Genomic DNA, 122,099 nt, shown 5'->3' with positions numbered 1-122,099 from the left:
CGCCATTAAAAGCCCATACCTGAGGAGAGGGGAATGCCCCCGCCCCAGCGTTCGGACGCGGGGACAAAATGAGAGCGGCAGGCGAGGAGGAGCCGCGAGCTGGGTGGGAAGGGCCGCGGGGAGCGGAGGCCCCCACAAGCCATCCTGGCTCGCCGCCTCCGCGCTTCACTTCCTCCGCGCCTCACCGCCAGCTCCGACACGCCGGGACCCTCTGCCGCCTTGCTCGCTCCCGCCTTCACCGCCTGGGGCTGGAGGCGGGCCCGAGGCCGATATCGTCCAATTTCGGGAGAGAGCTGCTCAGGGACCCGCCCCCGGCACCCGACGAGCCAATGGGGGAGAGCGCGGCGGAACGCGCGGGGTGTGTCTTCCCTTCGACCGCCCGGCCCCGCCGGCGTCGCGACGCGCAGCCGGAGTGAGGGGTTCCCCGCGCAGTCCGCCAAGCCTCAGGGGCAGCGCTTTCCCGGTTTCACTCAGACAAGTTGCCACCCGTTCAGCCCGAGACCTCCGCATGCACGGAGCAGCGGGACCGGGCGGGGCCGTGCGGCAAAAGGAGTCCCCGCCCTTTGAGTCATCTGCTCTGCTGGCGTTGCCCGGCCTGGGCAGGCGGGCAGGGTTGGCCGCCCAGGCAACCAGTGCGTCCCCACTACCTTCCAGGATCCAGGCAGCCCTGAACCGATGGGCTTGGACTGTGTCCCCGACTGACTCTGCGACCTTGGAAAAGCCATTAGAACCTTCCCTGGGTCTCAGGTTCCCCTTCAGTATCAAAGGGTTTGGGCAAAAGTCTTGACAAAAACTGGGGTGTCAAAACTGCCTTGGGTTCGAATCCCAGCCCTCCTTGGTCAAGACTCTGCTTTTCGTTTGTGCCCTCTTTTGTAAAGTGGGGATTGAAAAACTGTACCTAAAGAGTTGCTATGAAGTTTGAGAAAATAAATGTGCCTAAAGTAGTCCACAGTGCATGTTTAATACATGTTAGCTATTATTAAACCTTCCAGCATCAGTAGTCTAGGGTTGATCCATTTCCGTACCAATTGTCAGGCCTGGTCCCGAGGAGTAGCTTTATTATTTTTTAAATTCAAGTTTGTTTGTTTTTTAAATTTTATTTATTTATATGACAGAGAGAGAGAGATCACAAGTAGGCGGAGAGGCAGGCAGAGAGCGAGGAGGACGCAGGCTCTCTGCAGAGCAAAGAGCCCAGTGCAGGGCTCGATTCCAGGACCTGAGCCCAAGGCAAAGGCTTTAACCCACTGAGCCACCCAGACACCGTGAGGAGTAGCTTTATTGCCAAAGCTGACCTGCATGCTCACTGGGCCACCAGAGGATACTGTCCTGACATCAAGTGGTCACTCCTCTACCTGGCAAGATGGGGGGAACTCAGTTCAGCCTCCTCAGGTTCCCCAGACTCCAAGTTTGGTCACACCCATGGGACTGGAAATTGAAGGGCTCTTATCAGACCTACTTCTACAGGGGAAGCTGGCAGGACCACTCTGCTGCCTTCTGAGTCCCCGGTTTTCTCTTCTCCTTTCCTGGAAGGGTGTTGGTTTTCAAGGCAAGCAGGCAGAGACTCTGCGTTAGGGCAAGTGACTCTCCCTCAGTTCTGGAAGTGACCCATTTTCTCTTACCAAACAGGTCTGGTGACTTTCTCTTAATGGGTAGGTCCTGGGAAGAGATCTTCTTTCTTTTCTCTCACTCTCTGACTTTTGTCTATCCTACACCACTCATGGTTGCCCTATATGGGGAAAGAAATGAGCTACCCTAAGGTAATGTGTTGGCGTTGACAGATTCCAGAAGCAGATGCTGTGGATTGGAATATCACCAAATCAGATGGCTAGGTGTGAGCCGGCTTAAGCACCAGCTTCTGACCATGAAAGTCGCAGACCTTTTTGTTTATGACATAATCTCTCTAAAGCTTTCTTACCAGGGCGGAATCTCAATGAGCATCTCTTGCCATCTCTTCCTGACCTAAATTTGACATTTAAATTTTTTCAGTCCTACTGTTAATGGGTACGGAATTTCTTTTGGGGTGATGCAATGTTCCAGATTCAAAATAGTGTTGATATTGGCACCTGGCTAGCTCAGTCTGAAGAGCGTACAACTCTTGATCTCAGAGTTGTGAGTTCAAGCCCCACATGGTGTGTAGAGATTACTTAAATAAATAATAAATAAAAACTTTTTAAAAACCCACCAAAGTGTTGGTATTTGCACAACTTTGTGAATATACTAAAAACCACTAAACTGTACTCTTGAGGAGGATTAATTTTTTTAATATGATTTAGTTAATATTTCCTGCATTATTAGTTTCAAGGGTAGAATTTAGTGATTCATCAGTTGCATATAACACCCAGTGCTCCTTACACCAAGTGCCCTCCTTCTTGCCCATCACCCCAATGCCCCAACCTCCCCAGCCACCTCCCCTCCAACAAACCTTAGTTGGCTTTTTATAGTTGAGTCTGCTATGGTTTGCCTCACTCTCTGAAAAAAAATGTTCATCTGTTTTGTTTCTTAAATTTTACATATGAGTGAAATCCTATGGTATTTGTCTTTTGAGAGGGATGATTTTTATGGCATGTGCATTTTATCTGAGTTTAAGTGTTTTCTCCTGCAGTTTTCCAAATTCCAAAGCCAAATTCCAAATTTCCAAAGCCCAGCTTCAGGTCAGAACATGACTAGCTGCCTCCCCTCTCCCGTTAACATGTATACAAAGCTTTTGGATATGCTATCCTACCAACTCCTTTCCTTTATAGAGGGACATTTATTCAGTTATGATTTCATATCTACTTGCTTCACCTCTGGGTTTGCAGCTATGTCCTGGGTCTATTTCTTAACTCCTCAGATAGCTTCCTAAAAATGGTAACTTTGTCTCATTATTTTTACTTTCTTCCTCCAGTGCCTTCAGCAAGGTTTTTGTACAGGATGATGCTCAGAACTTAGTTTTATTTATTTTTTATTTGTATTTATTTTTTAAAATGTTGTTGTTTAAATATTCTCTATACCCAGCGTGGGGCTAGAACTTAAAATCCTGAAATCAAGAGTCACATGCTCCACGGACTGAGCCAGCCAGGCGCCCCTCGGAACTTAGTTTTAAACCATCCTCCCAAATGCCTGGAAACCCAGTGGAGTGCCAGGTCCTCTATTGTGGAAATGGAAATACAGCTGGTTCTGGGATGAGGCGGGGCTGTCTAGACAGAGATTCGAGCTCACAAAGATTCAATAACCCCAGCCCTATCCTTCCTGTACTGCCAGAGTACCCGACCCACCAGGAAATGGGGCTAAGGGCTTGCAAAGATCTTCCTTTCCCAAGAGGTTGAGGGATATAGGAAAAATCTACAACCTATAATTTTCTAAAGAAGGTATCTACTCTTCTCACATATGTAGTTACTTCAGAGATCAAAATGCAAATTGGCTGTCTAGAACCCCAGGAGTAGAAGATAAAGGGCAAGGCTTTGAACTAACCAGGACCCTAGGGAGGTCAAGTCACTGGGGTCAGGCAGGCCACAGTGGCTCCTTCCAGAAAAGCAAGACACTCCTACACACACATGTCCAGTGTCCAAATGTCCAGTGCCTTTTTGAGAAAACCTAATTTTGGATGCTTGCACTGAGACTGCCCATCTAACCAACAGGTCCCACTTCTTCCTAGAGAGTACAGTAATAACAACGGCTGGAGTGACCACCATGGACCAGCCACTGTCAGACCTCGCCCGCACAGAAATACATAGCATCTTTGTTTTGCCTATGAAGATACTGAGGCTCAGAGCAGCTAAATAACCCGATAACCAAGGTTATAAAATTACTTACGTGTCTGGGGAGTGGAACGGGTCTAAATCCAAGGCCCATGATTCTTAAACTACAACAGCTGTTTCCAAATTGTGTTCAGAGGGTTCCCCATAAACTGCCACAGGGCAGGAGGCCAGCAGTCTGGGCTTCCCCTGTTCCCACACACATTGGCTAAAATCGTCACACATATGTCTGTTTTGTATACTGGAGTTTCATGAGTTAAAAATAAGTTTGAAAAGAACCACATGATGTTATGTTGCCCTGCTTGTGTCTTGGACTTTCTAAGAATCAAAACAGACTTTTTCATCTAACCACCACCCCAGGGCCCGGCAGAAAGGAATTGTCTCCAATGGGAAAAGACTGTGTAAGGGACCAATTTCCTGGCACATTTACCAAGTTAAACGTTCCTTCCCCTGGTTACATCCTTTGTTCCTTTCCAGTTCTTTGCCCTGTTCAGAGGGCTCCCCCAGCCCGCTGTCCCTGCTGTGGGAGGGGTGAAGGGAGGGAGGCAGGTTTCTGCAGGGTAGGTGCGCTCCTCTCAGAACACCCCCCGCAGCCCCACCTACCTAGTGTGTCAGAAGCCAGGAATGTGTGTGGGGGCAGCAGACAGGTATGTCACCCTGGGGGTGTCAGAGGCTGATTCGTCTCTCATCTCCACCCAATCTTCTCCTTACTGCTCTCTGGGAAATTTAACTCATTATCTGTCTAGAGATAAAAGAGGAAATTCCAGACTCGGAAAAGTATGGAGTCTTCAATCTGTGGCTAGGTATAATACCGAATACATCAGATTATGGCTTTCAAGAAGTATTTGTTAGAAGAAGGAAGACACATCCCCCGGCTTTCTTCCCTCAAGTAAAGTTAACCGGAAATATCCTTGTCTGACTGTAGAGGGGCCTGATCTTTAGCTCAGAATAGGCTACGTGACCACGGGTATGACTGAAGAGTTGGGAGAGGGGCGCCTGGGTGGCTCAGTCAATTAAGTGTCTGCCTTGGGCTCAGGTCATGATCTCAGGGTCCCCGCTCAGTGGGGGGTCTGCTTCTCCCTCTCCCTCTGTGTCCTCCCCAAGTAAATAAATAAAATCTTTTTAATATTTTTTTAAATTTTTTAAATCTTTTTTTTTTTTTTTTAAGATTTTATTTATTTGGGGCGCCTGGGTGGCTCAGTGGGTTAAGCCACTGCCTTCGGCTCAGGTCATGATCTCAGGGTCCTGGAATCGAGTCCCGCATCGGGCTCTCTGCTCAGCAGGGAGCCTGCTTCCCTCTCTCTCTGCCTGCCTCTGTCTACTTGTGATCTCCGTCTGTCAAATAAATAAATAAAATCTTTAAAAAAAAAATTAAAAAAAAAGATTTTATTTATTTGACAGAGAGATCACAAGTAGGCAGAGAGGCAGGCAGAGGGGTGGGGGGAAGCAGGCTCCCTGCTGAGCAGAGAGCCCGCTGCAGGGCTCGATCCCAGGACCCTGGGATCATGACCTGAGCCGAAGGCAGAGGCTTAACCCACTGAGCCACCCAGGCGCCCCAATAAATAAAATCTTAAAAGGAAAAAAAAAAAACATTGGGAGAGATCTTACCCATGTTCCAGTATTCCTTTTCCTCTGTTTCGATCATTCCACAAGGACTGTGAAGGCTTCAGGATTAATGTACGGGAAGAGGTAGTAATCCAGTGTGACGGGGAGCATGAGGGAACATTTCTTTTTTCCTTTTTTTTTTTTAATTAGCATATAATGTATTATTAGTCCCAGGGGTACAGGTCTGTGATTCGCCAGGTTTACACACTTCACAGCACTCACCATAGCACACACCCTCCCCAAACGAGGGAACATTTCTTGATGTTGTATTTGCACAGTAAGCAGATAGCACCCCCCTCACTCATACACACACACGCACACATCCTCCAATGTCCGAATGTCTGGTGTGTTTGGAGGAAAACTTGATTTCAGATTCTTGAAGCAAGATAGCTGCAGATTTATTTAGGATGGCTTTGTAGGGGCCTACTACTACTACTTCAAGGTCTTGGATGGAAAAAAAATTGAAGCTTCGCTATATATTCTGGTCCAGAGGATCTTCCCAGTACTTGTATTTTCTCACTTCATTTGGGTTCCAAATCCCCAGCCCGTCCCCTCACAGCTCCTTAGTCTTAGGCCACCTGGATATCTGGGGCCATCTTTAGTCGGATCCTTGGCTGGAAATGAAGGACACAATGGCCTGGAAATGAGGTGTATGCTTTCCCCTGCCCTCAGCAGGCTTGATGCCATCGAAGTATGAGCTAATCCAGACTCTTCCTTCTAAAGGCTGGGTGAGCACTCAACAGCCAGGGAGGAGAGAGGAAAAAAGTGAAGGAAAAGGAGTAGGGGGCTACTCAGCCTGCTAGAGAATTTCTCTTTAGGATTCTGGGGTAGCTGGGCCTCCCTATTGCTTTCAAAAATTTCAAAAACAGGGTGGATCTTAGTAGTGGTAGGATGGGTCTGCCATCACTTCCCTCCCCTTCTCCATAGCCCTGGGAAAGGCGAGAGAATCTCTGAGGTAGACCTTCCCACAGACTCTAATGGGATCAGGCTTCCTTTCTCAGCCAACTGTGGGTAAGCATTTTACTAATTCAGAGACAGCTGAGAGCAGACCGGCTGTGCTTCCACTCTGTGGGTTTTAGGGCGTTACTCTCACTCCTAAGCCTCTTTGTCTGCACTGGAAACCTGTCCAATTAGCTGTGACCTCTGATAAGTTCCAAATACTATCTTCCAATTTTTTTTGAGGGGGGTCCCCCACTTTTTTTTTTAAAGATTTTATTTATCTATTTGACAGAGATCACAAGTAGGCAGAGAGGCAGACAGAGAGAGAGGGGGAAGCAGGTTCCCCGCTGAGCAGAGAGCCCAATGTGGGGCTTGATCCCAGGACCCTGGGATCATGACCTGAGCCGAAGGCAGAGGCTTTAACCCACGGAGCCACCCAGGTGCCCCTAAATAACTTTTAATAAACAATTTCAAAGTAAACCTTTAACCACTCATATAAATGGAAATGCACATATCCTAATATCAGTGGTTAGCAGAGATGACCAAGAAGGTCCCTTCTAAGGCACTCAGAGATGGTTTCCTCCCTCCAGAAGTTGGTCATGATTGCCAAGTGAGGTCTGGAAGTAAGAAGAGCACTTTCAGACAATGCCTGGGAGATGCACAGTGCTGCTTTTCTGGAAGGCATATTGGCATTATGAATCTGGAACCTGGGAAAAATCAGCTGTTTCATTTCTAGGACTTAATCATAAGCTAAAAATCAGAGACTCAAAGATTTGAGTACAAAGATGTAATCACAGCACTATTAACAAGAGCAAAAAAATGGTAATAATTTAGGTTAACCATGGGAGTCTGGATGGTGAACGTCATTGCATCACCATGAAATATTATCATATAGACATTTAAAGGGTCTTTATGTTTTTTATTTTTTAAAATATTTTATTTATTTATTTGACAGAAATCACAAGTAGGCAGAGAGGCAGGCAGAGACAGAGGGAGAGGCAGGCTCCCTGCTGAGCAGAGAGCCTGATGCTGGGCTCGATCCCAGGACCCTGGGATCATGACCTGAGCCAAAGGCAGAGGCTTTAACCCACTGAGCCACCCAGGCGCCCCGTCTTTATGTTTTCAATTGCACGAAATAGGGTTAACTAAAAAAAGCAGGTTACAAAGCAAGTAGAACATATTCCCGTCATACAAATGCTATAGCTATCCCTTTGCATGTACAGAAAAGTAAGACCAAAAGAAAAACACAGAATATCTTAAACATTTGAATAAAAAATTTATTATAGATTACAATTATTTTTGATTATTCATGTTATGGGATTATGGGTGACTTCATTTTCCAAGTTTTTTACTTTTCTATCAGGGAAGAAAAAAAGGAATCTCAAGAATGGTTGCCCCCTGCCAGCCACATCGCAGGATTGTCTTTCTCGTGCCCGCTTCATGCTGAACAGACAGACCCAGGTGTTTCTTCTTTTCCACATTGTGCTGTCCCCTCCCCAGCATGGCAGAAAATCATTTTGCCATCAGTAGAAGGTGAACAGAGGTCCATTTACTGGAGGAGAAAAAAGCCTTGCTGTCACACCAAGGCCTGAAAATTAAGTTTTGGATGACTTCCATCTTCCCTGCTTCAAGACTATGGCAAATACACGCTAAGAGGGCTTGGCTACAAGGCCATAAAGTTCAAATGACACCTTCCTTCCAGCTGGCTTGCTTTGGTGAGAGCCAAGGTGACGGGGTGAGTGTCAGAAAACCTGACCACAGCTCTTGGTACTATGTTCAAAAACAGCACCCACCCTCTCAGCCTACCTGATGAGGGATTTGTCCAGCAACCTGGGCGTCGGGATTCCTGGGCTCCAGGCCCCACCGGTGACTCAGTCATCCCCAGGCTGTGCCTCCTGGCCTCAGTTTACCTGGCTTGCTCTGTTGATACTCCCCACCTACTGCAGGGTGTTAATAGGGGTGTGGTGCTTTGAACTTCTCAGATGAAAGAGGCTGGGGAAGCAGCACCTAGTTATTATCCCCTATCCAGCTGAGCGTGGGAGTGGAGGTCGCCTGCTTTCATATACATCCAGCTAGAGGAGCGTCCTCATGGCCCCTCACTCTTCTGCCTTCTGCTGTCTAATGCCACTTTGGAACAGATTTTCCTAAGTCGAATTCTCCAGTCGCCCAAACCACCAGTGACCTAGCATCCCTTTGATTGCTGATTCAGTAATACTCTACAGGTGTTTAAATTCTGTCTCCTGATGGGCTACAGGTCCTGTGGGAGAAGGGCTGTGGCTTCTCACTATCTAGAATTCACAATTAAGAAGTCAGCGAAGTGTGGGGCACCTGGGTGGCTCAGTGGGTTAAAGCCTCTGCCTTCCGCTCAGGGTCCTGGGATCGAGCCCCACATTGGACTCTCTGCTCAGTGGGGAGCCTGCTTCCTCCTCTCTCTCTCTCTCTCTCTGCCTGCCTCTCCACCTACTTGTGATCTCTCTCTCTCAGTCAAATAAATAAAATCTTAAAAAAAAAAAAAAAAAGCGAAGTGAACAATGAGATAGGCTGACCAAAGTTCAAACTCCTCATCTGTTTCCTCACTGTAAGATGAGGCTTCCTAATACTCTGTCTTGTCTCAATCCCCAGGAGTTGCTGTGAGAGCCCCATGAGAAGCATGTGTGTGGAAGCACTTTGTAAAATGCCAAGCCCTTCTCGCGTGTTAACAGGACCAACTGTCTGCAAATACGACTTCTGGCACAACCACCATCTGTCCCTTGCTGCCTCCAGGCTGTGGCTGCAAAAAAAAAAAAAAAAAAAAAAAAAAAAAAAAGGCCTGGGATGCCACCTATTGGTCAAAAGTATGAACTGCACTCAACCAGTTACAAGAAGAGCAAAAGCAAACCAGTTTCAACTCCAAAGCCATGTTCATTTTTGCCACACTCCTCACGATGTCATGTTATATACTTAATATTTTTCTTTAAATAACTCACTTTTTATATATGATTTCAAAGTAAACCTTTAATCACTCGTACAAATGGAAAACTAGTTAACACCTGCCAAAAAGGAATACAACCGTAAAATAAATACCATGAAGATGAAACGTTCAGATCTGCCAGAAGCGTTGGCTATGAAAGCTCAAGCTTGAGTATCACCAACTATTAACAAAATCGCACAACTGGAGTCCACATGTCAGGCCTCTAGCACAGTCTGCCCCGTATAAAGAAATGACTCTTCTGAGGAAAGGTGGCATTCCCTCGTCCTGCCTCAGCTCTCTGGGCCTAGATGGTTGGAGAAAGTTTAAAGTTTCAAAAAGTAGAAAATAAACTGTTGTATTTGTAGCATGTTCCATCACAGGCCAAGTGGGGCCAGCACCAAATTCCTGGCAACAGCACTGAGAGCTCATGACCACTGAGGGGTGGTGGGTGCTCGGCTCTGGCTGGGAAGATCGCTCTCGGCTCTGCAGTCTGCTGAGCTGTCCGCTGTCATGTTCTCTGGCGCAGGGTTACGCCTCTTGACCTCCAGCTTGCTGCTACAGCTGCATGGCTTCCTGCTCCACGGACTGGTCAGAGGGTGCCAGGTACTTCTCCTGGATGCCCAGGGTACTGAGGGAGGCTGAGTCAAGGCTGGTAGTGCGGGGAAGGACGCGAACCGGTTGGGGCAGGATCTGACCTCTATGGATGCTGGCTCTCCAACCCCGTCTGGCAAGGGGCTCCCACCCTCTCCTTTTCTCACCCTGATAGCTCCAGGGCTGGGTCTGAGAAGCCCGTCGAAACATCCAGACCCAAATGCTCCCGTATTTGCCTCTTCCCCACGTGTCGCTGAGGCTCAAAGGACCGGAGAGAGCACGAACCCTCCGGCTGTGTTAGAGCATGTGCTCTCCAGCCAGACCACTGAGGGTTTAAATCCTGATTTTGCCACTTCCTCTCTTCTTGTCCATAAAATGGAGTTGCTGTGAGGATCAAATGAGACAATGAATACAAAGTGCCTAGTACGGCGCCTGGCACACAGCACTGCTTAGTAAGGGTTTCTGACTTCTCTTCTGCTGTGGGAGGAAACTCAGAGGAGTGCAAAGATGTCACAAATTTCTGCTTGGACTATTGGGTACCTTCTACTTCTCTCTAGGACAGTGGGGAAGTGGAGCGGGAAGGCTACAAATCAGATTCACAAAGGGAAAGACTGTGACACTGCTGAGGACGCCCTGGGAGGCTGGCCGGCCTGAGGTCTGGGTGTGCGTCTGTGACACTGCTGAGGATGCCCTGAGAGGCTGGCCGGCCTGAGGTCTCGGTGTGCGTCTGAGCAGGAGATGGCTGGTGGCCGTGCTAGGCTGCCCCACCATGGCTTTTCTACTAGATGACTCCAGTGTCAGAAACTGAGGTTCTCCAACCAGGGAGACCGAGGTTTGAACTGTTCTTCCAACACATTCAGGGACAAGGCCTTGTACCTGTCACTCTCAGAGCCCCAACTGCCTCATCTGTAAGAAGGGACTGAATGAGGGGCGCGTGGGTGGCTCAGTCAGTTAAGCGTCTGCCTTGGGCTCAGGTCATGATCCCAGGATTCTGGGATCAAGCCCTGCATCGGGCTCCCTGCTCAGCAGTGAGTCTGTTTCTGCCTCTCCCTCTCCCCCTCTATCTGCTTGTTCTTTTTCAAATAAATAAAATCTTAAAAAGGGGGGGAGTCGGGGCGCCTGGGTGGCTCAGTGGGTTAAGCCGCTGCCTTCGGCTCAGGTCATGATCTCAGGGTCCTGGGATCGAGCCTCGCATCGGGCTCTCTGCTCAGCAGGGAGCCTGCTTCCTCCTCTCTCTCTGCCTGCCTCCCTGCCTGCTTGTGCTCTCTCTCTGTCAAATAAATAAATAAATAAATAAATCTTAAAAAAAAAAGGGGGGGGAGGCGCTTAATGAGATTTAAAAGGGATCCTACAAGCAGGGTACGTAGCACACTGACTGAATGATGTTCAGGTTATAGTCCTTCTCTCCCCTCTGTTATGGATCCAGCCACCAAAATCCATCTCACTGCTACTCAAACTGACCTGCAACCCTCGCCCCTTCCCCTTTGCTTTTCCTCAGGAGGTGATACCATGTTCCTGTGCGAGTCGTCCCTGAGATCACTCAGGATGAGTGGAATCTGTCCTGCTCGATGCGCAATAATCTGAAACGTGCCTTGTCTCCAACCTGTAGTCCACGTGCCTGAGCGGGTCTCACGAAAACCTGCATCTGTCTGACCAGCTGTCCGGCCCGATCTCTGCTCCTAGCCAAAGCCCCGTCCTGCCCACAAGTCACGCTGTTCTACTTGCAACCCCCCAGACATACCTCATCCCTTTGTAGATACAAAGGGATGCCTTTGTATCTACTGTTCTCTCTGCCTTGAATTCCCTTTCCCTCTTCATCAGCCTGGCTAACCCTCACTTGAAGACAACACAGCTCATGGGCCGCCCCCTCCATGAAGCCTTCTTTACCTACACCTACCCACTCCTTGGCAGAGCAGACTTTCCCCTCCTCTATACCAGTCCTTAATCATCTTATACATAGGGTGAAGTTGAACCTTAAGAAGATTAGGAGATGGGGGAGAATCTAAAATCAGCACAAATGTGTATGGTTAAAAAATAGCCTTGAGGGGTGCCTGGGGGGCTCAGTGGGTTAAGCCTCTGCCTTTGGCTCAGGTCATGATCCCAGGGTCTTGGGATCGAGTCCTGCATGGGGCTCTCTGCTTCAGCAGGGAGCCTGCTTCCCCCCGACTGTCTCTCTGCCTGCCTCTCTGCCTACCTGTGGTCTCTGTCAAATAAATAAATAAAATCTTAAAAAGAAAAAAACTAGCCTTGAAAATTCCTTAAATCATCTATAAAAAAGTATACAGTTCTATAAATAGAATCCTGCACGATTAACACGTACAAATGCAGAAAGTAATGCACCGTGTGCAAAAACTCATGCCACTACTGGAACGGCCCCTTCTCTTTCTTGCTGAGCACATGCAGCTGCACTTGCCGACCGTAACTCCAAGTGTGAGGCAGCGACACAGCCCCTTCCTGGAGCCCTACACGCTCTACTGCCACCATTTATATGTGTCTGTTTCCCTGGGAGCTTGGTATCCCACCTGTGAAGGGGCCTGCCACAGATCCATTAAGTACTGGCTGGCATTCTCTTCCTCCGTGCCCAGGACTCTGGAGCCCCCTTGTCACCAGCACGCCATGTAGGTGTCGAATATCTGAAATTATCCTAGCTGGCCTGCATGTCCCTGTCCTGCCTCCCACACGGCCTCCATGACCTGATAGGCACCTACACATGACATTAGCTCCACTCCAATGGTCACTAATACAACTCTAGTTCTGAAGGTCCAGCTGCCTCCCAGACAGCTCTGGCTGTCCTCATGGTCCCCTCCAACACAGCCCATGGGCCAGGGCCCATCCCTTCCACCCATGTGACAAACCTGCCCTTTCCTCGCCTTGGGGCCAACACAACCACCCATACCACTGTATTAGCTGGAAACCTGCGAGTCGAACTTCTGCTCTACCTCCATTCATCCCATAACCATCCCGTCGCCAACTCTGATAGCCCATCTCCTTTTATCCAATTCACACCCATCTTTCCATTCTCACCACTCATGTTTCATCTATTCTCAACTACAGACTGTGAACATTTTCCTGCCCCCACTCACATCCCTTAAATGCAATTTTTGCACTTGGAACGACTTTTTTTAAAAATGTACGCCCGATCATGTCACACTGTGCAGTCCTATGATGCTGGTTCCCACTGCCCTCCCACGAGCTGACGTCCACACTCCTTGGCAGGGCACGCAAGCCCCCCACTGCCAGCCCTCTATTGTCCCTGCACCCCTACATCCCCCTGTCCCTTTCCCAGTCAGGATGCCAAGCACAGAGGCCCTCGCATCCCTCCCGAATGACCACCGTCCTTTCATTTCTCGGCATCTGTACTTGCTGTCCCTTCTAATCAGTCTACCCTCCCTTATCCTCAGGTACAAGCAATACTGAAGCCTAAGGGACCAGCCTTTGCACCTGAGAGACAGTCACCAGGGAGCCCAACTGGTCATCATGAATCAGTCATCAACAAGGGTAGATGTAGCCATTCCTGAGCCCCATGTCTCCCCTTGGCTGTGGCTAAGAGGCTACAGAGCAAGGATACGAGGAGAAATGGAAGTCGGCTCCCATGGCAGCAGACATCATGGCCTCTAGGCTTCGCTGTTCTTGGACCCCAAAGCAGTAGCCATTGGCTTTATCCACCGCCTGCAGGACCCGCTGGATACTCTCCTTGTCCTGGCCAGGGAAGGGAGAGACAGCTCTGTGAATGAAACAGGTGTGTGGAACTAAGGCCGTACCAAACTACCTGCAGTCCCCAAACATCCCCCTTGACCTTGCTCACGAAGCCTCTGGACACGCGGCTCCTGCGCCTGGAGTAGCTTTCCGTGTCCCGGGAACGCTGGCTACATCCGAGCTTTCCTGTCCACCAACCCACCCAAATCGGAACAGGTAAGCTCCTCTCTGCATACCCGTGGTCCCCTGGGGCTACCCTCTTATAGCTTGGATCCTACCAGCTTACTACTGACAAGTTATTAACTCATCTGCCTCCCCTCTTCGACTTTGTACCCCATGAGGTCAGGGACTTATTTATTAAGGTAATCCTTGGTGCCTGGCACAGTCCTTAGCTAACCGTAGCTAACCATACATATATGATGGATTTGCTCAGGCTCAGAATAGTGATACGAACAGTTCATACATCACATGATGGGAAGGAGATGAAAATAATGCACGTATGAGTCGTCAGCACGATGACAGAAAGCGCTCAATAAGGGATAGTTGTTATGACTAATATTGTACGCCTCACTTTCTCATTTTAGAGGAGAAAATTGTGGCATTAAGTAGGGAAGAGACAAGCTCACTCAAGTTCACATACAGGGGCTGGGCACTACTTGGTAAAGTCAACAGGCAGTTGCCCATCCTGAAGGAGGCTGAGAGACCTGTCTTAGGCCTTGGTTACCTCCCTTGCTGACGATTTTCTGAAATCACCCATTTTCGCACTAATGAGGGAACATGTGTTCAGAGAACCCAGCAACACAGAATCGATAAGGCCAAACTCTGGCCCACCCTCTTTACTGGAATCTTGCCCATGAGAGCCACTGGTCGGAAAACCAAGGGGACTGAATGATAGTTAGACCCAGGATAAAGACCACTGTCAAAGCCTCCTGTTCCCCTGGGTTGGTGAGATCCCAGGCACTGTCAGAATCCAGGCAATGGCTAAGCCTCTTAGTCCCCAGTACCTGAATGTTGAGAGGAATGAAGGAGACCAGACTGTAGTCTTCAATGAGCTGCACGAGTTTCTCATTGAGCTGACGATAGTGGCGGAAGAAAGGGTCAGAAGCCAGGTGGTCGAGCAGGTAGGAGAGGTCCAGGACCTCTGTGTAATAGTCCAGGTTGAAAGCTAAGGAGAGAAATTGGGTGTTCAGGAGCAGCTGACATGAGGCTAAAAGATCCGAGGACAGGGACTATATTTCCTTTCTTCCTTTTGTCTTCATTCACTCGTTCATTCATTCTTTCAGTCATTCAACAAATATTTTTTGAGGCACTGAAATGAGCTTACTTGCAAGAAAATACTTGGTTTTACCCATCGGCTCTGCCATTTCCTAGCTAGATGGGACTGATGTGAGGATTAAATGCTCTAAGTCCCAGTGTCTGGTACACACAAGCACTTGGTCCACGGTAATAAATAACAGGACTGAATGTGTCCCAAGCACAGTGCTGGGTCCCTGCCGCATGGAGCTCACGGTCAGGCAGTCACACCCCCAGGACCTGGCACATGCACCATAAGGACTCGCAGGGCACTTCTGGTATAAATCACTTTCCCTTTCTGGGCCAGCTCCTTCTGAATGTAAAATGAGGATACCAGACTAGATGACTCCAAGTTCTAGGAATGTAAACTTCCTCTAAGAGAAGGAAAGCAGGCCTCCCTGCACTGTCCATTTCTGCTGGAAAACTCGAGCACTTGGGTTACTCAACTGGTTTGTCCCAGAACGAGGTGAGGCAATCAGGCCGTTGGACTGACTGACTCACTCCCTACACCTAACATGGGGCTCAAACTCACACCCCCAAGATCAGAGTCACATGCTCCTCCAGCTGAGCCAGCAAGGGGCCCCTCTGTCTCCCATCTTCTAACCAGAAACTGTCACCCCTCTGCCTGCAAGGACCAATGTCCTGGGCATTCCGACAAACTTCCTGGATTGCCTGACAGGTACATTCTTCCCCACGAATTAAGTAATTGGGAGCCAGGGGCAGCTGGGTTTGGATTTCATCTCAGCTAACATACTAGCTGTGTGACTGACCTTGGGTTATTCATATAATGTCTCTGGGCCTCAATGGCCTCACCTGATTTTCACATCAGTCTCTTACGAGGATGATGGGCAAGAGTCAGAGGCAGAAAGGTTAAGGACCACCACGTAGCTATCTGGGCTGGAGGCCAGGAAGGTGGGTGGGGAGAGGGGCTTGGGAAGACTGCAAATCTAGGCATAGATAAAATTGGGCTTCGGGGCTCACCAAGAGATGAACCAGGACTCTGGGCTGAGGCAGGCCCTCCAAGCTGCTGGCATCCCTCCATGCCCTGACTGACAACTAGTGGGTCTCCCGGGACAACGCTCTGACATGTCATGATCCTAACAACCTTTCTTCCTGTTCACTGCTTGTCATTTCAGCTTTTCTTCTCCAGGTTCCTTTGTGGCTGGAGATGCTATTTAGGGAACTGAGGTCCCCAGCTCAGCACACTGATTTTGCAGGAATAAAGTGGTGGCCATAAGGCCCCTAGGCAACTCCCCTGCCTCCCGCTTCTCCCTCAGTCTTTCCCACCCTGATAAAGGCACCTCTGTTTGTCCACTGGCTCAGACAGAAACCTGACAGTGATCCTTAATTCCTTGGTCTCCATGTCCAATCCACCAGGAAACCCTGTTTCTTTCTTTCTTTTTTTTTTTTTTTTTAAGATTTTATTTATTTATTTGACAGAGAGAAACAGTGAGAGAGAGAACACAGGCAGGGGGAGTGGGAGAGGGAGAAGCAGGTTTCCCACTGAGCAGGGAGGCCAATGTGGGGCTCGATCCCAGAACCCTGGGATAGGACCTGAGCTGAAGATAGATGCCCAACGACTGCGCCACCCAGGTCCCCCTAAATCCTATTTCCTTTTTTTTTTTTTTAATTTTTTTTTTTTAAAGATTTTATTTATTTGGCAGACAGAGATCACAAATAAGCAGAGAGGCAGGCAGAGAGAGAGGAAGGGAAGCAGGCTCCCCGCTGAGCAGAGAGCCCGATGTGGGACTTGATCCCAGGACCCTGAGATCATGACCTGAGCCGAAGGCGGAGGCTCAACCCACTGAGCCATCCAGGTGCCCCTAAATCCTATTTCTTGAGTGAGTTTTGGATCGATCTACTTCTCTCCATTCCCACTACCACTGTTTAGACTGCTGCAAAAACCTCCTCAAGGATCTTTGTTTGCATTCTTGCTCATTTCAATTCATTCTCCACAAAACAGCCAAAATGAGGTTCTTAGTTCATGCGATTTCCTTACTTGATATTCATCAATGGCTTTCCCTGGTGCTTCAACAGTATAGGTTCTGGCCCCTGTCCACCTCTCTGACCTCATTTCCTACCACCCGTCCCTGACTACTACCTCACTACCCTGAGTTTCCCCTCTCTGCTCTCCACTTTTTCCGTTAACACAAACAGCTCTTTCCCTAAGGACCTTTCCTCCTACTGGTCCCTCCACCTAGAACAGTCTTGCCTTGGCAGGCTCCTTCACACCATTCGGGTCTCAGCTCAGGTAGCACTGCTCACTCCCCTCACAGCCAACCACTCATTTTATTTTAATTCCTTTATAGTACATATCACCGACTATATAGCTCTCTTGTCCCCAAAGCCCGGAATAATCTCTGGCCCAGAGTGGCACAAAACGAACAGGCAGGAATCAGGATCTGCCTGTGGCTATGATGAATAAGCCATGCATGGTCCCTGGAAGCAGCTCTCGTCAGCTGAGATCTGTTTCATTCCTGACTCCCTGACTGCCCAGAAGAGGAGCCCTCACCCAGCTTCCCATAGTGCTCAATGAGGTCCATCTTGGAGAGGAGGTTGACATGGGGCAGCTCCACATGCAGCATGGTGGCCAGGGACGTACACAGTACCGAGATGAACTTGGCCGGGTCTGTGCAGTAATGAGAATCCACCAGGTGAACAGCAGTCAGCTGGAAAAGGAGGAAGAGACAGAGTGAAAGGTCTGGTGAAGCAGGAAACATCAGGGCCTGGGGCGCCTGGGTGGCTCAGTGGGTTAAGCCGCTGCCTTCGGCTCAGGTCATGATCTCAGGGTCCTGGGATCGAGTCCCACATTGGGCTCTCTGCTCAGCGGGGAGCCTGCTTCTCTCTCTCTCTCTCTCTCTCTGCCTGCCTCTCCGTCTACTTGTGATCTCTCTCTGTCAAATAAATAAATAAAATCTTAAAAAAATAAATAAATCTCTTTCTAAAAAAAAAAAAAAAAAAACAAAAAACAAAAAACATCAGGGCCTATGTCTTTCCCCAAAGACTGGGGACTCCTGAGGACAAGGGCAAGCCTTCACCATCAGTGTCCTCCTGCTTCAGCTTCATTCTATAGCGACACTCATTTCCTTCTGCCAGGAGATAAGGAGCATTTTTCCTTACAAGATGCCTTGCACTGTGCCCCCCAGTGGGCAACTGGCTCAATTCTGATCGCACCTGACTCTATTTCATTTACTTTTGCCCAGCAAGTCACAACAACAATCACCATACCGCTTTCTACATAATGCCTTCCACACTTCCAATAATCCCAATTGGGTACTAGCACATCCATTCTGCAGATGAGAAAACTGAGGTTCAGAGAAAGAAACTGACTTACCCAGGTCCACACAGCGAGTCAGTGGCAGAGCCTGAATTCGAACTCACACCAGTTTTATTCCCAAGCAACTCGGCCCCTACCTCGCTGTGTGACATGGGGGCGTGGCATCTGTCCTCCCTGTCTCAGTTCCTCCATCTGCAAAAGGAGCCTGCTCGACCCAAGACGCACCCTGAGGTCCCACTGCGCCATCTGAGAGAAGATGCTGCGCAGGGCTCCGTGGTGCGTGCAGAGCTCCACCTGGCCCGGGCAGTCGAAGAGGAAGTAGTGGCCGCGGAGGGGATCTAGCTTGGCACGCAGCCAGTCCAGGTTGGCCTCCAGGTACTCCATGCAGTAGAGCAGGCCGCCGTTGGGCCCCAGTCGCAGCGCTTCCATCACGTCGCCCAGCCCCACCAGCTCGCCCACGTCCACGGCGCACTCGTAAGGCAGCCCCTCGTTGGCTGGGTCCAGGTTCACCACCGCCACGCGCCGGCCCAGCGCGCGCAGGAACTCACTCATGCCCAGGCAGTACGTGGTCTTCCCAGAGCCGGGCGGGCCGATCACCGCCTGCCCAAAGGCCGTGGTCGGGGCGGCCCCAGCCATGGGCGGCACGCTGGCCCGTGCGGGGCAGATAAGCTCGGCAGAGACACGAGCTGAAGGAGACGGGATCCCCGGAGTGCACTTCGATGGGGATCGACGTAGATCCCCGGAGGAAGTGCGGGTACCCGCGCAGTGGAAGGGGACCAATGGCCCGGTACTAACCGGAGTAGCACCCGACTTCCGGACGACGTCGGAAACGGCGGGGCCCGGAGAGGAAGTCCCGCCCCCCGACGTTGGCGCAACTTGGCGTCGGGGGGCGTGACGACACGGAGCATTCTACCCGAGCTGGGGAGGGTGCCTGCGTGCGGCGCTGGGATCGCGTGGGCGACTCTAACCCAGGTTTTCCCGACCGTCTCCCGGTCCAAATTGGAAGAAAAAAGGGAAATCCAGTAGTGAACTTATTTATTCTCCCGTTAGGTCACAGACCGGGGCCACCTCCCGCGGCCTTGCCGCTGCCTGTGCCAGCCAGTTAGGGGAGGAGGCAAGGAGCGCCCGCCCCAAGATCGTCTCTTCCAAGCACTACGAGTCCTCTCCTCTTCCAGGTCCATTCCATCCTCTTTCTGACCTTTATAGTGACACCCCGCCCCCACGACGAAGACTGTGCTGAGAACTTCAGTCAATACAGCTGTTCAAGGTACTGGGGGAGGCAACGTGGGCAAGCTCAAACAGGGACTGGGGTTAGGAAACCAATGAGAGGTCATTAAGCCCTAATAGGAAAAGAGGACGTTAGAGCTTTGGGGAAAAATGCTCTTGAGGTAGAGAGCCAGAAGGCAAGTTCAGAATAAAGCACCTGAACATGCTGCACAGATTGCTGCTCCCCAAGTTCTTTAGGCTGTGGTCGGAGATAAGGCCAAGGCAGAGAGCTGCCCCTGTGCAGTTATGAGTGATATAAGAAAGGCCCGGAAACTGTCACTCAGGCTCTGAAGGCTTGTCCAAGGCACAGCTGGAACTCCTCACAAAGGTCCTATCTGGCCGAAACTTCATGCTGGTGGGTGGTTGGCGTCGCAGCAGTGACTCCCCCTGGTCTTGAGGTAGGGGCTCATCATAGATGGTGGAGATGAGCCCCAAGCCAGTTCCACGGGGCCTCTTCAGTTGCCCAAATGGCTGTAGCTTCTCTCCATGGTACCTGCATTAATAAGGGCTCACAGTGAGAGGGCTGCTCTCAAACTCTTTATTAGGTTGGGAAAGGGCAGAGAAGCAGCTCTTAAATGGCTGGTTTGTTCCAAGGACAGAGCCTTTAAATCTGGATCTTTGCTCTTCAGCCTCCTTATCTATTCAATGACAGTGCCGGCAACCTAGGGTTTCACATACTGCTTTCATTTTAAATAGTACACAGAGTTTAGAAAAACTGTCACCATTCTGTGACTTATAAGCACTCCCTAATAGCAATCATCAAGTCCAAACTCCTCAGACCATGGGGTATGACTGCCCTAAAAATCAATGATCCTGTCAAGCCTTAGGGCTTGGTCTTAAAAAGAAAAAAAAAAAGTGCCAGACCTACGTTTTCCTTTTAATTCTGCTTTGAAATTCATCCCCTCAGATGGAAGAAGTTAGGGGGAAACCAGGATATAGATGAAAGGCTAGCTGGGTCCCCTAGAGAAGTCCCTGGGTCATACTCACCCCAATCCACGCTTGCATCTAGGGTGCTGGCCATCACTATCCAGGGCCTCAGGCACCCCTGAACACTGGCTCCCCAGACCCTGGCCCTCAGCCCAGCCCTGCCGCTCCATCACCTTCCGTCCAATGCCCTGTGCAGGGAAGAGAGAAGACTCAAGAGTATGGGGCTCCTTGTTGGGGGTGGAGGGGAGGAGGAATGGGGACAGAGAAGGAATACAGAGGGGTCAATGGGCTAGGCACAGTGCTCACCTTGGTGTGGCGCTCAAAGGTGCCCACTTGGCATCTGATCACAGAGCCATCCTCCTGGCCGTCACGGAGTCTTCTTTCCAGACGCATTTGGACAGAGTCTCGGGCATCTTTGTCGCCACCATCTGAGGAAGTAGAACTCAGTTTGCAGAAGGGCCTCTCTCAGCAGAGAGAGGGAGGGAAATAATCAGGTTTCTAGGACCTCCTCACAAGATTGACATATTCGTCTTTAGGGTTTTTTATTACTTTTTTTTTAAAGATTTTATTTATTTATTTGACACAGAGAAAGAGATCACAAGTAGGCAGAGAGGCAGGCAGAGGGGGTGGAGGAAGCAGGCTCCCCGTTGAGCAGAGAGCTCGATGCGGGGCTCAATCCCAGAACCCTGAGATCATGACCTGAGCCAAAGGCGGAGGCTTAACCCACTGAGCCACCCAGGCGCCCCTTACTTTTTTTTTTTTTTAAGATTTTATTTATTGATTTGACAGAGAGAGATCACAAGTAGACAGGCAGGCAGAGAGAGAGAGAGGGAAGCAGGCTCCCTGCCGAGCAGAGAGCCCGATGCGGGACTCGATCCCAGGACCCTGAGATCATGACCTGAGCCGAAGGCAGTGGCTTAACCCACTGAGCCACCCAGGCGCCCCGCCCCTTACTTTTTAAAAAAAATTTATTTATTTAAGAAAGAACACAAGCAGGGGGGAGGGGTAGAGGGAGAGGGACAAGAAGACTCCCTGCTGAGCAGGGAGCCCAGCTCAAGACTCGGTCCCAGGACCCTGGGATCATGACCTGAGCCGAAGGCAGGCATTTAAATGAGCCACCCAGAAGCCCCTGGTGTTTTATTATTTTATTATTATTTCTCTCATTAACTGGGAGCTCACCAAGAGTAGTAACCCTGGCTTTCCCATCTTACAGATGAGGAAACTACTGCACAAAAGTTATAGAGCCAAAAGATGAGAAGTGGAATTAGAACCCTGATCTTCCCCTCCCACCGTCACCCCAGGTCATTTTTGGTGATTCCAGAATCTAAACTCTTAACCAGAGCCTGAGCTCCTGACCCTCCCACTCTACCAGGGTCTGCCCATCAGAACCAGAGCGCCCTGAGGGCTGACTCCACAGAAAAAAGAAAAAAAAAAAAAAAGCTCTGCCCACAAGCAGCACTTAATGCACACAGTTGGAGATGTCTGAAGAGAGGAACCCTCTCAGTGGGCAGCCCCAAGGGAACTGGTCCTTTCTCAGCCTCTGCTCAGCAGGCCTGGTAAGTGTCACTGCAAGGCCAGGGCACCAGTCCCACGTCCCTGTACTGCAATCCCCGGCCCAGTACCTGTGTCGTAGTACACACTCATGTCCACGTCCCAGTCATCGGCTGTCTGTTCATCAAAGTCTGCAGATAAAAAGCATTAAACAGAGTAAGCGAAGGACTCACAGTTCTATTGAGAGTTAAATCTAAACTTAGACCTGTGTTCTAGAACTTGGAGCTTTTCATTGATTTTTAAATCTCTCCTCTGGGGCGGGGGTCATTTTTTCTCCACTGATCCCCCACCCCTAAAAAGGAATGATGGGTAAGGCTGTTCACTAGCCCTTTATCAGGCCTCACTGCCAGAAAACCCACCATGTGGAATGGAGAACCCTGACTGAATGGATCAGGGATCAGCCAGCATTACCTCCTTCTTCCTCCTGCCAGAACTGAGCGTCTGTGTAGAACACCAGGCCAGAGCCGCCCTTCTCCCACTTCAGCTCAATCTCCTCCTCAAAGAGCCGCTCAGTGGTGCGCTCCTGCCCAGTCACGTCCTCGTGCAGTGCTTCGTGACGCTCCCACTCCTCACCCCGGTCATCATCCTGGGAGAAGGCAGGGAGAGGTGACCTGCCTGTCTAGCCTCCTGACCTCAAGCCCGCAAGGGAGGCAGCTCAGGGCCCAGGAAGTCTGTGAGACAGGCACTGAGCCCATTCTTCCAAATTTCTCTTAGAAGCAGCACATATTTGGCCCCTGAGACCTTGCCCAACACATTTCTCCATCCCTTGTGTCTCAGCATACCTGGCACTTTCCTCCAAGCCTGACTCCCTCTTAACCTCTTGTGCTTTCAGCCATGTTGTTCCACCTGCTGGAAACAGCTGCTCTCCTCTCCCACTACTTTCTCTTCTTCGCCTGGTAAATCCTCATCCTTCAAGTTCTACAGTCCTACACGAAGCCCCCACACCGAGGCCCACAGCATTCTTGCCAGCCTCCAAACTCTTCAGTTTGGAGGTAATTGGCACGAACTGTTTGGGCCTCTATACATTACATCATAACAACTAATACCTGTTGTCTACTGTGTGTTGGGCCCTTCTCATAACTTAGTTCCTTTGATTACCCCAACAACGCTGTGAGGTGAGTACCATCATTCCCGTTCTACAAATGAGGAGACCTGGATTCAGAGGAGTAAAGTGATTTGCCTACGATGGTTCACCATGAGAGTGGCAGAGCCAGCGTTCAAACCCAGGTCATCATACCATACAGCCTTTCCTGATGCTGCTGCTTGCCTCTTTCAAGGCAGGAAATGGATCTTGGAATGTCTCTGGAATCCTGCACTAGCCTGTGCACAGCTGCTCATCTAGACTTGCAGAATGATAGGATGACTCCTGGCTTGAAATCTTGGGGGCCCCTGTCTAGTTAAAACTCCCAAGAGGCCTCAGGGATCACTGCTGCAGAGCAGGTGCTGGGGACCAGTCCAGACAGTCTATACCAAGGATGTGGTACAGATGTTAGCAACTCTGGGCTGGCAACTTTGAAGACGTAGATGACTTTTTTTTTTTTAACCCAGAGTATGCACACCAAAAGGTTTCCCAAAAAAAGCACACCTTTCCTGGTTTTATGGATGAACAACTGAATTTGGAGAAAGAGGTAGAAGAAATGGCTATTTCATTGATAAAATTAGAGTGGAGGCTAGTGTCCAAGCCACAGACTCAGGGTCAGAAAATAGAGGTGACTTCTCAGCCACATACTGAAAGCACACAGATGTTAGACAAGCAGCAAAGGGGGCCAAGTTCACATCCCAGCTCTGCCTCTACTTCCTTACATGACTTTTATCTCTTGGATCACACATTTCCATCTATGAAAAGGATGCTCCTGGGGCGCCTGGGTGACTCAGTAGGTTAAAGACTCTGCCTTTGGCTCAGGTCATGATCCCAGGGTCCTGGGATCAAGCCCCGAGTCGGGCTCTCTGCTCAGCAGGGAGCCTGCTTCCTCCCTCTCTCTCTCTCTCTGCCTGCCTTTCTGCCTACTTGTTATCTCTGTCAAATAAATAAATAAAATCTTTAAAAAAAAAAAAAAAAGGACACTCCTCACATTCCTTCTATGTGGAATGCAAAGACGACCCCTTTGAGAATATTCTGATAAAAACTCTGGCCCCTCTCCTCGAAGAAGTGCATATTTGCAATGTAAATGCAGTTTTATGTTCAATATCAGGGAGTTCTAACTCTCTGGAACCCTCCTAAGAAGCCTGCATGTTTAGAACTATTGTAATATACAACTGAAGAGTGATAGTGTTAAAGCTTTAGCCTCTCTAAGCTGCCAGCAAAGACAGGGTAGCTCACTGTACTCACATCATCTGAGTGTGACTCTTCCTCCTCCTTTTCCCCTTCCTCCTCCGGCTCTCCATGGGAGCAGGCTGGTACGTCTGCTAGGCAAGTTCCCTGGGGTATTTCTTCGCCTTCAGCCGTATACACAAGCTCTTCCTGCTCCACGGTCTCTGAGTCCTCATACTTGAATGGTACATTGCCATAGCGCCGGGAAGAACCTGTCTTGGGGAACTGGAGCTGCAGCTGGGTGATGATCCGAGGTGGTAGCCGGCAGGCTCGGATTAACTCCAGAAAGACCCGCAGAGGAGTCCCCACGTTCCCACTGGGCATCAGCACTGGTGGGTTCAGCTCTGGCAGTTGCCTCAGATCGGCCAGAGTGAAGGCTTCACTCTTAGCTTTCCGACTCTGCAGCTCCTTCCGGGTTTTGAAAGGAAAGGAGCCCAAACCTTGGAAAGCAGAGGAAAGAAGAGCTCTTGAAACCTAGAAGCCTCCAGCAACACTTGAGCCAGAAATCTGTTCAACTGTTTTAGGCTAATGATCTTTCTCCCTTTCAGACTTCTCCAGAGTAACTTCCTCCATTCCCTGACCAGAACCACCTAATAATTTCATGCCATTTCTCATCACCTCAGCTGAGCACACAAGTTTCTTTCAGATCTGGTTCATGTTGACTTTTTGATTCTCAACTGCCACCAACCCCACTCCCTGCACATTCTCATATCATGTGCTTCAACCACACCAAACAATTTAACATGCCCTGAAAGTTCCATGGACTTTCACATCTTTCTGTGTCTGCAAATGCCATTTACTTTAAACACCGTTCCTTCCTACAAACTCCTGTTTCTCTTTCAGATCCAGATGAAAAGCCACATTTCCTAATCCCTCTAGATCAGTTTCTCCCTTCCCTGTCATCCCTCAACACTTGGTAATAAAGAGCATAGGCTCTGGAACAATATGCCTGGGTTTGTATTGTGACTCTGCCACTTCCTAGCTCTGTAACCTTGGGCAGGTAACAGAATTTCAGTACCCTTCAGTATCCTCACCTATAAAATGGGTAGTAACAAAAACTCCGACCTTATAGGATTGCCGCAAGGAGTCAGTAAGAAAATGAAAGGCTTAGAACGGTGCCTAGTAAGTACACAGTGCTCAGTAAATGTTAGCAATTAGAATGGCATCTCTGTGACAATTACCTTTTTACAAATCTGTCTTCCTCTCTGAATCCTGAGCACACACTGTGTCTAACTGTTCTCTGCACAGTTGCTATAGTCAAACTAAGTGTAGCATATAAGCTTGATTTGTTGAATGAATGAATTAGAAGACTCCGAAGTGTTTCCTGTTACCCTATCAAAGTGATTTCCCATGAAAATGGGAGTGTTCAGAGACAAGAGATGGTCTTTTCATTTGCGTCTTCTCAAGACAGGGCTGGATAGGAAGCAACGAAGAATACAATAAAGACAGAAAATAAGGGACGCCTGGGTGCCTAAATCGGTTAAGAGTCTGCCTTCGGTTAGGGTTGTGATCTTGGGGTTCTGGGGTCGAGTCCCGCATCGCCTCCTTGCTTGGCGGGGAGCCTGCTTCTCTCTCTGCCTGCCACTCCCCCTGCTTGAGCACGCGCGCGCTCTCTGACAAAATCTTTTGATAAATGACAGAGGATTAGAAACCTCATTTCCTTTTCTTCCTTCCGTGTCAGTGGAATATCAACCTCTCAGATAAAGGTTCTCAGAAGTAATCTAATATATTGGAAAATGAAGGATCATCCCATTAAACCTCTTACCGTTCTTTCCCCTGTAAGTTAGACTAACATGCAGTTGAGTCTGAGGCTCTGTTCAGAAATGACCTAAACTCTTAAAAAGTCTGATAATCAGAGACCTGACTTATCCCCGTCATCCCTCAAGAAAGGTGTCTCTGTTTCAGGGCGGGTAGGCTCAGTCTATTATCTTTCCCACGCGTACCTGATGCCTCAGTAGGTAGCCGCAGTCTGCGGATCAAACAACGACCCGGCAGCCAAGTTCCCTGAGAATCCAGCCACCGGCGGCCCGAGTACATGCGAAGAAGCTGCTGAGCTTGAGTTGCCCCCCGTACCGAGATGACGCAGCAGCAAGTGCGGGTCTGGGCGGGAGCACAGTCCGGAGTGGAGAGAGCGTGGGCATCGGTGACCGAACTCTGGGCGAGAACCTGACCGACAGGAGTTAGGGCAGACTCGGGAGGAGCCTGGGAAGGACCCCGCTCAGGCCGATGTCGGTAGTGGAAACACAGGAAGCCACAGCCGCGCTGTTCCCGGAACTGGCTAAAGTAGCTCCGGAGATGGGCCGAGCGCAAACACGCGGGAATACCGCTCACTATTAAGTAGATTGTTGCCTCCTCCTCCGCCTCGCTGGGCACCGCCATCTTGGCCTGTCACATGATCGGCTGGAACTAACTCTCGCGAGAATATGATAAGTGGCGCTGCGGTCTCTTGTACGACGTTGAGTAACCCGTGATTAGTTGGGCGGGTCGTGGTCGAGGAGCTGAGAAGTTTGGGGGTGAGTCGTTCGGGTCGCTCTCTGGCAGGGAGAAGCCAACGATGATGAGAACACTCACCTGAGAAATGGGTTTACAGATCTCTTTTATAAGGCGTTAGTGGTGATAAAATCAGAAAGCTGCGGGAGAGGCAGTTTTTTGTAAGGTTTTTGGTTATTGGGGATTTCCCACACCTAATCTCAGCTTTCTCCGCTCAGAGCCTGTTCAGTTGTTCATCCGCTTATTCTTCCAAAGCATATTCATGCCTTCCCACAAATCTCTAAGGAAAAGATAATTCTATTGAAAAGTGGACCGAAACACTTCACAGAAAAGAGCCTCAATCTCATTGATAATAAATGAAATGCGGGGCGCCTGGGTGGCTCAGTGGGTTAAGCCGCTGCGTTCGGCTCAGGTCATGATCCCAGCTCCTGGGATCGAGCCCCGCATGGGCGCTCTGCTCAGCGGGGAGCCTGCTTCCTCCTCTCTCTCTGCCTGCCTCTCTGCCTGCTTGTGATTTCTCTCTGTCAAATAAATAAATAAAATCTTAAAAAAAAAATAAATGAAATGCAGTGAGACCCACTTAACCTACATCAGACTGGCGAGAAATTTTAAATCCTCAAGTGTCTGTGACAGTGTAGAACAACTAGATCTCCCGTATACTGTTGTGGAGTGTAAGCTAGAACAAATACTCTGGAAAAGAATTCGATATTACCCGGTAGAAGTGAAGCTACCCACATCCACTGACCCAGCAATTCCACTACTATGTACATACTTAAAAGAAATTCTTGCATATATCTCTGTATTGGCAATATTAAATTTCTCGCTGCCCTGTGATACAGGGGAAGAGCGAAGGTTAAGAAACTCCATCCCACTCTTTTGTGTTCAGGAACACAGCTTACAGCAAAGAAACACGCTCCTTTATATGACTTAGATAAAACTCATGGGTGCCCCCTTGTTTACCTATGTCAAGGCTAGCAACAGACTCCAAATTCCAGTTCTTTGCCTTGTAAACGCTTAGATGAACTGCTTGTCCCCGCTGATCAATCAGAGCAAAATGCTTGCTAACCAAACTTTGGTTAAGCTTTTCTCCTTACCCTAGGTCCCTGAACTTTGCCTCCCCTACCCACCCCCCAAGTTTGAGCCAGCACACAACCCCTCCTGAGAATAGGCTGGCTTCAGGGTAAAACATTTTCTGATCTACTGTCCTGTCATGCCACTCCTGGTCATCCCACTTCCTCACATCCCGTTTTTTTCTAGCCTTGTTTACTCTTCTTATGAATGATGGACTCCTTTTGCTGAACCCTTGAAGGTGCAGGTAGTTCTCACAGTCCCATTGCAAGAGCTTCTTTCTCCCTTGCAATAGTTCCTTTCCTGTCTTGCAATAATCATTTAAAATGAAGTCTCTCTTTACTGAGTCCAGATTTGTTTTTTATTTGACAATACATATGAATATTTGTAGCTAAATTGTTCGCAAGAGCAAAAAATCAGCTTTTAGTACTGTTCAGCAGGAATATAATGTTGAGGGGAACTAAGTCAGAAAATGGAATTATTTATATGAAAAGTTCAAAAATACAAACAAAAGTGTTTCTTGGAGATACTTAAGTAAATATGCATTAAAATCATAAAGAGGGGCCCCTGGGTGACTCAGTTGTTAAGCATCTGCCTTCGGCTCAGTTCATGATCCTTGGGTCCTGGGATCGAGCCGCACATGGGGCTCCCTGCTCGGCCAGAAGCCTGCTTCTCCTTCTCCCACTACCCCTGCTTGTGTTCCTGCTCTCGCTACCTCTCTTTCTGTCAAATAAATAAAATCTTCTTTAAAAATAATAAAATAGGGGCGCCTGGGTGGCTCAGTGGGTTAAGCCACTGCCTTCGGCTCAGGTCATGATCTCAGGGTGCTGGGATCGAGTCCCGCATCGGGCTGTCTGCTCATCAGGGAGCCTGCTTCCCTCTCTCTCTCTCTGCTTGCCTCTCTGCCTACTTGTGATCTCTCTCTGTCAAATAAATAAAATCTTAAAAAAAATAAAAATTAATAAAAATAATAAAATCATAAAGAAAAGGAAATGATTAACCTCAAATTCAGGGTAATCATTACCTTTGGGAGGAGGTGATAGATTTAGAAAAGGACGTCAAAGTTGATGGGACATGATGAGGGTTCATTGTACTGTTATTCTTTACACTTAATATATTTTATAAATGTTATTTTCTCTTACTCAATTTTAATGAAACATCTTAAAAGGAAAAATAACTCATTTCCAAAAGCAATAAAGCAAGTGTTCATTTGATGTTGATCACATATATACACCTATTTGGGAAGGAAAAAAATAAAAACTGTTTTAATGAAAGTCTGGGTATTTGCAGATAGGATTGTTATACATATCTAGATTTTATTTATTTTTTTTAAAGATTTTATTTATTTATTTGACAGATCACAAGCAGGCAGAGAGAGAGGAGGAAGCAGGCTCCCTGCTGAGCAGAGAGCCCGATGCGGGGCTCGATCCCAGGATTCCGAGATCATGACCCGAGCCGAAGGCAGCGGCTTAACCCACTGAGCCACCCAGGCGCCCCCATATCTAGATTTTAAAATCTGCTGAGGCAAGTGTAAATTGACACAACTACTTCGGAAAATTTGGCAAGATCTACTTAAGTTGAGCATAACTTCTATGACCTGGTAATTCCAGTTCTTGTTATATAACAACATATCTGGAAACATCTGTGTGCCAAAAGATGTGCAGGAATAATCCTAACAATATTATTTGATTAACCAAATGGTCATTAGCACTATCCTGGGTAAATGAATTGTGATGTAATGGGATACTTTACAGCAATGAAAATGAATAGGTCAGAATGAATCTGACACAACATTAAGTGAAAGACAAAAGAGTTCATGCTGTATATGATTCCATTTATATAAAGTTTAAGATAAATAATCTTTCTTATGTTGGAAATCGGGGATAGTGATACCATTTCAGGAGGAAGGAGAGGGTAGTGATGGGGTGCGTTTCTGAGGTGTTGCTAAAGCTCTATTTCTTGAGCTGGGTGGTGGTTACAGCAAGGTGTTCATTTTGTGATAACTCATTAAGCTGTACATGTATGATTTGTGTACTTTTCTGTTCATCAGACAGAAAAGGTTGAATTAAAACTATATTTTGAAAAGTCTGAAAATAGAAAAATAAGTGTTTTACAGCACACAAGCTGTGTGCTCTGAAAAAGCTGTTAGCTGACCCAAGAAGTTATGCACTTAGGGTTCCACACAATTGCCATTGTGGGCCTAAATTTCCAGAACCTTGCACATTGATGCTCGATATGTAGGAGACTCAGAAAATTGCCACTGATTTTGAATGACTACTCCTGGCACCGATGTGGGGATGTGCCGTTGGGTGTGGCTGGGGATTGTTAGCTGGTTATTGTTTGGTATGACCCTGAATGACCCACCAGGAATGAGTGATTTCCCCTTGTTAACCCCGATTCCCCTGAGACTTAGCCTTGTTGCCTCCAGCAGCTTCACTGGGCTTGCCTTTCTCTGTGGCCTTGTTCTGGGACACGGTGCCTGTCTACCTTTCCAGGCCCATCTCTTGCTGCTCTGGGCCCAAGTTTCCCCAGGTCATTTGCAGTTAGCTGAACACCCTTGCTCTCTGTCACCTCGGTGTCTTTGCACCTCTCATTCCCTCTATGTGGAATGCCCATCCCTTGGTTGCCTGGCGAACCCCTATTCATTCTCTTTAGCTCAGAGCAGTGACCACGGGGCTGAAGCATTCTTCCCACCTCCAAGGCAGATTTAATCATTCCCTCTTCTGAGCTCCTGCTCTCTCCAAACATCCCTCTATCACGGTTCTGATCTCTCTGGGTTGCACTTACTTCTGTGTCTCTCTCTGCCACAGACAGGATGTTCAGTGAGGGCAGGAGCTAAATCTTGGTATTTTGAGTCTCTTAGCATCCAGCACAGAGTCTGGTACAAGTGGTCATCAAGAGAGATGTTGAATGATGGCATGAATGAATGGATGGATGGATGGACGGTAGGTGTTGTCTTTTTGCTGGCATCAGAGGTTCTAGGAAACCCAAAGGCAGGGTGTGTTGGCCAAGGCACCCTGACTGCTTATTAAGCAGTCGATGATTAGGCTAATGAAGGTAGGGATAATGGCGATAATAAAATGATACCCAAAGCTGAGCCCTTTCCTGATTCCTAGTGAGTCATCCCTGACTGGGCCTGAGGATAGGGATCCTGGCTGAGAGGGCAGATGGTCAGTAAACAGTGGCTGAGGTGGCTCCAGACAGCCTGATCCTGGCCGTGGCTCATGCCAGCCTGTGCTGGTGAGCCTGGCCTCCACAGTCACACAAGTCTGAGTTCAAATCTCGGCACAGGTAGTGATCGGTCCAGACACTGAGTAAGTTGCATACACTGTCAGAGCCTGTTTCCTCCTCTACCCTCTCTGGCTGATGAGGCACAGTTCCCAGTTCTAAGCTGCTGTTAATGGAGACACAGTCCCCCACTTTTGTCTCACAGAGAAAGCATTCGTTTTCCTATTGTATTATAACTCTCTCTTTAGTTTTGCTAGATTTCTCTTGATCTTCCTTGCAGAAAGTTTGGATAGGGCACAGGGAGTGACAGGAGATACAGATAAGAAGCAGAAGTGTAGCTCCCCAACCACGTGAAGGGGACAGGGAAGAAGTTTGCAAAGGAGCAAGGCAGTGCTAATCAGGGAAGCTCTTGAGATGATGGAAACATTAGATAATTGAGGGGAAAGGCTGGGGTGGGTAGTGGAGAGGAGCACTTTCTAGTGGCTGTTCAAGGAAGGGGGAGGGAGGGGGGAGGGGCAGGAAGATTCAGCCTCAGGTTCATAGAGGTGCAACGGTACACTAATGGGGGCGGTTACTGAAGAAACATAAAAGAATGACCTGAAACCCCCGAATCCCCTGGATTTGGTTCCTTTGGAGAGACAAGGCAGCTGCTCTTGGAAGAGTTCCCGCCTGCATCTGCGTGGTGAGATGGGCAGTGTGTGTCCAAGTGCTGACAAGGGCAGGCAGGGAGAGGGGCCTGGGGGCCTGAGCTCTGAGTCTGGGAGGGCTGGCGGAAGGTTAGGGGGCTGAAGATAGCAAGGTCTGCTCTGGGCTTTAAAGGATGCTTCTATTTGGGACTTTGATTACCTCCTGGCTTGGGGGAGCTGTTGAACAGGGAATGGCCTGTCTGAGAGGAGGGTAGACGTTGGGGTCACTATGGGGAAAGGGGGTGATTGGTTAGTTGAGGCCCCAAATGCCAAGCAGAACAGTCTGGTCTGGATCCTGAAGATGTGGAGACATCGGTCGGCTTACATTGGGGGCCCCTTTTCTTTCTCTTGTGACATACAGAAAATGGAGAACATGCCCCAGTATGAGGGTGTCCCCATATTGTGTGCCCTGCCCTTGGGAATAGGGATGGGTGTGTGAACATCTGGCTTCCGTGCGGGTGGCTATTGTCATGCGTGTGGGTTTGCTGTATGTCACTGGGTGCGTGTATCTTGGCTGTGCATTTCCATGCTGCGTGTGGGTGGGTGGTGGGTCTTTTTTATGGGTCTGTGTAAGTGTGTCTGACTTGTATGTTTTGACGTGTATGTGTGTGTATGTGTGTGTGTAGGATGGAGAGAGAGTTGTAGGTCTGAGTTGTGTGTGTCTTTGTTGTGTGGTGTGAGCTGTATGTTTCTGTCACTCTGGTGTCTGAGTGGTGAGTTGCTGATTGGGTAAGGGACAGGGGTGCCCTTGCTGCTGGCATGAGGGCATTGTCCTATCCTGGGGGCCTTCAGAAGAGTCCTGAATGACAACTCTTCGACTGTAGTCCCTGAGTGAATGACCTCGCATTGAGCAATAATTAACTTGGCCCCATGAAGAGGATCCAAACTGGTGGTGACGGGGGGTGGGACTGATATGGGCAGGGGCCTTACTGCTAAAGAAAGGGGGAGATGTGCAAGGGGGTCCTGTAGGCATGTGTGTTGTTATCATTCCCTCCTGCCTGCAGGTCAGTCACCCTAACCTGGGTGATATTCAAAATCTTTAACCAACAGGGAGGTGCAGACATTGACCTGTCAGAACAGACACAAGCCACACACTGAATGGAGCAATTCTGGAGGCCTCTGAGATGCCAGACACCACCTCTCTGGTTGCTGGCCAACGAGGTTGGATTCCAGGAGAAGGGCTGGGACAGAGGGGCCATGGAAGGGGGAACTCAGGAGGGGTCAGGGCCATAGCTGTGAACCAAGTGCCATGGAAGAGTCTCAGACTTTAACAGCTAAGGTGGCAGCTAAACTTTGGGAGGCCTTGACCTCCATGCAGCTGCACCAGGCCAGCCCTGAATGCCCTTGCTCCTGCCATTGGGACAGAGTGGACTGTCCTCTTCTGTCACTTGCAGAAATGGGGATGTGAAGGATCCCAAACTGCAGAAATTCCAGTGACCTTACCTGTTTCAATATGGGAATGGGCTGCTTCGTATTTCTTACTCGCTGTGATCTGACTCTGTTGAGGACAGAGGGAGCCTGCAGGGGTCAGAGTTCACTGGGGGACTTGGAGATAGGGCAAAGACACCCCCAAAGATAAAGGCAAGGAAGTAAGGAGGCCTGAACTGGTCCTCTCCCCTGGATTCAGGCCTGTGCAAAATAAATCTCATTCCCCCCAAATGGAATAATCCTCCCACCCTGAAAAACTAATATCCCAGTTCCCTGAAGCCTGGCTCCAGTGCTCCTTATGGCTCCTTCCTCTCAAACTCCTTCTGATAGGGGTGGGGTGGACCCTGGAGGTGGGACAGTCCCTTCCACATGTACAAATTACAGGGTCAGGCTCCAAGGGTGTCATGCCTTTTATTACAAAAACCAATAACTTAAATCACTTCTGTACAAAGTCAGTAGGACTCTTGTCCCAATGAGCAATCTAAGCTTCCATCCCCATCTCAGGAGAGGTCAGGAGTCTTGGCCCAGAGGCTCTGAGGACCACTAAGGGATGGCCGGACAGCTGGAGCACCATGTCAAACCAAGAGAGGCCAAGAGGGGCTGTGGTGAGGGAGGGGCCCCAGAGCCCATCTTGTTGGGCCACAGCCAGCTTATTCCAGGGGAGCTGAAGCCTGCCTATACAGACTGCCCCCCATCCCAGGAACACTGGGTCACCCCTGGGGACAGGCCCAAGTCAGGGCTGCCAGCCTCTGCCCCACCTACACTTGATCTCAGCCTGGGCTGGAATAGGTTGGCTCAGCAAAAGCATGTCCTCAAGGAGGCCAGCGATGTCAATGTCTCCAATGATTGGGCGGAAGAAGAGGTCCCCAAGCAGGCTGGGTGAGATGGACTTGAGGGTGGAGGCTGTGAGGAGGACACGGGCCAAGCGGCCTTGGCCAGCGGGGCAGCAGGGCTCCAGGACCTCCCACAGTGCATGGTGAGCCTCTTGCTGCAGGTGTCCGATGTGGGAGGAGGCATGGAGGCCTGGCACGTCTGTGGGCAGAGAGGGGGAAGAGGGCGGCTGAGTACCCCACTCCCAGGCAGCAGTACTGACCCAAGACCTAAGGTCACTGGTTTTGTCTTTGAGGCCCCATTACTACCTCTTCCATTTATTTATTTTATTTATTGGTCCTTTTATGGGGCAGCCCAGAGTAATGGTTAAGAGCCAGGCTGCCTTTTTGAATCTCATGCTGTCACTTATTAGCTGCGTGACCTCAGATAAATGAATATCTGTGCCTCAGTTTCCTCATCTGTAAAATGGGGATAATAACACCTATCTCCTAGGCATGTTATGAAGTTTAAATCAGCTAGTATCTGCAAAACCCTTTTAATTGGGCCTAGCATATGGTGAATGTAATATGAATATTCATTACTATCACTAGTATTTGTTACTATAGTTTATATATTCCATGAGGTCTTTTTGGTGAGGAATTTTCATCTTACATTTTCATTCTTCTCTATGGGGTCTTTCTGAACCCACAGAGTTTTACCTGTGGCTGAGGCACAGCTGTGTCTGCCCACCTTCCCGGAGGGTCAGGGGCAAGTTTCTTAAGCAGAGTGGCAAGGACCAGCCTCTGGAGGGAATAAACCTGAATTCCCATCTCTGCATTGGCTCTACGGGGCTGTGTGACCTTCAGCAATTCACTTAACCTCTCTGAGCCTCTTTTGTCAGGTGACTTTCAGTGATAATGAGGACCCAAAGAGATAACAGGTGTCAAGCCCTCAGAAGGAGCCTTCCCTGGCTGGGCCCCCATCCAGGAGTGTCTGGAAGCTCACCAGGATTGAAGAGGATGGTCTCTTTCAGGAAGGCATATTCCTTGGGGCCCAGCTCCAGGCTCCAGAAGGACTCCAGGCAGCCCCGAAGCCACTGCACTGCCGCCAGTGAGGGCTGGGGCCGATCCGGCAGCTGGCCACCGCCTGAGCTGCTACTGGGCTCCTCCAGCAAGATCTTCTTGAGTATGCTGGGTACCGGGGCCTCGGCCACCTCGAAAGTCACAGTGTCTTGGGCCAACCCCAGCAGGAAGAGGGGGCCCCAGCAGCCCCGCAGCAGCCGCTGCTGATCCTGAGGGGGCAGCTGGCAGAAGGCCGGCAGATTCCTGAGGAAGCCTACTGTCCTGGCCAGAACATCCAAGGCCTCCCGGCAGGTGCGATGCGGAGCGCACAGCCGGACGGGCCGATGCTGTCTGCACAGGCAGTGACTCCGAGCCGGGGGCACAGAGGGCCTAGCCCTGAGGCTAGGGCACAGAAGCGCATACAGAATGGCTGGGCGGCCTGCAGCACCCTGGCATGGGCAGGTCCCTGGCTGGCTGGAGCTCATGGTTGGGGAGCTGCTCTTCCTTCCTTCTGGCCCTCCCGCCCTCCGCTCTGCCCCGCTGGGTGCTATATATATCCCCAGTGGGAGGGACGGTGGGTGGGGGTGGAGGGGATGGCCTGACAACCTTGACTCCAGAAGTCATGTTCATTGAAAAAAAAAAAAGAAAGAAAGAAACATGCACCGGCCTGCAGGATTGGTGGGGAAGTGGCAGGGGAGGAGGCTTTGGGAGTTCCACGTGGCGCTGATACTGCCTCAGTCAATGAAGCAGCCTGTGCAGGACACAGGGCGGCCTGCCCACCCGCCGCGCTGCCCCTTATCGGATGACTCAAGTGGATAAACAGGGTCATTAACCCGGGCTGTACCAGGGCACCAAGGCCTCAGGAGCACAATCAGCAGGTGGCCATTGCAGGTGTCCCTATTGGTGTCTGCAGGACTCTCACTGAGCTTGGAAGCCAGCCCCGGAGCTGGACGAACCTTGAATGCAAGGCCCAACCTGGAAGTGCCTTATCACTGACTTGTTTGCTTAACCTTGGGGCTTTGCTCCTGTTGTTGGTAAGGAACAGGCTATGGGGAAGGGAGCCAGGACCCTGGGGGGCTGAGAGGACTTTGCCCACTGTGCAGGCTAGGAGGCCTCCCTCCCCTGACTCCAGATCTGGGGGCCCTGCAGAAATAAGGTCCTTAAGAACTCTCTCTCCTCAGCTTGGATTCCGAAAGTTTCTGAAAGGCTGTATCTGCTAAGAAGTCCTAGCAGAATGCTAATGAAGAACGGCTGCTATTTACTGAGAGCCTACTGTATGCCCTTCCCGTTCTAATCCTTAGAGCTTCCCCAGGAGGCAAGATTCTTACTATTTGAAACTCAAAGAGGTGAAGTGACTTGCCCAAGGTCACACCACTAAGAAGAACCAGAGCCCAGATCTGTCTGACTCTAAAGTCCTTGTTTGTTCCCCTAGACCCACTGGCCCAGTGGTGCGGCCCAAGCTGTGTGACCTAAGTTTCCCAGAGCTAGCGGCCACCTGGGTCCCCACCTTGAAGCTGCCTGGTCTACAGACGTTGCCTACTTATCATCTGGGCAGTCACGTCGCGCTGCCGCCAGCCACATGGCAAATCTGTCCTGGGCGTCTGTCTTTGAATGGTGGGGCATGGGGTGTGAGAGAGGGTGGGAAGGTCCTCGGCTGTGTCGTGTCCATGGACCTTGGCAAGCCCAGTTTGGCAAGCCTTCCGCTAGCACACTGTCGGGCAGCCATCACCACCCTTGGCACTGGCTCCTGGCTCTATCATTTTCCAGGTGTGTGACCTTGGGCTGATCTCTGTGGGCCTCAGGTGCTTCATCTGGGACAATAACAAAGTGAGGTCTTGGACTTGAAATGCCAAGCAGTCTCTGGCATAGGGTGAGAGGACTTTCCTCCTTCCTCTCCTCTGCCTGAAGGAACCAAGGCCCAGCAGACAAACACGTGTACGACTTTCATTTGATTGTGAGTGATCTTAATCCTTCCACTTTCAAAGTTCCTCTCACATCCTTTTATCTCCCTGAGTCTTCGGAGTTCCCTCTATGGAGACTATGGAGTCATACTGCCTGGGTTCAAATTCTGCTTTATCACTTAATGACCATTAGGCAAGTCACTTCATATTTTTGTGCCTCAGTTCCCTCATCTTCAAAAGGCACAAGAAAGGCCAATAGTGGATAGCAGTTTTATGGGGCCTGACACTTATACAATTTGGCGGTTCCCTCTTCAGGAATAGAAAATCAGGAATGAAAGTGAATATTTAAAATGAGAAAATGGAGGTGGGGGCCACCTGGCTGGCTCAGTTGGTAGAGCAGGTTGATTCTTGATCTTGGGGCAGAGAGTTCAAGATGCACGTTGGGTGTGGAGATTACTTAAAAATTAAAAAAAAAACTTTAAAAAAAAAGATTATTTATTTATTTATTTGACAGAGAGAGAGAGAGAGACCACAAGTAGGCAGAGAGGCAGGCACAGGGAGAGAGAGAGGAGGAAGCAGGCTCCCTGCCAAGCAGAGAGCCTGATGCAGGACTCGATCCCAAGACCCTGAGATCATGACCTGAGCCGAAGGCAGAGGCTTAACCCACTGAGCCACCCAGGTGCCCCTAAAAAAATATATCTTTAAAATAAAATAGGGTCCTGGGATCAAATCCCGAGTCCAGCTCCCTGCTCAGCGGGGAGCCTGCTTCTCCCTCTCTGTCTGCCGCTCTGCCTACTTGTGCTCTCCTCTCTGTCAAGTAAATAAATAAAACCTTTAAAAATAAAGAAAATAAAATGGGGGCACCTGGGTGGCTCAGTGGGTTAAAGCCTCTGCCTACGGCTCAGGTCACGATCCCAGGGTCCTGGAATGGAGCCCCGTGTTGGGCTCTCTGCTCAGCAGGGAGCCTGCTCCTCCTCTCTCTCTCTGCCTGCCTGTCTGCCTGCTTGTGATCTCTCTCTGTCAAATAAATAAATAAATAAATCTTTAAAAAAAAAAAAAAAGAAAAGAAAATGACCAAACAAATCATGACCAATCACAAACTAAAATAAGCTGACTGAAAATCAAAATACTTTGATTAATTATTGATGATATTTGCCTATTTGTTTTAGCTGCACGTTTTTGCTTGCCTCTTCACATGAGATTTATTTTGAAACCATCACAAACACAGAAAGGTTGCAAGTACAGTACAGGAAACTTTTTTCAACTTGAACCATTTGAGAGTAAATTGCCAACCCGATGCCCATTGCTTTCAAATACTTGAGTGTGTAATTCCTGCGTTTAAGAACATTCCTCTACAGAGTGCCTGGGTGGCTCAGTGGGTTAAGCCTCTGTCTTCAGCTCAGGTCATGATCTCAGGGTCTTGGGATGGTGCCCCACATGAGGCTCTCTACTCAGCGGGGAGCCTGCTTCCCCCTCTCTCTCTCTGCCTGCCTCTCTGCCTACTTGTGATCTCTGTCTCTCTCTCTCTCTCTCGGTCTGTCAAATAAATAAATAAATCTTTAAAAAAATTTTTAAAGATTTATTTATTTATTTATTTATTCGGAGGGTGGCGGAGAGAATCTTCAAGCAGACCCTCTGCCGCGAGTGGTGGGCCTCCCCCCTCCGTGGGGCTTGATCTCACTACCCATGGGATCATGACGTGAGTTGATACCAAGAGCCAGAGGCTTACCGACTCAGCCCCCGAGGGGCCCCATTTTTTTTTCTTTTTAAACATCTTATTTATTTGAGAGAGAGAGAAAGTGGGTGGGGGGAGAGCAGAGGTGAGGGACAAGCCGACTCTGCACTGTGTGGAGCCCAACATGGGGCTTGATCTCATGACCATGGGCTCATGACCTGAGCTGAAATCAAGAGTCAGATGTTCAAACGATGAGCCACCCAGGTGCCCCACTGTTGTGTTCTTTTTGATACATTTTATTAGGTAGCACCCATTTCCATCTGTCCCATGTTTCACTCTGGTCACTTGATGTCTTCTAGGTTTCTCCACTTACTTACTCTTTTCCCTTTATAAGGAATTGGTAGTTTGTGAGGAGGTATTTTGAAACTATGCAGATATACCTTTTTTAAAAATATTTTATTTATTTTGATATATAGAGAGAGACAGTGAGAGAGGGAACACATGGAGGAGGAGTGGGAGAGGGAGAAGCAGACTTCCCGCTAAGTAGTGAGCTTGATTCAGGGCTTGATCCCAGGACCCTGGGATCACGACCCGAGCCAAAGGCAGACACTTAAGGACTGAGCCACCCAGGCGTCCCTGGGTATACCGTCTCCGAGTTTGAACGTTTTATTTATTTATTTGTTTATTATTTTTCAAAGATTTTATTTGTTTGAGTGAGCTAGGGAGAGAACATGAGCAGGGAGAGGAGAAGAGGGAGAGGGAGAAGCAGACTCCCCACTGGGCAGGGAGCCCGATGTGGGGAGGGATCCTGGGACCCTGGGATCACAACCTGAGCCAAAGGCAGATGCTTAACCAACTGAGCCACCCAGGCGCCCCTATATGTGTGTATTTAGTTATGAACTCATGGTCTCCTATTTTGTTTAATAGCTTGTAATCTATTATTATCATTATTTTTTAATGCTCAGATTGTCACAGATTTTAGTCCAATAGGAGCTTATTTAAGCTGGAGTCTGTCCCTTTGACATGTCCCATCATTCTTTGACCATCTTTTGTTTTCTGATATAAGAAGATACCTCTTTTCAAGCCCCTGGAATCGACCAGTAATCCAAGAATCTCTGATTCAATTTTTAATGGTGTGGAGTGTTTAAAAACCGTGATCTGGGTGCCAGGATGATAATTAGAAACCAAGACCTACTCACTGTTATGGAAGTGTCATTCTTCCTAGGCCCTTCCAGAGTTAAGGAGTCTAAACACACACACACACACATACACACACGCAATTTACAGTTATATATATTTTTTGAAATATTTTATTTATTTATTTGGTGAGAGAGAGAGAGAGAATGCACACAAACAGGGGGGAGTGGGAGACAGAGAGAGAAGCAGGCTCCTTGCTCATGCGGGACTCGATCCCAGGACCTCCGGATCATGACCTGAGCTGAAGGCAGATGCTTAACCGATTGAGCCACCCAGGCATGCCCCCAGTTACATTTCTTTCTTTTTTTTTAATGAAGTTTTTTTTTTAAAGATTTATTTATTTATTTGACGGAGAGAGAGAGAGCACAAGCAGGCAGAGAGGCAGGCAGAGAGAGGGGGAGAAGCAGGCTCCCTGCTGAGCAGAGAGCCCGATGCGGGGCTCGATCCCAGGACCCTGAGATCATGACCTGAGCCGAAGGCAGAGGCTTAACCCACTGAGCCACCCAGGCGCCCCTACATTTATTTCTATATCTATTTATACATACTAAAAAAATTTTTAGTTCAGACTATCACCTGAAATTCTAATCCATATGCGGGGGTTCATTCTAGGTACCCACTTTCTATATTTATACCTCCCTTCCTCAACATTGAGAAATCTGGCTTCCGTTATTCTGAATTTGTTTGCTTTTTGGATCAACCCCTATTTCTAACCAATCTCCCATCTTTGCCACGACCCCATCCCCTATGAAATGCCCTCCTCATCCCACTTGGGCTCTAATACCTTGTGTCAGGATGCCCCCTCCCACTCAGTGACACCTTCTTCACTTTGCTGGACCCCATGCCATGTGGACACCCTCTTTACCCTGCTGGGGCTCTGACTTTTGCTCTGGGCCACAGTGGCTCCCTCCCCCTCGGTCACATGCTTCCCTCCTGTTCTGCTCTGCTTAATAGTTTTAGGACTGAAATTTTCAGGACAAGAAGGAAGGTGAAGAAGTAAAATTGTCCATGAATCTTAAAAGTAAAATTCTCCAGTGAAAATGGAGAGATGATTCTGTCTTTCCTCTTGCATGGTTGATCAAAAACAAGTTTTAGGGGCACCTGAGTGTCTCAGTCGTTAAGGGGCTGACTCTAGGTTTCTGCTCAGGTCATGATCTCAGGGTCCTAGGATTGAGCTCTGCATCGGGTTCCATGCTTAGCAGGGAGTCTGCTTGTGGATTCTCTCTCCCGCTCCCTCTACCCTTCTCCCCGCTTGCATGTGCGCTCTCTCTCTCTCACTCTGTCTCAAGTAAATAAATACATCTTTTTAAAAAAAACATGTTTTCTTCTCTCTCTTTTTTTTTTTAAGCAATATAAACATATTTTCTTCTTGATAGCCAGGATATGTAAACATGCCATTTCACACATAGATGTTTCTGATACTTGTAGTAGTGCTTAGAGGTGTGTAGTCGGAATTTTGATAAATTCTACTTTGTGTAATTACTATCAAAAAAGAAAGATATGCATGGAGTATTTGTAATTGCGTAGGCTGCATATTCCTTATAGGAGAGAACTTCCTTCCTGAGTTGGCGCCACTATTAAATGACAGACAATTTAGTGATGATTGAAAGAATTTTGCAGAGATTGGCTTCTTGCTCTTTACAGATCCTTCTTTCTCCCCCACCACCCACATACTTCCAGGTGTCTTGGGAATCATTCATATTGGGAAGTGGGATAGGGTGGAAAGAAAGGGTGGTCTTAAGCAATTGTAGTTTTAAAATTTTATTTTTGTGGGGCGCCTGGGTGGCTCAGTCCTTAAGCCCCTGTCTTAGGCTCAGGTCATAATCCCAGGGTTCTGGGATCGAGCCCCACATCGGGCTCCGTGCTCAGTAGGAAGCCTGCTTCTCCCTCTCCCACTTCCCCTGCTTGTGTTCCCTCTCTCACTGCCTGTCTCTCTCTCTCTCTCTCTGTCAAATAAATAAATAAATAAATAAAATTTTTGCAAATTAAAAAGAATACATATGTATTATATATAATATAACATACAAGGCTATATCTATATCTATCTATCTAGAAGACATTGCTGGGCCTCTCCCAAGACCTTGGATGTACAAGTGAAGCTTCATGGAAAATCTACCCCTAGTAGCATCTTTTCTGGGTGTTTGTCAGGACACCAAGAGACAAAGAACTTGGCACACAGCCAGCGCTCTGTAAAGGAAGGGCAGTGGTCGTCACTATTGTTGTTGGTCTCACCAGCATTTTCTAGAGGAGGCACTTGAGGAGGAGACCCAGAGAAGAGAGATCTCTCGGCTGGGGGCGGGGGGTGTATGGTAAAGCTGGACCCCCCAGGTTTCATCTTGCGTTTTTGTTTGTTTGTTTGTTTGTTTTTGTTTGCATGTGGAGAACTGTGTTTTCTGAGTGTTGTGTGTGGCCTGAAGGCCAAGGTGTCAGTTGTGGCGGTCCTGGAGGACAAGGAACAGCCTCAGCAGGGCTCTCTCAGCCTGGGGCATGACCGAAGCTATCCACTCAAGGGGGTGGGAGGCCTCTGTCGGGAAGATGGCCCATCAGCAGCCCTCTGCTCGGGTCCTGCCTTCAGTCTGAAGGCAGAGACACAGGTCAACCTTCGGGAGTCCCCATTCAAGGGGGAGTCTTCAGTCTGTTGGAGAGACACAGGCCAGCCCTGAGGGGTCCCCATTCTGAGGAGGGAGAGACAGTCCTGCTTTCAGTAGTTCCAAAAGGTGATGTGGGACACCCACATCAACAATGGACAGGGATGCTAAAATGGGGCAGCTGGGCAGAGTAACTTGAATCTGGAAGGCTTTCTGGAGGAAAAGTTCCTGACAATGCTCTCCCTGTACAGCACTCTCTGGTTTACATAATATTTTCACTGCAGTGATCTCAGTTAATCCTCAAACGACAAAGGGATGAAGGAGTTCCTACCCAAGCAGGAGCAACAGTCATCATCATCCCAAGAATTATAATGACTGAGGCTTATTGAGCATCTACTGTGTGTCAGGCACTGGGCTGGGTGTCATCTGTGAAATTAAAGGGCATCCCAGGGGCGCCTGGGTGGCTCAGTGGGTTAAGCCGCTGCCTTCGGCTCAGGTCATGATCCCAGGTCCTGGGTTCGAGCCCCACATCGGGCTTTCTGCTCAGCAGGGAGCCTGCTTCCTCCTCTCTCTCTGCCTGCCTCTCTGCCTGCTTGTGATTTCTCTCTGTCGAATAAATAAATAAAATCTTTAAAAAAAAAAAAGGGCATCCCATAAGATAATGCATATTAAAATGCTTTGCAATCCTATGGCCGGGGTGCCCATGTTTGCTCCCCTTGTGTACAGAGCCCTCAGACTAACTGAGGGGCCAGCTACCAGATTCTAGGACAGAGAGGCCTGGGTTAAGGACAAAAACTGGGAGCCAGAGAGGCAGTACTAAGCACCTTTTCATTCCCTGGGCTTGTCACCTATCTTTGTGCCTGCAAGCTTTTGCCTATGCTGCTCCTCCTGCCTGGAATGCCTTTCCCTTACCCTACCTGCCTAGTTAGCCCCCAGCCCCCTTTCGTGGTCTTAGAACAAATGTTATTTCTCTAGCACAGACTTCATGTTTTTCCCTCTCCACCTCTGCAGAAGACTAAATTGCTGCTTTCCTGACTTCTCAGGTCACCCAGCCCACACCCTTAACAGAGCGCTTAGCCCACAGTGGTATGATCACCCACCTACCTGTGTTGGTGTTGCTGGCTGGTCACCAAGAGGCCTTCCCAGGAAACATGTATTATTTCAATGAATTCACCAGGGTCCAAGATCAGGTCTTGGTTTCTCGGGGAGGAGTCATATCAGACAAGCATCTGGAAATGATTTATAAAATCAGAGTCCTAATTCAGGGAGGCAGAACTCTGAGGTGAGGTGGGTAATGTGTGTGGCCTCTGGAATCTGGCTTCATGGCTTTGAACCCTGGCTCTACTCTTCCAGCTGTGTGACTTGAGCACATGACTTTACCTCTCTCTGTTTTCTCATTCCCCCAAATGGAGACAGTAACATAGGAACATTATGTTAAGTCAGATAATGTTTATCAAGTGTTCAGTACAGTAGTGGGCACTTAAGTTGATCAATTTTACCAGTATTTGTTGATAATGATAATTTGTTGATATAATCTCTATAATGAGATTCAGTGGTAGCAGGCAAAGACCACTTATTCATTCCCTAACTATTTACCGAGCTTCTACAATGTTTGAGGTTCTGAGCTGAATGCTCAGAAGAATCAAGCAGGTGCTAGCTTTCATAAAGTTTATATTTCAGTGAGAGGAGATGAACCAAAATTTATTAATTGTATGTTTCAATGTAGTCAGTAATTACAGAGGATGAGCACAAGGCATTTTGAAAGCAAGAATCATGGAGGTGGGGACTTAATCTGTACATCAGGGTTAGTAAAAGGCCTCACAGAAGAAGTGGCATTTTGGTTGAGACCTGATGGATAGAAAGAAGTTGACTGGCAAAGGCCTCAGAACTAGGACAGAACACTGGAGGAAAGAAGCCAATGAGGGAGCCTGGTGAGTGAAGGGGATCCTGGGACAAAGTGTATCTGGGGAGGTGGACAGGGCCTTGATGGTGTGACTCCTCAGAGATCATGGTTGGGATTTTGGAACTTACCCTGAATGCAGTGGCAATCCATAAGAGCTAATTTTAAGCAAAAGAGTAATAAGCTCTGGCTTGTCTTTTAGAAGAATTGCTTAGGCTGCTGAGTAGAGGATGGACCAGAAAGGGCAAGAAAGGAGGTAGGGGGACAAGCTAGGATGTGAGAGTTGATGCTGGTTTGGACTAGAGTAACAACACCTTGCTTCACACAGCAAGGTGAGAAGGGGACAGAGGATATAGTTTGGAGGAAAAGCTGACAAGGCTTACTAATGGATTAGATGAGACTAGATTCTGGCCTGTGCAAACAGGTGGATGAGTGGAGCTTTGGGCTTGGGCAAATTGGTGCTAGAAGGGGCCATCTTACCCAGTGGGGGTTTGGGGAGGAATTAATTTGTGTGTGGGGGGAGAATATCGATGTTGGCCATGTTAGTTTTTTTAAAACAATAATTCTCCAATATAATCAAATACCTAGTCAGAGTTAAATTTCATATTGTCTCATAAAATTATAAATTTCTTTATTGTAGTAAAATATACGTTAAATTTACCATTTTAACCATTTTTAAGTATACAGTTCAGTGGCATTAAGTACATTCGCATTGTTGTGTAACCACCACCACCATGTGTCTCCAGAACTTTCTCACCTTCCCAAAGCCAAGGGAGTTTTGAGATACCTATCAATCATCAAAGGGAGTTGTCCAGGAGGTAGTTAGAAGAACCACGAGCTCAGGCAAGGTCTGGACCAGAGATATCATGAGATCACCTAAGAAGAAAGTGTAGAGAGGGAAGAGGAGAGAGCAAAGGACATAGCCACCAACATTTACTAGTCTAGGTAGAAGAGGACACTGAGAAAGTGTTAGTGCAGTGGAAAGAAAACCAGGTCAGTGTGGTGACATAGAAGCTCCATTAGTTTGCGAGGGCTGCCATAACAAAATAGCCCAGACAGTGTGACTTATGCAACAGAAATGTATTTTCTCAGTCCAGGAGGCTAGAAGTCCGGGATCAAGTGTTTGCTTTCTCACACAGCCTCTCTCTTGGGCTTGCAGAAGGCTGCCACCCATGGCCTTTCCTCTGTGTACCCATGATTTCCTGGGGATCTCTTCCTCTTCTTGTAAGGACACTCTTTCAGTTGTGATTAGGGCCCCATCCTTTTGAATTCATTTAACCATAATTACCTCTTTAAATGGCCCTTTCTCCAAAATGTCACATTGGGGGTTTCAACATATGAATTTTGGGGAACACAATTCCATTATCAGAAGCCTAAAGGGGGAAAAAAGTGTTTCTTTCTTAAGGTTTTATTTGGTAGCAAGGGAGAGAACACAAAAGCAGGGGGAGCTGCAGGCAGAGGGAGAGGGAGAGACGGGTAGAGGGAGAGGCAGACTCCCTGCTGAGCAGAAAGCCTGACCCAGGGGCTCAATTCCAGGACCCTGGGACCATGACCTGAGCCAAACGCAGATGCTTAACTAAATGAACCACCCAGGCGCCCTCCAAAAAGTGTTCCTAGAAGAAGGGGTAAACTAAGTCAAATGCAGCTGAGAAGTTGAGGAAAATAATAGTGGTCCATGGGCTTTGGCAACACAAGGTCATTGTACCCTTGGCTAGTCTTTTAAGAAATAACTAATTAGAATACATTGAGGAAAGATGGAAGGTAACAAAGGGAAAAGATAAGTATAGCAATGTTTTCAACTTTTGCTGAAAACGAGAACTGAAAATTGTGGTGGTAGAAAGAGAAAAGGGGGTCACAGAATAGTAAAAAAAATAAATGACATTAGAGCATGTTTGTAAGTTGAAAGGAATGATCCAGAAGAAATTTGTGATGCAGGAAAATTTTACATTAAAAAAAGGGGGGGATAATAACAAGACTAAGATGATTAAATTCACTGCAAATGTGGAGGGGTTGGCCTTAGATAGCTGGGACATGTTCCCCACATTAATAAAAGTGAAGGTCAGGGGCGCCTGGGTGGCTCAGTGGGTTAAAGCCTCTGCCTTCAGCTCAGATCATGATCCCAGGGTCCTGGGATTGAGCCCGGCATTGGGCTCTCTGCTCGGCAGGGAGCCTGCTTCCTCCTCTCGCTCTCTCTGCCTGCCTCTCTGCCTACTTGTGATCTCTATCTGTCAAATAAATAAATAAAATCTTAAAAAAAAAAAAGTGAAGGTCATATACAGCAACCATTACATAATTTGCAGAGCCCAGTGCAAAACGTGTTGTCTCTTGTTCAAAAATTAAGATTTTTCAGCACTGCATCAGAAGAACATTAAAACCAAGCACGGAGCACTTCCAAGACCGAGGCCCGCGCCAATCTACAGTTTGTAATTCCAAGAAGCTGGTCCTGGCGATGATGACAGAGGTAGGCTATCCTTCAGACAAGCGCCTTCTTTCTGGGCCTCCATTGCCTCATGGAAACATTGAAAGAGAAAACTAAAGACATTTTCAGTTCCACCGTTCTATAAAATCGTAAATTACTCTCGAGGCAGAAGCGCCGTTTGTCCTTTTTTCAACTCCACCAGAACATAGCTCAGGGTTTTCTGGAAGGCTCCAATCATCTGGTGACCATAGCAACTCACGCCAAACTCCGGGATCCTGGGCTCCGCCCACCGCCTCCTGGACGCGCTCGTCGATTGGCTCAGCGAGTCGACCAATGGTGGGTGAAGCGGGCTGTTTGCCGCGCAGTCACTGGTCGCGGGCCGGGAAGGAGGCGGGAAGAGAGGGCGAGAAGGCGGGCCTGGGCGGTGCGGCGCGTGCGTGTTTCCGGCTCCGCTGCGGAAGGCGGACGACTGGAGCGGTTGGGCCGGACGCTACACGAAGGAACCGGGAGAGCGCGGGACGCGAGTGAGGTGCTAGGATCTCGGAGCTTGGCTAGTGGCAGGCGCAATGGGCGGAGAGCAGGAGGAGGAGCGGTTCGACGGCATGTTGCTGGCCATGGCGCAGCAGCACGAGGGCGGCGTGCAGGAGGTAACGGCCCGCGCGGCGTCGGCCTGGCCTGGTGTCGCGGCGCTCGCCCACCCGCGCGGCCCTAGACACCCTCACTCCACTTCCCTGCCTTCGGGGGCCGAGATCCACCCCTGGGCTTCGCGGGTTCTTGTGATCCTCCTCCATTCTCACCATGTCCCAGCTTCCGGTCTGGCCTCCCCACCGCACTTCTGTCTCGGGCCCCCGGCGCTGCGCAGGAGTCTTAGCAACTGACTAAGACTCGGCTAAGGAGTCTTAGCAACTCCTGCGTCTCGGAACGCGGCCCTGGAAAACCCGCAGCGCCCCCCTAGCTGGTCCCCCAGTCTTACACATGCTTCCGGCCTCATTTCCTCTCTGATGGCCGCCCCCGAAGAGCAGTTCTTAGGATGAACCATCCTAGACTTCGGGATTTGCATCTATCAAGACCGGGACCGAGCCGACGAATGTGCGTGTGGGGGGTGGGGTGGAAGTGGGGGGGGGGTGATGTTAGCACGTGGTCCTTTCAGGCCTTGAATGGGGAATAGGAAGCCTGGGTTTACACTTTGTTTCCACCACCTACCCACAAGGGACCTTTGCACATCTGCACGGCTCAGTCAGTTCCTTTGTATTTGAGACAGAGCTACGAATCTTGTATTTTCTGAGTAGTGAGGAGAGTAGTGTCTTGAAGTGAAGGACAGTAATGAATTGTCAGTAATGTGCCAGACACTCCCCGGACTGGGTCCTAGGTATATAGATGCAAGCAGAAGTCTGTCCTTGCCCTGATGGAGCTTGAAAAGAGCTTTTCAGAAGCATAATCGTGCATACTGACCACACAGTAACACACAGACCAACTGCTACAGATTCTGGAGTTGGTTTTTTGGACCAAAAACCTGGAAAGTTAGAAGTAGGAAAGCCTGTCAAGCGCTCTCATTCTGAAAAGAAACCAAAGGAACTTGCTCAAAATCACCCACCGTGTTCCTGACTTAGGACCACATTCCTTAGGCCCGCTTGCTTTCCACAGTTTATTGCTGATTCTTTATCTCACTGGGAACATGTTTTCTTTGAGCTTTCCATTCCCATTCTTTTACCCAGGTCCCGGTGGAAACCAAGGACTCCTAAGCCCTTTGAATTGGGAAGAGTGTTATTAATCTGCATGTGTGTAGAGATTCCCTCCCCCGTCCTCCTAAATTGTTGATCCTAAATTGGATCTGGGAGTGTGTTTTTGAGTGAATCAAAAATCTAGAAGTAGAAATTCAACCATGAAGATTAAGTTCTAGCATCAGCCTTAGAACCACTCATTTGAGCAAATAAAAGGGCTTGTATATGCTAACTCTAGGTCACCACTAGATCTTTTCATTCAGCAGAAGTTTTAGTGAGCATATGTGCTGAGCCAGTTCTGGTGCCAAGCTTTGGGGTTGAAGAAGCCACAGTTCATCGTACCTACGTGGGAGGAGTACACTCTGGCAGGAGGTCTCTTGCTCTGGGTGGGACACTGCTTCAGGCCCTCACCTCCAGTATCTCATTGGATCCTCACTAGGTCCCTAGAAATAGGTCCTGCTGCTATTTCTGTTCTAGAGTTAAGAAACTTCCCCAGGATGACAGCTAAAATGTATCAGTCTGATGCTCAAACCCGTGTGCTTACCCACTTGAATATTCTGGTTAACTGGCCAGAGTTAGTTGGTTTTACCCTTTGAAGTGGCTTCATTTGCTCCCCTCTTTTTGGCTCTGCCCTGGTAACTCAGGCAGTGCCAGTCTGGATGGACTTTTTAGTACCTGGAAGGAAAGCCTGGCCTAGGTGTTTCAAGCCCTGGATGCAGAGGAGTATTCTATACCCTTAGGCTGTTTCTAGAGCCTCAAGGAATGTGAAATGCATGTACACATATACAGGAGAAATGAAAAATCTGTCTCTTGGGCGATCTGGATAAGGTTGGACTTCCTAGTGGAAGTCACTAAGGTCGGGCCTGTTGGGGAGGTTGTCTCCTGAGATGAGAGGCTCAGGGTAAAACAGTCCAGTCCCGAGCTCCCTCCTAGACTAGAATCTGGTTTCTGTGCACTTGAGGGGCTCCCGATATGGCATCTCCACAGCTTCAGTTTCCTTCTGTCTTTCAGCTTGTCAACACTTTCTTCAGCTTCCTTCGACGCAAAACAGACTTTTTTGTTGGAGGAGAAGAAGGAATGGCAGAGAAGGTGAGTGTTGGGGCCTGTGGTCCTTTTGGAGCCTCTGTTTCTTCAGAAGAAAAGCTCACCTGATCTTCCCTTGGCATAGTAATGACCTTCAGCAGAAATAAAATGCCAAGGGTGAAGAGTTGGGGAAGGGAAGCAAACTGTCATGTACTGAAGCCCTTCTCCTTGCCAGGTGCTTTACCTACCCCTATTTCCCATGATCCTTCGGTGGCTTCAGTAGGGCAGGTGTTACTATTCCAATTTTGCAAATGAGGAAATTGGCTCAAAGCGTTTGGCACTTTGTCCAAAGTCTGTCTGTCTTTTTTTTTTTTTTTTTTTTTAAGATTTATTTGTTTATTTGAGAGCGAGAGTGAGTGTGCACATATGCACATGCATGAGCTGGGGGGAGGGGCCAAGGGAGAGGGAGAGTCTTAAGCAGACTCCCTGGCTGAGCTCAGAGCCCGCCTCTAGGCTCGATCTCACAGCCCTGAGATCACGACTTGAGCCGAAACCAAGAGTGGATGCTTAACCAACTGTGCCACCCAGGCTGTGGGACTTTGTCCAAAGTCTTGAGCTAAGCTGTAGAAGAGCCAGGGTTGGAACCAGACTCCATTGTAAAACTGCCTTCTGCCCTTGACACCACACTTCTTGGTTCCTTTTGCATCAAGGAGGTTTTATCTGATTAGCTGAGATGAGAGTGGGCATTAGAAATTGAGCTTAGAAAATAAATGCAGGGGGCGCCTGGGTGGCCCAGTAGGTTAAAGCCTCTGTCTTCAGCTCAGGTCATGATCCCAGGGTCCTGGGATTCAGCCACGCATCGGGCTCCCTGCTCAGCGGGGAGCCTACTTCCCACTCTCTCTCTCTGCCTACTTGTGATCTCTGTCAAATGAATTAAAAAAAAAAAAAAATAGGGGGGGTAAGAAAAGAAATGCAGGAAAACTTAAAGCCATCCAATTCCAATCTTCCCAGGCACTATGACCCGAAGTTCATGGATTTGGGTATTGCACTTTGTGCTACAGGCTCTGAGACCTTGAACTTCCTTTTGATTCCTTAGGTTATAGCTGTATTTTTGAAGATTGGTAAGTCATGAAGATGTTACTTCACTGAAGGACTTTTAGGACCTTGTTACTTGTTTTCACTCACAGAGACATGGTGACAAGGAGGAGACATTTTGCAAACTGCTTTCTGTGGCTTCAGGGATCTGACAAGCTGGAATGTTCTATACTGTGTCTTGATGATCTGAGGCTACTCTGTTATGGACACAATAGCCTGGGAGTGGAGACTCCTGGGATCTTGGCCCAGCTGTGTGGGTTGGTTGATTTACCATTGGTACTGTGGTTCTTTCCATCTGTATGTCTGCAAAATGGAAGAAGGTGGACCTACCTATAGTGTTCTTTCTGTGTTAGCTCAGCACCTCCTGTTTTTCAGTGGCCTAGACTGCCTTCTAATAGTCATTCATTCAATGAATATTTATCAGACACTTAATGCTTTGTTTGTGGTAGGTATTATACGAGCTCCTTTGGGATTACAGAGGTGAATACAGATGTGGTCTTTGTTTTCATGGATCTCACGGTGCAGCACCCTGCCCCTGCCCCCAAAACATGGAAGTCATGGGAGTTAGGGAAAAGCCCTGGGAGTGTTAAGTGCGGACTAACCTAGAATGGGGGTTCAAGGAGACTTTCTGAGGCAGTGGTGCTTGAAGTTTGAAGGATGAGTAAGAGGTAGCTGCATGAAAGGAGAGAGGTGAGTGATACAAAGAAGTGGTATTGGGGCGCCTGAGTGGCTCCTTTGGTTAAGTGTCCACGACTCTTGGATTTGGCTTGGGTCGTGATTTCAGGGTCATGAGATGGAGCCCACATTGGGCTCTGTGCTCAGCTAGGAGTCTGCTTGACAGACTCTCTCTCCCTATCCTGCCCCCCTGCAAATAAATGAAATCTTTTTAAAAAGTGGCATCTTGGGGCGCCTGGTGGCTCAGTGGGTTAGGCCTCTGCCTTCGGCTTGGGTCATGATCTCAGGGTTCTGGGATCGGGCCCCACATCGGGCTCTCTGCTCGGTGGGGAGCCTGCTTCCCCCTCTCTCTCTGCCTGCCTCTTGCCGGCTTGTGATACCTCTCTCTCTCTCTTACTCTGTCAAATAAATAAATAAAATCTTAAAAAAAAAATCTGGGGATGATGGTAGCTGCCGTACATTGGATGTGTGCTGGATGTGAGCATTAAGTGGGGACTAACCTAGGATGGGGGCTCCTTGGTTCCTTGTTCCTTAGAAACAAAGCTATTCCCCAGGAAATTGGTCAGACTCATGGGCAGGCAAAAACCTGTCCAGCCTTCTCACCTGGTCTCCATTTGTAACACAGTAACTTTTATATTGCATGCCTACCGTGTGCAGGCCACCAACTACATCATTTTCAAGTGCACTGGTTAGGAGCATGGGCTCTGGAGTCAGGCAGATGTGAGTTAGAATCCCAGTCCCTGGTCCATCACCCACCTCCCCGCCCAGCAACTTTGTGACATTGGTGAATCATATTTTCTTATCTGTAAAGTGGTCTTTTTTTTTTTTTTTAAATATATTTATTTATTTGACAGACTGAGATCACAAGTAGTCAGAGAGGCAGGCAGAGAGAGAGAGGAGGAAGCAGGCCCCCTGCTGAGCAGAGAGCCCGACGCGGGGCTCAATCCTAGGACCCCGGGATCATGACCTGAGCCGAAAGCAGAGCCCTCAACCCATTGAGCCACCCAGGTGCCCCTATAAAGTGGTCTTAATCCTTATCTCATAGGGCTGTTGTGAGGGTAAATAGAGGTCATGTGGATGAAGTGGCTGGTGTTGAGTATACAAGTTTATGGTGTGTTTTTTTAAGATTTATTTATTTGAGAGAAAGAGAGTGCACGAAGGAAGGAACAGAGGGTGGAGAGGAAGAGGTAGAGAAGCAGACTCCCTACTCAGTGGGGAACCTGATGCGGGACTTGATCTTGCGACCCCAAGACCATGACCTGAGCTGTAATCAAGAGTTGACTCCCAACCAGCTGAGCTGCCCAGGTGCACCAAGTTCGTGGTCTTTTTTTTTAAAGATTGTATTTATTTATTTGACAGCGAGAGGGAAAGAGCACAAGTGGGGGCAGTGGCAGGGAGAGGGAGAAAGCAGGCTCCCTGTTCCCCATTGTGAGGCTCAATCCTGGGATCATGACCTGAGCTGAAGACAGATGCTTAACTGACTGAGCCACCCAGGCACCCCCGTGCTCCTTTTTTTGAACCCCTTGGGGCCAGATGTATTTTGGGATTTGGAATTCTTTGGATTTTAGGAGGTGATACAAGGCATATACTATAAACAGAGTAATTTGTTACAGTGCGTTAATGTATATAACATATGCTCCGTGAGTTAGAGGCATCCTATAATGAAGCATTAGTATTTCTGTAGAGAAATGTGTATCAGTATTCATACCAAGTGGGAGATAGGAAGACTATAAATACCTTCATGCCACAAACACGTAAGTCCAAAAACACTTTCCGTGGTTTTTATAGCTTTGGGGGCTAGGAATTCAGGATAAGGGATTGTGGATTTGAGGAAAGCCGTAATGATCAAATCAGTGTGTTATTGACATAGGAAGAGAAAAGTGGGACAGTGAATTAGAATAGAGAACCTAGAAAAAGTCTAGCATATGAGAATTCAGTACACATCTGATGTAGTAATTCAATTCTGTAGGCAAAGGATGATTGAATATGTCGTTGCTGCTACAACTGGCTATTTATCTGTAAAGAACTACAAGTATACCATCTGTTTTACTCATATGTAAAAATAAATTGCAGACCAAGAAGGGTCCGGTAAGGAAAGTTAGGAAACCATATGATCTTGTGTGGGAGAGGCCTTGCAAAATTAGAAACCTGGAAGCTATAAAAGAAAAGGTAGCTTGTTGCCTCTTCAAACGTTGAAAACTGTGTGTGTCTGGCAAAAGAGACATATAAAGTTAATTGGAAAACAGTAGATTTGGAAAAAATGTTCACTACAGAGGACAGAAAATTTAATGACTAATTTAATATGCAGGAGCTTATAAATTGACAAGAAAAGGATAAGCAGAAAATTAGGCAATTCCAAGAGGAGAAGATCCAAAGCATATTTCCTAGTAATCTAGGAAATCTAGGAGACATAGTGAGATTCCCTTTTTTTCCTGCCAAGCTGATGAAAGCATAAAAAGACCCACAAAAAGCATTGCTTACAGGGATGTGGAAAAAAGGGTAATCTACAGATATTTCTGGTAAAAGTGAATTATTGTGGCTCTTTAAAATTTTTTTATTTTTATTTTAGATTTTATTTATTTGACAGAGATCACAAGTAGGCAGAGAGGCAGGTGGAGGGGAGGGCAGGGAAGCAGGCTCCCTGCTGAGCAAGGAGCCTGATGCAGGACTGGATCCCAGGACCCTGAGATCATGAGCTGAGCTAAAGGCAGAGGCTTAACCCACTGAGTTACCCAGGCGCTCCCCAATTTTTTATTATAAAAGATGCTCAATGTCACTAATCAGGGAAATACAAATTAGCCATGATGAAATATCACTTCACGCCCATTAGGATGGCTTCTATTAAAAAAAAAAAAAAAAAAAAAAACCAGAAAAATCCCACATATTGGCAAGGGTGCGGAGAAATTGGCACATTTGTGCATTATTGATGGGAATACAAAATGGTACAGCTGCTATGGGAAACAGCATGGTGCTTCCTCAAAAATTAAAAATAGAACTACTCTATGGTCTAGTGATCCAGCTTCTAGGTACATACCCAAAAGAACTGAAAGCAGGTTCTTGAGAGATTTGTACCCCCGTGTTCACAGCAGCACTGTGCACAAGAGCCGAGAGGTGGAAGCAGTTCAAGCTTCTGCTGGTGGATGAGTAAAGAGTGTCATGTATACGTGTAATTGATCTAGTGGAATATTGGTCAGCCTATTAAAGGAAGACACACACTTAAGAGTACTTATTGAATGAGGTCATTTATATGAAGTTCTAGAACAGGAGTATGTTGTCTCTCGTGTGTGTTATACACACACACACACACACACACACACACACTGCCCCCGCCCCCCCCTTTGCCATGTCTCTCCTGGCCAGGCTTGGGGAAACCACTCTTTACTCCCCAATCACCTAGCCTAGGTCAGGGAAAGCCTGTGTTTGGGTATGGGGCCTGTCTTCTAGAACTAGTACAACCGTCCTCATCCCTTCCCCACTCTGCTGGGTTGTGGTTCCCGAAGATGTGTCCAGTGACTGATGCTTGGCTCTGTGATGGCCTGCCAGTTGGCATTGCAGAGTAGGCTGCATGCCCTCAGGGGTCTCTGCCTGGGGCTGGGCCTGGGTAAAGCTGGTAGGAGGAGATTGGGAGGAGGGGGTCAGAGTCTGCTGTGATTGGCCTTGACTGTGCCTGGTGGTTCAGCTCTGCCCTCACCTAACCTCCAGGAGTTAGGAAGGAACAGGACAAATGGGATGTAACATGATTCACTGGAGCTGGGAGAGGGGAGGGCCCTGCGCCTGCCTCCCCGTGACCACTGGTTGGCAAATGGCTTGAGTTCAAGGTCTTCCCGATTAGGGATTTGGGACCAAGGCCCTGTGGTGGAACAGCCTCCGCTGGCGTAATTGTCTCATGACTGATTCTATTGACAGCGGAATGGCCTTCAGGTGACTCATTTCTGTTTCACATGCGCTCCATTTTGTCAACCCATTTGATTTAGGGGATGCTTTTGGTGCCCGTTAGCCTTGCAGAGGATGGAACTACCCCAGTATGGCATGAAGTTGGGAGTTCCGAGGTAGCAGGAGGAATTGGCACCAAATGAATGAGAAGCCATGGGACATTTGCCAGAACCTAGGTTTAGGAGCCCATGGGTTACTTTGGTGACCCTGAGCCCCATGCAGGCCTCTCAGCTCTTGGAGACCCTTCCCTCCCTCCCGCTCTGGCTCAGAGATGTTTAGAAGATGGTAAATTGACCACTGATCCTGTTGTGAGTGCCTCGAGAAGCCTGTTCCAGGTGTGGGGGTGGACACGGTTGGGTCTCCTGAGTTGGATGTATCCTGGGCCTGCTGAAGGTAAGGAGGTGCGGCTCTGGAGACACTGGAGCTGGTCCTAGAGGGTGAGCAGGAGATGGCCAGATGACCTGGAAGTAGGGACAAGGACATTCTAGGCAAAGAACAGCTTATGCAAGATTGCTTTTGAAAATAATGAAATAGAAGCACAGAGTGATGACCTCAGGGTCACACAGGTAAGAGTGGTCTGGGAACTGCTGTCTAGGTATGACTCTTCTGGTCTGCTTGAGAAGTGGGCAGGAAGGCTTGTTAAAAATACAGAATGTCAGGGTGCCTGGGTGGCTCATTCAGTTAAGTGGCCCAGCCAACGCTTGATTTCTGCTCAGGTCTGGAACTCTGGCTCCTGGGATGGGAACTCTGGCTCCTGCATCAGTTTCCCTACTCAGTGGGGGGTGTGCTTAAGGATTCTCTCTCCCTCTGCCTATCTCCCCCCCGCACCCTACCTATGCTCACGTGCTTGTGTGCACGCTCTCGCTCAAATAAATAAATCTTAAACAAAAAAAAATAGGATGCTGAGCCCCACCCCAGATTCAGTAGGTCTGGAGTGGAACCACATTTGGAGACCTGTCAGTATAAACAGGTAAGCCATCTCTCCCATTGTTTTTTTATAGCATGGAATGTACTTGTTCCACCCCAACCAGCTGACACTGGGTTAGCCTGAGTCGGGCAAGGGATGTTGGGAAGCTAACACTTTGTATGTGGCTGTGATTTGGCCGGGACCGTGCCAGCCTCTGTAAGCGTCTGTCGTGTTCGATCCTCATGACAGGTGAGAAGATGGGGCTTAAAAAGTGTCAGAGTCCTTTGCTGGTCCAAGGCTGCACAGCCAGATAGTGACAGTGGCAGCTGGATGTGAGTTGGAAGCATTCTGGGGAGGCACAGTGGAAGAGGAGGGATTCGACACTGATAGCTTGCAGGCCGAGGGCAGGTTCTAGCCTCTTTGCTCAAGAAAGCTCTCCCTGGCTCCCTGCTGATGTGGCAGGTCGGGGCGGTGCTGAGGGAGGCGGCACTGGGTCTGCTGTCCTGGAGACGGTGGGGAAGAGAGCAGTCAGCGGGGCAGTGCGGGCCTGTGAGCTCAGGAGTTCAGCTTCTAACAGCCCAGCTCTGTCGGTAAGGACTCTGAGCAGATGAGAAGTCTGAAGCGCTTCCAGGCTAGGTCCTTTGCCAAAAATATAATAGCCTGGATGAGAACGCAACCTGTCCGCCTTCCCTGTCCGTGTTTTTAGTCACTAGACTGTTTTTCTTGTCGTGGGTTTTTTTTTTTTTTTTAAATTTAATTTAATTTTATTTATTTATTTATTTATTTATTTTTTTAAGATTTTTTATTTATTTATTTGACAGAGAAAGATCACAAGTAGGCAGAGAGGCAGGCAGAGAGAGAGGAGGAAGCAGGCTCTCCGCCGAGCAGAGAGCTCGATGCGGGGCTCGATCCCAGGACCCTGAGATCATGACCTGAGCCGAAGGCAGCGGCTTAACCCGCTGAGCCACCCAGGCGCCCCTATTTATTTATTTTTAAAAGATTTTATTTATTTGTTTAACAGAGAGAGAGATCACAAGTAGGCAGAGAGGCCAGCAGAGAGAGAGGGGGAAGCAGGCTCCCCGCTGAGCAGAGAGCCCGATGTGGGGCTGGATTCCAGGACCCTGAGACCATGACTTGAGCTGAAGGCAGAGGCTTAACCCACTGAGCCACTCAGGCACCCCTGTTTTGTTTTTTTAAAGATTTTATTTATTTGACAGAGAGAGTGTGAGCGCACAAGCAGGGAGAGCGGCAGGCAGAAGGAGAGGGAGAAGCAGGCTTCCTGCTGAGCTCATCCCAGGACTTCCGGGATCATGACCTAAGCCGAAGGCAGACACTTAACCAACTGAGCCACCCAGGCGCCTCCTAGACTGTTTTTTTAAATAGCCACTGTTTGTCCCGCCAGGGACTTGCAGGTATTGTCATAATAGCTCTGATCCCCATTTTATAGATGAGGAATTGAGGTCGAGTACAGTGCCGTGCCCAGGCATCCAGCACATAAAGGTGGGACTGGACTCCAGGCGTTGGGCCACCGGCCAGAGCCCCAGTGCCCCATCGCCTTCTCTCCCTTCCCCAGCTCATCACACAGACCTTCAACCACCATAACCAGCTGGCACAGAAGGCCCGGCGGGAGAAGAGAGCTCGGCAGGAGACTGACCGGCGGGAGAAGGCAGAGCGGGCAGCCAGGCTGGCCAAGGAGGCCAAGTCCGAGAGCTCTGGGCCCCAGATCAAGGAGCTGACTGATGAGGAGGCAGAGAGGCTGCAGCTGGAGATTGACCAGGTATGCGCGGGCCTCCCCACCCCTGACGCCCTCCCCATGGGCACTGGCAGCAAGGATTCTCTTGCCAACTGCTGTGCCTTTTGCCACAGAAAAAGGATGCAGAGAATCACGAGGCCCAGCTCAAGAACGGCAGTCTCGGCTCCCCGGGGAAGCAGGTGAGAGGCATTGGGGGTGCCTGAGGCTCGTCAGGGCTTGGGAACTTCCTGGCACTTTCTGGCCTTTCTCTGTCTCTGGAATGCCTCCCCCTATACCCTCTCCCTCAGCTTTGGGGGTCCTCCCCAAAGCTCCAGATCCCACTCATAGACATTGGATCACAGGACCAGGTTTAAAAGAAACAACCCGCTGGCCTTAAAGCCTTGGTAGGAAAGCCCAAGAGCCAGAGGGCAGTGCCTGGACAGGTATCATTTGGGTTGGGCTGGGGTCTGCGTGCCCAGCCTGGCCCTGTTGGGGGGGGTACTGCTCTGATACATCTAGGGGATATACCCCTCAGAGCTCCTCCCTCTGACGCAAGTCCAGGTTCCCAAACACTCCTTGGGACATTGATTTGGCTCTCCAGAGTTTCTGGTCTGACACTTGGTGTCTCAGCCCTACAGACACAGAAGAAGAGAATTGATCATCGGGCAGCCTGGTTTTGTTTAGAACAACCATGCTCATGGCTACCCTGTGACCTTCTGTTCTGGCCTGGGCTTTCTTTCCAAGTCCCTTGGTTTGAATCTCCAGCTAGGTTCTATGGGTCCATCTCTGACTGTCACTGTTCCCCAGCTGTGTCCTTTGTCACATGGCCTGCTGCTCCTCTTGGGCAGAGATCAGAACCATTTTGTAACCAGTGGCTCCCAGTGGGCCATGGAGTGGGCAGGGACCGGGTCTGTTTCATCTTGCGGCTGTATGCCTAGTGCCAGCCCTGGGCCTGGCTCAGTGGGGTGCAGTCTGTGTCAGGTAAGTAGCTGAGCACCCCAACTGTGAGCAGGAGGCTGAGGAGGACGAGGAGGAGGAGGACGAGAAAGACAAAGGGAAACTGAAGCCTAACCTTGGCAACGGGGCCGACTTGCCCAATTACCGCTGGACGCAGACCTTGTCCGAGCTGGACGTGAGTGACTGGGGTGAGGGTTGGGAGGTTAGCGAGCCAGCCTGGGGCTCCTCCTGACTTCTCCTGCCTTGTGCAGCTGGCCCTGCCCTTCCGTGTGAACTTCCGGCTGAAGGGGAAGGATGTGGTGGTGGACATCCATCGGCGGCACCTGCGGGTGGGCCTCAAGGGACAGCCGGCAGTCATTGACGGGGAGCTGTACAACGAGGTGAAGGTGGAGGAGAGCTCATGGCTCATTGAGGACGGCAAGGTGGTGACGGTGCATCTGGAGAAGGTGCGAGCAGCCTGGCCTCCTCTGTGTCTTGATGGAAAAAGGAGGGCGGGTGTCTGCTCATTCACCTGGGGACCATGTGGGGGAGTCTGGCGGACATGTTTAGTCTGCCCAATATTTTTAATGTAGGTCTGTCCCATTTTAGAGTCAGGAAAAGGGCAACTCAGAGATCTGCCAGCCTCACTCTCTAGGTAGGGGTGGAATCGAGATGGAAATTCTTTGGGACCAAACCATCTTCCTTTGGTTTTGTACATGCATTCGGTTCGGCGAATACGTGAATACCTACTACATGCCAGGGTGTTCTAAATGCTGGGGAGAGAGCAGGGGACAAAATGTAGCGAGTTGCCCTCGGAAGGCCTCCGGTCATTCCCCTCAGAGATGGGGCAGTACACGTAATGTAAATAAATGTCTCTCTAAAGCGTCATGGGTCCCAGGAAGGCTTCCCTAAGGCCTGTCCTAGCCTACCTGCCTCTCTCTCACCTCTCTGTGCCCTTGTACTTGATTTTCCTCCCGGCTGGAATCCCTGCGCTGCTTTTTCAGCAGGTGTACTGTGCCCCTCCGGCGCAGCCCAGGTGCCGCTCTAACTTCTCGCTCTCTGCCCTGGACAAGTAGCCCCCGTGCTTGGTTTTTGCCTCAGTGGCGCTGATCTGTGGCCGTCCTGTCCATTTCCCCCAGCCGCTGGGGAGGGCAGAGGCCTTGCCCATCTGCACCCTAGGTCCCTACACAGGTCTTTGGGGGTTCCCGATGCAGGATGTGGATGGGAGCGAGTTGGGTCCTGGAAAGGTTGAGGGGTGGATCCTAGGGCACAGAGGGAGCGACCTCCAGTCCCCCGGCGGTTCCCCTTCTCACAGATCAACAAGATGGAGTGGTGGAGCCGCTTAGTGTCCAGTGACCCTGAGATCAATACCAAGAAGATCAACCCTGAGAACTCCAAGGTGAGCCCTGGCTGGTTGTGGGGGCCGGGAGGGCTTCAGCTGGGAGGTGAGGGCATAGGTGGTCCCAGAGCTTCACCTGTCCCTGTTTCTGCTTGCCTTTAGTTGTCAGACCTGGACAGTGAGACCCGCAGCATGGTGGAAAAGATGATGTACGACCAGAGGCAGAAGTCCATGGGGCTGCCCACCTCGGATGAGCAGAAAAAGCAGGAGATTCTGAAGAAGTGAGCAAGGCAGAGATGGGGGTGGGGTTGGGAGAGGTGGGCGTTGGGCCTGGACCTGGGTGACAGTGAGTGGGTCGCTGAGTAGGAGACAGGAGTTGCCTTTTCCCTTCTGGGCTGAGCCAGTCAAGTTTATGGATTTATAGCCTCAGCTTGCCTACCCTAATCACTTTCTGAGGTCATCTCGAGAGCAAAGGTACCTCAGGGTAGGAAGGGATAACACAAGCGGTCATTGCCACCTACAGAAGATCTTGAGGCCCTACCACTGTCGGGTCTGGCTCCAAGTTGCTTAGGGTTCTAAAGAAATTAGACCTGATGTTGAGGGGCTGGGAGAAAGGGGCTAACTTTGCAGGAGGGGATGGCCAGTTTTACCTTCTATTTTCCCCTTCCCAGGTTCATGGATCAGCATCCGGAGATGGATTTTTCCAAGGCCAAATTCAACTAGGCCCTGTGTTTGCCTCCCTGAACTCTTGGGGCTGAGCCCCCAGCCATCCACCCTCTTTTCCTACCCTCCCCTGGGACTTGGGGGCCTCGGGGTTGGGGCAGGCATGGGACTGGCTCAGGCACACTGGTCCTAGGGCATCATGGGAGAAGGGCTGGGGCCTTTTTGGGGGGTGTCTTACCTTCCCTGGTTGGCCTGCTATTACACATTAAAACTATTTACTCCACCTATGTCTCTTCTTCCCTCTGGCCTTTCCCCAGGGGACGGGCCTCTCTTATTGCTGCTGGTGGGGGCTTGGCTTCTAGCCCAGATTCTGCCATGTGACCTAGAGCAAGTCCTTAGACCTCTCTGGGGCTGTTTTTCATTACTTAAAGGGAGAAATAAAACAAGGCTTTTTAGTCTGTGTGAAAGAGCAAAGGTGAGTTTTTCTGGTTACAGGGACCAGAATATATTGTCATATTCTCAAAGGGGCCCATGACTCAGCAAAATTTAAGACCGACTGGACTTCATTCCATTTTCATCTCTAAGACCATTTCTCACTGTGGACATTCTCAGTCTTGGAGAGGCCTTGACATGCATGATAGAACTGAAGGCAAGGGGCCAGTTTTGTCACTGGCACTGGGGCCTTGTCACATACCCCAAGGGGACGGTCCTATGTGTCTGATAGGGAGCTGGATAAGTAGTTTGTCTAATTGTCATTTCCCAAAAGGGCCTGTGGGGACAATAAAAAGGTGAGGTGTGGGAGCTATAGGTGAGTGGTTAGGGATCCTGGGCACCTAATTCGTTCAGCCAAGAATGGGCTTGTGGGCCTGCTCTGTCCTCACTGCTGAGGACTAGCAAGACACTCCTGCATGTGAGGAGTAGCTAAGTAGGATTTTTCTGAACCCAGTTGGGCTTGTGTCCAAATGGGGACCTTCTGCCCCAAGCAGGTCAGCTTGCCAGCTTTGGGGCAGAACTGCCAAGAGGCCAGCTTTCAGGTCCAGAGCCAGTTACTAGCTGTTCGACAAGTTCCTTGATCCCTCTGAGCCCCAGCCTCCTAGTCCTGACCCCACTTCAGGGTTACTGGGAAGGTCAAGAAGGTCCCAGTAGATCGCAGTGCTCTGTCAGAACCAGGGAGAGGTGGAAGGAGCCTCGTCTGAGCCTGGGAGGGGGCTGACCCATCCTCAAGGATTTAGGGAAACTGCAGGGATGGCCAGAAGCAGGCCAGGCTATAGGCGGTGAACTGGGGCAGCAGGAGGAGTCCAGGTAGGCCTACCTAGAAGAACCTCTCAACAATGACAGAAACCACTTGTCAGACCTTTCTCAGGTACGTAAACTATAGAAACTGGCTCATTGGAATTCAGTGAACCTGAGAGGTGGACATTCTTGGTCTCATTTTAGCCTTCTGACTTTGACCCCACAACACTAAGGCAGGCTGGGCCCTCTGTCCTGTCTCCTGCTCTGTGTATCGGTCAAGCTGATTGGACAGAAAGAGCATTATCACAGCCAAGATGACCAGGCAGTCATCTACTATCTTTGTACTTGAAACTACGGTCGTGTTAGCATATAGAACATAAACCAAGAACCAATAGAACATAACGTGGAGTGGGCACTGCCCACAGAATTTGAGACAAGAGGCCCTGCCTGCCCCCCAACCCAATCCATTTAAGATAAGCTGCTTTGAGCTGTCACCCTCTCACGTGCTACCCTCATCCTGGGGAGAGGGGAGTTTGCTTGACTGGTTACGGTAGAGCTGGGATTCAATCCCAGAAGGTAACTTCTCTAAGTCTTTGCCTTCCATGATCCAGGCTGCCTGAAGACCGTGGGCAGGAAGGAACAGGCCCAGGCAGGGGTCAGGCCATCGAGGGATCCAGGGTGATGTGCGCACCTGTCGCCCAGTGAAATGCACGTGGTCCAGGAACCAGTCAGCTGAAGTGGGAGGGGCCAGGGGGGCCCAGCCTCCTCCAAAGGGGGCCCTGCTTCCCCTCTTCAGGCTATGGGCTCTACTTCTCCCAGAAGGGTTAGCAGTACACCTGGAGCAGCGGTGCTCCTGACGAGTCTGTGTCTGTGCCCTGGAAGGATGAATCGTGGCTGGCTGGGTATCCTGAGGGGAAGGGAAGAGGAAACAGAGGCTTAGAGATGGAAGGAGCTCATCCAGTCCCACGGACAGGGAGAAGCCTGTCAAGGAGGAGCAGAGTAGGACTCAAGCCTGGGTCAGTCTGATCTCGGTCTGATCCTGACTGGATGACCCACTCAGGTTCTTGACCTCTCTGAGCCCCAGCCTTGCTGTCTGTTAAAGGGAAATGACCCCACTCCTGGGGGCTCTGAAGACCAAGGCGGCAGCAGTAGATGGCACAGAGGGTGCCTTTTCAGCTCTAGTGCATGGCCTCCGCCCTACACTGTCCTCCCCAGTGACTGGGGGTGCTCAGATGCAACTTCTGGGCACCTGCCCCCTGAATATCTCCCAGGTGAAGCCTTGAAGCCAGCTTGCAGGATCAGGGTGGGGTCTAGGCTGTTCAGGCTTCTGGTTCCTTTCTGATCCCATCCCCACGCACCCCCAGAGAAAGCTGGGAGAGGGCCATGGCAGGGACGGGTGGGGGGGTAGAGGGGAGGCCCGAGGGCAGTTTCCTCTCTCTCTACTCATCAGGTCAGGACCAAACCTGGGGCTCCATAAGGCCTCAGCTTCCTGGCGATGGCATCTGCAGTAGTCTCCTGGGAGATCTGCACTGTGAGTTCTAGGGAGGGAACAGGAGGGGGCAGTGGTCATTATCACATCCTTTCAACCCTAACCCCAACTTCAGCTCCCAGCCTGATGAGGGAGGGGTCATCTACACCTGGGACGGGTTTGAGAAACAATGTTTAAAACAAAGACACAACTAGCATATGCGTGTGTGTGTGTGTGCGTGTGTGCTCACGTGTGTGTGTAGTGGTGTCTGGGTGGGGGATTTGGTTAGGCCAGGGCCCAGGTCTAAATTCATATGGGATCCTGGATCTGTTAACCAGGCTAGGCCTGCAAACTCTGGCAGGTCGTACCAGGGGACAGAGGAGCCTCTTAGGGGACATGAAAGGACAAAGGAGAGCAGGGACGGGCCGAGGGGTGGACCCACAGTGGCCACAGACCCAGTGCAGCCCTCCCTTGGCCAGAGCCTCCTCCACTCTGTCCCTTAGCCACAGGGAACCCCACCTACCATCCTGGCTGAGCCCTGAGCCCACCATGGTCTCGTGGCCACTGTCAGGAGCAGCAGCGGGGGCTGCACCCCGCGCGGAGCGCCCCTCTGTGGTCTGCGGGCGGGCTCGGCTCTTGCGGGTACTGATGCGAATGATGCCGCGAACCAGGCGGCCCTCGGCATCCTGCTCATCCAGGTGGTAGTCCTGGGTGATGCTGCTGATAAGGTCCGAGATCTTACTGGTCTTCTCCAGGAACACAGTGTCTGATGTGCACTTGGCCAGCTCGTCAATCTGGTGTACACTGAATAGCTCAGTCAGCTTCTTGAAGATGAGCACATCGATCTCTCGGCTGGACATGGAGCCGCTTCCTATCTCAGGCAGGTCCAGGTCCGACTCATGGAAGGAGTAGTACTCTTCGGAGCCACGGGGGCTGCTGGCGAGGGTGCTAGGCAGGCTGTGCCGCATGGGTGGGGGTTCAGCCAGTGGCTCCTTGCAGCAGGAGTCCGCATCAGGGGCTGGGGAGGTGGCGCTGCGGTAGGGATACACAGGGATGCCTTTGAGCTTGACGTCAGGGTAGCTGAAACTGCTACCCATGGTTGACTTGAGCCGCTGGCCGTCCCGCCGGCTGGGAGGTGCGCGGTCGGGGCTGGGGGGTACTCCATTGTGTTCTTTGGCCCAGCTGGCTTCAGCAGCCCCCTCAGGGGAGTCGCCAGCAGACAAGCAGAGGCTGCAGCCCCGCATGCAGGCCCCGCATCGCTGGAGGCAACTCCGGCAGCGGCGGAAGCAGAAGGCAGCCTGGCACCAGTCCCACACCCACGGTCTCCAGGGCAGGCAGAAGGCCGGGGGCTCAGCAGCAGACTCAGGAGAGCTGGAGATGAAGGTAAGGCTCTCGGGTCCATGGTGGCCAGGGTCCTTGGGGTCTGGCCTGCGGGTGCGGCGGCTTGGTGGGGGTTGGGATGGCTCATCAAAAGTCTCCACGCATAGTTCTGTTGGCCGCTCCCAGGGTCCCAAGCGTGGGGGCCCAGATGATGGGCGGGGGTGTCCAGGGCGGGGCATGGCTCACTGCATGATTTACTGCAGCCAGGCACCTGGGAGGAGAGACCAGGAAAGAGTCACGTTCAAGGGTGCAGTTAGGCCCAGGAACCCTCACCTAGCGTCCCTACCTCTCCAAAGAAGAAATTCTGTCTCTGGTCTAACCTACATTTCAAAAGTTCCCGGGACAGGGTACCTGGGTGGCCCAGTCAGTTAAGCGTCTGACTCTTGATTTCTGCTCAGGTCATGATCTCAGGGTCCTGGGATCAAGCCCCGTGTCGGGCTCGATGCTCAGTGCACAGTCGGCTTGGGATTCTCTCTCCCTTTCCCCCTGCCTTCCTCTCAAATAAATAAATCAATCTTTTAAAAAAAATGTCCTGTGTATTATATAAGACTGATGAATCACTGACCTTTACCTCTGAAATGAAAAATACATTATATGTTAATTAATTGAATTTAAATAAAAATTTTAAAAAATTTAAAAAGTGTCCTGAGATTTCACACCCAGGGATGTGGTGGGGTGGCTACCATTGAAAAAGCAGAAAATGACAGGCACTGGAGATGTGGGGGTGGAGGAGGCCTTGGAGAATGGTGTGGCCGCTGTAGCAGACAGCACAGCAGTGCCTCCAAAAATCAGACACAGGACTGCCACGTGGGCCCGCAATCCCTGCCTGCAGTCCCCCAAAAGGATAGAAAGCAGGAACTGAAATAGACATTTGCATGCCAGTGTCCACACAGCAGCATTATTTGCAATAGGCAAAAGGTAGGAACCACCCAAATGTCCACTGACAGATGTATGAATAAACAAAATGCCACATATACTTACAATGGAGTATTATTCAGCCCTAAAAAGGAGTGAGACTGATACATGCCACAACATGGATGAGCTTTGAGACATTACGCTAAATGAAAGAAACCTGACACAAAGGACACATATTGTATGGTCCCACTTATACAAAATATCTAGAAGAAATTCTTAGGACAGAAAGTAAAACAGTGGTTGCCAGGGGCTGGAGGCAGGGGCAAATGGGAAGTTAGTGTGTAATGGGTAGAGTTCCACTTTAGGAAGATGAAAACGTTCTGGAGATGGATGTTAGCAATGGTCAAACAATACCCAACAATGTGAACGTGTTTAATGCCGCAGAACTGTATGGTTAACATGGTAAAAAAAATTTTAAATGGCAAATTTTATATAATGTACATTTTACCACATGAAAAGAAAAATCTCCAGAGATCTCCCTTTCGGGGAATGGTCTCCCTCAGTTTATTCCCTCTGTTGGTAATCCCACCCAACAGAGTCTCTGAGGCTCTCAACACATGCTTTCCACGTGAACCTGACCATCACTACCTTCCCTTCCCCTTCGCCTTCAAATCAGTCATGGGAATGTGAGAGTTCCCCTGTCAATGTTTCAGTCGGGGTCAGATGTGCTCTCCTAGCAATATTTAACACCAAGCATTCTTTTGCTTCCTTTGATTAGACAAGAAAGCCAAGCCACAAAATACACTTTCTTTCCCTTCTTGACTTGGTTGCTAGCAAGCTCAGAGTGAAGACTTCATTCATTCCATAATCACGGAACCCGGCCCCATGTTAGGTGCTGTAAAACCACCGATGATCTGCCTTTGGCTCAGGTCATGGTCCCACGGTCCTGGGGTCAAGCCCCACATTGGCTCCCTGCTTAGTGAACCTGCTTCTCCCTCTCCCACTGCCTGCTGCTCCCCCTGCTGTGCTCTCTATCTCTCTCTAATAAATAAATAAAATCTTAAAAAAAAAATACACAGATGAATAAACTACAGAAAAACAGATGCTTAAAATCTCCTAAGATGGGACATGTAGGTTATATGAGGCATTTTGGGAGTGAATAACTATACCTAAGGGAGTCAGGGAACCTTATGTAGTCATGTGTGGAAGGTTCTTGATCCCATGTAGGGGTTTGCCATGCAACAACCTGGATTTTTTGCAACACTGATCCTTTATCTTTTTATCCCTGATTCAATGGCACTGGGGTCCCAGAACTGGTGATGTGTGAGGAGCCTGGGGGTAGGCATTAGGAGATCTGTGTTCTAGTCCCAATTGTGGCTCGAACAGACAACGTGCTTCCGACAAATAAATGCCACTTCTTTAAACAGGGCCACGATCATCTCTCGCCCAGGTACTATCAAGGCTCCCGTTCTGGCCACCTACATTCCCTTCTACTTGCTGCAGCCAGGGAGAACTTTAAAAATCTGGCGAAACCTGGCAGATTCCACTGTAACCAAACGACCAAAGTTAACCCTCCTCAGTAAAGGGATGAACTGACATCCTGTGCCTCCTGGTACTCAGCACTAAGAAGGAAACCACATCACTTAAGAAGTAGTTCTGCCCCAAATGCATAACCTGAACGTAATCATGAAGAGATGTCAGACAAGTCCAACTTAAGGGAATGACAACCAAATGCAATGTGTGATCCTGGATTGGATCCTGAATCAAGAGGAGAAATTGGATACTGGATAATGTGGATAAGTGGTGAAATTTGAAAGTAGACTGTGTATTACAGTAATATGCCAATGTTAAATTTCCTGAATTTGATTACTACGGTTATATAAGACAACGTTCTTATTCTCAGGAAGTATACACTGGAGCATGATGTCAGCAAGCTAATCTCAAAAGTTTCCTAAGAAAATCAGAAGGTGCATGTGTCTCAAGAGAGTAAGGGAGGGAGGAAGGAACACTAGCCATGGCGGCTGGTAAGAGGATACAGGAGTTCTTTATTCCTGCAATTATTGAACTCACTCCCCTGACCCCATTCTGCACTCCTTCTCCAAGGCCCCTCCAGCTCCCCAAGCAGATGGGAGCCCCTCTCCCCACAGCCTTCTGCTGGGCTCTGTCAGCTGGGTTGGCCTTGAACCCACTGTTTGAAGATAAGCCTATATGACCCCAAGGGGCAGGGACTGTGACTGTGTCTGACTGCTTTCTGGCTCGGTGTTGGAACAAGGTTGGGTACAGTAAGTGCTTCAGGGGACTGACACATTCTGTGTGACCTCAGAATAGAACCAGGAGCATTGGGAAGGAAGAAAAAGGACTTAGACTCTAGGCTGACCAGACTAGGAGTAGCAACAGGCTCGGGGAAGAAGGACGAAATCCCCTCTCCAAAAGTGTGTACACGGAGACTCTAACAGGTGACTTGGAAGTCCCTCGTGATCCAGACAGGCCAGTGGTTTAAAACCTTTGCCTTGGGGGCGCCTGGGTGGCTCAGTGGGTTAAGCCGCTGCCTTCGGCTCAGGTCATGATCTCGGAGTCCTGGGATCGAGCCCCGCATCGGGCTCTCTGCTCGGCAGGGAGCCTGCTTCCTCCTCTCTCTCTGCCTGCCTCTCTGCCTGCTTGTGATCTCTCTGTCAAATAAATAAATAAAATCTTAAAAAAAAAACAAACACACACACACAAAAAAAAAAAACCTTTGCCTTGGGGGGGTGAGTATCATTCATTCACTTAATTAACAAATACTTAGCGAGGGCCTACTGAATGCCAGGCATTGTTCTAAATTTGGTGGATACAGTGGTAAAACAGACAAAATTACCTAATCTGCAGACCTAAATCTGCATTCTAGTGAATGAGTTAGTTATTGATGGCTTACATTGTTCTATGTGCTGTGAATGTATTAAACCAATTCTTGGGGCGCCTGGGTGGCTCAGTGGGTTAAGCCTCTGCCTTCGGCTCAGGTCATGATCTCAGGGTCCTGGGATCGAGCCCCATATCAGGCTCTCTGCTCAGCAGGGAGCCTGCTTCCCTCCTCTCTCTGCCTACTTGTGACTTCTCTGTCAAATAAATAAATAAAATCTTAAAAAAAAAAAAACAACCAATTCTCACAACCTTATTTGTAGGTATTATTGTTGTTGTTGTTGTTACTATACACCGAGAGGCCCAGATAAATTAAATAAGTTGTTCAAGCCACACATCTATTTGTACCCAAGCAGCCTGGCCAAGATTCTTACCCACTACCTCATCCCATCTATTACTTGGGAGGAAGGGGGCAAAGTGGCCTAAGCTGCCAGCTCCATGGATAAGCCTGAACCCATGGAGGGACCACAGAGGAAGCCCTGAGTCTTCCAGACTCAGGCCTTGGATGAGGAGGTTGGGTGTCTCCACATTGTTTGAACCACACTGAGCTCTGGGGGACCTGGGGTTTCTAAAAACATCAAGGGGTTGGGGCAACTGGGTGGCTCAGTGGGTTAAGCCTCTGCCTTCGGTTCAGGTCATGATCCCAGGGTCCTGGGATCGAACCCCGTATCGGGCTCTCTGCTCAGCAGGGAGCCTGCTTCCCTTCCTCTCTCTCTGCCTGCCTCTCTGTCTGCTTGTGATCTCTGTCAAATAAATAAATAAGAATCTTTAAAAAAAAAAAAATCAAGGGGTTACTGATGATGGTCTGGGTCACTCCTTCTCCACCTCCAAGGCTTAAGGATTTGCTACTATTCATTAAATTCACCCACCAAATATTTATTGAACACTACCATGTGTCCGGCACTGTGCTAAATGCTGGGGAAATGGCAGGGAATGGACCAGAAACAGGCTCCGGCCCAAGAGGACTTTCACTTTACCTAACAGTCACACCTGCTCAGGAAGTAGTGTATCTCCACTTTACAGATCAGGAAGCTGAAGCTCAGAAGTGACTTGCCCAGAGACACCGAGCTGGAAAGGGATGGAACAGGATTTGTCCTATAGTCTGCCAGACTCTGGAGCCCATGTACTTTGTTTTGTGCCACATACCTGGAATGGGGTGAGACAGAGGGAAGTGGGGAGCAAGACCTAGGGTAAGGACAATAGCTCCTCTCAGTTTCCCCCACCCCTCTAGGTCCAGAAACCTCCTGAAGTCAATCTAAAAGCCCATTTTTTTCAGGTTCTATCATCCCCTAACTGCTGCTGCCCTCACCTCCCAAGCCCTAGGAACACTGGTCGCTTGGTTGAGTGCGGGCAGAGCCCCTGCTCCTACTGTTGCCTGGAACAAGAATCTGGGCCTCAGTCTTCTCCTCTTTAACAAGGGAAAAGAGGAGTCTCTTCCTGGGCCACTGTGAGGTTTAAACGAGATATTCCGTGCAGGCAGCTTGGTGTGGTGCATGGAGTGGGAGGGGCTTGGAAGCTGGGCGCCCCAAGTCGCTGCAGGGATCTCCCTCAGAGTCAAAAGGTCCTAACCCACCCTCAAACTTCTCTTGATGGTCTTCCCCCTTCCTTAGTCCCTGAAAACACACACACGGGTCTGTCTCTGTACTATTCCCCTCCTCCCAAGGTCCCCAGGACAGGCCCCACCCCTGTACCCAGCCCAGTCTAGCACACCCCACCGAGAGGGGCACCCCAGCCCTGCTCCGAGAAACAGTCTTCTGCTCTCGCACCCGGCGTCCCCGCACCCTCTATTTCCTGCCCCGAAGGCTCAGCCTGCGACTCCGGCATCCGGGGACACCTATTCGTGAGGCACGGGAGAACCAGACCCCGGCACTGCCCCTCGGATCTGCACAGCCCCTACACCAGCAGGGACCTCGGGGCGAGCACCACCCTCTCCAGCTGCAGGGGCCCTCCGCCCGTGGGCAGACGCAGCCCCTCTCCCCACCTGACATCTTTCCTCCGGGGGTGCACGGTCGCTTGCCCCCTCCCGACCCTGCCTCCCCGGGCCAGCACGGCTCCCGCCCCCAGCCAGCGCAGCCCTGGGGGCGACCGCGGCCCTCCCACCCCACTCTGCCCGCCCAGCCCCGGCGCCCGCTCGGGCCGCTCCCCGGCCGGGCCCGCACACCCCGGAAGTGGGAGGGTGGCGCCCGAGGAACTGGTCCCGGGACCCTCCCCCGCACAGGCGCAGCCTCAGGGGTCTCTCCACATCGGTGCCGCCTTGCTTCGCGCCCCCACCGGCCCGCGCGGGGCTTACCTGTCCCGCCAGGTGAGCCGCCTCCGGCTCGGCCCCTCCCCCCGCCCCCTTCGCCGCTCACCTGGAGCGCAGGTGAGCGTCTCGCGGGAGCGCGGCACGGGCCGCCGCTGGGGACACACTTCCTGACTCCGCGAAGCTCCGCCGCCGCCGACGCCGCCGCCGCGCACCTGGGCTGAGGCCCCGCCCTGGGCGCCGAGGGTGGCGGCGGGGTAGGGGGGTTCTCCGAGGCCTGGCTCGCGCGCTGTGTCTACGCCCTCCAAGAGGTACTCAGCCTGGTCTGGCTAAGTGAGGCGGGCAGGGTAGACCGACGCTGGCGGTTCAGTCTCCTCTTCCGTTGAATGGGCAGGTAGTCCGAGCAGTCTCTGAGCACCTGGGGAGCGCTTGCCGGCTCTTAAAGGCGCAGCTCCAAGGGTGTGTATCTCCTGGGCTGCCTTCCCTGGCCCCTAGGCCTGTCTGGTTTCCTGTTATATAGAACAGTTCTCTGTACTTCGTTATCATAATACTCAGCACACAGTTTTCCTGTCTTGTGACTCCTCCTTTTCTGACTTGAGGACACGGTCTGGTCTTGTTCCCAATGCTCCCGCTGCCCAGTGCAGGACCGGCACATACTAGGTACTCAGCAGATTTTCTCAATTGAATGAACCGCTGGGCTCCCCGAGTTTTTCCTTTGTCCTGAGACAGAATAGGGGGTGTGCGTCCTCTGCTCAGCTGCGCAGTTCACCTCCGTTTGGGAAAGTCTGCAGGGGAGATCAACTACCTCTATTCTGGGGCCTAGAAGCAGGGTGGAGGAGGGGGCTTGGCTGTCCAGTCCTGAAAGACATATCACAGAGCCACAGAGGTGACCAAAATGGGCCATGACTACCACATCCCATGGAGTCTCTGGAAGAGGGACCATCACTGGGTGGCAAGAAGTCAGGGCTCAGACTCTCTTGGGTTCCTGCTCTCCATAAGAATAATAACAACAGTACCAATAAACAAATGACTTTCTTCCTTTTCTTTTCTTTTTTTTTGAACACGTGACGTTCAAGGCGCAGCTCCAGGACTCATGCTTGCATAGTATTATTTAATCCTCCCACGAATCTGTGAGGTGGGTTAGGTGTTATCATTCTCATTTTACAGATGTGGAAACTGAGGATAAGGAAGGGGAAATTATTTGTTCAGGCAGCTGGAAAAAACCGTGTGAGTTTGGGCAACACACTCTCCTTCTCTAAGCCTATCTGTGGAGATAATAATACCTCTCTCCGGCTGGGAGAATTAAAAAAGATAATGGATGCAAAGTGAGATAAAGGATATGTGGAGAGATCTTTGGGGTAAGGATTGGTAGGTAGGAGGAATTCAGCACTGCCTAGGTCTCTCGCCCTTCATGTACTGGTACACATCCTCCCAACCCTAGACGGAGATCCTGCCAACTAGGATAGAGATCTTTGTCTGCTCTGTTTGGGTCTCAAGCCCTCCCTTTGTCCAGCCAGGGTGGACCACTCCTTGGAAGATGATTCCCATGGCAACTGGAGCGTTTCTTTCCCTGTCTCACCCCTCAGGGCACCATCATCTCATTCTGTGGGTCCCTTACCATATGCATACAGCAGGTGTTCAATTCCATGAGAAACCCTCTGCAACTCCCACCACATCTTGTCCACATTCTCACCTGGGTGCAAATGGTACAGTGTATCCTCATTTGGAGCTCAGAAAGTGAGTCGCCATGTGTATAGCTGAAATCTGTGTATCCTAAGACCAGCAAGTCCATTCCTGGGTACAACCACAAGAATGGCACGCATACGGGTGCCTGGGTGGCACAGTTAGGTTAATCATCCAGCTCTTGATTTCAGCTCAGGTCATGATCTCAGGGTCCTAGGATGAAGCCCCATGTGGGCTTAGTGCTCTTTCTCTCTCCCTCTCCCCCTCTCCTCGCTCGTGCGTGCTCTCTCTCTAAAATAAATAAATAAGGGGCACTTGGGTGGCTCAGTTGGTTAAGTGATTGCTTTCAGCTCAGTTCAGGGTCCTGGGATCGAGTCCTGAATCAGACTTCCTGCTCGTTGGGGAACCTGCTTCTCTCTCTGCCCCTCCCACCACCGCTCATTCTCTCTCTCTCTCTCTTGCAAAAATAAATAAAAATACTTTAAAAAATAAAATAAAGTAAATCTTTAAAAAAAAAAAAAAGGGCACATATGAGCCAGGAGCCATGTATAAGAATGGTAGTAGAAACATTGTTCATGGTATCCCCAAACCAAAAACATTCAAATACCGTTGACAGGAAATGAAGAAATGTGGAATAATTATACAACAATAGAAAATGAATGAAAAAACAGCAATATGGCTGAATTGTGGTGATATAATATTGAGTGAAAATTCAGTCAGAAAAGCATGTGATTCTTGATCTCAGTGTTGTGAGTTCCAGCCTGCTTTAGGTGTAGAGATTACTAAAAAAAAAAAAAAAAAAAAATTAATTGATTAAGAAAAAAATGCAAGTCCCAGAAGAGCATAGATGGAATGATACCCGTTTTGTAAAATTCAAATATAACCAGAACTACTATATTTAGGCATAATATTGGGTTGAATTTCTTGAAGCTGCTGGGTTGTGACCTGTTTTGACCTATAAAAAGGGCAAATTCATAAGGCCCAGCCTAATTTATGTGTAAAAAAAAAAAAACTACTAAAAAAGAAAAAAGCGGGGCGCCTGGGTGGCTCAGTGGGTTAGGGCCTCTGCCTTCGGCTCAGGTCATGATCCCACATCGGGCTCTCTGCTCTGCGGGGAGCCTGCTTCTTCCTCTCTCTCTCTCTGCCTGCCTCTCTGCCTACTTGTGATCTCTGTCAAATAAATTAAAAAAAAAAAAAGCAAGAGAATAAAGAACACAAAATTCAGAATAGCGATTACCTGGGGGTGGGGTGGGGGAAACAGTAAATAGATAGTTTTTAGTGATTTTGTAGTTCTTGGGTTGGATGATAGGTTCAAGTACTTTCATTTTTATCATGAATGAATGAATGAAAAAATATAAATTTATGCTGTAAATAATGAAGGCTGTTGTCACTTGCAAAGTTCTCAAGGTAGCAAAAATGTGAGAGTCTAGAGTCTTAGTTTTTCTCCCACTCATTTATTCATCCTTTTTTTTAAGTTTAAGGTATGTTTTACCTTATAACTCACCTTTTTAGTGTACAGCTCTGTAGGTCTTTGATTTTTTTTAAAGATTTTGTTTATTTATTTATCAGAGAGAGAGAGAGAGCACAGGCAGAGGGAGCAGCAGACAGAGGGAGAAGCAGGCTCCCAGAGGAACCAGGAGCCCAAGGCAGGACTCGATCCCAGGACCCTGGGATCATGACCTGAACTGAATGCAGACAGATGCTTAACCAACTGAGCCACACAGGCTGATCCCTGTGAGTCTTTATTTTTTTTTTAAAGATTTTATTTATTTGTCAGAGAGAGAGGGAGAGAGAGCGAGCACAGGCAGACAGAATGGCAGGCAGAGGCAGAGGGAGAAGCAGGCTCCCCGCCAAGCAAGGAGCCCGATGTGGGACTCGATCCCAGGACGCTGGGATCATGACCTGAGCCAAAGGCAACTGCCCAACCAACTGAGCCACCCAGGCGTCCCCCTGTGAGTCTTTAAATGTTCATGCAATTTTATTACTCAACACCACAATCATGATTTACTTAAAAAAAAAAATCTTAAAAAACAAAATGATGTTCTTTTTTTTTTTTAAAAGATTTTATTTATTTATTTGAGAGAGAGACAGTGAGAGAGAGCATGAGTGAGGAGAAGACCAGAGGGAGAAGCAGACTCCCCATGGAGCTGGGAGCCCGATGTGGGACTCGATCCCGGGACTCCAGAATCATGACCTGAGCCGAAGGCAGTCGTCCAACCAACTGAGCCACCCAGGCGTCCCAAAATGATGTTCTAATACATACTACAGGATAGAGGAATATTTTTTAAGATTTTATTTTTAAGTAATCTCTCCACCCAACATGGGGCTTGAACATACAGCCCTGAGATCAAGAGTTGCACACTCCACTGACTGAACCAGCCAGGAGCCCCAGCATAGATGAATTTTAAAGACATTATGCTAAGTGAAATAAGCCAGACACAGAAGGACAAATATTGTGATTCCACTTACATTAAATATTTAGAACAGACTAATTTATTAAGACAGAGATTAGAGGTTTCCAGGTACTGGAGGGAGGGGGGAAATGGGAAGCTATTGCTTAATGGGTACAGAGTTTCTATTTGGGATGATGAAAAATTTTGGAAATAGATCATGGCGGTGGTTGTGCAACAGTGTGAATGTAATTAATGCCACATCGTACGCTTAAAAGTGGTTAAAATGGCAATTTTTATGTTTTATCCATTTTCTTTTTTTTTTTTTTAAAGATTTTATTTATTCATTTGAGAGAGAGAGTACGAGCAGAGGGGAGAAACAAATTCGTAAACACGCCATTGAGCAGGGAGCCCGACGTGGGACTCTATTCCACAACTCTGAGATTAAGACACTTAACCATCTGAGCCACCCAGGCACCCCTATATATTTTCTTTTACCATAATTAAAAACACCCCACAAAATTATGGCCTCTTTTTTTTAAAGATATTTATTTGAGAGAGACAATGAGTGCACAAGCTAAAGAAGGGGCAGAGGGAGAAAGAGAGAGAATCTCAAGGTAACTCCCCGCTGAACGAGGAGCCCAATGTGGGGCTCTATCCCAGGACCCTGAGATTATGACCTGGGCTGAAGAATCGGACACTTAATGGACTGAGCCACCCCGGTGTCCTGATGACTCCCTTTGAAAACAAAACAACATAACTTATGGGCCCAGTATTCAGTGCAACAAAGGAAACATCTACTGGAGGATTTCTCAGATAACAACGAACCTCTCCTGTGTACTTCCCTTCTCAGTTTACAAAGAAGACACTTAAATTTTATCCTTACAAGAGGCTGAGATAGGCATTGTCATATTCATTTCACAGATGGGGAAACTGAGGCTCATTAAAGTCCCAAGGGCATACTGTGACAGAGCAGTACCCAGGCCTCTGGCTCCCAGTGTTGTACTCCTCAGTGTGACCTCCTCCCAGCCCTCAGAGCTGTGTTTGGGCTTCTTTCTAAGCAGAAAGGCCTACTTTTCTAACCAGAGCTTCCTGAGCTCAGTATTGCCTCTTGGCTGTGACCAGGGGCCCTCATCTGTTGCTTTACTCGGCTTGATGTTTGCTTCTCCGGTCTCCTTCCTCAGCTGCCATTCAGGCTGCTTGGCTGGTGACAGGCTGGGGTGGGGGGTGGGTTCTGGCTTATGCCTCTGGCTGGCTGGAGATGACTGAGGAGGACAAGTCTGGGTGTAAAAGTATAAACTTGGAGTTAGATTTGTTGAATTTGAGGATTTGTGGGGCAACTGGGTGGTTCAGTCGTTAAGTGTCTACCTTCAGCTCAAGTCAAGATTCCAGCGTCCTGCCTCAGGCACTCTGCTCGGCAGGAGGCCTGCTTCTCCCTCTCCCACTCCCTCTGCTTGTGTGCCTTCTCTCACCAAGTCTCTCTCTGTCAAATAAATAAATAAAATCTTAAAAAAAAAAGAATGTGAGGATTTGTGAGATAGCCAAAAAATATCACAATTGTATATGTAGCTGGCATTCAGAGTGCTATTTGGAACCTATAAGATGTGCAGATCGGGGGCACCTGGGTGGCTTAGTGGGTTAAAGCCTCTGCCTTCAGCTCAGGTCATGATCCCAGAGTCCTGGGATCGAGCCCCACATCGGGCTCTCTGCTCTGCAGGGAGCCTGCTTCCTCCTCCTCTCTCTCTCTCTCTCTGCCTGCCTCTCTGCCTACTTGTGATCTCTGTGAAATAAATAAATAAAATCTTAAAAAAAAAAAAAAAGGATGTGCAGATCGGGTCATGGGCAGGAGCAGTGGGTCAGAGGAGTGTGGATCAGGCAGGCTGCGGGGTGGTCTGCAGCCGGCCTCTGGTGTGCGTCTCCCATAGGGGGCACTAGGGGGCAGCATGCAACAGTGGAAATTGCCAGAACTACTGAGCTACGCTCTGAGTCTGAGGCCCACATGAACATCCGTTTAGGGGCACTATGAATTGAAGCTCTTGCAACCTCAGCATGTCTCATCTAAAAATGGGTTTCCTGTGAGGTAGGATAGTACGGTGGCTCAGAGTGTGAATTCTGCAGCCAGGGGGCCTGAATTTGTGTACCTGTTCTGCCGCTTGCTAGCTGTGTGACTTTGGCCAAGTTATTGAATTGATTACAACAGAGACTGGCAGGTAGTAAATGTTAACTAGATGATAGCTATATTATTTTAACCCCTTCTTCCTTCTCTGCCTCCCCAGCCATGCTGGGGGCAGGACTCTCTGGGGCAAGGCCACCGCCCCTGAGAATAAGCAGGAAAACCTGTTACTGCTGCTGCCCATGACCACCTGTTACGTATTAGGTGTCTTCTGTGCCTTATTCCATAATTCTCACCATCACTCAGTGAATAGGTCCCAAATCCCCATTTTATAGCTAAGAGATCAGAGGCTCAGAGATTTACGCTGCTTACCCAAGGTCACACAGCCAGTAAATGGTAGAGCCCAGAGTTCATTCCACACAGAGAGCCTGAGCTCCTGCTGGGGCTCCTCTGGATACGCCAGAAATTGGGCCCTGGACATTGTTCCAGGCCCCAGCAGAGTGGGGGAATCTGCCCTCAAGAATTCCCTTTTGTAATCAGCTCTGGTTCCGCTCACCATGTCTCTCTTGTCCAGGTAGAATTTCCTGAGATTCCAAGTAGAATAAATGGAATGGAACCAGCGAAAGGGAACCCCTCCATGTGGAAGGGGACAGAATGGTGGAGCATGAGCGGAATTGGAATATGGGAGCTGAAGCCATCTTGGCTCCTCTGGTTAGTCAGATGTGTCTGTACAGATCAGAGAGTTGGCCAGTGAGTTGCCTCTCCCCTTTCCTTCATCGGCCAAAGGGTGGTGTGTCCTGGAGGCTGAGGAGAACCCAGGAAGTCCGAAAGTTACGTTGGGGAGTGAGGGCCAGTGAGTTGGGGTCTGGGCTGAGAGGATGACGTACATAGAGATACATAGAGATGTACACAGGGATTCTAAGGAGCTGGGCTATGGTGGCTTCTAGAACTCTGTAGACAGCTGGGTGGGAAATCCCAAGTCTACGTGACACTGGGGGATTCCTGGGGCTCCCTGGCTTCTGTTAGCACAGCTGCCAGTTGCAGGTCCTTGAGGGACCTGCAGGCCGAGGAGCCCTCCTGTACCAGGCTGAGGCAAAGGCTGTTTCTTTGGTCCTGAATTTGATTCCAGTAGAAGTATTTTCTTCAGAGTCCTTGTGTTGAAAGTATCTTCATCCAGTTCCCTGGAAATGAGGCCCGTGAGAGGAATGACCTTAGCTGAGATTGAATAGTGAATAAGCAGCAGGGCCCGGAGCAGGTGGGCTTCTGCTCCCACACTGCTCTGTGCAATGGCAAGAGAGGTCTGGGTTCCAGTCCTGCCTTTATCACCTAGTGGCTTTGTGAGCTGGGGCGAGAGGCTCGGCCTCTCTGGCTTTGAGTTTCCACATCAGTAAAATCTGTTTATTCATTCCACACGCACATGCACGCGCGCGCACACACACACAGTAGGCATGGATACCCATGGCCGGTGCTGAGTCTTCTGGTCACTTACAGGTAACAGTCAGGGCAGGACTTACAGGGCAGTCAGCTCAGGCCACTGAACACCAGCCCTACTTTCTGGCCGTCCCCCCCAACCAACCTGGCATCCCCATTAAGCCTTCCTGGAGAGCTCCCAGCTTGAAGGCTGCCTTCCTGAGGTATCCCCAAAGGCTACCTGAACCCCTCTGTTGCCCTTGACCTCCTTTGCTACTTTCTCTGTTCCCAGATGGGAGCTCCAAGAGGGCAAAGTCTGGTTGAATTCATCTCTGAGTCCCCAGCACCCAGCCCAGGGCAGGGTCCAAAGGCTACAAAGCCAGGAGTGTTTTTAGAAGGAGTAATTGAAGGAGGAGGCCCCTATGACCCCTCTCCTTTCTCAGGTGCCCACGACCACCACTGTCATCCTCCAAAACCGCTGATGTGGCAGAAAGAGCCCTACAGTGTGTGGGCGGGGTTGGGGGGGGCGGTCATACAGACCCAGGATGGACTGTCACCCCGGCCTCTTCCTAATTGTGTGAACATGAGAAATGACCTCACTTCCCCAAGCCTCAGTTTCCTCTTCTATAAGTGGCCTTCCTGAGGGGACATGTAAGCTGAGAACAGAAAGATCAACACAGAAAGACCTACAGCATAAAGCCCCCAAGGTGGGGATATGCTTGACATGTTCAAGAAACAGAAAGGAAGCCGGTGTCGCTGGGGTGCAGTGAGCAAGGGGGAGAGACCCTGGGGTTGGGGATGGTGATGTGGCAGGCACGGCTCTACTACACAGGGCTTTGAAGGCTACAGAGGACTCTGTGTGGGGAACTGACTGGAGGGTCTTAAGCAGGTGTGTGGCTTGATCAGACCAAAACCTCAAAACCTTCATCTTGGTCACTGGAGGGTGACTGGAGGCGAGGGTAAGACTGGAAGCAGGGAGCCCAGTGAGGAGGCTGTGGCCGTGGTCCAGGCTAGAGATGATGGCTGTCTGGACCAGGCGGGCGTCTGGAGATGTGGTGCGAAGTGATCAGACATGACGTATTCTGGGAATGGATTCCACAGGACTGTATGTGGAGGAGAAAGACAGAGAAGAGGCAGGATTGGGCCTTGCTTCAGTTATCTATTGCTGGGAAATAAACCATCCTAAAACGCAGTGGCTTAAAACAAGGATATATTATTTCTGGAAAGTCTGTGGTTTGGCTGGGGTTAGCTGGCCGGTTCAGCTGGTTTCGCCTGGGGTTGGCTTACCAAATCACCCAGGACCTTTCCTTACCTGACCTGTCATCGTTCAGATGTCTAGCTGACCGTCTTAAAGGGCAGCAGCTGGCTTCCGGCAGGACAGGCAAGTGCCTGTCGAGTCTCCCATTCACACTTCTTGATGTCCCATTGGCTAAAGCAAGTCATAAAGCCAAGTCTGGAGTCAACATGGGAGGGTGCCCACAAGGGGCATCCATACCAGCAGACCCGGTTCATGAGAGCCACCAGTGTGACAGTTGGGCACCTCCCTCCACTCACCCCGGGTTTGTGGCCTGAGGAATGGGGTGAAATTCAAGGGTAGGGGAGAAAAACCAGGGTTCAGGGGTGCCTGGGTGGCTAAGTGGGTTAAAGCCTCAGGTCATGATCCCAGGGTCCTGGAATCGAGCCCCACATCGGGCTCTCTGCTCAGCGGGGAACCTGCTTCCCCCTCTCTCTCTGCCTGCCTCTCTGCCTACTTGTGATCTCTCTCTGTCAAATAAATAAATAAAATCTTTAAAACAAACAAACAAACCAGAGTTCAACAGAAGTCCTGGGGTGGTGCATTGTTCTTCCCCAGGACCTTCCAAGTGAGACACTGAGGAGGACAGTGGGCCCAGGAGACTGGCAGCAGTGGAGACACGAAGCCCTGGGGCAGGTATGGCGAGGCACGGGTTGGGTAGGTGTGGGAATCAAGGCAGAGAACGTGAAAAGTGTCCAGGCCATTCTCACTCAACAGGCATCACGGAGCGCCTACTCTGTGCCTTGCCCTGGCCTGAGCACTGTGGACACAGAGAGGAATGAGACTTGGCATGTGACCTCGGGGAATGCACAGTGTGTGGGGAAGACAGATCATTTCCAGAAGCGCCAACAGGGCGTGAGAGGAGACGGCTTAGTGTGGCGGTGGAAGTGTGTCCAGGGTCTCAGGGGAGGGATTCCTGAGTGGTTCCCAGTGGCAGAGTACTAGAAGAATACATAGTTAGTTGGTCAGACAAGATTTGGGAGCTGGAGCAGGCGGAATCCAGCCTGGACCCCAGCCTGGGTCAACTGCCCTCCAGGTCTGGCAGTGAAGGTGTGAAAGTGGACCCACAGGTGGGCTCTGGGAAGACCATCTACAGATGCTTTTCTTCCCATTGATGAGCAAACTGAGGTTCGGAGTGGGGAAGCCGTTCTACCCAGATCTGACTCCTCACATCTTGTGCTTTTTTCAACTATGTTCAATTCTTGCCAAAATCATAGGGAAGGTGTGGAAAGGACGGCTTTCTCCTGAGCTTGCAGGAATGCCTGGAGGGGCTGGTGTGGGAGCTGTGGCGGGGTGCCCCTCCCTGCTGTGTGTCCTAGATTTGTGCCTCCTGAAGCAGGCAGAGCCCTGTGAGGGGACATAAAGGGAGGTGGTGACATGGACTGGAGATGGGCAAACCCAGACATGGAGCCCCCAGTCTGAGCAGGGAAAACCCCACTCTTGCTCTCAGGGCCCTCCTGTGGAGTCCAGCCCTCGGCGGGCGGCGGGGGGGGCTTCCTTCTCTGTGGAGGTGGGAGAACATGGTCTGAAGGATGTAGGATGGAGGGGAACTGTGTGGAAGTTAGAGGTCAGAGGTCAGGGTCAGGGGAGGGCCTGGGGTACCTCTGGCTAGCTGGGAAGGGTCAGGGCTTGTCAGGCTTAGCTCTGGGTGCTCAGGGGCAGGCATGGAGGGAGGCTAGAAGCTTGGGGGCTGGTCTAGCTCAGCCTCAGCCTGAGTGACCTGGAGTTTGTCCCACTCTTCTAGGCTGGTGCCCAGAGTCCCCAGAGCTCTGCCAAGCGGAGCCACCAGCCCAGGAGCTCAGTAACACAAGAGCCAGTTGGGCCCCCCCAGCAGCCCCCCCTTGAGCGCTGGAGGCAGCAGGGCAGTGGCCGCTAAGTCCAGGCCCAGGCGGGGGAGGGGTGGAAGAAGATGGAGGGAAGGGGGAGGGCGGGTCCTGGCATCTGATGCACTCACAGCCAAAGCCTCTTTTCCTTGGACCCAGAGTGCTCTGCAGTGGGGCTGGAAGCCAGCCCCAGGGAGATACTGGGAGCAGGGTGCAGTGGCAGGGGTGGGGGGTTGGGGGTGGGGAGAGGGGAGTTGGGGGGAGGAGAAGGCAGAATCAGAGAAAAGCCTGGAGAAGGAGGTAGAGATAGAGTCTGAAAGAGAGAGAAGGGGGGAAAAGCAGAAACAGGTGTAGTGGGTATGACTATGGGTACATGCATTCAGGTAGGCAAGAAAATAGGCTGTTTTTATTTACATTATTTTTTAAAGATTTATTTATTTCAGATATAGAGCGAGAGCTGGCCCTGGACGCGAGCAGGGGTGGAACAGAGGGGGAGGGAGAGGGACAGACTCTGCCCTGAGCCCTACACAAATCTGACTCTGTGAGATCTTGACCCCAGCCAAAATCAAGAGTCAAATACTCAGTCTGCTGAGCCACCATGTGCCTGAAAATAGGGTATGTTTAAAAATTTACTCAGAGGAGGGGCACCTGGGTGGCTCAGTGGGTTAAGCATCTGCCTTGGGCTCAGGTCATGATCCTGGGGTCCTGGGGATGGGCTCCCTGCTCAGCCAGCTGGGTCTAAAGTCTCCAGGCCCTGGAGGGTTTGCTGGGCTGGCTCTGGCTGCTCAGCGATAGGCTGCAAAGGAACAGGGACTCTGCTAAGGGACAGATAATCCGACTCAGGGGCCAAAGGGACAGACAATTGCCTAGGGCTTCTAGGGACCAGAATGCGAGAGTCTTCCCCATCCTTTTCTCTGGGGCTGGGAGTGGCAGTTCAGGCTCCCCAGTCCCTGGGAATAGGTGGGTCTAGGCCCTGGGCTCAAGGGGAGAAAACGGTATATGAGACAAATAACACACAAAATATGTGTTAATTGACTGTGTTATTAGGAAGAAGAGTAGGCTCTTAGTAGTTAAGTTTTTGTAGTTAAGTTTTTGTAGTTAAGTCTCTCTCTGCCTGCCTCTCTCTGCCTACTTGTGATCTCTGCCTGTCAAATGAATAAATAAAATCTTTATTTTTTTTAAATATTTTATTTATTTATTTGACAGAGAGAGAGAGAGAGAGATCACAAGTAGGCAGAGAGGCAGGCAGAGAGAGAGGGGGAAGCAGGCTCCTCGCTGAGCAGTGAGCCCGACATAGGGCTCAATCCCAGGACCCTGAGATCATGACCTGAGCTGAAGGCAGAGGCTTAACCCACTGAGCCACCCAGGCGCCCCAATAAATAAAATCTTTTAAAAAAATGTTTCCTTCTAAAATCAGAGATGATTGAACAAATGGGTTAACAGCGCTTTATGCTTAGGTTGCTAAGAATTTTTAACACAAATATTGAATTATCAAGTGCATTTTCTGTATAAGTTGAAATGGTTACTTGGTTTTTCTCCACTAGCATGCTAATATGATTAATTCTACTAGTAGATTTTCTGATGTTGAATCAACCTTCCTAGAATAAGCTCAACTTAGTCATGACATGTTTATTATCTTTTGAATACATTGTTAGATTGAAGTTGCTGATACCGTTGAGGGAATTAACATCTATATTCTTTTTTTTTTTAAAGATTTATTTATTTATTTGACAGAGATCACAGGTAGGCAGAGAGGCAAGCAGAGAGAGAGGAGGAAGCAGGCTCCCTGCTGAGCAGAGAGCCCGATGTGGGGCTCGATCCCAGGACCCTGGGATCATGACCTGAGCCGAAGGCAGAGGCTTTAACCCACTGAGCCACCCAGGCGCCCCATAACATCTATATTCTTAAGTAACATTGCTCTGTAATTTTTCTTTCTTATACTGTCCTTGGCTGTTTTCTTTTTTAAAAGATTTGTTGATTTATTTATATATTTTTTAAAGATTTTATTTATTTATTTGACAGATAGAGATCACAAGTAGAGAGAGAGGGGGAAGCAGGTTCCCCGCTGAACAGAGAGCCCGATGTGGGGCTCGATTCTAGGACTCTGGGATCATGACCTGAGCCGAAGGCAGAGGTTTTAACCCACTGAGCCACCCAGATGCCCTGTTTATTTATTTTTAGAGAGAGAGAGACAGAGTCCACACGTAAGTTGAGCAGGGGTAGGGGCATAGGGAGAGGGAGAGAGAGAATCTCAGGCATACACCCTATCCCCCACTGAGCTTGGAGCCCGATGTGGGGCTCAATCCGAGGACCCTGAGATCATGACCTGAGCTGAAATCAAGAGCCAGACACTCCATCGCTCCAACTGACTGAGTCACCCAGGCGCCCCGTCCTTGACTGTTTTTGATGTAAATTTTTATTTTTCCAGGCATTTGCTGAGTTTACCTTTGATTCAAGTTCATTGTCATAAAACTATCTGCAATATTCCTCTGTTATCTTTTAAATTTCGGCTACTGCTGCAGTTCCCTAGTCTGTTTTTCAAGTCCAACACTTTGAATTGTGCTGCCTTCCTTTTCTTTCTTGATTTTTTTTTTAAAGATTTAATTTATTTATTTCACAGAGATCACAAGTAGGCAGAGAGGCAGGCGTGGTGTAGGCAGAGCAGGCTCCTCGCCAAGCAGAGAGCCCGATGCAGGGCTCAATTCCTGGACCCTGGGATCATGACCTGAGCCGAAGGCAGAGGCTTCAACCCACTGAGCCCACCCAGGCGCCCCTCTTTCTTGATTTTTGACCAGTCTTCCCAGGAATGTCTCAGTTTTGTTCCTGTATCAGTTCAGAATTAGTTTCAGCTGGAAGCAATAGACTCCCCACTGTTCTACTATCCCCAGAATGAGACCTTTGTCTTAAGGTCCTTGCTGACACCGTTTCTGGCAGCAGGATGGGGAAAAGAAGAAAGAGCTGCTTGCCAGTTGTGTGCCCAGGCTCAGTCCTTGGGGCTCACTCCCTCTCTCCCTTCTTCATCCATTGGTCCCACTAAAGACTGCCTATGTCGTGAGAATTTGGAATTCACATCTGTAGCCTACTCCTCTCTCTTGAGCTCCAGACATGCAAATCCAATGCCCACTCAAAATTTCCACTTGATTATCTGTCTAATAGGTATTTAGAACTCCACAGGGCCAAAATTTAACTCTCTAGGGAAGAAAAATCCAACAAAATGCTGGAACCTCAAAGGGTCCCTTTCTTCTGAATGCTTCCTGATTGCAGCTTGGAACTTGATTGCAACTTGGCTCCCCCTTCCCAGAGAGAAGGCTCTGCAGCTCCTGGAATAACATCATTTGATGGAGCTCAACCAGAACTTTTTTTTTTTTTTTTAAGATGTTGTTTTTAAGTCATCTCTACAGCCAGTGGGGCTCAAACTCACACCTTGAGATCAGGAGTTACATGCTCCCCTGACTGAGCCAGCCAGGCGCTCCAACCAGCACTTAAAAAAAAAAAAAAAAGAGGGGTGCCTGGATGGCTCAGTGGGTTGAAGCCTCTGCCTTCAGCTCAGGTCATGATCCCAGGGTCCTGGGATTGAGCCTTGCATGGGGCTCTCTGCTCAGCAGAGAGCTTGCTTCCATCTCTCTCTCTCTCTCTGCCTGTCTCTTTGCCTACTTGTGATCTCTGTCAAATAAATAAATAAAATCTTAAAAAAAAAAAAAGGGGGGAAAGGAAAAGAAATAGAATAACACAGAATAGATTAGACCAGGAAATAGAAGTGTGTCTCACATGTGAATAGGGTAAAGTATTGTTCATGAATCTCCCATCTGCTTACTGAATCCTATTGTAAAATGTCTTATCATGTGTTGAAGTAAAAAATCTTGGTGAGGGCGCCTGGGTGGCTCAGTGGGTTAAGCCGCTGCCTTCAGCTCAGGTCATGATCTCGGGGTCCTGGGATCGAGTCCCACATCGGGCTCTCTGCTCAGCAGGAAGCCTGCTTCCCTCTCTCTCTCTCTCTCTGCCTGCCTCTCCGACTACTTGTGATCTCTCTCTGTCAAATAAATAAATAAAATCTTTAAAAAAAAAAATCTTGGTGAGGCTTTGGGTTTCAATGGGTGCCTTTAGGGCAAACACCAGCTAAAAGGCTCTTTTATTCCTGAGGAATTGTCCTTGCTTGTCATTTCTGGCCTCTCTTATTTCCCTTACTTTGTGGGCAGCTCATTGATGCTTTACAAAAGATAATTTTTAAAATGTATCCACCGTCTTTTAAAGAGGATATATGGGGAAGTGTTTTTTTCTGCTTCTCTTTCTCCCACTTTGTTAGAAATGGAACTTTCTTCCTGTGGTTCTATTCCATTTCATTCCACCACTGAGTTCATTATACGCCAGCTTCACTTGCTTCCTTTGTGTTCCCCTCAATGGCCAAACCCTGTTCTGCAAAGAATCTTACACATCGTGCTCCTTGCACCTGGACTGTTTCTCCCTGGCACTTCTAAGTCTGGCTCCTTCGTATCCTTCAGAACTTCTTTATCAACCAGGATTTGTTCAATTATAAGTGATAGAAACCCTAGCTCAAAATAGCTTAAGGGAAAACAAACCAAAACATTTAAGAGAAAAGGCCAAATGAGAGACTATGGACTCTGAAAAACAATCTGAGGGTTTTGAAGGGGGGGGCGGGGTCGGATGTTGGGGGAACCAGGTGGTGGGTATTAGGGAGGGCACATATTGCATGGAGCACTGGGTGTGGTACAAAAACAATGAATACTGTTACGCTGACAAGAAATAAAAATAAATAAATAAATAGAAAAAGGCCAAGGGGCATGCCACCTTCAGGTATAGCTAGAATCAGGTGCTCATGAGGTCTCTGTTTCTGGGCTTGCCTGCCAGGCACCAGGCAGGTAGGTACTTCCTTTGTGGTGACAAGCTGACCTCCTGCAGCTCCAGGTCCAAAATCTGGTCAACAATTCCTGGGCAAAGAAAGTCTCTCTTCCCCAGAAGTTCTAGCAAATATCCTAGGGTTGAGTTTCGTTGGCCAGGCCAGGATCACAAGTCCATTCTGGAGATGGGCGGGGGTCAGTCCCACAAAGAACATGCGTTGAGTTTGTCAGAGAGTTTGTGTCCCCTCAAAATAAAGGCACTGTTGTCAGAAGTAGGATAAGTGAATGATGGGAAGGCAAAAACCACAGTTGCTCACTCCATCATCCTTGACTCCTTGATCTAAAGGACATCCTCTTGGTTACTCCCTGTCACATCCCCCTGTTTATTTTCTTCAAAGCATGCAGGTAAGCTGATCTGAAATGGTATTTGTATTGATTCCTTGTGGCCTTCCTCTTTCCCTCTGCATCAAGAGTGCTCAGAGCACAGGCACCACGGCCCTCTTGATCACTGCTATATTCTAGCTCTTAGAGCACAGAGTAAGCACTTAATAAAGGCTTTGGGCAAGAATGAGCTTGCCAGAAAGCCGTGTTCTCTTGCTTTCTTAAGCATCTCCCAAGGGGGGTTCATGCCAGGCAGCCCGATTCCCTTCGCCACTGGATCAATCCCATCAGCTTCCATCTTACAGAATTCCTTTTCAACCCTAGTTTCTTGCCTGCTATCAGCCCACTTCTCTGTTTCTTTCCAAAACAAAACTTCACAGAAGAGTAGTCTACTTTTGCCAGGATGCTTCCTCACTCTCAATTTATTCAGTCACTCTCCTATTTTACCTTTTTATTACCAATCACTCCTGCTCAGGGTCCTTTGCTGGTTCCTCACCATCACCTTGACATCTAAATATGGCACCTCTGCTTCTCTCCTCTATCAGCACTTTCTCCCAAGGCCATTCATCCTGCCCCATGCTTTCAGTGCCCTCTCTATGTTGATGACAAATTTAAGCCTCCAGTCCTGACTTCCAGATGCATCTATACACCTCCTTACTTATGGATATCCAATTTGGGTGTTATGAAATAAAAGAAGAAAAAATATATATATAGGTCTGTACTCCTGGCTCCTGGGACAGGACTCTTAAAATCCTTGCAATTTCCCAAGTGATGAGAGCATAAGAAACATCCTTTTGGCTCCAATATTCAATCTTTGACCCCAGTTCCTGGCACAGAGCTCCTAGAGCCCTTGGAGTTTCCTGGGTCACAGGAGCATATTTTACTCTAATGAGGCGACCCTTGGTGGGCTCCTAGATAGCTCCAGAGAGGGGAGCAGGTCGCCAGAAACACCAGGCCATGATTAGAAGCTTGAAACTTTCAGCCTCATCCTCTGGGAAGGAGAGAGAAACTGGGTGGCTCAGTCGGTTAAGTCTGACTTCCGCTCAGGTTATGATCTCAGGGTCCTGGAATCAAACCTCATATCAGGCCTTTTGCTCAGAGGGAAGTCTGCTTCTCCCTCTCTCTCTCTCTCTCCCACTGCCTCCCTGCCGCCCCCCACCCCAGCACATGCTCCCCTCCCAAATAAATAAATAACATCTTTTAAAAAATAGATCATGGGGCACCTGGGTGGCTCAGTGGGTTAAGCCTCTGCCTTTGGCTCAGGTCATGATCTCAGGGTCCTGGGTTTGGGCTCTCTCCTCAGCAGGGAGCCTGCATTTCCCCCCCACACCCCCCGTCTGCCTACTTGTGATTGCTCTCTCTGTGTCAAATAAAATCTTAAAAAAAATAAAATAAAAAATAAAAAAATTGATCATACCTCCATAATGAAGGGTCCATAAAAATTTCCAAAGTATGGGTTTTGGAGAGCTTTGGGTTGGTGAAAATATCCACATGCTTGGAGGACAGTACACCCTAATTTCCGGGAGACAGAAACTCCAGCACTTGGGGCCCTTCTGGATCTTGCCCTATATATCTCTCCTCCTTCTTCTTCTTCTTCTTCTTCTTCTTCTTCTCCTTTTTCTTTTTTTTCTTCTTCTTCTTCTTCTTTTTAATTTTATTTATTTATTTGTCAGAGAGAGAGAGAGAGAGAGAGAGAGAGTGAGCACAGGCAGATAGAGTGGCAGGCAGAGGGAGAAGCAGGCTCCCTGCCGAGCAAGAGCCCAATGTGGGACTCGATCCCAGGACGCTGAGCCGGAGGCAGCCCCTTAACCAACTGAGCCACCCAGGCATCCCGTATCTCTTCTTCTGACTGTTCAGTGGTATCTTTCATCACATCCTTTATTATATAATAAACTGGTCAAGATAAATGTGAGCCTCACTTCTGTGAGCTAGTCTAGCAAATGACTGAATCCAAGGAGTGGCTCCTGGGAAACTCTTATTTGTCAAGTCCATCAAGAGTTGTGGGGAACCTGAGGTCCTAGTGCTTGTGACTGGGGTCTGAAGTGGAGAACAGTCTTGTGGAAAGGAGCCTTGTCCTGGGCAGTCTACAGATCTCCAGTTGGTACCAGAATTGAATCGAATTACAGGACTCCCAGCCGGTGTTGGAGAATTGGTGGGTGTGGAAACTACTAGGAACTGGTAGAATTGGTAAGTGTGGGAACTATTAGAATTTACCAGAAATATATTTTTCCCTATTTTTTTTTCAGTTTTGCCTTTCTACATTAGACTGATACTTAATGGACATGATTTTACAAGTTATATTTCCATTTTCCAGCACACAGTAACTCAAACCTTATTCTCTGAATACTGTGTTAATGCCACTTATTTTTTTTAAAAGATTTTATTTATTTATTTGACAGAAAGAGATCACAAGTAGACCGAGAGGCAGGCAGAGAGAGATGGGGAAGCAGGCTCCCCGCTGAGCAGAGAGCCCGATGAGGGGCTCGATCCCAGGACCCTGAGATCATGACCTGAGCCCAAGGCAGAGGCTTAACCCACTGAACCACCCAGGCGCCCCAATGCCACTTATTTCAAATAATCTTTTGCCTTTGAAAATGAGTATATAACCCCTGTAAGATATATTTAGCTGGGCTAAAAAATGGGAAGATATAATGGGTTATTCCCATAGACCCCCTTTGTTCTTATTTTTGTGATAAAGCAGTTAACATTTAGAGAAAATAAAAAGAGAAATACCTCTTGACCTTGATTTCTCCATGAAACCTGTCCCTCCATTGCTCTTTTCCATCTCAGTCAAGGGTACCACAATCCATTCTGCTGCTCTGTCTACAAATCTGGAAGGCATTCTCTGCCCTAACCCCACCCCCACTCCCATTAATCCATCGGTTTGCCTCCAAATAAAGCTCAAATCCATCCTCCCTCCCACCTCTTGCCATTACTCCTGGCCTAGCCACATCCTCTCAGCTGGATTACTGCAGTAATCTTCTAACTGGTCTCCCTCATCCTCCTCCTGTTCCCTTGCAGATCACTCTCCACACAGCAAACAGCACAATCTTTTAAAAACAAATCAGATCATGTTGATCCCCACTTAAGCCTTTCAAAGGCTTCCCCTGCACTAATCCTCACCCTGACCTCAGTTCTGACCCCATTCTCCTATTGGTTTACCAGGCAGGGAGCACACCGATCTTTCTGTCTCAGGACCTTTGCACGTTTTTTTTTTTTTTTTCTTCCTGCTGGGAAATCTCTTTCCTTAATTCCACATGACTGACTCCTGCTCCTCTCTCAGGTCTCTGTTTAAATGTCACCTTCTAAGGAGAAGCCCTCCCTGACTCCTCTTTCTATCATGTCACCGGGTGATTCCTTGTTCATGATTTCTAGGGAAGCACTCACTGTAGATAGCATCATGGTTGAAAATAGATTCTGCAGGCAGACTGTCTGGGCTGAATCTTAGCTTGGCCACCCCTTGTGACCTTGGCCACACTTACTCAATCAGCTTGTTCTAAACTTTCTTCATCTGTAGAATGGGGTGTGCTAAGAACAGCGGCCGCTGGGAAGATTCCTTCCTGGCGCAGAGTAACCACTAAGTAAAAATTAGCAGGTAGGGGCGCCTGGGTGGCTCAGTGGGTTAAAGCCTCTGCCTTTGGCTCAGGTCATGATCCCAGGGTACTGGGATCGAGCCCCGCCTCAGGCTCTCTGCTCAGCAGGGAGCCTGCTTCCTCCTCGCTCTGCCTGCCTCTCTGCCTACTTGTGATCTCTGTCTGTCAAATAAATAAAATAAAATCTTAAAAAAAAAATTAGCAGGTATTTTCTTCCTGGCACCCTTCTTGGGTCTTAATTATTTTGATTTCTGAAATTTAAGCTTTGGGGAATTAGGGATTGTGCTTTTTTTATTTACTGCCGTGCACCTTGCCCAGCGGCTGGTTCCTAGCAAGTGCTTGATTCCGTTGTTGAATGAATGCATGAACACAGATGCAATCTCACTCATGCCTTTTGGAGCTCACAGTCTGGAGATCCCGGAGTCTGACTTTGTTCTACTTACCCTTTGACACCTGGCCACTTTAGAGATGTAGAAACAGAGATCCATAAAGATCAAGTGGTTTGAGCAGAACTTTGAGGAGGGAGGGGTAGTGCTCTTCCCAACTTCCCAGAAGGAAGTACCATTTCTATTTGTCAGAAATGTGATGGAGCCCCAAATGCATGTGCCCTGATATAGGGAAGACATTAGGGTTCGAAGCCAATGGCCAAGAAAGAATTCTTGAGACATCTTTGGTGTTGAAAGGTGGTTTTATTAAAGCACAGAGACAGGACCTGTGGGCAGAAAGAGCTGCACTGGGGTCATGAGGAGTGGCCTTTTACATGCTTTCAAGTTGGGAGGGGGTTAGGAATAGTGTAAGCCTCCCAGGTATTTTGGAAACAAGGTTTCCAGGATCCTGGGGTTGGGGGGGCTCGGGGGCTAGCTATTTTGGGGAAAGGTCATTTATTACTGTTTAGTAAAAGCTGAGTCATGAGACTCTTCAGATATGTATCAGTGGGTCATATGCTTGGTAGATGTTTATATCCTGACATATATCCTGGGTTGGAGGAGAGTAGAGATAAAGGAATTTCCAAAAGAATTTTTAAAAAATACTTTATTTATTTGAAAGAGAGAGTGAGTGAGAGAGCACAAACTAGGGAAGGGTAGAGGGAGAGGGAGAGCAGGCTCCTGCTGGGCAGGGAGCCTGATGCAGGACTCCATCCCAGGACCCTGGGATCATTATCTGAACTAAAGGCAGATGCTTAGCCAACTGAGCCACCCAGACACCTCCCCCAAAGGAATTTGTGTATGTTGATGTAGATTTATAGGATCCTGGAGGGTTGAGTTAAGATTGCCTTTTGTCCTTAGCAAAGTATTAACGTGGAGGAAGTTGAGTCCCTAGAGGAAGATAGTGCACTGTTTGAAGGACTTGTCAATGGGCTGTAGGTAGTAAGGAAATTTAATAATTTTTCTTCTCCCTTTGTTTCCCACATCAGACCTGTTGCATCCACTGTGAACACAAGTTATAGCCTTTTTTTTTTTTTTTTAAGATTTTATTTATTGGGGCACCTGGGTGGCTCAGTGGGTTAAAGCCTCTGCCTTCGGCTCAGGTCATGATCCCAGGGTCCTGGGATGGAGCCCCACATCAGGCTCTCTGCTCCTTGGAGAACCTGCTTCCTCCTCTCTCTCTCTGCCTGCCTCTCTGCCTACTTGTGATCTCTCTCTGTGTGTCAAATAAATAAATAAAAATCTTAAAAAAAAAAGATTTTATTTATTTATTTGACACACAGAGAGAGATCACAAGTAGGCTGAGAGGCAGGCAGAGAGAGGGGGAAGCAGGCTCCCTGCCAAGCAGAGAGCCCGATGCGATGCGCGATGCGGGGGTTCAATCCCAGGACCCTGAGATCATGACTTGAGCCAAAGGCAGAAGCTTTAACCCACTGAGCCACCCAGGAGCCCCAAGTCATAGCCTTTTATTCTAGGAATACAAACCAGGACAAAATTTTCATCACAAGAGAAATGAAAAACAAAGAAAATCTGTGAGCTCTCAGGAGGGAGCGGCAGGGTGGGTTGCAGTGTTGTTGACTGAAGCAGAACTGACACTGGACTTGTGCCTTCCTGGGAAAGAGGTCCAGTCCCCAGTCCAAATAATTGCCACCTTCCAGACATTTTCTTTATGCTACATCTAGGAATCTAGAGGCCTCATTTTCTGACTGTGCGAAGAGAGGCTTAGTATGATGGGACTTGCTCAAGGCCTTGTGACTTAAAGCCAAGATTCCTTTAAGCCCTAATTAATATGAAAGCTCTTAACATGAGAATGGAGAGAAGAAGGAGGTGAGTAGGAGGGAGGAGATGGAGAAGGAGGTGTCACGTGCTCTTGGCAGGCTGGGGAACTGACAGGTGTGGGGCAACCGGAAACCTTTCGGGGAAGGTAGGGGAGTCTGTTGAGGAAAGAGGAGATGGAGGCTGGGGCCTAGCTGGTTTATTTTCAGAGCTGCTATCTTTGTCTGCATCTGCTAAATTATTAAACTGATATCACATCCTAGGGGGTGCCAGGCCAGGTTGCCAGGAAGAGACTGAAAAGGAGGGGCTGCATCTCTTGGTGAGGCCTCGAATCTTCTAGGCTGAGACTGGGATGCCAGCAGACTCCTCAGGCCTCGACCTCCTGCCCCACTCCACTCTCAGCTGATGCAGGGGAATCCTGTCTTGGGCCCTAGCTTCTGTCAGGATCTGTCTCTCTCCACTGGCTTCTGTCCTGGTAGGAGCGTGGATATAATAATGGACAGGACTGGGCACCCAGGTGGCTCAGTGGGTTAAAGCCTCTGCCTTCAGCTCGGGTCATGATCCCAGAGTCCTGGGATTGAGCCCGGCATCGGTATCTCTGCTCAGCAGGGAGCCTGCTTCCCGCCACTCCCCTCTCTGCCTGCCTCTCTGCCTACTTGTGATCTCTGTCTGTCAAATAAATAAATAAAATCTTAAAAAATAATAATAATGGACTGGACTCTAGAGCTGCCTCTTCTCTTACCTGTCTCTGACTCAGACCACAGACAGATATGACCAGCTCGTGGGACCTTGGACAAATCCTTGCATCTGTGTCCTTGTCTGTGTTGGGGGTATGGTCCAGTCCATTCCCTAGAGCCTGAAGGTCACAGAGAAGTACCTTTCTCAGGGCTGCATAGCTGGGAACAGACTGAGCTTCATTCAATTCAGACTGAAGTCTCTCTAATTCCAGATGCCTTTCCCCTCCCTCCCTATTCTTTTAATATAAATAAATTTCTCATTTTTTCTCTAAAAGGAATGTATAACTTTTATAAGATCAGAAAAGCCAGTAATCATTATAGTTTAAAAACCTGTTCCCTAATTCCAAATGTCATGTTTGCCAGGCTGGCTGTGTCCTTACAGGTGGTTGCTTATGGCCCCGTCCACTCCCAGGCACAGAAGTGCAGGCCAGTTAAGGACTCCAGGAAGGAAGCTGGAAGGTGCCAATGGTCTCTCACCTCTGGTCCTGTGTACCCAGTTTCCCTTCCTCCCTTCCTGTCCCCGCCCCCACCCCCATCTGGTCACCTCTCTATTTGACTCATCCTCCGGTCTCAGTTTAAAAATCATCTCCTGCAGGGAATTCTCCTGAGCCCCTCCCCATTCAGCTGGGCTCAGTGTCTGTTCTATGTCTCCATAGTCTCTGTGTCCCTTGCCCCCATCCCAGTAGATATCTCACTGAAATGCCATCACCCGGTTGTATCCCCTACTAGACTGTGTGTTCCCTAAGAGCAGAGCCCCATCTGATCATGGCTATACCTCCAGCAGTCAGCCTGACAAAGAGATAATGATTAAATTTTTTTTTAAATTTTATTTATTTACTTGAGAGAGAGAGGGAGCACAAGGGGGCAGGACAGAGGGAGAATCAGAGCCTGAAGCTGGTAATCCCAGGACTCTGAGCAAAGGGTAGACATTTAACCAACTGAGGCACCCAGGTGCCCCTCAAATTTGTTGAATGAGAGGAAGGAAGGAAGGGGGGGAGGGAGGAAGGAAAGAAAGAAGGGAAAGAGGTTTCTACATTCTTTTTTTTTTTAAAGATTTTTATTTATTTATTTATTTATTTGACAGATAGAGATCACAAGTAGGCAGAGAGGCAGGCAGAAGAGAGAGAGAGGGGGGAGGAAGCAGGCTCCCTGCTGAGCAGAGAGCCCGATGTGGGGCTCAATCCCAGGACCCTGGGATCATGACCTGAGCCGAAGGCAGAGGCTTTAACCTACTGAGCCACCCAGGAACCCCGAGGTTTCTACATTCTTAACAAGCTCTACCCTTGCATTATTTTTCAACTCAAATAAACATTTATTGACTGTCTTATGGGGTCAGGCACTCTACTTAACTTGAGGTGATTCTAATGATAAGCAAAACTGACCTAGGGAGAGAGACTATTTAACAAGTAAACAAATATATAAACATAACCTGCGGGAAGTGCCATAGAGAATAGGAACATGGGACAGATCAGAATTATAGGGAGGTGAAGGCTTTGGAGTGGGTCAGATCCATGTTTGAATTCGTTCTTGGCCACTCATCTGCTGTTTGGTCTCTGGCAAACCTCTTCACTTCCCTGGGCTTTGGTTTCTTTTTCTTTTCTTTTCTTTTCTTTTTTTTTATTTATTTGACAGAGATCACAAGTAGGCAGAGAGGCAGACAGAGAGAGAGGAAGGGAAGCAGGCTCCGGCTGAGCAGAGAGCCTGATGTGGGGCTCAATCCCAGGACCCTGGGATCATGACCTGAACTGAAGGCAGAGGCTTTAACCCACTGAGTCACCCAGGCGCCCCTGGGCTTTGGTTTCTTATCAGGAAGAAGATGTTGCTGATGCCTGTCTCTAGAGGATGCCGTGAGGATATAGAGAACATTCATCCATTCAATAAATATGGGTTGAGTATATCCTATTGAGAGAAACAACTTGCTTAAATGGGCAATCTGTGTGGGATTTGAACTCAGGTCTGGCTGGGTTTTTGGATCTGGGTGATGATGGGGGGCAAATTCTAGTCTTATTCCCCTTGATTTGTCCCCCAGAAGTTGGGAGCAGTGATCTGTCTGATGATGAGCCAAGCTTTCTCACGCACAAGTCCCCCTCACTCAGTCTAAGGCACCTGAAATTACTAAGAGAACACAGGAGCGGGGGAGGGTCCTCCATCCTCCTCCTCCACAGGAAATCCTCCTCCTGGACATCAAGTGAGTGCTGCTCCCCCATCAGCTTCCTCTTCAGGCTGGGGCAGTAGTCACACTGGTTACACCTTTTTGGCAAGTCCTCTGAGTCTAAGGTTTGTTGGGGTTCTTCCCAATCAGTCTCAGAACTGGTTCCTGGCCCTCCGGCCCCTGCCCCACACACAACAGACACCTCCCATCTCTCATGGCATCTTGGAGCGGATGGAAACTGAGGCAGGGCCGTGGTGTCTGGGCCAGTGTTTGGAGGTGGTAGGGCAGGGTTTCCTCTAGTTCAGAGAAAAATGGTCTAAGCTCAGTCCTACTGTTTTACCAGGATGACTAAAGTCCCATTTAAGGAGGGTACCTTAATGAGGGGAGACGCAGGTATCTGAGTTCCCAGAGGGCATGAATGGTCCAGTTGGTCCCATTCAGTGGTCCAGATTCAGCCACTGACCTATAATGTGGCCTCGGGCAAGGCACCTTTGTACCTTCTGTGTATGTTTCCCTCCTCTGTTTCTAGATGTGGGGATGCCTACCTACTGGGAGGAGCAAAGAGGAACAAGGACGCAGAAAGAATTTTGCACACCGTCGGGTCTGGGGCTCCTTTGAGAAAACCGTGCCAGGCTCAGCGGCTGCGCTGTGGTTTGTTAGGCAAGCGAAGGGCTTCCTCGGTGGGGAACCAACCGGGCCAGATCTCCATCTGAACGCCGGTTACCGCTCTACATTAACCTTTTCACTCACCCAGGGAGACTGAAGATGGGGTCCTGGAGAGACTTGTGGCCCAAGAACCGATTCGGCCAAGCGGCAGTGTGCGGTTCGGGAAGGAGCACTGCGCAAGGAGTCAAGTCTCTAGAGTTCTAGTCCAGACTCTCACTGGCACACAGTGTGGCCTCAGGCACCCCCCGCCCGAACTTTCGCTGCGAGGCGACTGGAGTCCATGATTTCTAGGCATCAACTGCCAGAGCTTATGACTCAGGGACTAGACCAGAGAAGATGCGGTCCTCTTCTACCCTAAATTTGGGGGGAGGTGGATGGGGACCGGATGCCCCGGCTCGGTAGAGCCGGACAGAGGACCAGGGACCCGAAGGGTTAGGGCGGTGTCCTGGGAAGACCGGGCAGGGGAGGCGGGTTCAGGCAGGCCAGTCTCTGATTGGCTGTGTTGCCCTTCGCTCCGCCCCGTGTTCTATAAGATGCACCCGCGGCTCGCGCGGGGGCTGCCGCGGCATCTCTCTCGCGTGCGCGGCTTCAGTCCTCCCCCTCGCGGGGGCAGCTGGCCTAACCCGAGGACAGACAGCAACAGACCGCCGGGGGGCGGGGGATGCCGGGCTGCCGCATCAGCGCCTGCGGCCCGGGGGCCCAGGAAGGGACCGCGGAACCGGGGTCCCCGCCGCCGCCGCCCCGGGAGCTCGTGTCGTCCCCTCAGCCCCCGCCCCCGTCTCCGACCTTGACTCCGACCCCGGCTTCGGTCTCTGCCCCGTCCGACTCGGCCCCGGCGTGGGCGGGCTCGGCGGAGGGGCAGGAGCTGCAGCGCTGGCGCCAGGGCGCTAACGGGGGCGCGGGGGCTACCGCTCCGGCAGGGGGCGCGGCGGCAGGGGCAGCCGGGGGCCGAGCGCTGGAGCTGGCCGAAGCGCGCCGGCGACTGCTGGAGGTGGAGGGCCGCCGGCGCCTGGTGTCGGAGCTGGAGAGCCGTGTGCTGCAGCTGCACCGCGTCTTCTTGGCGGCCGAGCTGCGCCTGGCGCACCGCGCCGAGAGCCTGGGCCGCCTGAGCGGCGGCGTGGCTCAGGCCGAGCTCTACCTGGCGGCGCACGGCTCGCGCCTCAAGAAGGGCCCGCGCCGCGGCCGCCGGGGTCGCCCGCCTGCGCTGCTCGCCTCGGCGTTAGGCCTGGGGGGCTGCGTGCCCTGGGGTGCCGGGCGCCTGCGGCGGGGCCACGGCCCGGAGCCCGACTCGCCCTTCCGCCGAAGCCCGCCCCGCGGCCCCGCTTCCCCCCAGCGCTGACCTCAGCGTCGGGGGCCCTGGCCACCCCCGACAGGCCGTCGTCGAGGGGCCGGCCGACGGATTGGGACGTCGGCTGGATGGACGGCGTCACCGACGCGGATGGAAGGACTGACGGACCCCAGGAAGACACAGTCGGGGGGCCAGGGGCCCAGTAAAGGAGGCTGAGGTGCGGTCTGAGCGGCTAGTGCATCTGAGGGGGCGGGGCGGGGTGGTACCGGGCCCCGGATCTGCCTTCCCTGGGGCTTCTGGAGTCCTCTGGGTCCCCAGTAAAGCTGGCCACTTTGTAACGGCCTCTCCCAGTCCTCCCGGGGGGTGAGGTGGTAGCACCAAGTCCCCATTCTAGAGTTGGGGAAATTGAAGATGCTCAGATTCCAAGAGGGGTCTGCCGGCAAACTTTTATTACCAGTCGGAGCCTGCTGCACTGACCCAGGCCTCCTGCCCTCCCTTCCCCTCCCCGCCGCCCCCCCCCCCCCCAACCCGCGTTGCCTTTCCTGGGTCCCTTGTGACTGTAAGAAGAGTCTTGCCCTTGAGACTGCTGCTTTCTGGCACTGCCCAGCTCCACACCTTCGGGGAGGACAGAATAAACAGGTCCCAGAATGGGGTGGGGTGCTGGGCCAGCGATGTGCCACTGAATTCTCTCCTAAGCCCCTGTTTCCCATTTGGAGGGGGTGGCATCTCAGAGAGGTTATGGATTTGTTTCCATCATACTTAGGCCCTTCTACTTCGAGGAGACAGATCTTTTCTCATTGTCTCAAGCAGTTTTGCCAAAAGTAACTTAGATGACCAGGGTGGGGTGTTTGGTAACTGCCTAAGGCCTCACCTGCTCTCCTAGGGGACCCCCTCCCAACCTGTGTCTAAGATGGCTTTGCCAGGGATGGAGCCAGGTTACATCCTTTAACAGGCCCCAAGGGGGCAGGTATGTCATTTGCTTCTAGAAAGGGGGGCCTTAAAGGGCCAGACTTGAAATGAGATTGACTTCTCACATGCCCTTCAGGACCACCACCCCTCCCTGCCCCCCCCCAGCTACGAATTGCCTGGCTGCTGCTTTGCCGCTCATCACCTGATTGGACTGCAGCCTCCCTTGTCAGCCTGTGAGGTGGTTGTCCTCAGCCCTGGGAAGGGCTGTTGTGAGGTTAACACAGGGAGAGGTCTGTCTTCTTCCCCCTTAAGTCACAGGAGGAATGGTTTATTCTTTCAAATCACACCTAGAAACAGACACTGCTTTTGCTGCTGGAGCTAGGAGCTAATTTAAAGTCCTCATTTTACAGAGTGGCAAGGTCACATGCCAGCACTGGACAGAACTAGGTCCCAGGCCTGTGTATGTCTTTCCCATAGTGTCTCCTTCCTGCCCAGGGGCAGGGGCTACAGGGAGCTGGTGTCCAGCCTGTGTGCTGTGAGACCTAGAACAACTCTGCCTCCTCTCTGGGCCAGATTCCTCAGTCCCTCTCTGGACATAGCTGTCCTTCCTCATGTCAGGGCTTGGGAATAGGGGAGAGGGGGTAGGATGAGAATGTCAGAGTCATAGGAATCTGGTTTAATCCTAGAGTCTTGAGGGTCAGGTGCACTGCTATGAAAGGTAGACCCCCGGGGGCCCTCACCTGACTCTCTTTAGCCCTTCCTTTTCCTCTCCTCGGGTACAAACTTTGGGGCTGGTTTCTAACATCCAGGCCTTTCCAAACCTCATTCTTAGCTGGAGTAGGGAAGTCCAGGAGGAGGTCTCAAGGGGTCTTGACAACATGGGGACCAGGAGAGCAATGAGGGGCCCTGGCATCCTCTGGCCTCCGTGGAGAGGAAGAACCTTCTGAAACTACTCAGTTCATTCAGGGTCTAGAGGCCCAGAGAGAACAAGGACTTCTTGGAGGTGACAGCGAGGAGCTCCAGCTGCAGCGCTGGGCTGCAGCCAGGACTGGTGGTTTTCTGCGTTGTATGGGAGAGGGACGCTTGGTCCAGAGAAGCTTTTAGCTAGTGGTGTAAAGTGCTCTGTGCCATCAGTGTTGCCTTTCTCTGGGATTTAGCATCATCAGCTTTGTCCTAATTTGGAGAGGGGGTGGGGAATGAGGGATTAGAGATGGCTCTTGATGGAGAAAGTGATGCATGTGTGTGGGAGATGGAGATTCGTCCTAGTGTCACAGGCAGCCCTGTCCCCCTCCCCCCTTCTAGATGTTCCACTGCCTTTCACCAAGGGCCTTGACTGGGGAATACAGTGCTCAGTGACTTGAACCTCAGCTCATGGTTCAGTGCTCTGGCCACTACTCCTCAGCCAACTAACAAAAGTCATTTTCCCACCCCTGTCTGAGCCTCCCAGCCTCCTCTAGGAGGCTCCGTTTTCTCCTCAGTCAACAAGCACTGGTATCTACTCAGTCCAGGGGCTCAAGATTTTAGCCCCGATTTTAGAGGGGCTCTGCTTTTTTAAGGGTTCCAGCCTTCATCTAGGCAGCCTTCCCTGGCAATCACTATCCCAGGGGACCCTCTGGGGCTGGGCAATTTGTGTTGTTAGAGGGCTATTTTTAGGCCTTCACAAATAACTATAGCCCCTGGGTCTGGTGACTGACACCCCTCCAGCCCCCCACCCCCGCGCCGCCCGAACACTTTCCTGATGGCCCCAGCGTTGGGGGTCTTAAGAACTTCGATGGTCAGCGGGGAATCTGGGATTTCAGCAAGGGGAAATGAGATCGGGAGCCCTTCTTCAGGCCAGCTTTTGGGGCTGAGAGTGTTCAGTGTTCTAATTTAGAATTTGCCCTTCCCCTGGATGAGCCCTTCCCTTTTTTGGAGGCCCTTAGCCCAGTGAAGGCATCTCTGGGCGGTGCCACCAGAGGGCAGTGTGGGGCTGCTTCCCGGGGCTTGGGGGATTGGGGGCGTGGCCTGGAGCCGGCTTGGTCCCTGGGGACCCCACCCCCGACCCGCCCCCTCCGGTCCTGCCTAGCCTTCCTAGGCCTTGAGTTAAGGGTCTGGCAGAATGATCCGGGCGTAGCAGTCGTTCGGAGAAGCGTAAGTTTGGGCCTGTGGTTGGGCCCGGCCCCGGACTTCAGGAGGAAGGTTCATCAAGAAAGACTTTCCTGGAAAAAAGGTTGCCCCTGTTGGCAGTCTCCGTCTGATTTGTTACACTGATAATTGATCAGAATACCGCATTCTGCAGCCATCTGGGGACCACGGTGACTTCCTAGAGATCAGGCTTAAACAGGTCACAACTGCGGTGCTCCAAACCTGTAGCCGGCAGTCTCAAGGAGGCTTCCGCCCCCGCACCCCTTCCCTCCAGCCCCGCGCCGCCCTCGCCAGGTCCCTAGAGAAAACCCAATAGCCCAGTCTTTTCAGAGATAAAAGAGAGGCTCTTGCTTTACAGTCAGGAGGAGGGGGAAAATCAGGGAAATCTCCAGCCTATTTCTTCCTGCATTAGTGCTTGACCGAAGCCTGGCCAGATTCTTTGGTTCTGGAATATATTAACCATCTCCACGCTAGGCACTGTGCTGAGCACTTTATCTGTTTTATTCCTCCCATCTACTCTGAAAAGTAGGGGTTACTATCCCCATTTCCATGGATGAGGAAACTGAGGATCAGGTAGGGCAGATGACTTGCCTAAAGACCTACAACCTGTAATGAGGGGTCCTTTAAACATTATGTGGCTTTTCATTTACCAGGATAGTAAGGGCTCCATTTGAGGGGCTTTCTGGGCTCTTATCCTTTATGTCTGAATACCGTGGCCCCTGGTCCTCAGATCTGGGAGAGATGTGATGAAATGCTGGAAGGGTGGCCGAAGGTGTACCCCCCTCCCCAATCACCACCGCCAAGGTCTGGGCACATACCCAGAAGCTGGCTCCTGTCCCTGGTTGTCTGGGCTCTGGGGGGGGGGTGAGTCAGGTTGAGTCAGCACACCTAGCTTCAGGCAAGGGCAGGCCAATGATGCTCAGGGCCTGGGCTTGCCTTGGAGGGCTACCTCCTCTCCCTGCACACCTGGCTGGAAGGTTTCATGCCAAGGAGAGTAGAGAGCCTGGGATGGCAGGAGAGAAGGGTGACAGGCTCCATGGTGAGGGCAGAAAGCACCTCAAGCGTGGAATAAGACAGATCTGGGATTCAGTGTTTGCCTATAACTTCTCAGCTGGAAGAAGTTGGACAAATGACTTCCCTTCTCTGGGCTAGTTGTGTGTGTGTGTGTGTGTGTGTGTGTGTGTGTGTGTGTGTGTGTGTGTGTGTTTTATTGGGCAGCTGGAGAGAGGATAACTCCTGACTGTTGAATGAAAGGTCACACTAAGCACATAGTGGAGATTCATAAATGTTTGGTAGAGGCAATCTGCCTAGCCCAGGAGAGGCTGCTAGGACTGAGACCCCAGGCGTCGCTTTGGGGCTTTGCTTTCCCAGAGCATCGCCATATCAGGAATCCCTGGAATGATCCTCCTCCCCCCACTGTGGGCCCTGGGGAACTCCATAAGGAGAGAGGTGGAGGAGGGGCAGGCTTTTCTTCCCAGGAACATTCCATTCCAGCTGCTCAGACCCGGGGGGATCTCAGCCAAGGAAAAAGGCCCAAGGGAACCTCTGCTTACCCCAGGAGCCCCCACCTCTTCCAGGACGGGAGCCATGGAGCCCTGCTCCATAATATTATCCTGTACCTTGTCCCCACAGTGGGCCCTCTTGACGCAGACGTTGAAGGTTTTGGGTGGGGCTGGTCACTGTGGGAAGGAGGTAATTAAAGCTCTTGAAATTATTCTTTCCAGTTCCTCCCAGTTCCTCAGAGCCTCCACTCTACGGATCTGGACTCCTGGATTGAGCTCCTGCCGTGGGCATCTCCTTCAGGAAGACGTCCCACAACCCTACCCAACGGAATTGATCCCATACAATCTTGGCACTGTCCTCCCTTCACAGAGGCCTTGCACTCAACAGTGGCAAGGCGCTGGGTTCTGGGGAAGGTTCCTGTACTCTGAGTTTCCTTAATAAGCCACATTTGATTTTGGCTGACACTGTATGCTTGGAAATGTTACGACAGGTCCTCTGAGATGCAATCAGATTATTTAAGAAGGCAGCAAACATTTCTAATGTGAACATGAAAAGGATTTCTTTTTAAATATAGTCGTCGTTCTTAAGTCACAGTGCAGCTGGGGTCTGCATTTTGGTCAATGTCACGGCTTCTCACTCTGACAATGCTGGGAGGCCTATTTGAGAGGAAACGTTGGTCTGAGAAATCCTTGCTTCCTTCCCTCACTGTCCTTGTCCTCTCTGACTAGGGAGTGGCTGTGGACTCTCAGAAAGATGGTCTGCTGCTGGCTCAGGGGGAGGGGCACCTCTTCCTCAGAGAGACACAGCGGCAACGGCAACGTAAAAATTGGAAGCAAAGTTTAAAATGAAAAAAGGGAGCATATTTATTCAAATATCCTGATAAAAAAGGGAAGGGGGGGCACATTTACTCACACACAACCCAGAACCTGTATTATTCACGAAATGAATGTCTCTTGAATCAGTCTCCTGATTTATACATTCAGGAAGAATAAATTTCAATAATGTGAGACAAAGGCATGTGATTTTGAGGTTTGCTTTGCAAGTGTCCCTACTGCCTTTCCTTTGTATGTGTCTCTCATGACTCTTTAGGTTAGCTGTTCCTGGAGGCAATCTGGCCCTGTTGACTGACTTCAGACTGCTTTCCCCCTGGATCTGGCTCTGGGCTGACCCTCTCCAGGAAGTCTCCCCCAGTGAAGGATGTGATGAGGAAGCTGGGGGAGGGGACTGGGACCCACGCAGGAAGGTGGCACCCATCTGTGATGACAGGGCAGTGTGGTGATCCGTGAACGATTGTGTGTGACTGTGCTGGTGACCACAAGGGCCTGTTTGTCCGTCAGGGCCCCAGCAGGAGGCAGGGCACCCTCAAACTGGGGAGACTTCAAAAGGGATTATTTCCAAAAATGTGGGCTTAAGAAAGGGACAAGGGATGGTGCAGCTCTCCAAGGCTGGCAACAGTGGGGAGCCTTTACGGTGGGGAGGGAGGGCACGGGGCTGAGGGTGTAGCTGTGTGGGGAGCGCCCCTGATGGGGAGCAATGGCCTTTGGTTGAGAGATGCAGCCAAGCATGGCAGCCTGGTGGAGGAAGCAGGCGGAATAAACACCCCATTCTCCTTTCAGCCTCCTGGCGGGGCCTCTCACTGGCCAGCCGAAGGCAACAGGAAGGCTGAGAACAAGGGAGTCATTGACGCACAGTCCACAGAGGTCAGCCTCCGGGGGCTCGGAGCTTGGAGAAGGGTGGAGAGCTTGGGGCTGGAGGGGCCAACACATCATATCGCTGCCTGAGGGCATGTCTTCTGCTCCCCAAAGTTCACAGCGGTGCCTCTTCTCCCTTTGGAGCTCCCCCACCCTCCGTGGCACATAGGGGCGGGTGAACTGTGGCTGGGGAGCTCTGTGGTATGACGGGGGTGGGCTTTCCTCCCTCAGCCTTCCCCTCTCTGGCTCTGATTCCTAGTTCTGGATTTCCGCCTGTCCTGGCGTCTGAGGTGGCTGCGGGAACTGTCCATGAGAGAACAATGCCAGCCACTGAGTCATTGTTTTTCTCATACCCAGAAACACTGCACCAGCCCCAAACACACCCACAGGCGCACAAGCTGCCACCATGGGCCTTTGGCATCGTCACCCCAAGCCACGGCTGGTGTCATGTACATCAAGAAAATGTACCTCTCCCCCCACTGCTCCACTGCCCTCCCCAAAATGGTCAATGCACAGAAGTACAAACCGTCACCTGCCAAGCACACCTCATCATGGACGTGGGCGGGGGCAGAGGGCCCCGCTCAGCCACATGGAATCGGAGCGGAGGGGCCGGAGGGCGCAGGGGTTGACAGGAACATGCCCACACCTCCCTGACTCTCCGGCACCAGCTTCCTTGTCTGTAAAAGTGGAAATAATCGCTCTTCTCTCAAGGATGAAGTGGGAGGTAGTGACCGTGAAGATTTCAGCTTAGTGCTTGGCCCTGAGATAAGACTCCAGAAAGGGCAGGTGCTCCTGGGAGCTCCGGGCTCATGCTCTCCCACATCTCACACCCGTGTGTGTCACAGCGGCAAGAGCGTGCACGCCTGTGCAAGGCCAGCCAGACACCCTCAGGCACGTGCGCCCTCCCCCAGACACGCCTGCTGGTTGCATGTGCCCATGAACAGATTCCCTCTGCCCGGAAGCTCTCTTCCCAGACATCGCAGGGCTTGCCAGCCACTGCCTTTGTGTCTTTGTTTGATCAAATGTCACCCACGATGAGGTCCGCCCTTTTTAAAGTCACGTACCCTGGCACTTCCAATCCTTTACCCTGCCACGTACTTTTAAGCATCATTGACCTTCTAAGACTGTATCATTTTGTTTATTTTCTGTCTACCGTATTGGAGTGTAATCTGCAGGAGAGTTGGGAATCTTGGTCTTTTGTTTGCGGATGGATTCCAGCTCCTACTGCTTGCTTTATATAAGGCGGACGTCCCCTCATGCCCACACCAGGATCTGGGAGAAACAATCTCTCCCAAGCCCCCAGCTGGGTGGGCGCAACCAGGGTTGGGGTGGGAGGGGCTGTTTTCAGTCACCAAGCCAAGAAAGTCTTAACTACTCACCCTTCTAGCCCTTTTGAGCCCTGAGGGGACTCACCGAGCAGATGAGGTGACTGGACTCACCCAGGTCACCTGGGGCCTCCTCCGAGGCCTTGTTTTTTTCAGCCTGGATGGAACCATCAAAGCCACCACTTCAGAAACCACTAATGAGGCTGAATATGTTAAGGGCTTTGCCATCCCTGGATCAAAGGGGCTGGGTAAACAGTGGGCAGCGTCCAGGCCAGTGACTGGCTGATGGCCCGAGGGAAGAGCTCCCAGGGAGCCTGGCATGGCCCCCAGCTGGGTTTGGAAAGGAGACCCTGCCCTTCTAGGGGACCCGTTTAGAACAGGCCAGAGTGTGCCCATTGCACTTGGGAGTAAGAGAGGATGGATGGAACCTTCCTCCCAGGTAGGGAGGCCAAACCTGGGCTCTCGCTCTGGAGGACACTAGAAGTCCCCGAGTCTCAGAGGCCACAGCTGAAGGGCTCTCCAATCCACATTCACTCAGCTTGTCCTCCACCAGCTTCCTGAGAAGGACTGGGGTTGGGTGGGCCAAGGGCCAAGAAGCCCTGAGCACTGGAGTGTGAGGCCAAGCCCAGGGTCATCAGGACTCCAGGTGGGAAAATGCTGAAATATTTACTCTTTAACAAAAGACTTGCAATTTGCAGGTACAAGTCACATGTGTAGACGTGAGCTCCTAGCACAGTTCTCCAGCTGGGGCTGGTGTTGAGGGAAGGAGGTGAAACTCCCCAGCTACAGCCCAGGACTCAGACTCCAAGCCACCCCAATGTCCCTAACCCCCAAATACAAGCCAGAGGAGGGCTGGGAGAGGCAGCCAGAGCCCCCACAGCCATGGGAGGTCCTTCTCCCAGGAGAAATCATGGTGCTAGGTTTAGTGTAGACAGTCTTTATTGGCAGGTGTTAAGAGTGCAAAATGGTGACAAATCCAGAGGGATGGGAAAGGAGGTGGGGCATGGTTCCCCACCAGGCCACTGGGGTGGGAGCACTTGACTGGTCACTTTGGGCCCAGCACCCTTCAAAGAACGAACTCCTAGGCGGAGGGATCCCCACACCATAGGGGAAGGGAGCAATACTCTAGAAGGGGCGTGGGCCGTGTCGTACGCCGGCAGCTCAGCTCCTGCTCGCCCGCGCACCTGGATAGCTTGGGGTAAGGGTGGGCTAACCCTATCCCTCTGCAAAAGCTGCGTCCTGCCTCAGCTTCCCTCTTCCCAGTGCTTAGTCCGGTTGGATTGCCAGGTCCCGGCAGGGGTCTAGCCCAACCCAGAGTACCCAGAGTGAGTAGTTCCTATAACATACCATATTTTAGCCATTGTATGGGCTGCAGGCCTTCTGAGGCTGCTGGGATCACTGTGGGCTGGCTTTCCCCAAAAAGACTCTTTCCGGGCCACAGAAATCAACCTGAGACCTTCTAGGGACAGAAATCAACCTAAGGTGATGAGCATTGAGGCTGCCAGCCCAAACATGCTTTGTCTCCTGAAGGCAACGGACCCCCAAGACAAACAGCCCCTGCACCCCACCATCATGCTGGTCCAAAAGTGGGGTACAATAACCCACAGGTCTATCAAGAACCCCGGCCTGGTCTGAACCCCCACCAGGGGCCTCATTCGGGGATGAGCCATGTCTGGTCTGTTCAGTCAAAGGCCCAACCCTGCAGCAGTGCTGGGCCACTCGGCACAGGCTGCTGGTCTCTGGTCACATCTCCTACACACTCCTGGGGGCCCCACATCCTGAGGAAAGGCCAAGCACCTTCTGGCCAGGGTCTGAGTCAGTTACAAGGCAGCCAGGTGGGATACGAGTGGGCCCGAGCCAGCAGAGGCTGCACAGGAGTCACGTAGTAACTGACGGTGGCAGGCACGACCCCGTCGGGGCCCGGGGGACGCCAGGCCAGGGCAGCAGCTGCAGCCGGGCCCTGCTCGGCCAGCGCCTGGAGCGCCAGCATGGCGATGAGGTCCAGTGTCTGGCGACGCTCGTGGCTCATGAGGCACACAGTGCTCTCGTTGACCACCCGGTGCAGCGTCATGAGGCAGGCGTACCGGCGGGCCGAGTCGGCTCCGCTGAAATGGGCCTCCAGGTAGCGCTCCAGTGTGCGCTGCTGCTCCACCAGGTCTGGGAAGTCGATGAAAAAGCGGGAGCACATGTACCGTTGCAGGGCGCGCGCGTCGGTGCCTGGCTGAGGCCGGAAGCCCCGCACCAGCAGGTGGCAGTACTTGAGGAGGCCACCGCCACGGATCTCTTCGGGACTGCGTGTGGCAATGATGCGGCGCCGCAGGTGGTCCAGGGCCTCAGCAAAGTCCCCGTACAGGCTCTCACCAGTCACGGTCGGGTGGAAGGCTTCAGACATGGGCGTAGATGAGCACTGGCCAAAGAGCAGCAGGGAGTCCAGGATGATCTGGAAAGAGTCCACGCTAAACTCAAACTGGCGCCGGACCGAGTCCACAAACTTGAGCTCCATGTTCTTGCCGCTCTTGTTGGACAATGAGATGAGGCTCCAGCGGTCTGTGTCTGTGCACACCTTCACCAGCTTCTGCACGTACGCCTCCTTGAGCGTCAGCGGGGTGATCTTGGCCCGGTTCACACCGGCCGGCAGGAAGTCCAGCAGGCAGGCCAGCACCACCTCCTTGGTCAGCTGGAAGGATGCCTCGCTGCGCAGGTCCACGCGGAACACGAGGTCCAGGTCCTTGTAGCCCAGGCCACTCTCAGGGTGCAGCACGTGGCTGGCGGCTGAGCCGTGTAACCGCACCCCGTGCACGTGTAGTCCACGCTCCTCCAGGCGGCTGCGGACCACCTGCGGAAGAGATGGCAGGGCAGAGAGGTGTCAGAAGCCTGGGCCCCTGGGTTCCCCTCCATGCGTCCATGTAATAATCATGCCAGCTGCCATGCCTTTGGAAAGTCTTTTAACCCTCTAAAGCTTTGATTTCCTAATCTGGAGAATGGCTCCTGGGAACAAAGACTCCAGAAGAACAGCACTAATGACAGCAAACACATACACAGAATTTACTAAATGCCAGGTCCTGATCCAAGCACTTTATACATTTATACATATAAACTCGTATAATTCTCACAGTTACCTATGCTATAAGGTAGGTACTATTATTCTCATTTTACAGAGGGAAAAATAGAAGCACAGAGGAGGAAAGTAACTCTTCCAAGGTCACACAGCCAGGGAATTAAACTTGGGGAGTTCAGGTCTCACTCACTGCGGTATTCTACCTCTCTAAAACTTCAAGTAAAACACTTTGCTTTGCGCCAGCCATGATGCTAACTGCTCAAATGTGTTAGGCATGTAATTGCCATTCATGTGCATTACTACATTAACCCTCACAATAATCCTGCATTTAGGCATTATTGTCCCAATTTACAGATGGGGGACCACAGGCACAGAGAGGTTAAGTAATATGTCCAAGGTCAGAGAGTAGCCAGGCAGAGACTAGAACCCAGGCCAACTGGATTCTCCAGTCCACGTATGTTGTTTTGACTAGCACATATTCACCTTAATGCATCTTTACAAGGACCCTGTGAGACAAATGTCACCCTAGTTTTACAGTGGAGGAAACTGAGGTTTGCAGTGGTGCAACCCCTGAGATTCGAGGTGGGGAGGCATTAAGAAGTGGCAGGGCTGGCAGTGAAAACCCAGACCCTTTCTGCTCTTGGGACAGGAGACGGGTGATCATCTCAGAAAGTGCTCAGCGCCCAGCCCAAGTGGGAAGAGATGCCGCAGACCCTGGCAAACCAATCATCTTCCATCTTGAATCTGTTCCTTTGGCTGGAGTCATCTTTCTGGGCCTAGGACCATGTGGGGGGTAGCGGGGAGAACGGAGCTGGGCCCAGACATTCAGTTTTCTCAGCAACCCAGTGTATTCCAGGCACCGTCCTGAAAGTGACCAGGCAGCATTCCTGCCTTGAGTGATTCTGCAACCCCGCCTTGCTGCTAAGTCAGCGCCCAGCACTGGGCCGGGCCGCCCTCCTCTCTTCTCAGGGAATTACTGCAAAGAATACACTTAAGTGCTGAGGAGGCAAGCCGCAGTGGGGCAATCTGAGGCGGGCGGCTCCCTCCAGGAAGGCTTCCCTCCAGGAAGGCTTCCGGGAGGAGGACCCAGACTAGGGGAAGGTATTGTAATGGCTACCAGGGTAAGCAACTGGCCATCAGGAACATGCTGTGGGAGGAGCTGGGGGCAGGGAGGGCGGGGAGGAACACCCATTAGGCACCTATTGAATACCTGGACCTTCTCACCAGAATCTATGGAGGAATCAATGTTCTCTCTCTTTTTTTTTCTTTTTAAAGATTTTATTTTTAAGTAATCTCTATACCCCACATGGGGCTCCAACTCACAACCCGGGATCAAGAGTTACATGCTTCATTGACTGAACCAGCCAGATACCCAGATGGGTGACGGCTCTCTATGATCTCCAAGTTATAGCTGGGGAAACCAAGGCTCACAGAAGTATCATCATCTGCCCGAGATCACGTAGAGGTGCCTTCGAATCCAGGTGTGGCTGATTCTCCTCCCGTCATATTGCCACCCCAGGGTTTGGAAGGAGCAGAGACTAGACCCTAGGGTTCTAACACTCCCTCTCTTTCAAAACTTCAAAGTGAGGACGACCCTCCAGTCACTAAAGCTGAGTCAAGGTAGTCAGGAATGGGAGGGTGGGGTTGGGAGATGCTTTGGCCAGATAGACTGGGAAAGCTGGAGGTAAGGGGCCTCCTGTAGTTAGTTGCTACAGCCTGGCCTGTGGGACTTCTCAACCATACCCTGGAAGCTGGCAGCTGTGCCCATGTAGGCCAAGGAGAGAAACAGGCAAGACCTTGCCCAAGGACCCTGCCAGACTTGCAAAGTGGACCAGCCCCCTCCCCAGGTCCCAGTAGAGCTGACGGAGCCTTACTCAGCGCCAGCGCCAGCTCCCAGGGTGCTGCTCACCCCAGGGCATGGCATCTGGCCTGGTGAGTAGGTAGCAGTCCCCTTGTTAAACCGCCTACGTCAGGCCGTTGGGCTGGCAGCTGTTGTCCCTGTCCCAGGTGTGACTCCAGCCAGCGTGGCAGGCGGACCCCAGATACCGCCACACCCAAAGACTGCAGGGCAGCTTAGAGTCTCCTGAATCAGACTTTCCACCCATGAAGGGGGCAGTGGCTGCACCCTCCTTTCTCCTGTGCCAAGGGCCTCCCCAGAATCACTCTGTTCCTGGGCCACTGCCAAGACCTGCAGCGGGTGGCGGGGGGTGGGGGTAGGGGACTATGGGTGCTGTCAGGGAGCAGGCTCACAAAACTCCAATCTGGAGCTGACTAACGCAGGCCCTCTGGCTGCAGCTAGAGAGATCAGATTGTCTCATTCAGTTCCCTGGGCCCAGAGAGGGCGAAGGACTTATCCAAGGTCACACAGCTAGTTAAGTGGCTGAGTTTAATTAGAACAGGGCCTCTCAGAGCTATGGGCAGGGAAGACTCCTACAGGGGAATGGGTCCCTCTAGCTCAAGTCCAAGCAAGATGAGCATCTCTAGCTGCTCAGATTGCTGCTGTAGGCAAAGTCTTATGGGAATACAGAGGGAGAAAGGTTCTAATTCTTGAATCGTGGACAACCAGCATCCCGCACTACACACACCTAGCATCCTTCCCTCCACCCCACCCCAGCAGCCCCCACCTCCTTATATAGGCAGCCCGGATGGCCCTCATCACCATGCACACCAAGCACCACTCTCCACGCCCCATATACACCCAGCACCCCCACCAGTTTGTGAAACTGCCAGCTGCAGATTCCTGCCAGGAAATGGACCTTCTTCCCTGGGGATGCAACTGTACGGGCCAGGGGAAGGCACTGTTCCCTTTGGATTCTGGAACCTGAAAGGGTGTGGTAGAGTAGTCCAACCCCTCAGCATTGAACAGATAGGGACACTGGGTCCAGCAAAGGGAACAGACGATAGTCTAGGCCCTGAAACCAGATTTCCAGCCTCCCAGGCCAGCTCTGAAATATCGGCTGCCTCTCTCCACCACAGCCAGCAGCTCCCTGCTCTGTGATATCTTTGACCTTAGTCTAGAACACTCTCCTATTAGGGGCTCAGAAAGTCAGTTCCTATGGGCCTGCATCCTCACCACCTGGCAGGGAGCACCTGAAGGGCAGAGAGGCTGGATCCCAGGCATATCTAGAGCCCTGGTGTCCTGACTAGGGATTGGCACAGAGCAGACACTAGTAAAGGCACTGGGCAAGGACTTCCCCTCCAGGGCACCCTTCGTCCCTGCAGAGGGGAGTTTCCACATGGGGCTCCTCCTTCCCCCATGTCTGAAACAGTCCTGGAGAGACAGCAGTTGGAACCCCAAGGTTGACCTGAGTGTCCTGGGAAGAAAAGCCTCAGCTGGTTTCCTAATTACCCCATGACAGCAGGCAGCGGAGGAATGCCTCAGTGAGCACCACTGGGGCTGTGGGTGAGTCAGTCCTGGGGAATCTGCCCCCACCCCCTCCCATTCCCTGGGAGGGAGGGCGAGGTAATCCCTTAGCAGACACCCCTCCTCCTCAGTGGAGGCTGAGACCATAGGAGACAGGGGAGTGGCTGGCTTCACTAGCTTCTATGGATAGCTCCCCAGAAAGAAAGTCCATCTACTGGCAGAAATACACAAGAATTGTGGCTGGATTTTCTGGTTTCTATCAGAAGACTTCCCTAATACTTAGAAGTTGAGTCTTGGGAGGTGGGGAAGAGGTAGGAAGCCTTGAACCTGAGCAGGTATCTCCCAGGAAGACCCATGATTCTCCAGGTTTGATTTTCACCTCTTTAGGTAATCTTAGACAGCTCACAGCCCTTGGAGCCTCAGCTTCCCCAGCCACAAAATGGGTACAGTGATTGCCATTCTGGCATTTCAGAGTATACCAGCACCTAGGTTATACAGATAAAAGAGCAATTTGAGGGGCACCTGGGTGGCTCAGTGGGTTAGGCCTCTGCCTTTGGCACGGGTCCTGATCTCAAGGTCCTGGGATCAAGCCCTGCATCGGGCTCTCTGCCTGGCAGGGAGTCTGCTTCCCCCTCTCTCTCTGCTTCCCTCTCTGCCTGTGATCTCTCTCTCTGTCAAATAAATAAATAAAAATCTTTATTAAAAAAAGAAAAAAGAGGGACGCCTGGGTGGCTCAGTTGGTTAAGCAGCTGCCTTCGGCTCAGGTCATGATCCCAGCGTCCTGGGATCGAGTCCCACATCAGGCTCCTTGCTTGGCGGGGAGCCTGCTTCTCCCTCTGCCTCTGCCTGCCATTCTGTCTGCCTGTGCTTGCTCTCTCTCCCTCTCTCTCTGACAAAAAAAAAAAAAAAAAAAAAATCTTTAAAAGAAAAAAAAGAAAAAAGAAAGAGCAATTTGAGGGGTGCTGAAAGTTAGGTAAAGGGAAGAGGAAGTCTGAGGAAGGAGAGAAGGCTACCAGAATTCTCTTTTTCTGCTCCTCAGGAGACACCACGGCCAACCTTCACTTCCAGTTCTGGGGAAGGGAAGAAACACCTACACTGGACACCTGATGTTGCCCTCCACCATGCAGGCATCAGGTCTGGTTTGGTGCTTAGTTAATCTCCTGCCACAACCCCAGCTGAGAGGGACGGAGTCCTTTTTGAGATTTCTGGGATTTTCCACTTAGCCACAAAGTTCTTGAGCCGAGGGCTGAGGAAGCACAGGACAAAGTCTGCCCCAAGAACCTCCCGAGAGGGAAGGAGTGAGTGAGTGTGTGTGTGTGTCTTGGGGGTGTGGTGAAGCCCAACGATGAAGATTTGGGGATGAAAAAAACCTATTTTGAACCCAAGCATGCACACCTACACATCCAGGGCTTCCTGGTATCCTTAGTCTCAGCAGACAGAGCCGCTCTCCTGCTGGCCCTCCCACCCCCAACCCAAGCACCACCGCAGCCAAGTCCCGCCCCATTCTCCTCCCATTTCCTAGCCAGGGCCAGGGTGAATGGTGCGGGAGGAATCGAGGCTCTCCTGAGGCAGAGGAAGGGAAAGCCAAATGGAGGGAGCATGGTCTACTACTCATGCTCTGTGCGATTTTGTTACAGTCCCTGTCCATCTCTAAGTCTCATTTTCCCTAGCAGGGCAGAGAATCGAACAGACTCTGGGCGCCTCGGAGCACAAGAATCTGTCAGGCTGGAGACCCCGTAACTCCCCACCCCCTTTCCAGGGCCCGCTCACCTGCACAATCTGCCGGGGCTGCACGCTCAGAGTGGGGAAGTTGCCGCGCCCGTGAATGGGAATCGGTTCTTTCAGGAGCGCGTCCAGTCGCTTCACCTGTGGCCAGCCTAGCCCACTCAGGTGCCGTCCGAGGGAGGCCGATGAGGCCTCTGGGTCGGGGCCGCCGCCTGCCGGGGCGGCCGTAGCCAGCGCCGAGGCCGCAGCCGTCCCCACCTGCGCAGCTGCCTGGTCCAGACTCTCAGCTCCACTCTCCGACGGCATCATTAGCCCGGCCCCGGGGCCCCGACGGCAGAAACCGGGGGGGTGACTAAGGGAAGGGCAGGGAGAGCGGCTGGGCCGGGGCCAAGGCGAGGGGCGCGGCTGCAGGGACTGGATGGCAGCGACGGCGAGGCAAACTCAGGGCACACCTCCGACGGCGACGACCAACCGACCCTAGAGCCTGTAACCCAGGGCTCAGCAGACTCTTATAGGCCGCGGGCGACATGCCCATTGGTCCAGACAGCTGTCACACAGTGGGTGCGCCCCGCCTCTCGACTCCCCTGCCATTGGTCAGCGGAATTTGGCACGTGAGTCACTAGTAGCCAGGGAGATTCCGATTGGCTGGCTGGCATGCCCCTGCCCCGCCCTCCGGCCCAGGCAGAATTCCCTCCTTTGGTCCTCAAAGAACTTCTGTTCGCAGTGATTGGCCCGCGCGGAGGCAGGCCGAGACTTAAAGGGACTGCGCCCTCCAGCGGCAGGCGGGAGGGAAGTGACCCGTGGAGTCTGTAACAGAGTTGGACCACTAAGAAGCTCCAGGATTCCTTTTGACGCTGGAAGGGATTTAGAGTTCGCCTGGCCTGGTCCTGGTCATCCGCTATTTTCAGAAGCCCAGAGACACTGCGTCACCTGTTCAACTCCACACAGCGCTCCTCCTGTTCTTCCAGAATCGAGGAAAGGTAACAAACTCTGTGTATACCGAGGTAGATGCTATTTAGCTCACTCCTGATTGGCCCTTGTCAACCACAGACTCGCCAGCGTTAATGTTCCTATTGAGGGGAGGGGACATCTGTTCAGAGGGGGCGTGACTCCTTCAAGGTTACACAGCAAATGAGTTGGGGCCCCCGTGTGAACATAGAATCTATAGCACATGCTCTTTCTGTTACGTTTGTGCATACCCAGGGCCTTTAGGGGCTGGAGGATGGAGGGTAGCTGGAAATGGGAAGTTGGTTTTCTTGACCCTGCGTCTTGGCCTCCTCTGTAGCCCGTTTTGGTAGGGGCTTCCTAAGCAGCTGGTGGAAGTCTTTCCTTCCAGCTTCTCAGCCTTATCAGGTCCTGTGTGCCCTCAGGCAAGTCACTAACCCCTCCTGAGCCAGTTTCCTTTTCTGTCCTAGAGATGTTCAATAAACATTTTTAAAAATTTTGATTTGAGGGCACCTGGGTGGCTCAGTGGGTTAAGCCTCTGCCTTCGGCTTGGGTCATGATCCCGGGTTCCTGGGATCGAGTCCCGCATCGGGCTCTCTGCTCGGCGGGGAGCCTGCTTCTCTCTCTCTCTCTCTGCCTACTTGTGATCTCTGTCTGTCAAATAAATAAATAAAATCTTTGAAAAAATATTTAAAAAAAAATTTTTGATTTGATTACTTATAGTTGACAAAAACATTTTCTTTTCTTTTCTTTTGTTTTTTTCGAAAACATTTTCAGGGGCGCCTGGGTGGCTCGGTGGGTTGAAGCCTCTGCCTTTGGCTCAGGTCATGATCCCAGGGTCCTGGGATCGAGCCCCGCATCGGGCTCTCTGCTTAGCGGGGAGTCTGCTTCCCCACTCTCGCTGCCTGCCTCTCTGCTTACTTGTGACCTCTCTGTCAAATAGATAAATAAAATCTTAAAAAAAATTTTTTCATATATTCTTTTTTTCCCCCTAAATATTTATTTATTCATTTGACAGAGACAGTCACAGCGAGAGAGGGAACACAAGCAGGGGGCGTGACAGAGGGAGAAGCAGGCTCCCCGCTGAGCAGGGAGCCCGATGCGGGGGCTCAATCCCAGGACCCTGGAATCATGACCTGAGCAGAAGGCAGACGCTCAACGACTGAACCACCCAGGCGCCCCCATTTCCATATATTCTATTGAAATAATATGTTTACATGTTTTTCTTTCCCACTTTACAGAGCCTAGAGGAATGAGGTTTATTGTTACTTTTGAATTCACTTTTTCTTCTGATTTTATTTTATTTATTTATTTTTAAAGATTTTATTTATTTATTTGACAGAGAGAGATCACAAGTAGACGGAGAGGCAGGCAGAGAGAGAGAGAGAGAGGGAAGCAGGCTCCCTGCTGAGCAGAGAGCCCGATGCGGGACTCGATCCCAGGACCCTGAGATCATGACCTGAGCCGAAGGCAGCGGCTTAAACCACTGAGCCACCCAGGCGCCCTTTCTTCTGATTTTAAATCTATGTACCAGAGGTGGAATTTCAGAAATTGAATCTGCTTGATTTAACACTAAAATATTTTTTCTTAGATTAAATATCATTCTTCTAATTCTGCCCTGTTCTACAAGGCAGGCCCAGCAGGGAGTAATATTCCCAATGTTACAGAAGAGGAAATCAAGACCTATGGATGATAAACTACATTGCAGGGTCACCAGTTTGTCTCCGACAGACCTGGACCTAGAACCCAGGAGCCCGACTCTCAGACTAGAGCAATCACTTCCTCTTTCTGAAGGCCAGCACAAGCAAGATCCTGCCTTTGTTCCCTCCCTCCCTTTTGTCTGGGATCAGGGGCTTCCTCCAGCCCCCTGGTAGGGGACCTGTTGCTCGCTCTACTGCTTGATTGTGTGACTATGGGCAAGTCATTGCACTGTCCTCAGTGAAGTTGCTTACTGTTTTGTTTTACCTTCTTTTGAAAGAGAAGAAATATATGAGAAACCTCCTTTGCTAAACCCAGAGTCTCCAAACCCTTGACTTCCATGGCCCCAGCAGAGGAAGGAAGAGAAAGGAAACTAACATATACTGAAGACCTACTATGTACCAGGTCACTTTACATACATGACCTCTAATTTCTAAAATACAGCTCAAGATGTGGGATCATTATCCTCAATTTGCCGATGAAGAAACCGGGGCTTAGAGAAGTCAAGTGACATGGTCATACAACCACTAATTGGCAGGGTGGGACTTGAATCCAGGTCTCCTGACTCCAGAGCTCTATTTTCCAACTGCTACTCGTGAAAGAGTTGGCACAGATCACAGTACCATGCTTGGCACAGCCCTGGTACCACCCTCAAGATGTATCCATTCATTCATTCATTCGTTCATTCATTCATCAACCAACACATATATACTAAGCACTGTGTACCAGGTGCTGGGTTAGGCCCAAGACATGATGGGCAAGGTCCCTACCCTAGAGCTGACATTCTAGTATAAAAAGAATTAGTTAAGTAAACTTAGTTTACTTAAAACTCTCCCTCTCTCACTCCACGTATACTCATTGTTGCTCTCTTTCCCATTCTGTTTTATTTTCTTCACATTATCTGAAATGTCTTATTTCTTTGTTTACTTAACTATGGGAGTTAACTAAGGGAATGTAGGAAGGAAAGAAGGAAGGCGAGACAGCAGGGAGTATACTCAGGAGGGTTTTTACCTTCACCAAGAGCAACTTCTAATTGTCCCAGTGAATGGCGAAAACGATGGCTGGGGTAACTTCTGAAGAGTCCATCCGGCTTTCAAACATTATATGCGAGCCTTTTCCCTCCTGTACATATTTCCCTTCTTAATCCTGACTCTGATTTTCATTACTGTGATTTAGTTACTCTCTATGATAACTGAGTTGTAGTGACATAGGTAAGTCACTCTCCCTTTCTGGGCCTCAGTTTCCTAGTATGTAAAATGGTGATGAAATAGGAGTCAGGTTTTTCCATTCACCTGTGATTTGAAGTGATGGGAAGGAGAAGGGGTCCTGAAGAGAGTGTTGGCCTCCACATCGGGCCCCCCCCTCCGCTCTGGACTCCAGTCAAGAGCATTCTGGAATCAGCCCACGTTACTGAGCACCCTGTTTGGAACCACACGAAGGCTGTTTCCATACAGTTTCTTACCCAATTTTTGGAACACAATCTTTTTTTTTTTAAAGATTTTAATGTATGGATGTATTTATTTATTTATAGCATGAACAGGGGGAGGGTCAGAGGGAGAGGGAGGAAGAGAATCTCAAGCAAACTTCGTGCTGAGTACAGAGCCGATATGGGGCTCTGTCTCATGATTCTGAGATCATGATTTGGGCTGAAATCAAGAGACAGACGCTTAACCAGCTGAGCCACCCAGGTGCCTGCAGAACACAATCTTTTGACAAAGGGGTGATCTCTCACTTTGCATGAAAGGAAACTAAGGCTCTGAGAAACAAATTAATTTGTGCAGGGCCCCACAGTTGGAAGGACAGGCTTCACACCCAGGTCCAGCTGAACCCCAGGCCCATGCCCTACCCAGGGCCCTGTCTCTGAGCATGACTTGGTTGGTTCAGAGATGGTCCCTCTATGGTTCTAGTCCTCCACCCTGCCTCAGCCCCTCATGGCCAAGGCACTTTCCTGGACCTTGTCAGTATCCTGTGTAATTTCAATAGCAAGTATCCCATCCTCCTACCACCTTCTGTCTTTCGTGCTCTCTGCTTCTAGAACCTCGACGGCAATGGCTCCTGATTCCCTAGGCTCTTCAATCCATGGATCCTTCCACCTTTCTCCACTGTTTCTAGCCTCCTTAACCAGCTTTGCTTCCATGGACCATCATTATAATTACTGCCTTGCACACACCCTCACCCCCTTGCTGCTCTCACCTGGCAAAACCACACCCTGGTTAATCCAGCTGGGTTTGTATCCCACAGTTGACTGAAGCTGGACAAAGACAGCCCTGCTGACAGGTCTCACCTGAACATTGCATCTGGGTCTCTATCCTCTCCAGGGGCCCCGTAGCACACTCTGGCAAGCCTACCATAGGACCAGCTGCTTTCACTCCCCTGAGGTCCTGAGACAATTCCTATCCCCTCAAAACCTCAACCCTGGACAGCTCCTCCCCCTCTCCCCCCTCAGTGGAGGACCTTGGTTCCTACATTGAGAAAATAGAAGAACTCAAAGGAGAATTTCTTTCTTTTTTTTTTTTAGTTTATATTTATTTATTTGACAGAGATCACAAGCAGGCAGAGAGGCAGGCAGCGGGGGTGGGAGGGTGGGGGGAAGCAAGCTCCCCGCTGAGCAGAGAGCCTGATGCGGGGCTCCATCCCAGGACCCTGGGATCATGGCCTGAGCCGAAGGCAGAGGCTTTAAGCCACTGAGCCACCCAGGCGCCCCAGAAAGGAGAATTTCCATAGACTCTCAATGCCTACCCAGTCAGTCCCTGGGTCTGTGCCTCATTTGTAGCTTGCCTCCTGCTGCCTTGAGTGAACCTGCTTGTTCCTCCCCGCGGCTTCCCAAGACTTACCTGGGTGCCAAGTAAGTCGCCAGGGTGAAGAAGTCCTTGAGCAGGTGAGACCATCTTCACCCTGGCCATTTTCCCTTCTCTACTGGAACATTCCAATTAACATGAAAACAGTATTTCTTGCATCTTAAAAAACAAAAAACAAAAACCAACAAAGCCCAACAAAACAAAGGTGTCCTTCCTATTTCTCTATATAGCAAATCGTCAATGTCTGTGCTTGCGGTCTTCAGTTATTTTGTTCTTTCTTGAACACAATTCAGTTAGGCTTTGTCCCCACCACTGCACCAAAACTGCCTTGTCAGGGTCCCCTGTGACCTTCACATTGCTAAATCCAATCATCAATGTCTTTTAGTAATAGCTTTATTGAGATATAATTCGCAAAGGGTACACTTACCATATAACGCATACAATTCAGTGGTTTCCTTGCACACTCACAGAGATGGTCAGCTAGTACCATAATCAATTTTAGAACATTTTTTATTACTCCTCGGGTGCCTGGGTGGCTCAGTCGTTAAGTGTCTGCCTTCGGCTCGGGTCGTGATCCCGGGGTCCTGGGTTTGAGCCCCGTGTTGATCTCCCTGCTCAGCAGAGTCTGCTTCTCCCTCTCCCTCTGTGCGCTCTCTCTCAATCTCTCTCTCTCTCTCTCCAATAAATAAAAAAAATGTCTTTTCATGTGTTTATTAGCCATCTCTGTCTTTGGAGAAATGTCTGTTAAATCCTTTGCTCATTTTGTAACTACATTATTTTAACGTTATGGTTGAGTTTCAAGAGTTCTTTACATATTCTAGATATAAGGTCTTTCTTTATTGGATATATGATTTGTAAAATTCCTTCCATTCTAATGGTCAATTCTTAATCCACGTATTTCACTAAACCTATAGATTGCCTGTGCACAGCTGATCACTCCTTCCTCCTTGAAATAGTTTTTAGCACTTGACAAGTAAGACAGTCTCTTGCCCTGATTTTGCTGTTTTGGTGTCTCCTCATTCCCTCACCCACTGGACGGTGAAACGCCCAGGACTCACTCCCTGGTCCTCTTGTCTTTTCTGCCTGCACTCATTCCCTTGGTGATTTCATCAGTTTCAAGCTGTAAATGCCATGTGTGTGTGGGCAAATCCCAGCTTTGCCTGTTCTAGCCCAGAGCTCTCTCTCTAATTCTAGGCTCATTTATTAATTGTACTCAACATCTCCACGGCTCTTCCTCGACTTACAATGGGGTTCCGTCCTGACAAACCCATTTTATTTTTTTATTTTTTATTTTTTTTAAAGATTTAACATATTTATTTGACAGACAGAGATCACAAGTAGGTAGAGAGACAGGCAGAGAGAGAGGAGGAAGCAGGCTCTCTGCTGAGCAGAGAGCCCGAGGCGGGGCTCGATCCCAGGACCCTGAGATCATGACCGGAATCAAAGGCAGAGGCTTTAACCCAACTGAGCCACCCAGGCACCCCTTTTTTACTTCTTTTTGTCTCAAATCCTATGTCAAGTTTGTCAGCAAGCCTTGTTGGCTGTACCTGCAGAACACAGGCAGAATCTGCCCCCATCTCACCCCAGACCGCAGCCCACTGCCACCTCACGGCTTTCGCTCTTCTGCCCGATTGGGCTTGTCTCCTGTAGTCTGCTTTCAACCCAGCAGCCTGAGTGATCCTTTAACTTTTCTTTAAATTTTTTCCTCCAAGACTTTATATAACATTTATTTATTTTAGAGAAGGGGAAGGGAGGAACAGAGGGAGAGGGACAAGTAGACTCCAGAAGGGAGTCCAATGCGGGGCCCAACCCCACAACCCTGAGATCACGACCTGAGCCAAAACCAAGAGTAGGACACTTAGCCAACTGAGCCCCCCAGATCATGCCATTTTAATGCCTCCATCTCACTTGGAAGCAAGCCAAAGTCCTTCCAATCACAAGGTTCTACAGGATACCCCCAGCTGTTTCTCCTCTTCTCCCCTCACTCCTCTGTTGCAGGAGCACTGGCCTCCCGGATGCTCCCGTCCCACCTCAGGGCCTTTGCGATCACTCTGTCATCTGCCCGACTCACTCCTGAGAGCCACCCGGCTTCTCCTCCATTCCTCCAGCTTCTTTTTCTCACTGAGGCCTCGCTCACTAACCAATGAGCCTGGCGACCTCCCACCCCAGATACCCTCTCCTCTGCTTTGTTATTTCCACAGCCCCCAACACCATCCACACATCAGACTGTGTTGACTTACTCATTGCCCTTTTCCCTGTCAGAACAGAAGCCCCAGGAGGGCAGAAGATTTGCCTGTTTTTGTTTTCTGTGTACCCCAGTTCCCGGAACTGTAGTTGCTGGTTATTCGGCATTCAATAAATAGTCATGGACTAAGGGAAGGGGTGCTTGAGGAAAGGAGGAAGAAGCACCTTCTAGAAGCAGGTCTCGCAGAGAGGGGTACTATGTGGCCACAGCCGGATCTCTGAGGCTGATCCCTCTTGAATCTGAGTGTTCCCCAAGTTCACTGAAAGTTGTTTCCTGTTTTCCAGCTGAGGAAGCCTGCTGTAGTGGGAGCCAAAAGCTTGAGTTGTAACTTGGGCATAAAAGACCCAGTGTGTGAGTGCTGCTCTTCCTGGAAACAGTGCTAATTTGCCAAATGGGAGCAAGGTTCAGACAGGTGATTTTGGGGACGTCAAAGAGGAAGGAAGAAGGGTAAGACCATAGATGAAGATGAGGTTCTAGTGGGGAGAACCAGGAGGGCTGGGGGCTGGATCCTGAAGGACAGGAAGAGGCCCCAGAAGGCAGAGCTGTGAGCAGGGCACTCTGAGACCTCACTTCCCTCAGGTTCAAGGCTGTCCACAAGGCCCCTCCCTGTCCCCAAGCTGGTTAGAATCTGTCAGAAGCAGCAATGACTGAGGATTAATTATGCCCATTTCATGGGTGAGGAAACTGAGGCTCAGGAAGGTAGTGATATGAGTCTGTCTCTTTTGTCACGCTAGAGTAGAAGCTCCTCAAGTTCAAGGGCTGTTCGTCTCCATTTCTGTCTCCTCAGAGCTGAGGTTGCTGTCTGAAAACAGGAGTGGGTTCTCATCAGTGGGTTTCCAGCCCCACCGACTCCACATTCCATTTTATAACAAATATTCTTGAGTATTTCTTTCCTGTAATGGAATACAATTCATAGGTAATGTATTCCATCTATATATTCCTAATTTGGAAAAAAAAAAAGATAATGCCCTATCTGAAACATAAAGGAAAAATAAAAGGAAGGTAATCTATGTCTTTTTTCTCGTGATTTAATTTTTTTAAAAAGGTTTTATTTATTTGACAGAGAGAAATCACAAGTAGGCAGAGAGGCAGGCAGAGAGAGAGGAGGAAGCAGGCTCCCTGCTGAGCAGAAAGCCCAATGTGGGGCTTGAACCCAGGACCTGGGATCATGACCCGAGCCGAAGGCAGGGGCTTAACCCACTGAGCCACCCAGGCGCCCCGTGATTTAATTTTTTTAAAGATTTAATTTATTTGAGAGAGAGAGAGCATGTGCGTGGTGAGGCAGGTGGGGGGAGGGTGTAGGAGCAGAGGGAGAAACGGGCTTCCTGCTGAGCAGGGAGCCCTAGCCCAGTGTGGGGCTTAGGGCTCCATCCCAGGACCCCAGGACCTGAGCCAAAGGCAGATGCTTAACTGACTGAGCCACCCAGGCACCCCTCATGGTT

At 50.2% G+C, this 122,099-nt stretch overlaps 7 protein-coding genes and 1 long non-coding RNA gene across 16 annotated transcripts; 3 read left to right on the top strand and 5 right to left on the bottom strand.

Annotated features, from left to right (window-relative positions):
• Nucleotides 1–9,256: 9,256 nt before the first annotated feature.
• GPN2 (GPN-loop GTPase 2) lies at nt 9,257–18,871 on the bottom strand. The gene is made up of 5 exons (XM_047726376.1): nt 18,311–18,871; nt 17,321–17,477; nt 14,520–14,680; nt 13,388–13,518; nt 9,257–9,856 (listed from the first exon to the last, which is right to left on the bottom strand). Exons 1-5 carry the CDS (start codon nt 18,719–18,721, stop codon nt 9,784–9,786), a joined length of 933 nt encoding a protein of 310 aa, XP_047582332.1. The 5' UTR covers nt 18,722–18,871; the 3' UTR covers nt 9,257–9,783.
• A 232-nt stretch (nt 18,872–19,103) lies between these two features.
• Nucleotides 19,104–26,552, bottom strand: GPATCH3 (G-patch domain containing 3). Its single transcript, XM_047726375.1, has 7 exons — nt 26,084–26,552; nt 24,159–24,580; nt 22,241–22,415; nt 21,901–21,960; nt 20,585–20,706; nt 20,339–20,466; nt 19,104–19,844 (listed from the first exon to the last, which is right to left on the bottom strand). The coding sequence occupies exons 1-7, from the start codon at nt 26,517–26,519 to the stop codon at nt 19,628–19,630; spliced, it is 1,560 nt and encodes a 519-aa protein (XP_047582331.1). The 5' UTR covers nt 26,520–26,552; the 3' UTR covers nt 19,104–19,627.
• On the top strand, nt 19,221–22,386 carry LOC125098026 (uncharacterized). The gene is made up of 3 exons (XR_007126683.1): nt 19,221–19,352; nt 21,751–21,834; nt 22,261–22,386. It is a non-coding gene; the product is annotated as an uncharacterized LOC125098026 (long non-coding RNA).
• Nucleotides 26,553–33,414: 6,862 nt separating the features above from the next.
• NR0B2 (nuclear receptor subfamily 0 group B member 2) lies at nt 33,415–35,423 on the bottom strand. The gene is made up of 2 exons (XM_047726377.1): nt 34,856–35,423; nt 33,415–34,072 (listed from the first exon to the last, which is right to left on the bottom strand). Exons 1-2 carry the CDS (start codon nt 35,394–35,396, stop codon nt 33,774–33,776), a joined length of 840 nt encoding a protein of 279 aa, XP_047582333.1. The 5' UTR covers nt 35,397–35,423; the 3' UTR covers nt 33,415–33,773.
• An 11,604-nt stretch (nt 35,424–47,027) lies between these two features.
• Nucleotides 47,028–60,895, top strand: NUDC (nuclear distribution C, dynein complex regulator). The gene is made up of 9 exons (XM_047726864.1): nt 47,028–47,235; nt 49,321–49,398; nt 57,516–57,719; nt 57,809–57,874; nt 58,687–58,806; nt 58,883–59,077; nt 59,926–60,009; nt 60,112–60,230; nt 60,621–60,895. Exons 1-9 carry the CDS (start codon nt 47,155–47,157, stop codon nt 60,670–60,672), a joined length of 999 nt encoding a protein of 332 aa, XP_047582820.1. The 5' UTR covers nt 47,028–47,154; the 3' UTR covers nt 60,673–60,895.
• Nucleotides 60,896–61,333: 438 nt separating this feature from the next.
• On the bottom strand, nt 61,334–71,045 carry KDF1 (keratinocyte differentiation factor 1). 9 transcript variants are annotated; one of them, XM_047726854.1, is made up of 5 exons: nt 70,734–71,045; nt 69,421–69,589; nt 63,837–64,904; nt 63,309–63,383; nt 61,334–62,752 (listed from the first exon to the last, which is right to left on the bottom strand). In XM_047726854.1, the coding sequence occupies exons 3-5, from the start codon at nt 64,870–64,872 to the stop codon at nt 62,670–62,672; spliced, it is 1,194 nt and encodes a 397-aa protein (XP_047582810.1). In that variant the 5' UTR covers nt 64,873–64,904; nt 69,421–69,589; nt 70,734–71,045; the 3' UTR covers nt 61,334–62,669. The 9 variants fall into 9 exon arrangements, with proteins under 9 accessions (XP_047582810.1, XP_047582812.1, XP_047582813.1 ...); XM_047726856.1 differs by having other exon boundaries at nt 69,434–69,589; XM_047726857.1 differs by having other exon boundaries at nt 70,795–71,045.
• Nucleotides 71,046–96,541: 25,496 nt separating this feature from the next.
• Nucleotides 96,542–102,821, top strand: TRNP1 (TMF1 regulated nuclear protein 1). Its single transcript, XM_047728237.1, has 2 exons — nt 96,542–97,489; nt 102,030–102,821. Exon 1 carries the CDS (start codon nt 96,646–96,648, stop codon nt 97,321–97,323), a length of 678 nt encoding a protein of 225 aa, XP_047584193.1. The 5' UTR covers nt 96,542–96,645; the 3' UTR covers nt 97,324–97,489; nt 102,030–102,821.
• A 2,921-nt stretch (nt 102,822–105,742) lies between these two features.
• On the bottom strand, nt 105,743–113,504 carry TENT5B (terminal nucleotidyltransferase 5B). The gene is made up of 2 exons (XM_047728030.1): nt 113,017–113,504; nt 105,743–107,660 (listed from the first exon to the last, which is right to left on the bottom strand). Exons 1-2 carry the CDS (start codon nt 113,278–113,280, stop codon nt 106,641–106,643), a joined length of 1,284 nt encoding a protein of 427 aa, XP_047583986.1. The 5' UTR covers nt 113,281–113,504; the 3' UTR covers nt 105,743–106,640.
• Nucleotides 113,505–122,099: the final 8,595 nt, after the last annotated feature.

The sequence above is a fragment of the Lutra lutra genome, chromosome 4 (assembly GCF_902655055.1).
Source record: "Lutra lutra chromosome 4, mLutLut1.2, whole genome shotgun sequence".
NCBI classification, from domain to species: domain Eukaryota; kingdom Metazoa; phylum Chordata; class Mammalia; order Carnivora; family Mustelidae; genus Lutra; species Lutra lutra.
This window is presented reverse-complemented; position numbering and strand designations above follow the sequence as displayed.

What these genes read in the sequence shown, in the direction of transcription:
- GPN2 (XM_047726376.1), bottom strand. Translation starts at nt 18,721, where the DNA reads ATGGCTGGGGCCGCCCCGACCACGGCCTTTGGGCAGGCGGTGATCGGC. An exon ending in TCATTCCTCTCAACATTCAG is followed by an intron (nt 13,519 to 14,519) that starts GTACTGGGGACT and finishes TTCCCTGGCCAG; the next exon opens with GACAAGGAGAGTATCCAGCG. An exon ending in GCCGACTTCCATTTCTCCTC is followed by an intron (nt 9,857 to 13,387) that starts GTATCCTTGCTC and finishes AGCCTCCCTCAG; the next exon opens with TACCCTGGGCATCCAGGAGA.
- GPATCH3 (XM_047726375.1), bottom strand. Translation starts at nt 26,519, where the DNA reads ATGGCGGTGCCCAGCGAGGCGGAGGAGGAGGCAACAATCTACTTAATA. An exon ending in GCTACCTACTGAGGCATCAG is followed by an intron (nt 24,581 to 26,083) that starts GTACGCGTGGGA and finishes CTGCTTTCCAAG; the next exon opens with GTTTGGGCTCCTTTCCTTTC. An exon ending in CCTTTGAGCGCCACACCAAG is followed by an intron (nt 20,467 to 20,584) that starts GTGAGCACTGTG and finishes TTCCCTGCACAG; the next exon opens with GGCATTGGACGGAAGGTGAT.
- NR0B2 (XM_047726377.1), bottom strand. Translation starts at nt 35,396, where the DNA reads ATGAGCTCCAGCCAGCCAGGGACCTGCCCATGCCAGGGTGCTGCAGGC. An exon ending in GACCATCCTCTTCAATCCTG is followed by an intron (nt 34,073 to 34,855) that starts GTGAGCTTCCAG and finishes CTCTGCCCACAG; the next exon opens with ACGTGCCAGGCCTCCATGCC.
- NUDC (XM_047726864.1), top strand. Translation starts at nt 47,155, where the DNA reads ATGGGCGGAGAGCAGGAGGAGGAGCGGTTCGACGGCATGTTGCTGGCC. An exon ending in AAGAAGGAATGGCAGAGAAG is followed by an intron (nt 49,399 to 57,515) that starts GTGAGTGTTGGG and finishes TCCCTTCCCCAG; the next exon opens with CTCATCACACAGACCTTCAA. An exon ending in TCAACCCTGAGAACTCCAAG is followed by an intron (nt 60,010 to 60,111) that starts GTGAGCCCTGGC and finishes GCTTGCCTTTAG; the next exon opens with TTGTCAGACCTGGACAGTGA.
- KDF1 (XM_047726854.1), bottom strand. Translation starts at nt 64,872, where the DNA reads ATGCCCCGCCCTGGACACCCCCGCCCATCATCTGGGCCCCCACGCTTG. An exon ending in CTCAGGGCTCAGCCAGGATG is followed by an intron (nt 63,384 to 63,836) that starts GTAGGTGGGGTT and finishes TTCCCTCCCTAG; the next exon opens with AACTCACAGTGCAGATCTCC. An exon ending in GAGGCCTTATGGAGCCCCAG is followed by an intron (nt 62,753 to 63,308) that starts GTTTGGTCCTGA and finishes CCTTCCCCTCAG; the next exon opens with GATACCCAGCCAGCCACGAT.
- TRNP1 (XM_047728237.1), top strand. Translation starts at nt 96,646, where the DNA reads ATGCCGGGCTGCCGCATCAGCGCCTGCGGCCCGGGGGCCCAGGAAGGG.
- TENT5B (XM_047728030.1), bottom strand. Translation starts at nt 113,280, where the DNA reads ATGATGCCGTCGGAGAGTGGAGCTGAGAGTCTGGACCAGGCAGCTGCG. An exon ending in AGCCCCGGCAGATTGTGCAG is followed by an intron (nt 107,661 to 113,016) that starts GTGAGCGGGCCC and finishes TCTCTTCCGCAG; the next exon opens with GTGGTCCGCAGCCGCCTGGA.